A 144,179-nucleotide genomic window follows, 5' to 3' on the forward strand; every position below is an offset into this window, starting at 1 on the left:
TCTCAGTGAAAGTAAAGAGATTTATTAAACTGGCAGCATACGAGCCACACGTCCTCCCAGTATCACATCATACTGTGTTCACTGGTTTGCAGTGTGACAGTTGTACTGGTCTGTTTCTGTTGTTTGTATTTATTGTTGTCACAGTGTTCATGCTGCTCTCTAGAAAAAGAGATTTTTAATCTCAGTGAGACTTTGACCTGGTTGAATAAAGGATTAGAGGATAAGAAGAAGATCACAGGTACAGAATACAAGTTCTGAATAATAACAAATGGAAATCTGAATCATTCTGTGATTTACAGTCGTCTCATAAACTGGGCAGAGAGGAGTTTAACCTGCAGATCCACCACTTCTTTCTAAAGGAAATAAGAAATAACTCAGATATTTATTGATGCTTATCATTCAAAACATATTAAAGGCATCATAGACTAATTATACAAGCGCTTCCCCTCAATGAATAAACATTCCAGCAGTTGCATCAGACAGAGCTGGAAAAGAAGCTGGTATAGTGATCTGAGAGGAAATTCAGTCTGCTGCAGTCCACTATACTAACCTGATCTGTTTCTTTATCACCTCCAAACACAAATCCAGAATAAAAGGGTCTCAGCACCCCCTGCTGGACCGATAAGGACCATGAACACGCTAAACATCACTGGGTTCAAAGTTTGGGTCAATACAGCACCAGTACAACACTGGGTTAACTTTAACCAGTAACAGTCTCTTCTGACCAGTGTTACACACAACCAGTGTTATAACAACACTAGAACTGGGTCAGAATAACACTAACCAGTACTGTGCTGGTGCTGTATTAACCCAAACTGGGTCAGATCTGAACCCAGTGATGTTCAGCCTTTTTAGAAAGAAGTGTCTGATTTAGTTTCAGAGATTCTGACCTGAAATCTGTTTTTTCTTCCACTTTTTGTACCTTGGAAATGTTCCCAAAGTTCTCAGTAAAAGTGGAGGAAATAAGTAATTAATATGTCAACTTGTTTTTGATTAAATATATTTCCAGAGCAGCTGTTCATATGAAATTAAGACCAGACATTAGTATTAACTCAATGAGGCAACACAGCTAAATAAATAATAACATTCCAATCAATGAAAAGGTTCTGTGCATTAAATTGTAATAACACAGGACAAAAGTATTGGACACACAGTAAGTAAGAAAAAGCTCTGAACCCGGTGATTCCACTAATTAGTCCTCTTACCTGTGCTAATTAGAATCAGCTGGTTAGTGCATGTGGCTGTTAGCTCCTCCACTGTGTTAACATCTGTGATGAATCATTTGTTACCGATCTGTCACATAAGAACCATCTCATGATGATTAGAGGCAAAGAGCTCCGACAAAACCTTCACAACAGGATTGTTGAGCAACGTAGGAATGACACCAGTTACTGACTGATTCCTCAACTCCTAAATGTTCCCATTAGCACCACTGGGACCATTAACACTCCGCCATCAACAGCTACGCTCAGGAGCTTCTCGTAATATTACTGACTTCGCAGTAAGAAAATTAGTCAGAAGAGTTGCCAAAGATCCGAGAACCACTCGGATAGAGCTCCAGAAAGACCTGGAAGAAGCAGGTAACACTGTCACAGAGAAAACAACAGGCGATGACTCCACCACCACAGTCTCCATCACCATACACCATCACCCAGTAAGACTCCATTACTGAAGAAAAGACATGTTGAAGCTTGTTTGAAGTTTGCTACACAACATCTGGAGAAGCCTGTAGATTACATGGAGAAAGTCATGTGGTCAGACGAGACAATAATTTAAATATTTGGCTCTAACACTACACGCCATGTTTGGAGGAGAATCGTCTGCTGCATATGATCCTAAAACACCTAGAGTGAAGTTCAGAGGTGGAAGCTTTATGGTCTGGAGCTGTTTCTCTTCTCATGGTACCAGCAGAATCCACATTGTTGCAGGGAAGATGAATGGAGTCGTGTATCAGGATATTCTAGAGAAGAATCTGTTGCCATCCAGCAGGACGATGAAGATGAGACGCAGCTGGACCTTCTAACAGAACAACGATCCAAAACACACTGCAAAGGAGACTCAACTGGTTCCAGAGAGAGACAATAAAGGTGTTGGAAAGGTCCAGTCAGTCACAGGACTAGAACCCAACAGAACATTTATGAAAGGAACCGAAGATAAAGATTCACCAGCGGGACCAGAATCTTCAACATCTGAAGACTCTTAGCAGAATGAGCCAAAATCCTCCCTGAACACTGAGATTAGTTTCAGGAAGGTTTGAAGCTCATTGCAAACAGAAGCTTCTCCACCAACTATCAACTACATCCAGTTAACATGTCAATACTTTTTCCTGCGTCATTCCAAGTTAATGCACAGAACTTTTTTTTATTGATTATAATGTTATAATTTCTTTAGCTGTGTTGCCTTATTGAGTTGATAACAATGTCTGGTCTTAATTGCATGAGAATAGCTGCTCTGGAAATATGCTGATGTGTTGAACACTTGAAGATTTTACGGCTGCGAGTAAAATAACTGTGATAAAAGCTCCAGAGGAGCCTCCCACCACCTCTTATCAATATAATCAACTCTGTTCAATCAATGAAAAATGACTTTTATCCTCCGACTTCAACAGGAGAAGAAGGATAAATATCCTGGAATCAACTGGACTTTAATAACTGTTGTTTGTGTGAAACCTGTAAAACTTTACGAGTTTATTGATGAGTTTAATAAACAGGAAGTGTGTCAGCTGTAGTGATCAATGTCTGATCAATAATATCATCATGTATCACTTTATACACACTCACTAAACTTGTAGTTTCATTTCTTGTGGAATCAGATCAGACGGAGAAAACAACCAATCACTGAAAGCAAGAAGCTCAGGTACAGTTCACAGAGAGTCACAAGGTTTTCTGAAGGTTTTCTGAAGGTTTTCTGAAGGTTTATTGTGGTTAAAAACTTGTATCAAATCTATCAATCACACACAAATCAATCAGATCACTGGATTATATTGATTGAGGCAGAGTTAAGGAGTCAGTCAGTGGAAATACAGGAGTCACTTTATCATCAGGCAGCGTAGGCGACTAAAAGGACCCAAACATCTGTAGATGAATTATGATGTTTAGATATAAAATGTTGAATTATGTTGCTGTTCTGACTCTTTGTACCTGAAATAACTCACAAAAGGCCCCAAAAGCTCTTAAAGATGCAGCTGAGTAGTTGAGAGGAAACATTGTTCCACTGATTTACTGACAGATAAATGTTACTGGTTACGCTGCTGCTTCACATTTTACCCACTAAACACAAACATTCACACATGAAGCATCATCATCGATTAAAATATCAGCAGGAGGCAAGAAGGGAAAGACCAGGACCAGGACCAGGACCAGGGGTAGGACCAGGACCAGGAGTAGGAGTATGACCAGGGGTAGGACCAGGGGTAGGACCAGGACCAGGAACAGGACCAGGAGTAGGACCAGGACCAGGACCAGGACCAGGACCAGAACCAGGTGTAAGACCAGGACCGGGACCAGGATCAGTTAGAGGGGACCAGAATGCGTCCTGGGTTAAAGAAGAAGAGACGAGAACAAGATCAACAACAGAACCATGTTTTAGACTGGTGTCAGACTGGTGTCAGACTGGTGTCAGGCTGGTCAGACTGGCGTCAGACTGGTATCAGACTGGTGTCAGACTGGTGTCAGACTGGTGTCAGGCTGGTCAGACTGGTGTCAGACTGGTATCAGACTGGTGTCAGACTGGTGTCAGACTGGTGTCAGACTGGTGTCACACTGGTCAGACTGGTGTCAGACTGGTCAGACTGGTTTCCTGCTCTGACCTTGGGACTTCCTCTTGTAGTAGATGAATCCAGCCAGAGATAAGATCAGACCCAGGATCAGTCCTGACGCTCCGATGGCGATCTTGTTTCTCTCTGACTCAGGCAGGGACGGATCTGAGGACAGACAGGTAGAGAGACAGACAGGTGAGCACACAGACAGGTAGAGAGACAGACAGGTAAGCACACAGACACGAAGAGAGACAGACAGGTAGAGAGACAGACAGGTGAGCACACATACACGTAGAGAGACAGACAGGTAGAGAGACACACAGGTGAGCACACAGACAGGCAGAGAGACAGACAGGTAAGCACACAGACACGAAGAGAGACAGACAGGTAGAGAGACAGACAGGTGAGCACACATACACGTAGAGAGACAGACAGGTAGAGAGACACACAGGTGAGCACACAGACAGGCAGAGAGACAGACAGATGAGCACACAGACAGGAAGAGAGACAGACAGGTAGAGAGACAGACAGGTGAGCACACAGACAGGTAGAGACACAGACAGGAAGAGAGACAGACAGGAAGAGAGACAGACAGGTAGAGAGACAGACAGGTAGAGACTGCCCTTGCACTCAGATATCCTCTGCTAGCACTTAGATTTGCTCAAACTGTTTGCTTCCACTCAAATATAATGTTGCACAGATTTGCAGGAGAAATCTGAGAGTAGAAGCAGCCTGAGTGAGGAGCTGAAGCTGAAGCAGCAAATCTGTGCAACATTATATGCAAACAGAAACAGCAAATCTAAGCGCTAGCAGAGGATATTTGAGTGCGACGGCAGGGTTTTGGGGGACAATTTACAAAATTTGAACGTGAAATCAATAAATTATGCTCTCAAATTGATATAAACACTCTTGAATAAAGATAGGGTAGGTAGAGAGAGACAGACAGACAGACAGGTGAGCAGACAGACAGGTGAGCAGACAGACAGACAGGTGAGCAGACAGACAGACAGACAGACAGACAGACAGGTGAGCAGACAGACAGACAGACAGACAGACAGGTGAGCAGACAGACAGACAGACAGGTGAGCAGACAGACAGACAGGTGAGCAGACAGACAGGTCTTTACCCCAGTCAGTAACCAGAGGTTCTTGCAGGCTGGCGTGTTCCACCATACAGGAGATCTTCTCTCCAGACCTTCAACACAAACAAACATCAGAGTTTGTGACAAACTTCCAGCAGCAACATTCTGAGCTGAGTTTCCTTCATTCTCAGTAAATCACTCTGCTCAACGTTCGACTCAGAACTTCAAAACATTCTGTGAATTTATTTCATTCAAAAATACAAATTTGTTGAACTTTGACCCACAAATTCACATCATTGACTAACAGTAATCCATCCTGACAGACCTCATGTAGCTGATCAGCTTATTGAAACAACATTTCATGAAAACATGCAGATGAATTTCACTGTGACAGTTTCTGATGTGTGACCAGAACTTAACTGAACACCTGGACCAGACTGGACCAGACAGGACCCAACTGGACCCAACTGGACCAGACAGGACCCAACTGGACCTAACTGGACCTATCTGGACCTGCAGCTGGACTCACCTGGGCGTGTACTCCAGGTGGGAGTGGATCTGGTAGTACCAATCGGTGTCCGCCATCTCATCGGTGGAAGTGACGTCAGAGGAGACTTCCTGTCCGTCTCTGAGCCATGTGACTCTGATCTGTTTGGGGTAGAAGTCGTAGACGCTGCAGACCAACATGGAGGGATGGTTACCAGAAGAGGGAACCTCAGAGTCCAGGACCACGTAGGGCTTCACTGGAATAAAGTCACATGATATAACATAATGACATAATAAAACTAAACTGATGTAACTGAGTCAAACAAATGTCAGCATGAAGATATTTAAACTATTTCAACAACATGGAAACTTTCACACAATAACAATCCAACAGACTTTAGTTTCATGTTAAAATCATGTTTTGTTATAAAATAAATGAGCTGACTGAGGTCAGATTTGATACGATATATATAGCTGATGACTAATTATCCTGTTATCACTGCTTGTTTCTGATTGGTGAGTGGGAAGTCACTCAAGGCTAACCAGCCAATCACAAGTGAGAGATCATTAGCAGCTCTGCAGAGTCACCAGTCTGAGTCTGATTAACGACCAGAAAGACAGAAAATATCTGTTTCTGTCACGTTTCAGGTAAAACTTCTGTGTGGGAACAAACAGATCATTACTTTGTTCTGTGTTATTCTGTGTTCTGCTCAGTTTATGTTTATTGTTTTATGTCATTTCTTAGTTTAAGTTTGTTTATTTTGCTTCAGATTGAGACGTCCTGTATTTTATCAGACTACATTTGGAGGATTTTGTTCCCTGATTATTCATAAAGAAATTAATAAATCTTTAAAGTGTCTAGTATTTAGTTTTACTGCTGAACACTAATAAAATGTATTAACATTATTAGTAGTAGTAGTATTGCAGTAGTAGTAGTATTGTAGTAGTATTGCAGTAGTATTGTAGTAGTATTACAGTAGTGGCAGTGTTTCACCACCAGATGGAGTCTTTAGTCTGATGTGTTTTAGGAAACAAACGTCTGTCTGTAAATATAATTTTAATATCAGGCAGATTAAACTTTAATGTTTTCATTCAGAATTATAATGTTTTAATATTATTTCAGGATCAATCAGCTGACAGGTTTTTAAAGAATATTATAATTTTCACTGAGAGGACAGAAAAACAAACTATAAACCCAGATGTGGTTTCATAGTTTTATATTTAATTCTCTTCTCTGTTTAATTATCTGTGAGTCTGAATTTCATTGTAAACTGTAACTGATTCTCTGTTAATGACAATAACGATTTAATTGATTGATTTGACGTGTTTATGTCTAAAAACACAAAACAAACCTTTAAAACTGAGCTGATCATTGATTCATCAGTTTAAACTTTATTGATAAACAGTAAATATGAGTCATGATGTCAATCAATCAATCAGCAGAGTTAATGATCCAGTTTGTTAACGAGGTTTAATGCGATCAAACACAAACTCACCTGATTTAGACAGAGCAACCTCGTAGTCAATCCCAATGTTGTTGTGGCAGTATCTCTCCCTCTCACCTCTCTTCGTGGCCAGCTCTGGACCGTTGTTCCAGTGTTCTGCCTGCTTCACACCGTACTCAGTGTATCCAACATACTCCCCCACACTGCTGTCAAACCTGGCGATCTCCAACTTGTTGTAATATGTAGACGAGATGTACCGGATGTCCTTCAGCTCAGTGGAGTTAAACTCACAGCGATCCACATAATAACTGATAAATCCATCTGAAGATAAAAACAATCAGTTTGTGAATCAGAGAATTGAACCTTCAGCTGACAGTGTATTGATCAGTGATCAGTGTATTGATCCTACCTGCTGTGTAGGCAGTGATGAAGTATTAACAGTGTATTGATCAGTGATCAGTGTATTGATCCTACCTGCTGTGTAGACAGTGATGAAGTATTAACAGTGTATTGATCAGTGATCAGTGTATTGATCCTACCTGCTGTGTAGACAGTGATGAAGTATTAACAGTGTATTGATCAGTGATCAGTGTATTGATCAGTGATCCGTGTATTGATCCTACCTGCTGTGTAGACAGTGATGAAGTATTAACAGTGTATTGATCAGTGATCTGTGTATTGATCCTACCTGCTGTGTAGACAGTGATGAAGAGGAGGGAGAAGCTCAGAAAGGATGAAGCCATGTTGCTCTGTTCTCTTGACAAACACTGACACAGTCTGACTGAGAGCTGCTCTAAAAACCAGAGGAGCTGATCACATGACCTGCTGATCAGCTGTTACCAGGCAGACTGTTCACACAAACGTCTGCTGCTGGAGAACCAACTCACAGTCACAGGACACATGTTACAGTATCTCACTGTCTGCAGGAGTAAAACTGATGATTCATGAACATCAATACATGTTAACTTGTGATCAAACTTTAACTTGTTGGTTTTGAAAGTCACAAGTTTTAGTTTAAAGGTAAGAAAATCTCCACACAGCCAGTCTGCTGCCTCACTGAAGACTTTTATAGTAACTATAGATGAGGAAAATGTTCTGAAATGTTCTGGTACCATAAATAAAAGAATAATAATTATTAAAGGTTCTATATGTAGGAATCAGAAATTCATTCTCATTAGTGACAGTGGTGTTAAGTGAGCAGCAGTCAACATCCTGTCAATTACATGTGATGTCTTTTTCCTCGCTCACATCTCTCATATGTTGGTTGTTTGTTTACGTTAGCAAGAGAGAAGCAAGACTCTCTGGAGAGCACAGACATGTTACATCCTTTGGATTTTCCAGCCCGGATCCTTCACATAGAAACCAGTCCACAGGCTGATACAGACAACTGACAATGTCATTTGTTATGTTACATTACAACCTGTTCACTCATTGGCAGTAAAAAACATTAATACATGTAAATTGCTTCTACATATAGAACCTTTAAATGTTAAAATATTAAACATAAATGTTAACATTGAACCAGATTCAGCTCAGCTGTTTCCTGTTAATCACATTGAAAACATCCACACAGTGACAGAACACTAAACAATACAACATCACACACAGCAGTACAGGTGGATGTTAGACTGTTTAAAAACCAAAGTGTTTATATGCAAAGACAAAACAATCAAACACAGAGTCAGTGCTTCCAGAAATAGATAATAGAAGTGAACAAGGTTGTTTTTTCATATTTGCATTATAAACAATTGCAATGGGCCCCCTTACATGGCTATATGTTTATATTTTATACAGCATTTTTATCCTATATTTAAGTGAACTCATCTGCATGACAGACTGATTGTGTTTACATTAGTTTATCATTGGTTAGCTGTTGGAGGAAACATGTAAAGTCCCACCATTCCCCACACCATGCGGTAAAAAGTTGATGAAAACAGACGCAGACAAGAGAGTGGAGTGAGAGAGAAACTGTGGATATTAAGAAGTATAAAAAGTTAATAAAGTGTATAAAACTGAGTCTTGAGGACAGCAGTCCAGGGACCATCGTGCTGTGGGTTATAACTTATCTTTCCTAACATCTTGGTCAGTTAATTTTTCAGCTAAGCTAATGTAGCTAACTGCTGTAGTCAGCATGAGACGGTGGACATGTGGTACTGAGTGTGTGTGTTCTTTGAGCTGCATCTGTTACATTTACTGCTGTGAGATATAACAGTGTTGATCTTAAGTTAAAGGGACATTTCTGTGGAGTTTACTAAACCTGAGAATTCAAATGTAAAATGTGTCATAATGGTGTTAATGTGCACAGCAGCAGAACAGTTGTAGTTTCATACTGTCAGTGTGATAATCAATAAGGAGATCATATAGAAGTGAAAGCACTAAAATGTTACTTCTATTATAAAAATATGAGGAGTGTAAGTAATGAATGCTGTACTGTACTGTACTGTACCTGAACACACCAGAGAACTGAACTTTGTAACACCATAAGGATCATGGCTTCAGAGGAAATAAGGACATCTATATAGTTTATTAATAGGTTTAAGTTATGTCTGTTATTGGTTTTAACAGTTTGTTTATCTGCTGAAATGTTGTGGAGAAATATGGGTTTGGTATTTGGTCTACTGTGGAACTGTTTCATTGCACCTGAAGAAGGTATAAAAAAAGATCCACATGTGATGCATTCAGGGACACGTGGTTTTCGGACAAACATTCACAATGGATTTGTGAATGTTTATCCCGATTTCATCACATGTGATATAGTCTGGATAAACATAAAACATTAATCAACTTAGAAATTGTAAATGTACACTGTTTTATTTCAGGTCCTGATGACCTTGTTAAACTAATTAGGCTTTAAAGGATTAATCTACATTTGTCATTGTCAACAAATCCCATGAAAAGAACATAACCAAAAATATAAAAATGTGTTCGTCCGTCTTTTAATACTTTTCCACTGCAGTTTTTAGCAAACACTGAGTCAAAATGAACTACAGTGTGTGTGCTCATGGCAATGAAGGAACAACAACTTTGGCACTTAATATCTTTAATATAAAGTTGATATTTATCACAGTGTCCAAAGCTCTGAAAAGGCTGAACTCTCAACAAATGGACAAAAAGCTTCTCAGTGAGATTATATTATTGTTAGGATGAACACACATCACCACACATCTGCAGCCATAGGCAGACACTGTTAGCTTAGTTATTTAGTATAATGACCATAGAAAATAAAGAAAACAAAAATACTTTACATACACACATTTATATGATTTTTATCAACCCGACCCTATTTTAATCATAATTCAACTGCGTCTCATGTCATAAATGATCCTGTTTGCTATCATGCATTTAAAAACTATAACATGTAACAACAATGGCGTGCAGGATTGATGAGCCTTGGTAATACAGGTAAATGGACAAGGCACAAATTTAGCACCAACCACCAGCCAAATGCTGGTAAAATATACAAGTGGCTGGTAGATTTACTTCACTCACCAGCCAAAAAAACAGTGATAATCTATTGAGTGGCTGGTAAAACTTGAACATTGACTAGCCGTTTGGCTGGTGGACAAAAAAGTTAATTTTGTTCCCTGTTAACAGGTTACAGGTAATACGAGTTCACCGACCAGTTTAATGTGTGTAAAAGTATGTGTGAATATTTTGTAGCAGCTTTGTGAGATTTAATATAATTTAATTTAATATAATAATATAAAATAATATAGCTAAACACAGTGGATGTTCATGCATAATGTCACTCTGGCACAGTACTTCTATCTACTGGTTGGAGAAAACTTAATTAACATTATTAGTCAGTTGTTCTGAAACTAAATTTCAATCTTTTCTGCACAAGGGGTAGTTTAGAGACACTGAGACCAAAGACGAACTTTTAGCAACTGAAGTTAAAAGCAGTGAGGATGAGCATATACATCACAGCAGCTCAGCGCTGTCTGGTAGGTCTGTATCTGTACACAGCACCAGTAAACCTACAGCAGGAACTACACAAACTACACAATAAATACCAATAAAGATTACCTTTTTGGGAGCCTCCTCCACATGTTTTGGAGGAGCTTTCTGCTCCAGCCACCTCCTCTCCAATGTTTTTATGTGAGCAGAGTCTTCTGTAATAAGAGATGGAAGTATTGTGTTATACCTGTGTTTTGAATTCCTATTACTGGATTACACACCATTAGACAAAAATGTCCTCACTAGATGTCTCTCTGATAGTGTTGTAGATAAATTTAAGGAAGCAATTCCATCAGTACTGAATTCACTGCCATGTCTCAATACTACAGAGGACTCTTATGTTAACTTTAGTTCCTCCCAAACTGATAATCTTATTGATAGTGCTGCAGGCTCACTAAGACAAACACTCGACTCCATCGCCCCCTTAAAAAAGAAGATAATAAAACATAAGAGGTTAGCTCCATCGTATAACTTCCAAACCCGCAAATTAAAGCAAACATCGCGAAAATTGGAAAGGATTTGGCGTTCCACCAAAGTAGAAGAATCTCGCTTAGTCTGGCAAGATAGTCTTAAAACATATAGGAAGGCCCTCTGTAATGCCAGAGCCGCCTATTACTCAGCATTAATAGAAGAGAATAAAAACAGCCCTAGGTTCCTTTTCAGCACTTTGGCTGACAAAGAGTCATAACTCTACTGATCCATGTATTCCTACAGCTCTCAGTAGTAACGACTTTATGAGCTTCTTTAATGATAAAATTCTAACTATTAGAGACAAAATTAACCACCTCCTGCCCTCAACAGGCACCGTTCTCTCCCCAAACACAGGAACCTTAGAAACAGCTGTAAATCCTGACATATATTTGGACTGTTTTTCTCCAGTAGACTTGTCTGAACTAACTTCAATGATTTGTTCAGCTAAACCATCAACCTGTCTCTTAGACCCCATCCCAACTAGGCTGCTTAAGGAAGCCTTACCCTTAGTGAGCACTTCTTTACTAGATATGATCAATCTGTCTTTAGTAACAGGCTATGTACCACAGTCCTTTAAAGTAGCTGTAATTAAACCTCTTCTTAAGAAGCCTACTCTTGATTCAGGTGTTTTAGCCAATTATAGACCTATATCCAACCTTCCATTTCTCTCTAAGATCCTTGAGAAAGCAGTCTCTAATCAGTTATGTGACTTTCTACATAACAATAGTTTATTTGAGGATTTTCAGTCAGGATTTAGAGGCATCATAGCACAGAAACAGCACTGGTGAAAGTCACAAATGACCTCCTAACTGCATCAGACAAAGGATTTGTCTCTATACTTGTCCTGTTAGATCTTAGTGTTGCATTCGACACAATTGACCATCAAATCCTTTTGCAGAGATTGGAACATTTAATTGGCATTAAAGGAACTGCATTAAGCTGGTTTAAGTCCTATTTATCAGACTGATTTCAGTTTGTACATGTTAATGATGAATCCTCTGTGAAGGCAAAAGTTAGACACGGAGTTCCACAAGGTTCTGTACTTGGACCAATTCTATTCACCTTGTATATGCTTCCTTTAGGTAATATTATTAGGAAACACTCCATAAATTTTCATTGTTAGGCAGATGACACCCAATTATATTTATCAATGAAGCCTGATGAAACCAATCAGTTAAACAAACTCCAAGCATGCCTTAACGACATAAAGACCTGGATGACCTGCAGTTTTCTGCTACTAAATTCAGATAAAACTGAAGTTATTGTGCTTGGCCCTAAACACCTTAGAAACACATTATCTAATGATAAAGCTGCTCTGGATGGCATTACCCTGGCCTCCAGCACCACCGTAAGGAATCTGGGAGTTATCTTTGATCAGGATATGTCCTTTAACTCCCACATAAATCAAATTTCAAGGACTGCCTTTTTTCACTTACGTAATATCACAAAAATCACATCCTGTCCCTAAAAGATGCAGAACAACTAGTCCACGCATTTGTTACTTCTAGGCTGGATTATTGCAATTCATTATTATCAGGCTGCTCTAACAAGTCTCTAAAGACTCTCCAGCTGGTCCAGAATGCAGCTGCACGTGTTCTGACTAAAACTAGAAAAAGAGACCACATTTCTCTCATTTTAGCTTCACTACATTGGCTTCCTGTAAAATCTAGAATAGAATTTAAAATCCTTCTCCTAACTTACAAAGCCCTTAATGGTCAGACACCATCATATCTTGAAGAGCTCATAATACCGTATTATCCCACTAGAACACTGTGCTCCCAGTATGCAGGCTTACTGGTGGTCCCTACAGTCTTTAAAAGTAGAATGGGAGGCAGAGCCTTCAGCTATCAGGCTCCTCTTCTATGGAACCATCTACCAGATTCAGTCCGGGGTGCAGACACCCTCTCTATGTTTAAGAGTAGGCTTCAAACTTTCCTTTTTGATAAAGCTTATAGTTAGGGCCGACCAGGCTCGCCTTGGATCAGCCCTTAGTTATGCTGCTATAGGCCTAGACTGCTGGGGGACTTCCCATGATGCACTGAGCTCCTCTCTCCTCCTCCTCCTCTCCATCTGTATGTATTCATGTAACATCAATGCATGTCACTAACTTTGCTTCTTCCCCGGAGTTTTTTGTGCTTTCTCATCTCACAGGAAAACCTGACTCCCGGGCCAAACCTTCGCGGTCCTTCACAGTCCTGATGGCATCCTTCCCTGGCTGTTGATGCTTATACTTATTGTTATTGTTATGATTGTTTTTCTTCTGTCCCCCCTCCCCCTTTCCCTCTCTCTTTCTCTCTCTCAACCCAACCGGTCAAAGCAGATGGCCGCCCACCAAGAGCCGGGGTCTGCTTGAGGTTTCTACCCGTTAAAGGGGAGTTTTTCCTTACCGCTGTCGCCAAGTGCTGCTCATGGGGGAATTGTTGGGTCTCTGTAAATTAAAGAGTACGGTCTTGACCTGCTCTATGTGAAAAGTGCCTTGAGATGACTTCTGTTGTGATATGGCGCTATATAAATAAAAATTGATTGATTGATTGATTGATGTGCTGGCAGAAAGATCTTTCCCTCCCTCTCACCCAAAAGTGATCTGGATCTTTATTTTAACATTAGTTTAATAGGGTGTATAAACTATATTAGTCAGTAACACTGAATACATTCCCATCCCAATGTATTTCGCAGCGTAACTTGGTTGGTATATCACTCTATGAGTTCTGCTCTGTCCCAGCTTCAACTACCTATGAACTGTAGCTGTGCGTATATTCAATTCAGTTTTTATTTATAAAGCACTAAATCATACAGAAGTCATCTCAGGTCTCTTTCCACATAGAGCAGGTCTAGACCAAACTCTTTAATTTACAGAGACCCAACATTCCTCCATCAGCAGCTGCAGGAAAAACTCCCCTTTAACGGGAAGAAACCTCCAGCAGAACCAGACTCTAGGTGGATGCCATCTGCCTCAACCGGTTGGGTTGAGACGTTATTATATTTATATACTCAAAAGAAAAGAGAGAGAGAGAGAGAGAGTATACTGAAGTGGAAGAAATCATTTCTACTGCTGGATAACAGGTTAAGTTAAAAAATGCCTTTTGATTTTTTCCTTCTGAGGTTCTTTGATGGTACCTAGAATCTGTACATTATATCCTTATTTATATATCCTTATTTTCAGACATATAGATATAATGTCACAATGTCAGATATTCATGTTAAAAGTGGCTGACGTGTCAAATAACAAGGTAAACGTATGTAGCAGCAGCTTCAGGCTGATCTGGATGCTCGTTTTTTTCTGCTTTCGGCCCGAGCTGACGTCAGTTCGTGACGGATTTCTTTATATGGACATCTACAAGTTCGCTGCTCTGCTCAGAGAGAAACAACCATAAAATTCTTCAGCAAAGTAAAATCAGTAGTTTACCTGTTGGAGGTGTGCTGGTTGTCTGCAGCTCTTCATCATCATCATCATCATCATCACTGTGGCTGTTTCTGCTTGTACTCTTCCTCCCTGCATTATTTCTAACTGATCCACTGTACAAATGGCTCCAAATAGCTCCATATATTGTTGTTTCAACTGGTTTTTAGCGCCGCTAATGAAGCTCCGCTAATTCAATCAGGAACACATTTTTACTTCCTGTATATTCTTCACAATAAAAGTCTCCCATTAATAAGTCATGTAAAAGCTTTTAATTTTAATTTGAAGCGGTAAAGCAGGAAATGTTTGGTTTGCATTGATGGTACAGTTACACACAACTCTGATACGTAAAGCTGAGCAATCAGAGCAGAGTGCAGTGTTTCCCCTAGGTTGACTGCTTTGGAGCCGCGACGGCTGCGGCGTGGGGGGGGGGTGTGTCATATGTGGGGGCATATGACAGAAAGACAGAGACTCATCAGCCAGACATTTCTCCGTTCTCTGTTAAAGAGCAGCTGAGATTGACACTAAAATGAGAATTGCTGGTCCACCTTAAAAGTCAGTCCACCTTAAGTGAGCCTGATCAAGTTAAGCTAAGGCGTTGTTGCTAACTTCAGGGCTAACCCCCATCGATAGATGAGTGTTGTCTTTGTCTTGAAGAGCTGCAGCATTTATTAACTGACACACAGCCTGTGCTCTACATTTACTGCCAGATTGACAACTTACTGCTAAACTTTTCCTCTGCTCTGCTCGCGTTCACGTCACGTTTCTGCCACTTGCTCTTTGCGCTCACGCAACTACACACGCACATTTACACACACGCACTGCCTTATTCCTTAAGGGAGCTACGCTACTCTTGTACCTTTCACGTAGATGTCCTTTGAAGAACGAAGAGAGGGAGGATGACTAAAGAAAATCCACAATAATGTAGGGTGTTATTGTGCTCGCACAGTGTGTGAGTGTAAATCATTAGTAGCCTGTTGATATTAATGATCATCTGAAATTTTAGCAGCGGCTCTCATAATTTTGCAGCAGCAGTGCGCCGCTGCTGAATGAAAACAGGGGAAACACTGTATACTGAGGGGCTGCATAAAGAACCAGTATGAGATAAATAAGGAGTTTTTTTGAACTGTGAGTCATGAGGAGCTACTCTAGTGGAGTACAAAAATAAAAAGTAAGAGCTGAAACAACAAATGTGTGACAACAAATTTATGTTCTCATCAAAAACAGACAACATATCACATGATTTACACGTGTTTCCTGTGTATTTTCTTATTATACAGAAATATATAAAGTAGCATAAAAGCTTATAATGTGATACAGGAACAGATCAGTGCTGAATACTAGAAACATTCACAGATCTAAAAGTGTAGGTTCACATCAGAAAGTATTAATGCATGTATCAAATACATGAATAACACACTCTGATCTATGTGCACGACATACAAAATATAGTCTACAAAGCTGACACGTTAACACTAGGGGTGCAACGGATCACAAAACTCACAGTTCGGATTGTATCACGGATTTGAGTCACGGATCAGATCATTATTAGGATCAGCGGGAAAAAGGGGGGAGACAAATAAAACTTTGTTTTCTATTTATTCTGTAACAGCCAGAAACAGCGAGGAACTTTTGCTCATGGTCTTAAATGAAAACAACATTTCAGATGTCCAATGTTTAAATAAAATAAATATATATAAAATATTCAATGCTCAGTTATTGCAATATGAGGCATGAAACCTTCCTCTTTTAAACAGTGAATGAAACAGCCTCTGTCCACATCATCAAAACTTGATGATAACAAACATTCACCGCTAACGTCAGTTAGCAGCTAGATGCTAATTAGCTGCTCAGCTGCAGCACATTAAACAGCAGCTAAACAACTCAAATGTCACATCGGAACCGTTAGATGCTGGTTTGATGTTGCTCTTCAAAATCCCTGTTAACGTTAGCGACATGCTGTCTGTCCATGACTTGTACTTACAGCAGTTTGTTTACTTTGTCTTAAATGAGACATTAAATTTTGCAATTAATCCGCAGTTCATATGCCTGCCGAACCGTGGGGGGCGATCCATACGGATCACGGATCAACTACGATCAGTTACACCACTAGTTAACACTTGTTATTCTAGTTACTTTAAGCTTATTACTCAATATACGTCTCAGCTTAAAATCGAACTAAAGAAACTGTCAGAAGCAGCAGCCAGACCTCCTGCACACTCATTCACTAATCACACAACATCAACAGGTGACTGAACAACCACTCAATTAAAAACGAATGAATGAGTGAGTCCAGACAGCTCACTGTAACTTCAACAAGCAAACTAACGTTACCCACAACACATTATATGATCTCTGCTGCATTCTGGTTAAGGGGATTAATTCACACAACAGCCACACAGAGACATTTAACCATCAGAGATGAAATTAGTGACCAAAGAGACAGAGAGAGAGAAGCAGTATCTGACTCATGTTATCTGACGTCTTCTTCTTTCTTTCATGGAGATGAAGTATTCATGTCATAACGTCCATTTGTGGCTGTTGGTCATCTTGTTTGTTAGTTAACAGAACTTTGTGGCTGCTTCTTAACCAGTCTGATATCATTAGCAACAATAACAAACAAGCTAACTCTCCTGGTTGTTTCTCCGGTTGCTCTCCAGCCTCCCCGGCAGCGTCCTGCAGCTGCTGCGCTGCACAGTCCAGATAATTTCTCCCATTAGCTTAACAACAGTCCTTAACAGTCCTTCCATGGATGTATAAAGAGTCCTTCAGGCTGCTACAACAAGCCAGCTGTTGCATTGGCTAAAGCAAGGAGCTATCTACTGCTGCTACTCTGCCTTACAGTGGAGAGAATTGAAGATGAAATCTGGAAACTATCATTGGACCAACTCGATGTCAATATTACATTCTGGTTGTTGATTGGTTAGAGAGGACAGCCTCCCTTGGAGCATCATTTTACATGTCATGGCCAATCACAGATTATCATGAAAAAAAAGAAGTACATTGAGTCCAATGTAAGAGATCCCGCCCTACGGAGGTCAGCAGGCACCCGTCCTCCTCTGTCCCCACTCCACCTCCACCAAACAGCAGCAGTTCTCCTCGGTTCACTTTAACACTGTTTTTCATGGTAACTTGCAGGCAGGTTGTTGTAACCATCCTGGAGAAGGAATGTTCCTCTGTGGATTTATTATTTAGAACATCTCAGGTGCCTCTTCATGTAATCCCAGATTGACTCCATGATGTTGAGATCAGGGCTCTGTGGGGGCCAAACCATCTGTTGCAGGACTCATCATTCCTCTTGTAGCTGAAAATAGTTCTTTATGACTCTAGCTGTATGCTCGGGGTCATTGTCATGTCATCAATACATTTGGGACCAATCAGAAGCCTCCCTGATGGTATTGCATAATGGACATCTAGGGTGTCTAAAACTTTTGCACAGTACTGTATGTATATATATATATATATATATATATATATATATACACATTTTTCCCTCTTTTATTAAAAACAGTTGAGGCTGTATCATTTTATTTTCTTACTAAGGAAAAGTTTTAATAGTCTTGTATTGAACCTGTCCGCTAGCTCCAGCTACTAATCGAGTCCTTTATTTATCTTCAGCCTCTCCCTTTGAACTTAGACACTATTCATTTAGCAACCTTGTGGTCATCAGGCGTAGCAGGGTTACATAACTGAGCATCCTCAGCAGTCTTGTGATAAAGAGAATACTGAGTGTACAAATGCAGTGTGACATCCAAAGTAAACAAAGTCACATAATGGAGGAGGAGTCATTTAACACGTGTGTGTTACAGTATTTGTTGTGCTGTTGTATGTTTTGATTGTTGGGGACACGGATGCAAATTAGCTTCAAGCTAACTCCAGTGCAGTGCATCATTTATGCTTAAAACTGCACACTGTCTCATTCAATAAATCAAATCAAACCAATGAGCAGGTGGTTTTGAGGTGAATGCTAGAAAAGTATCAAAAGACACATTTTGGTTATGTTCTTTTCATGGGATTTGTTGACAATGAAAAATATATATTAACCCTTTAAAGCCTAATTAGTTTTAATAAGTTAATCAGGATCCAAAATAAAACAGTGTACAAACATTGATTTGTCTGGTGAGAAGGGTCACTCAAGTGTTCAGTATTTAAAAAATGGTTGCAATATCTTCTTTTCTCACTCTCCCACCAGGCATGAAGAGGAGTGTCATGGGAAAAATCTTCAAATGGGTCAATAACTGTTCAGATTACCCACAACTCAACACAAATCTCAAAATTTATAAGAGAGAGAGTACAAAGCGAAAAATACAAAGCGAACCGAGGCCTTCATCCCGGGACAAAGAACCTAATGCAAAATCTTAAAACATGATATTTTATACCCTTCATAACCCCTCCTATTGTGGAGCTTATTTTCTAAACTCCACCTCATTTTTTAATTATGTTCGAAACCATCTGGTCATTATTTCTGAGTTCATGAGTGACCTTGATGCTTTGGTGATAGTATCAATCAATCAATATTTATTTATATAGCGCCATATCACAACAGAAGTCATCTCAAGGCACTTTTCACATAGAGCAGGTCAAGACCGTACTCTTTAATTTACAGAGACCCAACAATTCCCCCATGAGCAGCACTTGGCGACAGTGGTAAGGAAAAACTCCCCTTTAACGGGTAGAAACCTCAAGCAGAACCCGGCTCTTGGTGGGCGGCCATCTGCTTTGACCAGTTGGGTTGAGAGAGAGAAAGAAAGAGGGAAAGGGGGAGGGGGACAGGAGAACAACAATCATAACAATAACAATAAGTATAAGCATCAACAGCCAGGGAAGGATGCCATCAGGACTGTGAAGGACCGTGAAGGCTTGGCCCAGAACCCAGGGTTTCCTGTGAGATGAGAAACCACAAAAAAACTCCGGGGAAGAAGCAAAGTTATTGACATGCATTGATGTTACATGAGGAGGAGAGAAGAGCTCAGTGCATCATGGGAAGTCCCCCAGCAGTCTAGGCCTATAGCAGCATAACGAAGGGCTGATCCAAGGCGAGCCTGGTCGGCCCTAACTATAAGCTTTATCAAAAAGGAAAGTTTTAAGCCTACTCTTAAACATAGAGAGGGTGTCTGCACCCCGGACCCAATCTAGTAGATGGTTCCATAGAAGAGGAGCCTGATAGCTGAAGGCTCTGCCTCCCATTCTACTTTTGGTGACTGTAGGAACCACCAGTAAGCTGCATACTGGGAGCGCAGTGCTCTAGTGGGATAATACGGTACTATGAGCTCTTCAAGATATGATGGTGCCTGACCATTAAGGGCTTTGTAAGTTAGGAGAAGGATTTTAAATTCTATTCTAGATTTTACAGGAAGCCAATGCAGCGAAGCTAAAATGGGAGAAATGTGGTCTCTTTTTCTAGTTTTAGTCAGAACACGTGCAGCTGCATTCTGGACCAGCTGGAGAGTCTTTAGAGACTTGTTAGAGCAGCCTGATAATAAGGAATTGCAATAATCCAGCCTAGAAGTAACAAATGCGTGGACTAGTTGTTCTGCATCTTTTAGGGACAGGATGTGCCTGATTTTTGTGATATTACGTAAGTGAAAAAAGGCAGTCTTTGAAATTTGTTTTTATGTGGGAGTTAAAGGACATATCCTGATCAAAGTGCTGGAGGCCAGGGTAATGCCATCCAGAGTAGCTTTATCATTAGATAATGTGTTTCTAAGGTGTTTAGGGCCAAGCACAATAACTTCAGTTTTGTCTGAGTTTAGTGGCAGAAAATTGCAGGTCATCCAGGTCTTTATGTCCTTAAGGCATGTTTGGAGTTTGTTTAACTGATTGGTTTCATCAGGCTTCATTGATAAATATATTTGGGTATCATCTGCATAACAATGAAAATTTATGGGATGTTTCCTAATAATATTACCTAAAGGAAGCATATACAAGGTGAATAGAATTGGTCCAAGAACAGATCCGTGTGGAACTCCGTGTCTAACTTTCACTTTCAAGGAGGATTCATCATTAACATGTACAAACTGAAATCGATCTGATAAATAGGACTGAAACCAGCTTAATGCAGTTCCTTTAATGCCAATTAAATGTTCCAGTCTCTGTAATAGGATTTGATGATCGATTGATGATATGGGTCTATAGTTGGCTAAGACGCCTGAGTCGAGAGTAGGCTTCTTAAGAAGAGGTTTAATTACAGCTACTTTAAAGGACTGTGGTACATAGCCTGTTACTAAAGACAGATTGATCATATCTAGTAAAGAAGTGCTAATTAAGGGTAAGGCTTCCTTAAGCAGCCTAGTTGGGATGGGATCTAAGAGACAGGTTAATGGTTTATTAACTGAACAAATCATTGAAGTTAGTTCAGGAAAGTCTACTGGAGAAAAACAGTCCAAATATATGTCAGGATTTACAGCTGTTTCTAAGGTTCCTGTGTTTGGGGAGAGAACGGTGCCTGTTGAGGGCAGGAGGTGGTTAATTTTGTCTCTAATAGTTAGAATTTTATCATTAAAGAAGCTCATAAAGTCATTACTACTGAGAGCTATAGGAATACATGGATCAGTAGAGTTATGACTCTTTGTCAGCCAAAGTGCTGAAAAGGAACCTAGGGCTGTTTTTATTCTCTTCTATTAATGCTGAGTAATAGGCGGCTCTGGCATTACAGAGGGCCTTCCTATATGTTTTAAGACTATCTTGCCAGACTAAGCGAGATTCTTCTACTTTGGTAGAGTCCTCACTAGATGTCTATCAGATAGACATCTAGTGAGGACATTTTTGTCTAATGGTGTGTAATCCAGTAATAGGAATTCAAAAGTTATTAAAACATGATCTGATAAAATAGGATTTTGTGGAAAAATTATTAAATGTTCAATTTCAATCCCATAAATCAGAACAAGGTCTAGGTTGTGGTTAAGACAGTGAGTGGGATTATTTACACACTGAGAGAAGCCAATTGAGTCTAATAATGAGATAAATGCAGTACTGAGTACTGAGATAGTACAAGTATGACTTATCTTAGAAATTACTGCCTCAACATCTTTCTCCTTTTTCTCACACTAAAAACTTGCCTGATGGCCTTTAATCATTTCACACAGAAAACCAAAATGCCACACTACAGATTAGCCTTCTTGCTAACTCCCTGGGAACTGTCTCTTATTTGGCATAATGTTATCTTTGCACACTCACACTCACTGGTACATTCGTCATGGGAAGGCAGTTTCCACCACAGGAGTGACTACATGAGGGAGTTACAGTTTTCTGTTTTACAGTTTTAATCTCAGGCTATTGTTTTACTTTTACCAGAATGCCATTATTTTGCATGGTCTATGGCAGTTTTCAAATAAATTGTTCATGTAATTTTAAATTTTTTGGGGGGTGTTTTTTGCCTGTATGTCCCCACATTTTCAGAACACTAAATATCTGTATATGAATGAAGAGAGAGGAGAGTGTCAGCGCTCAAGGGATATAAAAACAATGCTGAAGAAGTATTAATGGATTATGTCACTCCTTGTTATTCTTTCATTCTCTGAGTTTAGCAAATACAGTCCTTCAAAATGCTTTGGGGGATGCAAGCAGGAAGTATAATGTTGCCACTGAGTCAGTGAGTCAGTTACATCTGGCAATGTTGTATCCTTGAAATGTTATACCTGTTGAAATGTTATATCTTAGCTATGAGAGGTTCCTGTTCTCACAGTAACTGGATTACTTTTGATACTGAAGAAAACTGTTAATATCATGCAATATCTGAGGTTATAGGGAGTGTCCTTTTTTATTTAATAAATTTAGATGTCTTTTTTTCATTTAATTTTTGAGTCGATTTGTGTTTTATGTTTATCCAGACTATATCACTATGATGAAGTCTGGATAAACATTGTAAAATCCAATGTAAATGTTTGTCCGAAAACCATATGTGCCCCTGAATGTTTCACATGTTAAACCACATGTGAAACAGCACTTCACATGTGATAACTCACATGTTTTTTTTGTAAGGGTTCACTCTTTCTTTTTTTTTTGAATCCCTAATTTCCCGTTGGGATTTATATAGTGTCTATCTATCTTAATTTGCTTTGCCAGCTGAGGTGCAGAGAGACAGTAAACATGGTAGAGTGGGGACCACTGATGTTGCAGTTATGTGTTTTAACCAGCAGGCTACCAGGGAGCTCCACAGGACACTCATTCTAATGTAATTTCAAATATCCCCATACATAGACATTTCCGGTGTTTCTCCAGTATCTTACAATGATGGCATTGAACTGGTGTCCACAATAAAGGGACTGAATTTCAAAAAAATTTAAGGTACGGAGTCACATGATGCAGATGGCTGCTTGACAGTTCTGGTCCGTCCCTTTGTGCATTATTTTAGATTTAATGAGTCTCTACGGAGGTTGTATCTAGTTGGTTTACCCAACATACAGACAGCATTTAGTCAACATGCCTCATATCAAGGAAGCTTCATGCAAAGACTGTCTCAGTGAACAAACTAACCAGGCTTAATGTCTGCAGGACAATGAACCCTCCCTACAGCCAACAGCTGATACCATGATGAGAGCGTTTGCTACCCAGCAAACATTGTTCAGACAGCGACAGTGTGTCTCCGGCCAAAAATGGTTACAGTCAGACACCGAAAACAGCAACATGCACATGAAATGCAAATAATTAGATTCAGGTCAAATTGCTTTGTCGTGGATGTGTTCACATATTTGGATGAAGAGTTCAGTGATTTAGAGCCTGTTTCCTCACAGAGTTCAGACAACTTAGCGTTAGCATTAGCAGTAGCCTGCTGCAGCCTCAGTGGAAACTGGAGAAAAGTGCATCAAATGGAATTAAAAGATTTTAAACTGTAAAATTATCTACAAGAAGTTATGCTTTTGATGATCATCTGTTTGTGTTGTTTATCTTATTAAATACTGTTGCATGTCAATATTGACTCAGTGTGTTTCTGTAAAAATGATTCATGTCTTGTATTAACTCAGATATTTCATATGTTTGGTTAAATATCATTTATTATTGGATTATATTGAAAGTGACAGGTTGTTAAGATGTATAACTTAACAACGTGTATAACTTAACAAAGTCTGGACAGGACATTGGTTGAACCATTTTGGAACACATATTAAGTTGTTAATCTGGACATATATGAAGTTTCTAGATTTATAAACAAAGTTTGGGAACAAAGACAATGCCTTGTACATATCCCATAGAGTATTTAGGCACAACTCATCTGCTCCTCTCCCCTTCGTCCCAGTTTGCAAGCACTCTGTGACACACTCACATCCTGAAAACACTCCTTACTTACCGAAAAATGGATCTTGAGTTGCTCCTCAACGCATCGGACGAGGACTTGTTTGACGTCCATCTCCCAGCGTCCAATCTTTCCGCCAGCCTCGTTTGCGCCCGTATTTCTCCATCATTCGGGCCTCTCAGTCCCCATCCTCCGTTGACACCAGCTTTATCGAGCCCTTGCTTCCCAGTGGCTCCAGGGGAAGGTCCCGTATCCAGCGTCCAAGGGATGTTGCTCGTTCCTGAACGGTTAGGTTGAGAGAGAGAGGAGAGGGTGGGGGGGTGGGGACACAGAGAAGTAGAACAGCAACAACGACAACAACAGATACATGACTAGCAGCAACAAACAGCAACAACAGCAACAGCAGGAACAGCTGGCATGGGACAGAAGAAGGACACCAACACATCAGCATGGTTTATGGGGCACAAAGAACTCTGAGGAGGAAGTCAAGTTAGTAACATGCATTGATGTTACATGAATACAAACAGATGGAGAGGAGGAGGAGGAGAGAGGAGCTCTGTGCATCATAGGATGTCCCCCAGCAGTTTAGGCCTATAGCAGCATAACTAAGGGCTGATCCAAGGCGAGCCTGGTCGGCCCTAACTATAAGCTTTATCAAAAAGGAAAGTTTTAAGCCTACTCTTAAACATAGAGAGGGTGTCTGCACCCCGGACCCAATCTGGAAGATGGTTCCACAAGAGAGGAGCCGTTAAAAACTGTCTTGTGGAATCGATGGCTGTACTTCACCTGTTCTTCTTCTATCATTGTTTTGCAGTGAGACCTGTACACACTCTGCATGTTGCTTTATGTTTGTAATATTCCTATCCAATACTTTGCTTATTGTGTTATAACTTTGTGGGGATCATTATTGTCCATTAATGTTATTTTTATTGTTTTATGGAGGCAGCATTTATTTAACATGATAATGTATAAGTTAACGCAGCACACAGGTGCTCCTGCACAGTATAGTATATCATCACATGGATGATGTCACAGCTCAGACTCCATTCATCCAGTGATTCAGGCATCTGTTGATGTGTGAATTCTCTTTATTATGAACCTAAAAGTCGTAAAGTTTTAGCAGTTCAGTCATTCATTTTTGCTCACAAAAGAAATGAATGATATTATTTTCCCACAGTAGAAAGCTTTAATATTTTGAAAGAAAACATCAACGTTTGCAGAAGCTGCAACAGTTGAGTGACTGTTAAAATCACTATGGCCTCTGTTCATTTCAATGTATATTACTAATTCAACTTAAACCCTTCCTGGTTTTATTCTGCATTGTGTGGCTCAATGCACATTTGCATTAGTGTGTATCTGACCTCTTAGATCAAAATGATGTCACATAAATAACATCATGTTTTCTAGTCAGACTTAAAACAGATTTTAAACCTTTATATTAAAAAAAATGATTGAGCTTGTTTTCAGCTGGAGGCATCTCCTTTATAACAGAGGTCTGTGGTGGATTTTTGACCTGCTGACACACATCCAGATGTGTTTATTGAAGTCCTGCAGCTGAAGCTGTCAGAGCTTCATGCTGCCATGTGTTTTCATGTAAACAGCTGAACAGGGGAAGTATAAAACTCTTTCCATCTCTCACCTGTTTGGTTCAGTTCATTTAGGCTTCTGTGAAAGCTCAATAAAATCCTCCTGAAAAGCTCACAGTCCAGTTCCAGCTGAACTCTGGTGTTTCATTTGTGGTTTGAAAACATAGCAGAACAAACACTGAGCCTTTCATCTTCATCAGCACTCATCTTCATCCAGCAGCCTGAAGCAGTTTAAAGGACCAGTTCACATTCTGTCAGGTCCATATGAACAGTGAAGCAGGTTTTGCTGTAATTATTCCTCCTGTTCATACTGAACATTAAGAGATCTGCGGGTTTAACACAGACCTGCCCTTTAAAGGCTCTTTATAATCCACCAGATGATTTATGTATTAATACTGTGATGATACTGAACACCAACTGTGAAAACATTTTGTGATTCTTTTATTTATATTTGGATTGATCACAGCTGACAATCTGATTAAAAAAGAAACATTAATGTAGCTCAGAGTGCTGATTAATAATCAACAGTCTGTATTACTTTACAGGATTTGGCAACATATAAACATAGCACAAATAGTAAGGAAATTTGTGTTTGGTAGATTATTTCTTTGTTGTAACAATGCGTCTTGGCAATAAATCTTATCCTGTTGGAAAGCTTGTTTATTTCCCTTTTAAATGGCGCCATGTTTGTAAGAAACATGCATTTGTGGAATGAGCAGCAGAACTGAGTATGTGGGTTGCACCCATGAAAAAATCTGCCAATGCCAAACAGCTTATTCTGCTATTGACTCTTGTTTGGTGTTTGGTGGATTGGATGATTGAAGTTTGAAGAAACAAGACATATTGACAATTTAACAATTTATTCATTTAACAAACAGGAGCCTCAGTAGCGTGTGGAAGAACCATACTGTAGTAACCTGAGACTTCTGGTGTTATCTAGAGGGAGCTCTAGGCTCCAGGTGTGGGTTACCTGACAGGAAGTCCTGACAGGAAGTCTATATACAGGAAGTGATGGCATGTGATTCTCATTATGTCTGTGATCCATACAATGTGCTAGTAAAAAGCCAAACAATCTACTTTTTGATGTCTTGCATCCTCCTTGACTTTTCCGGGGTCACAATGTTATACATACACAGCCACAACAGCCTGGCACCTCCTCCTCATGCTGGTCACCAGCCTGGTCACACACTGCTGTGGGATGGCATCCCATTCTTCAACCAGCATTTGTCGCAAGTCAGCCAACGTAGTTGTGTTGGTCTCTCTGGCAACAGCATGCCCAAGCTGATCCCACAAGTGTTCAATGGGGTTGAGGTCAGGACTGCTGGCAGGCCGTTCCATCCTCTCCACTCTGGAGGTAGTCTCTGATAAACCCCGCTCTGTGGGGGCGAGCGTTGTCATCTTGGAGGATAGAGTTTGGTCCCAAACTGTGGAGATATGGGATTTCAACTAGTTGCAGAATCTCATCTTGATATCTCTCTACATTGAGATTACCTCCAATGATGACAAGCCTCATTTTTCCAGTGAGGGAGATGCCGCCCCACACCATCACACTGCCTCCACCAAAAGATGTTACTCTATCGGTGCAGCAATAAGCATAATGTTCTCCGGGTCTTCTCCACACTTTGACCCAATGATCCAACTGCCGTAGGCAGAATCTGGACTCATCACTGAACATAAGGCTCCTCCACATGTTCAGGTTCCAGTGCACGTGTTGCTGACACCAGTCTAAACGGGCCTGACGGTGAAGGGCAGTCATGGCAGGCCTCCTGGCAGCCCTATGAGACTGGACATTGGCGGGGTGCAGTCTGTTCTGGATTGTCTGGGCAGAAAGCTGTTGGCCATATCATCCTGCAAACCTTGACTGCAAATCTGTAGAAGACAGCCTATGGTACCTAAGTGCTGACAGGGTGAGGAAACGGTCTTCTTGGGTGTCGACTTCCTGGGACGCCCACGATGCGGCCTGTCTCTGACATCCTCTGTAATATGGAACTTGGCCTTTCACTTGGCCTTCACTTTGGAGATGGTACTAGGGCTTTTCAACTCAAGCCTAATCATCAACCCTAGACCTAAATTTAATTATAACTCATTCGAAAGCCTTGTTCTTAGTCTCTCTCAGCCAACCTGGAAAACTTTACAGCCAGTTCTATTTGTTATAGTGTACCGTCCTCCTGGCCCGTACTCTGAATTCCTATCTGAATTCTCAGAGTTTTTGTCGTATTTAGTCCTTAGTACAGATAAAGTAATTATAGTAGGTGATTTTAATATTCATGTGGACGTTGATAGTGACAGTCTCAGCACTGCATTTCTCTCATTATTAGACTCAATTGGCTTCTCTCAGTGTGTAAATAATCCCACTCACCGTCTTAACCACACCCTAGACCTTGTTCTAACTTATGGGATTGAAATTGAACATTTAATAATTTTTCCACAAAATCCTATTTTATCAGATCATTTTTTAATAACTTTTGAATTCCTATTACTGGATTACACACCATTAGATAAAAATGTCCTCACTAGATGTCTATCTGATAGTGTTGTAGATAAATTTAAGGAAGCAGTTCCATCAGTACTGAATTCACTGCCATGTCTCAATACTACAGAGGACTCTTATGTTAACTTTAGTTCCTCCCAAACTGATAATCTTGTTGATAGTGCTGCAGGCTCACTAAGACAAACACTCGACTCCATCGCCCCCTTAAAAAAGAAGATAATAAAACATAAGAGGTTAGCTCCATGGTTTAACTCCCAAACCCGCAAATTAAAGCAAACATCGCGAAAATTGGAAAGGATTTGGCGTTCCACCAAAGTAGAAGATTCTCGCTTAGTCTGGCAAGATAGTCTTAAAACATATAGGAAGGCCCTCTGTAATGCCAGAGCCGCCTATTACTCAGCATTAATAGAAGAGAATAAAAACTGCCCTAGGTTCCTTTTCAGCACTTTGGCCAGGCTGACAAAGAGTCATAACTCTATTGATCCATGTATTCCTATAGCTCTCAGTAGTAACGACTTTATGAGCTTCTTTAATGATAAAATTCTAACTATTAGAGACAAAATTAACCACCTCCTGCCCTCAACAGGCACCGTTCTCTCCCCAAACACAGGAACCTTGGTAACGGCAGTAAATCCTGACATATATTTGGACTGTTTTTCTCCAGTAGACTTGTCTGAACTAACTTCAATGATTTGTTCAGCTAAACCATCAACCTGTCTCTTAGATCCCATCCCAACTAGGCTGCTTAAGGAAGCCTTGCCCTTAGTGAGCACTTCTTTACTAGATATGATCAATCTGTCTTTAGTAACAGGCTATGTACCACAGTTCTTTAAAGTAGCTGTAATTAAACCTCTTCTTAAGAAGCCTACTCTTGATTCAGGTGTTTTAGCCAATTATAGACCTATATCTAACCTTCCATTTCTATCCAAGATCCTTGAGAAAGCAGTCTCTAATCAGTTATGTGACTTTCTACATAACAATAGTTTATTTGAGGATTTTCAGTCAGGATGTAGAGGCATCATAGCACAGAAACAGCACTGGTGAAAGTCACTAATGACCTCCTAACTGCATCGGACAAAGGATTTGTCTCTATACTTGTCCTGTTAGATCTTAGTGCTGCATTTGACACAATTGACCATCAAATCCTTTTGCAGAGATTGGAACATTTAATTGGCATTAAAGGAACTGCATTAACCTGGTTTAAGTCCTATTTATCAGACCGATTTCAGTTTGTACATGTTAATGATGAATCCTCCGTGAAGGCAAAAGTTAGACACGGAGTTCCACAAGGTTCTGTACTTGGACCAATTCTATTCACCTTATATATGCTTCCTTTAGGTAATATTATTAGGAAACACTCCATAAATTTTCATTGTTACGCAGACGATACCCAATTATATTTATCAATGAAGCCTGATGAAACCAATCAGTTAAACAAACTCCAAACATGCCTTAACGACATAAAGACCTGGATGACCTGCAATTTTCTACTACTAAATTCAGATAAAACTGAAGTTATTGTGCTTGGCACTAAACACCTTAGAAACACATTATCTAATGATAAAGCTACTCTGGATGGCATTACCCTGGCCTCCAGCACCACCATAAGGAATCTGGGAGTTATCTTTGATCAGGATATGTCCTTTAACTCCCACATAAATCAAATCTCAAAGACTGCCTTTTTTCACTTACGTAATATCACAAAAATCAGGCACATCCTGTCCCTAAAAGATGCAGAAAAACTAGTTCACGCATTTGTTACTTCTAGGCTGGATTATTGCAATTCCTTATTATCAGGCTGCCCTAACAAGTCTCTAAAGACTCTCCAGCTGGTCCAGAATGCAGCTGCACGTGTTCTGACTAAAACTAGAAAAAGAGATCACATTTCTCCCATTTTAGCTTCACTACATTGGCTTCCTGTAAAATCTAGAATAGAATTTAAAATCCTTCTCCTAACTTACAAAGCCCTTAATGGTCAGACACCATCATATCTTGAAGAGCTCATAATACCGTATTATCCCACTAGAACACTGCGCTCCCAGTATGCAGCTTACTGGTGGTCCCTACAGTCTTTAAAAGTAGAATGGGACGCAGAGCCTTCAGCTATCAGGCTCCTCTTCTATGGAACCATCTACCGGATTCAGTCCGGGGTGCAGACACCCTCTCTATGTTTAAGAGTAGGCTTAAAACTTTCCTTTTTGATAAAGCTTATAGTTAGGGCCGACCAGGCTCGCCTTGGATCAGCCCTTAGTTATGCTGCTATAGGCCTAGACTACTGGGGGACTTCCCATGATGCACTGAGCTCCTCTCTCCTCCTCCTCCTCTCCATCTGTATGTATTCATGTAACATCAATGCATGTCACTAACTTTGCTTCTTCCCCGGAGTTTTTTGTGCTTTCTCATCTCACAGGAAACCCTGAGTCCCGGGCCGAACCTTCGCGGTCCTTCACAGTCCTGATGGCATCCTTCCCTGGCTGTTGGTGCTTGTGCTTGTTGTTGTTTGTTGTTGTTATTGTTTTTCTTCTGTCCCCCCTCCCCCTTTCCCTCTCTCTTTCTCTCTCTCAACCCAACCGGTCAAAGCAGATGGCCGCCCACCAAGAGCCGGGGTCTGCTTGAGGTTTCTACCCGTTAAAGGGGAGTTTTTCCTTACCGCTGTCGCCAAGTGCTGCTCATGGGGGAATTGTTGGGTCTCTGTAAATTAAGAGTTCGGTCTTGACCTGCTCAATGTGAAAAGTGCCTTGAGATGACTTCTGTTGTGATATGGCGCTATATAAATAAAGATTGATTGATTGATTGATTGACTCCAAATAATGCAGCAACTTGGTTTTGCGGAACACCAATTTGAAGTTGCCCTGTTGCACGGGCCCTATCCAGATCAGTCAAACACGGCATGCCGATTCTTGGAGCAGACACTTGCTGACCACTGTACCAGGGCCCAAGCTCACAGGTACCTGGGGGTACCAGAAGCTCAAAACAAGAGTCAATAGCAACAGCAAAATAAGCTGTTTGGCATCGGCAGAGAAGATTTGCCAAATTTTTAATGGGCGCAACCCACATACTCAGCTCTGCTGCTCATCCCACAAATGCATGTTCCTTATAAATGTGGCACCATTTAAAAGGGAAATAAACAGGCTTTCCAACGGTATAAGATTTATTGCAAAGAAGCATTGTTACAACAAAGAAATAATCTACCAAACACACATTTCCTTACTTTTTGTGCTAAATTTAGTTATAAATCAATAAACTACCAATCACTGATTTATCATTGTAATTAGGTGAAAAACATCATTTAACAGAAATCTTAACCACATGAAAATATAAATGTTTAATTCATTCCTCTACCTGGAAACCTGATGTTAACAATACATACATGTTTTAAACAGGGCAGCATGATTTAATGGAAATGAAATAGATTTTATGGAGCAGACGTTTGTGGATTTTATGTTCTGTTTTTTACAAAGTGTCAGTTTATTGTTGGATCAGCTAATCACAGCTCAGAACAACCTGTGTGGGTTTTAGTGACAAAACCAGATACAGAAGATAAGAATAAGAAATACTTTATTAACTCAAAGGGAAATTTAAGTGTCATACCAACAGTATTGATACAGCAGACATCACACAGACAGTAGAGGTTCATCCTGTATAACAACTGTTTCAACAGCTTTTTAATAACTATACAGGATGCAGTAGTATAACAGTTGAAATGATGTTGGAGCAGTTGTTATACAGGCTGAACTAATAACAAAATCTGTGAGTTATCAAAGTATTTTGGTCCCAGTTTTAACAAACAGCTTTTTTTTCATCTGCAAATCACTAAAAAACACAGACTACATTTCATAGAAAAAGATTTACAAAACTGATTTAAAAGTGAAATCTTTTACACACAATAAGCCTTAAAGCACTGATTTAAACATGTGATGCACAGCAATGCTAACAACTGGTTTACATGACATCATCAGCCAATCAGCTGCACTCATTTCCTTTGATGAGGAAGAAGGTTCCAGCTGCCACACCGAGCAGACCGACAGTCAGACCCAGTCCACAAAACACTGCAGGTCCAACACCTGGCTGCTTCACCTCAACACCTGGAGACAGAAACACAGAAACATTAACACACTGCTTCACCTCAACATCTGGAGACAGAAACACAGAAACATTAACACGCTGCTTCACCTCAACATCTGGAGACAGAAACACACAGAAACATTAACACACTGCTTCACCTCAACATCTGCAGACAGAAACACAGAGACATTAACACGCTGCTTCACCTCAACATCTGCAGACAGAAACACAGAAACACAGAAACATTAACACACTGCTGCACCTCAACATCTGGAGACAGAAACACACAGAAACATTAACACTCTGCTTCACCTCAACATCTGGAGACAGAAACACACAGAAACATTAACACGCTGCTTCACCTCAACACCTGGAGACAGAAACACACAGAAACATTAACACACTGCTTCACCTCAACATCTGGAGACAGAAACACAGAAACATTAACACACTGCTTCACCTCAACATCTGGAGACAGAAACACAGAAACATTAACACACTGCTTCATCTCAACATCTGGAGACAGAAACACACAGAAACATTAACACGCTGCTTCACCTCAACATCTGGAGACAGAAACACAGAAACATTAACACACTGCTTCACCTCAACATCTGGAGACAGAAACACACAGAAACATTAACACACTGCTGCACCTCAACATCTGGAGACAGAAACACAGAAACATTAACACACTGCTTCACCTCAACATCTGGAGACAGAAACACAGAAACATTAACACACTGCTTCACCTCAACATCTGGAGACAGAAACACAGAAACATTAACACACTGCTTCATCTCAACATCTGGAGACAGAAACACACAGAAACATTAACACGCTGCTTCACCTCAACATCTGGAGACAGAAACACAGAAACATTAACACACTGCTTCACCTCAACATCTGGAGACAGAAACACAGAAACACAGAAACATTAACACACTGCTGCACCTCAACATCTGGAGACAGAAACACAGAAACATTAACACACTGCTGCACCTCAACATCTGGAGACAGAAACACACAGAAACATTAACACGCTGCTTCACCTCAACACCTGGAGACAGAAACACAGAAACACAGAAACATTAACATGCTGCTTCACCTCAACATCTGGAGACAGAAACACAGAAACACAGAAACATTAACATGCTGCTTCACCTCAACATCTGGAGACAGAAACACAGAAACACAGAAACATTAACACACTGCTGCATCTCAACATCTGGAGACAGAAACACAGAAACACAGAAACATTAACATGCTGCTTCACCTCAACATCTGGAGACAGAAACACAGAAACACAGAAACATTAACATGCTGCTTCACCTCAACACCTGGAGACAGAAACACAGAAACACAGAAACATTAACACGCTGCTTCACCTCAACACCTGGAGACAGAAACACAGAAACACAGAAACATTAACATGCTGCTTCACCTCAACATCTGGAGACAGAAACACAGAAACACAGAAACATTAACACACTGCTGCATCTCAACATCTGGAGACAGAAACACAGAAACACAGAAACATTAACATGCTGCTTCACCTCAACATCTGGAGACAGAAACACAGAAACATTAACATGCTGCTTCATCTCAACACCTGGAGACAGAAACACAGAAACATTAACACACTGCTGCACCTCAACATCTGGAGACAGAAACACAGAAACATTAATACACTGCTGCACCTCAACATCTGGAGACAGAAACACAGAAACATTAATACACTGCTGCACCTCAACATCTGGAGACAGAAACACAGAAACATTAACACACTGCTTCACCTCAACATCTGGAGACAGAAACACACAGAAACATTAACACTCTGCTTCACCTCAACATCTGGAGACAGAAACACACAGAAACATTAACACTCTGCTTCACCTCAACATCTGGAGACAGAAACACAGAAACATTAACACACTGCTTCACCTCAACATCTGGAGACAGAAACATTAACACACTGCTTCACCTCAACATCTGGAGACAGAAACACAGAAACACAGAAACATTAACACACTGCTTCATCTCAACATCTGGAGACAGAAACACAGAAACACAGAAACATTAACACACTGCTTCACCTCAACATCTGGAGACAGAAACACAGAAACACAGAAACATTAACACACTGCTTCATCTCAACATCTGGAGACAGAAACACAGAAACATTAACACACTGCTTCATCTCAACATCTGGAGACAGAAACACAGAAACATTAACACACTGCTTCATCTCAACATCTGGAGACAGAAACACAGAAACATTAACACACTGCTTCATCTCAACATCTGGAGACAGAAACACAGAAACACAGAAACATTAACACACTGCTTCATCTCAACATCTGGAGACAGAAACACAGAAACATTAACACACTGCTTCATCTCAACATCTGGAGACAGAAACACAGAAACACAGAAACATTAACATGCTGCTTCACCTCGACATCTGGAGACAGAAACACAGAGACATTAACACACTGCTTCACCTCAACATCTGGAGACAGAAACACAGAAACATTAACACACTGCGTCATCTCAACATCTGGAGACAGAAACACAGAAACATTAACACACTGCTTCATCTCAACATCTGGAGACAGAAACACATAGAAACATTAACACGCTGCTTCACCTCAACATCTGGAGACAGAAACACAGAAACATTAACACACTGCGTCATCTCAACATCTGGAGACAGAAACACAGAAACATTAACACACTGCGTCATCTCAACATCTGGAGACAGAAACACAGAAACATTAACACACTGCGTCATCTCAACATCTGGAGACAGAAACACAGAAACATTAACACACTGCGTCACCTCAACATCTGGAGACAGAAACACAGAAACATTAACACACTGCTTCATCTCAACATCTGGAGACAGAAACACAGAAACATTAACACACTGCTTCATCTCAACATCTGGAGACAGAAACACAGAAACATTAACACACTGCTTCATCTCAACATCTGGAGACAGAAACACAGAAACATTAACACACTGCTTCACCTCAACATCTGGAGACAGAAACACAGAGACATTAACACACTGCTTCACCTCAACATCTGGAGACAGAAACATTAACATGCTGCTTCATCTCAACACCTGGAGACAGAAACACAGAAACATTAACACACTGCTTCACCTCAACATCTGGAGACAGAAACATTAACATGCTGCTTCACCTCAACATCTGGAGACAGAAACATTAACATGCTGCTTCACCTCAACATCTGGAGACAGAAACACAGAAACATTAACACACTGCTGCACCTCAACATCTGGAGACAGAAACACAGAGACATTAACACACTGCTTCATCTCAACATCTGGAGACAGAAACACAGAGACATTAACACGCTGCTGCACCTCAACATCTGGAGACAGAAACATTAACATGCTGCTTCACCTCAACATCTGGAGACAGAAACACAGAAACATTAACATGCTGCTTCACCTCAACATCTGGAGACAGAAACATTAACATGCTGCTTCACCTCAACACCTGGAGACAGAAACACAGAAACATTAACATGCTGCTTCACCTCAACATCTGGAGACAGAAACATTAACATGCTGCTTCACCTCAACACCTGGAGACAGAAACACAGAAACATTAACATGCTGCTTCACCTCAACACCTGGAGACAGAAACACAGAAACATTAACACACTGCTGCACCTCAACATCTGGAGACAGAAACACAGAGACATTAACACACTGCTTCATCTCAACATCTGGAGACAGAAACACAGAGACATTAACACGCTGCTGCACCTCAACATCTGGAGACAGATGTAAATAGTTTCTCACCCCAGATCCTGGTCAGTGGTTGGGTCAGTGCTGGGTGAGTCACTGTACAGCTGTAGATGTCTCCCTGCTGTGGGATGAACTCCAGTCTGGAGGACTGTCTGAAGGAACCGTCTTTGTTGGGGAAGGGAACATTGATGCTGGTTCCTTCAGTCACGTTCTCTCCATTCTTGGTCCAGTAGACTTTAACAGGAGCAGGATAGAAACCGGTCACATGACAGATCAGCGTGTTCTGGACTCCCAGCTCCACCTTGTCTCTTTTGTAGATGATGGGACTGGAAGGAGGATCTGAACAGAAACACAGTTCATATCAATAATGCTGCATTTAGCAGTTGTTTATACAGTAAAATAAAACACAACCATACACACAACTGGTTTAATGTCAGATATGATGTTGTAATAATATTGTCTTTAAGTTTTTACTCTTCAGTCTTCTCTGTATACACGCCAAGCCACGACTCCATTACACAGCAGCAAAGTAATGTAAGTAATTAACCTGTTGAGGGTGCACTGGTTGTCTGCAGCTCTTCATCAAACATCATCATCACTGTGTCTGTTTCTGCTTGTACTCTTCCTCCCTGCATTATTTCTAAGCAATCTGCTCAACAAACAGCTCCAAATATCTCCACACTGTTGTGTCGAATGGTTTTTAGTGCTGTTAAGTCAAATGGCTTCTCTCAGTGTGTAAATAATCCCACTCACTGTCTGAACCACACCCTAGACCTTGTTCTAACTTATGGGATTGAAATTGAACATTTAATCATTTTTCCACAAAATCCTATTTTATCAGATCATTACTTAATAACTTTTGAATTCCTATTACTGGATTACACATCATTAGACAAAAATGTCCTCACTAGATGTCTCTCTGATAGTGTTGTAGATAAATTTAAGGAAGCAGTTCCATCAGTACTGAATTCACTGCCATGTCTCAATACTACAGAGGACTCTTATGTTAACTTTAGTCCCTCCCAAACTGATAATCTTATTGATAGTGCTGCAGGCTCATTACGAATAACACTCGACTCCATCGCCTCCTTAAAAAAGAAGATAATAAAACGTAAGAGGTTAGCTCCATGGTTTAACTCCCAAACCCGCAAATTAAAGCAAACATCGCAAAAATTGGAAAGGATTTGGCGTTCCACCAAAGTAGAAGATTCTCGCTTAGTCTGGCAAGATAGTCTTAGAACATATAGGAAGGCCCTCTGTAATGCCAGAGCCGCCTATTACTCAGCATTAATAGAAGAGAATAAAAACAGCCCTAGGTTCCTTTTCAGCACTTTGGCTGACAAAGAGTCATAACTCTACTGATCCATGTATTCCTATAGCTCTCAGTAGTAACGACTTTATGAGCTTCTTTAATGATAAAATTCTAACTATTAGAGACAAAATTAACCACCTCCTGCCCTCAACAGGCACCGTTCTCTCCCCAAACACAGGAACCTTGATAACGGCAGTAAATCCTGACATATATTTGGACTGTTTTTCTCCAGTAGACTTGTCTGAACTAACTTCAATGATTTGTTCAGCTAAACCATCAACCTGTCTCTTAGATCCCATCCCAACTAGGTTGCTTAAGGAAGCCTTACCCTTAGTTAGCACTTCTTTACTAGATATGATCAATCTGTCTTTAGTAACAGGCTATGTACCACAGTCCTTTAAAGTAGCTGTAATTAAACCTCTTCTTAAGAAGCCTACTCTTGATTCAGGTGTTTTAGCCAATTATAGACCTATATCTAACCTTCCATTTCTCTCTAAGATCCTTGAGAAAGCAGTCTCTAATCAGTTATGTGACTTTCTACATAACAATAGTTTATTTGAGGATTTTCAGTCAGGATTTAGAGGCATCATAGCACAGAGACAGCACTGGTGAAAGTCACTAATGACCTCCTAACTGCATCGGACAAAGGATTTGTCTCTATACTTGTCCTGTTAGATCTTAGTGCTGCATTCGACACAATCGACCATCAAATCCTTTTGCAGAGACTGGAACATTTAATTGGCATTAAAGGAACTGCATCAAGCTGGTTTAAGTCCTATTTATCAGACCGATTTCAGTTTGTACATGTTAATGATGAATCCTCCGTGAAGGCAAAAGTTAGACACGGAGTTCCACAAGGTTCTGTACTTGGACCAATTCTATTCACCTTATATATGCTTCCTTTAGGTAATATTATTAGGAAACACTCCATAAATTTTCATTGTTCATCGAGTATCTGTAACACAGAGTGTAAAGGACTTTGCACACCAAGTCGGTTTTCTTTGTATGCGTTTTTTTAATCCGTCATCCAATAAAAATTGTTACGCACAGAAACCTTGCACACTGAGTCTGATGGGTTTTATTATTCTATTTGTTGCGAAAATTCACAGTACTAGGCAAAATGAAGTCATCAAGCAGTGAGGATGATTTTGTGGTCCTCTCACTTCTTGGAAGAGAAAGAAAAAGAAAAAGGAATTAAAGCTGCAAGCAGCTCCTGTCGGGATCAGATCATTTTGTGTTTTAAAAATGAGGGATATTTATTGCAAGTGTGGTGTGCTTTTATTTTGAAAGATTGATTGACAGGATGAGAATTTTCTGCAGGGTGAGACATGTCTGTCTTGCTTACACGTGTCATCAAAATCATGCAAGTTTTGGGCCCATTCACTTGAATTTCAATTAGTAAATTGAAAACTCTTGATGAGTTTGTATGTAAAACAAATTATTTTCCCAATTTTCATCGTCTATTTTCAGAAAAGGAAAGACTTTTAACCCACATGAACTGGTCAAAGTTTGATTTGAATGGAGAGTGTGAGCGAACCCACACCTTTTTGAACATTTACTGCTTCCACATAGTTTTAGATACAAACTTCATTTGAACTTTAAATGAGTCACGAGACTTTGACCTACAAATCTTGAATTTACATGTGTTTTCTATCTTTTATTGTTTTTGAGATATTAGAGTGTGAGTTTTAAAGTCTTTTCTTGCTCCTCCTGTGATTTTATAATGAGTGTGTATTGGGGAATGTTTCACAGCACTGAGGGAGTGACATCACCAGGAGCAGTTGGAGAGGAGGATTTTAGAGTACGCTTCTTGTGAAACATCCTCATAAATCCCATGACTTTGGCCAAATCTAACATTAAAAATCATTTTTCGTGGTGAATCCATTGATACAGGTTTGAAAGTGGTCTGACTTATAGTTTAGACGTCAGAAGCCTCTGTTTGACACAAAGTTCATGCCCATAGATTGTCTCCTCATTGGTTTACATTGTAAGGTGTGATGTGGCACTGCAACTTTCAGGGCTTATGAAATCCAAACCATTCGAGTTATTTCAAAGTTTTTAACAACTTTTTTTCAGCTTAGTGTCATAAGTCATGTATCAAAGTTTGAAGCTGATACCATTAACACCCTTGGAGGAGATAGCATTTGTTCGGGGTCCAAAATTGGGGTAAGGTCTTATTTTGAAAGGCTGATTGCGGACTTCCTGTTGGATTTAGGTCAGGGGTGTCAGTGTATGATTTGTAGGTCTTGATGAGACGAATAATTGAGTTTTGGTTTGATCTCTCTACAACATTCCTACGGGCTGTGGCGGCCATTTTAGTGACATAGGTGGCGCTAGAGAGCACATTTTGGCACTTGGGGGTTAATTTTTATATTTTATCAAATCTTTTACCAGATCTGATGTGCGTGCCAAATTTGGTGAGTTTTTGAGCATGTTTAGGGGGTCAAATTTAGGGTTGAAGTGGTGGATTAATAAAGAAAGAAGAAAGAAAGAAAGAAACAGAACAGATACAAGAGGGTCTTCACCCCTCTGGGGCTCAGGTCCTAACAATAGGGTCCTCACCCTTAGGCGAGGACTACTGTAGTACAGTAGTACTGTTTTACCTGTTGATAAAGGAGCTGCGGAATTATCCCGATCATTTTCAGGTCCATTTCAGGATGTCAGCGGTCCAGTTTGATACACTTCTAGCAATACTGGAACCACACATTAAAAAGAAGAACACCAATTTCTGGTACTTTTTTGAAAAGAACCAAGAAAGTTGAGCTTCATTAGTAAGAACGTTTTGTAATCATTAATCTTTGAAATTAGTAGGAGAAATATTTACTATTTAATGCCATCTCTCCACTTTTCCATGAATGGATCAAGAGCAGAATTATTGTATTTGGCTCATTAAGACATGAACATTATTTATAAGCTAAATTAGCCACAGCTTTTCCAACTGATCTGTTTGTGACTGTCAGGCATCATTTAATTATGAAAATCCTGTCAGCAGCAGTCTGAGCAGCACAGAGACACACAGACAGGTGAGCTGCTGCAGTCTCAAAAATGTCCTTACCAAAGTTAAAACCAAACCTACACCCCTGCTTTAAATTGTTCCATCAATTTATTAACCTAGTTGCAAACATACACATACATACACACACATGTCTGTTCGTTCATCAGTTCATTTGCTATTTGTATGATTGTAGATATCTCAGCACTGGGGACTCCTTTACCACCATCACCAGCAGTTTCAGGTTGGGCATCAGCACCGTGGGGAAGATTGTGAGGGAAACCTGTAACCAAATCTGGCTGCAACTCAAGGACAAATACATGCCAGCTCCAACTGCGGAGATCTGGAAGAACACGGCAAGAAGGTTCACTGAGAGATGGAACTTCCCTAATTGCCTTGGAGCTCTGGATGGGATGCATGTCAGAATAGAGGCCCCTGCAAACACAGGTTCCCTTTTTTAATTATAAAGGCACCTTTTCCACTGTCCTCCTCGCCTCAGTGGATGCGGATTACCGCTTCCTTGCCATAGACGTGGGGAGCTATGGTGGGAATAGCAACAGAGGCATATTTGCAGATTCTGTGCTGGGACGGGCCCTCCGGCGTGGAACACTGAATGTCCCATCTGCACCTGAATTGGGGAAGGTCAATCATGTAATTGTGGCAGATGAGGCTTTTCCCATGAAGCCATACCTCCTCCCTACCCTGGAAAGCGTCTTGAAGAGGACAAGTGCATCTTCAACCTCCGCCTGTCAAGAGCACGTCGCATATCAGAAAATTGAACCTGCTCCAAAAACTTTAATGACGGATGAAACTTTCGGAGTCGGTGTGTAAACGTGATTGACACAACGTGACGTTGTATTTATTTTTTGACGTGTGACAATTTTGGACAAGAAAAACGGACTTGGTGTGCAAACACAGTGTGAACACTGTATGAAAGGATAAATAAAGTCACATCATTCAGTACTGATAAGAGAAATATTTCCTTCATGAAATATATTGGTTGATAATCAATGATAATAATAATTTAACATTTATATGAGGTAAATGTTAGTCTGTGTGGAGGCTGCTGGATCTCAGTGATGATCTGAAATGTTACAGATGTTGAACTGTAATGAGGTTCAGTAGCTGCTGAGGAACAATCCACACAGCTCAGTATTTTCTATTAGCCACACTTTTTATGATCTAATATAACCTCAGAATAATCAAACAGTCAGTAAATGTAACTGTCAACTAATACAGAAGTATTGGTTATTAAGTTCCCGTTCATATTATCTGCTGAGTGTTTAACTGAAGCTTCACTTGCTGCAGAAACAGAGTTACATCAGTGTTGTCATGTGATGCTGCAACACTGAGTGCTGCCACTACACGAAAATCACCAACAGAAACATGGAAATAACAGATGCAGCCCAGTTTAAAATACGCATACATAAATAGTTATTTGTGATAAATAAATAATTAAATAAATAGGGTTTGTTAAAAGAGTATGGTTAAAATTCATATTTCTCATTGTGTGTTTAAAAAAGTCAAGTTCATGGATAAAAATGTTAAGGATGTTAAAAATGCATACATGTATTTTATTTTATTTCTTTTGATAAAAAAGCTGCTAATTAAATAGAGTGGTATCTTTCTAGAGAGGTGAATATGGTCAAATAGGTTCGTGTGTTACTTGGCTGACGTGTGTGTGTGCAGACAGGGGGAGTAAGAGAGAAAGAGGAGAGAGACTGGAGGAGCGGAGAGGAAAGCAGGAGGTAAACGAGCTAATGCGGGAGTTTTTCTGGTGGATATCCGAAGTTGTGCAGGAAAAGGTATAGAAGAGTCTTAGATTGTCAGCTCGATAATCTGTAAGAGGACATGTTTTGAGAGTAACAGATAACTTCTACCCGAAGTCTGCTGCGCTGTAGCCAATTAGAAAGAGGCGGCTCGTTAATGAAGTGAGCGGTGAGTTAGCAATGTGAACAGACTGTAGGCTGCTGCTAGCTAACCCAGCTCGACAAAGTAGCTTCGTCTGGACTTATTCCGACCTGGAAACGAGGGACGACAACCAGATATCGCTCTGAGCCACCCGGGGATGCTCAGAGTTCCTCTGGCAACGCTGGATAACCACCAAACTCCGTGAATATGCCCGAGTGCTGCCATCCTGCTCATGGACAGACACCTGTGGACTGTTAGCTTTCTCTGGAGGATGCCATAACTCTGAAAAAGGTGCCGACCTGCTTTATTTGTTTCATGCTCTAAACTTGAGTGAAGCGACCACTAAGTTTTTGGTCCCTACGATCACAAGCACCGCATCAGGCCTGCAACGCTTTTATTTTATTTTATTATATCCTTTTGCATAGAGTGATAATGTGTGTGTGTTTGGTCACTAATATAATTCAGTGGAAAAGATAAAAGCAAATAATTTATTTTATTTAAAGGTAAAAAGGGAAAACTACTGTGTGACTTGAGAAACAAAAGCAGTGAACACTCCTGAGATTTAAGTTTATATTATTTTATTTAATTTTGCTTTAGAATTAAAGGAGGAAATAATTACTTTTAATTTTAAACGGTTTCTGAGTGTGTTTATTATTTCAGAGGTTAAAGGATATATAGCCTTCATACACTAGTTGTTAGACTGTGGTGCTATTGTACTGTATTAAAGGGTTAGTACACTCAGTTATTTGTTATATTGTGGTCTCACAATAAGTCAAATTCAAGAGGTATAGGATTTCCAAAGTGACCAAAGCTAAAAACATTAAATTAATCAGAGTCAATATAACAAAAGAAATTAGAATAAAGAACTCAGGACCCCATCTACATAATACAGAAGGTAGACATAGAAAACATTCTCAACATAAATAGTGAAGCTCATAAAGTCCTTTTAAAGTGACTAATGTTACACAGTGAAATATTCTATCAGCTTTAATAATCAGCAGTCCCACTCAGTCAGGTTTCCTTGAGTATTTTCATGTCTTCATCTTTAATAGTGAGATCTGGATTGATGACCTTTGTCACATCTCTGTGCAGCATCACATTACTCTCCATCTAAAATCAGTCCTGGCAGGAATTTAGCCCCCCCAGGAGAAATCTGCATCAACACTGTTTTACTGCACAGGCTGAGCCCCGGACCCAGTGATGTAAAAAGGCCCACGAGGCTCAGGAAAAAAATAAAATGAAATTCACAACAAGGAAAAAACTCCTGCTTCATTTGTACATTTTTTTGTCTATTTGTGATGTCTGGATTTAGAGCTCAGTGAGACATCCTACCACCTTGCTGCTGTCACCAAGTGCTGCTGGGTCTACAGTCTAGACCTGCTCTATGTGAAAGAGCCCTGAGATAACTGCTGTATGATTTGGTGCTTTATAAATAAAAACTGAATTGAGCATCACCTCGTGTTTAGTATCTCTGCTGCTCCTGAGTGGAAACCAGAAGTACGATGTTTGTTTTGTTGTCAGCAACAGTTGTCACATTTTTACATTTAGTTTCACTCTTTTTTCACTCTCGTTCTGTTTCTAAGAAGTTTTATTAACCGTCTGAACTTCAGTTTGCGACAGTTACTAACTGTTATTCAAAATTTATGTTGCCATGTGACACCGGAGTTGGAAGTTAAAGCTGCTACCTGAGGTTAGCATGCCGTTGTGATGGATTAACTGGTGATATTCCCCTGCATGAGGCTCTGGTAGGTGACTGTGTCGATGCCTGTTCAAAATACTGCAAACATTAGTAGTATTAAGTTTTTGTTAGTCTTATATTCCATCATGAATCTGATGTCAAGTGGACCTGAGAACAGTTTCTACTTTTATACAGACTATAAGTCAAACATGTGTGTTCAGCTAGAACACAGTGTGGAGTTAGCTTCTAGCTGTTAGCTGTTAGCTTCTAGCTGCTAGCTGTTAGCTGTTAGCTTCTAGCTGTTAGCTGTTAGCTGTTAGCTTCTAGCTGTTAGCTTCTAGCTGCTAGCTGTTAGCTGTTAGCTGTGGCAGGTTGTGATAGTGTTACATCCAGTTTAACTTGTGAATCAACATCTGTAATGTTATCTACCATCCATCATGTTTATATTAAAGGCTACAGACATTTATCTCTCATTTACAACAATATTACATGATTCATCACACTCATCCATCCATATTAGACATGACTGTTAACTCTCATTTAACAGTAGTTAGTGACAGAGATTAGATAATGTTTATGTACAGCTGTAGAAGCTAAAGTCACTGCAGGGTTCAACAGTTGTATAAGTTCAGTTAATATATCACAACAGCTGTCTGTGGATGTTACACTGACTGATGTTCTGCAGTGATTTCATGCTGATACTGTGCTTAAAGGCCAACTATTAGTTCTCAGTAATAATAATAATTATTAGCCAATATTAAAGAAAAGAGGAAGTAACTGCAAATGTCAATCAATCATTAACAAAATGTTGTTTTTGTCCGTCTCATGTTTGTATCAAATATCATTATTAATCTGATGTGAAGTGTTTCTACTGTCATTCAGCCTGTAACAGACTGTCTGGAGAATGTTCACCTCCAACACAGCTGGAGTCAGCTGTAGCAAAGCCTGATGAATCCAGATTAACCTGTGACTGATAATTTATGACATCTATATATATACCATCAATCATATTTCATATTAAAGGCAGCACACATTTATCTCTCTGATCACAATGATATTCTTACGTTATCCAGCACATCACACAGGGAAACATCACCAGTTCATCCACATACTGTTAATGTTTTTCTACACCAGAGCTGGTGTGATGTTAAGGATTTGATTTGGGTGTACAGATATCAGTTTCTGCTCATTTTGCTTTTGGTAGTCCGACGCCCATTAACTGGTAACTAACCGCTTAATTTATAAGAAAAGTTGTGACGTAGTTTTTGTTTGTGAGAGTCGTCAGCAGTCAGTGATCACAGCTAACGTTAGCTTGACTTTTAGCTCATCCTTCTTCTCCTCAAAGTGTTTTTAATGTGTTTAGTCACAGCAGCTCTCAATGACATAACGTACTCGGGCTCGAGGTATGAATATGAATAATATTACTAATATAAGACGACCCTGATTATAAGACATCTGTTTTTGGAAAAATAACGTTACTTATTGAATATAACTTACATCATAGTATAGTTACATACTCGCTCTCTCCTGCAGGCTCGGGGAAGCGGTATCATTTGGTTTCTGTATCATATATGTTTGCTTCATTATGGGTTTATATTTGTATTTGGTGCTGCAACAGTCATAAAATTAAAAAATGAAACTACAGTCATGAGTGATTGTAGATGTGTTACAGGTTGGACGGTAGTTGAGTGGTGATGGTACTGGTGGGGGAGGCTTCAGCCTGACTTCATTTATCACATGATAGTTTGTTTTTCTCTTTTCTATCATCTTCTCTCTCTGTAGTCTCTACATGTCTGAGTGGTTTTAAGGAGTGTTTATTCATCTCTTCTGAGTTCTGACCTCAGGTAGTAACAGTGTGTGATCGTATGGAAGTTAGTTCAGAGGTTTCCTCCAGTGGTCTGAGGTGGTTTAAGGTGGTTTAAGGTGGTATGGGAGTATTGCCAGATGTGTTGTTGTCAGGTGACCTCTGTACCTGTCTCTGTCTCTCTGCTCTCTGAGGGTCAGAACGGGAATCAAACCCAACATTTCATCTCTTTAACAGTTTGTTTTCCACTTCAGTGTTAATTCTAACAAACTGTAATATTAAATAAAATCATACTTCAGTATTGACAACACTTGGTCTTATAAAGATGGTGCTGTTTCAGTTCTTAACCTTTAACCTTTAACCTTTAACCTTTAACCCTACCTGCAGTTATGTTGTTTTCAGCTTCCTGCTGCCTGCAGAGTTTAGAGACCTTCACTGCTGCAGTTTGATCAACAACTTTACTGCCTGTTAGTGTTAATTATTGATTATTATTCTGATTAAAACACTTTTATCGTCTCCAGTTTGTTTGTTGTTTGTGCTGCTGATGATACAGCACATATGAGAACATACATATAGAACATAGTAACACTGACACATGTAACTGTCCTGCACTCTGACAGCTTCAGTACTTACACACTTCACCTCTGATCACACTATAGAAACCATTTATTCAAGTGTCAACTCTGAGTTACTGATCTGCAGTTTAAATAGCAGTAAAGTGACAGACGTATTAAATTAGATTTAGTCTTTACCGAGTTCTGGTGGGATGTCCTTCATTGCATTACGCCTCTTCTTCAGGTTATCTTTGCAGATCTGTTGATTAGTCACAGCTCCTTCATAAGTTCCTTCCACGTACCTAAAACTATCTATGAAGCTGGGCAGAGGCTCCACTCCTCTCTTGTTGGTGAAGTCTGCGTACCACATCTCTTCACCATCCAGTGCGTACATGTCCTCTCCATCAGAGTCTGAACAGCCGGTGATATAAAGATCTTCATGTATAACTGAAGAGAAAACAGAAACACTGATGTTTAATCTGTCTGTGTTTGTCTCAGTGTATCAGAGCTGAAATGAGTTTAAAGAGTCAAACACTTACTGTCTGCTGAGACACAGGAGAGGATGAGGAGCAGCTCCCACACCTTCATCACCTTCATCACCTTCATCTTCATCAGCTGAAACTCTCTGAAACTCTCTGACAGACTCTGAGCGACTGACAGAAAGTCAGCAGCAGCTGAGCTCTTACACACAGCTCAGCCAATCACAGAGCAGAGATCATGTGATGTCATCAGTGACCAGGTAGACTCAGACAGCTGCAGACGGACTCGATCAATAACAAAAGTCTGTAGTTTCACTTTTTATTAAAAGATATTGATTAAAAGTAAAAAGGTAAAATATTAAAGTCGAGATGTTTGCTGTCAGGGTTCATCAGGAAAACAGCTTCCACATGTTATTCTGCATCATTCACACCAGACTGGATGGAGCCAGTTTGATGGTTTCCATGGAAATTAACATTTTTAAAATCATTTAAAATCAAACATCTTCAATAAAATCTCAATGTTAAAATATATTTCTGTTGTATTATTAATTATTAATTGATTATTATTTCTATTATTAAATCAAACAAATAAACTTGACATCTTCAGAGTTTCACATTTTATAATAAACAGTTGAAGTTTCATCACTGACACATAGATTCAGTTAAATGTCCTCAAATATGAAGTCAGACTGTTAATAACATTATCATCATCATCAGGAGGAAGAATCCTGATCAGCTGCCGATCAATAATCAATCAGCACTCAGTAATAATTTATTAATGCAGCTGATCAGACAGAAGAAACTCAGATACTTTACTGCAGTAAAGTACAAATACTCCATTACAAGTAAAAGTACATAAGTATTATGAGCTTGATGTAGTTAAAGTATTGCAGTAAAAGTACATAAGTATTATGAGCTTGATGTAGTTAAAGTATTGCAGTAAAAGTACATAAGTATTATGAGCTTGATGTAGTTAAAGTATTGCAGTAAAAGTACATAAGTATTATGAGCTTGATGTAGTTAAAGTATTGCAGTAAAAGTACATAAGTATTATGAGCTTGATGTAGTTAAAGTATTGCAGTAAAAGTACATAAGTATTATGAGCTTGATGTAGTTAAAGTATTGCAGTAAAAGTACATAAGTATTATGAGCTTGATGTAGTTAAAGTATTGCAGTAAAAGTACATAAGTATTATGAGCTTGATGTAGTTAAAGTATTGCAGTAAAAGTACATAAGTATTATGAGCTTGATGTAGTTAAAGTATTGCAGTAAAAGTACATAAGTATTATGAGCTTGATGTAGTTAAAGTATTGCAGTAAAAGTACATAAGTATTATGAGCTTGATGTAGTTAAAGTATTGCAGTAAAAGTACATAAGTATTATGAGCTTGATGTAGTTAAAGTATTACAGTAAAAGTACATAAGTATTATGAGCTTGATGTAGTTAAAGTATTGCAGTAAAAGTAGTGGTTTGGTCCCTCTGACTGATATATTATTATATATGACATCATTAGATTATTAATAGTGAAGCATCAGTGTTAGAGCAGCATGTTACTGTTGTAGCTGCTGGAGGTGGAGCTAGTTTACACTACTTTATATACAGTTAATAGAAGTTAATAATTATTATAATTAGATAATTTATGTTCTAATCTGACTGATAGTGATGTAACCATGTAAGTCAGATCAGAGTCAGAGGTCATGTGATCAGACTACGCTGCTGTTTCTATCAAAGATAAACAATTAAATAAATAAATAATCAGTGAAATAAACAGAATGTGTCAATCATTTTATTATTATTATTTTATTAATATATTTATGATCCTTCAGTCTTAGAAGAAAATGATGCAGTTTAACGTTTATTATCCTCACTGTCAATTAAACTCAACTTTCTTATACTATTCAACTTCATTTACTTATTTATTAATTTGTTTGTTTATTAGTTTGTTTGTTTATTAGTTGTGTGTTTTTGTTTCTTTGTAATAAAACACAGAAACATGAAAGAGGAAGAATCAGAGTCAAACATCACAACATTTATTTCTTCTTCTCTTCAGTCCGAGTCCAGTTTGGTGAACTGGGATTCTTTGTGTTCACCATCAAACCAGTCTGACCACACGATGCCTTCAGGTGTCTGTGTGAAAGCAGGAGTTTCCCACCTTCTCCTCTGACTCTGACCATCAGCTGGAACTCAGTTAACGTGAAGAGGCTGAGATTTCCTGCAGCTCCTGAACGCAGCAGCAGCAGAAAGTCCCGACTCGTTACTTTCACTTCCTGTTCAGTCAGCAGCCAATCAGAAACAGAGCTGCTGATGAGTCATCAGTCACCGGGAGCAGCGTCCTGCTGGTTCATCACAGCTTCAATCCTCTGATGGGCTCATGAGGCGACCTTTGACCTCTGCAAAGTCTTCATCTTCATCATCAGGGATCTTTCATTTCTGTTTTTACATCCAGACTTTAATCTTTCAGCTTTTCATGAACGTTGTTTCTTTACTGGTTTTCTGTCGTTCCAGTCTAATGTTGTTATGATGCAGTTTATAATACGAGTAGAAACATCAAACATCTCTGCAGACAACTCTCACTTTCTCTAAAACCTTTACTCTTCTGTCAACTCACATTTCCTACAATCAGAAAATACTGTTTTATATCACAACCACAGCAACACGCCAGTTCCCAGTGTTCCCAGTTAAACCAGCAGTCAGGTGTCTGTAATCATTCCTCCTGTTCATACTGGATATTAAAAGTCTGTGTGAAGCTTCTATTCAGCTTCATCAGTCTGAGTTAGTCATATCAAGTGGATATCTGACACATTTACAGTCTTTTTAGCATCAAATTCCCTCTTTGTGTTTCCTCGGACAGTGTTTCCCTGTTGAGCTGCAGGTGGAAGTATAGTAACAAAAAGAGGAACTTTGGCACTAAAAAGACTGTAACGTTGAAAGATATCTACTTGATTTGACTCATTTGGACGCTGAAGCTTCAGACTGAACAGGAGGGATGATGACAGCAAGAACAACATGTCTGACTGTTGTTCCAGACACACTTGAAGAACAGTGAAGTGGTCCTTTAAACAGGAAGCAGGACGCTCGCTGCCCCCGCTGGTTGGAAGTGCAGAGAATCATCAGAACTAAAGATGAACAGCTGTGATAGAAAACGTTAAACATGTGACTGAATGAATCCGGTCTGATTCCACTCAGGTAGAAACCAGCAGGACAGGTGAGACCTTCAGGTGAGTCGTCCAATCAGAGAGAAGGACACAGTTTCATCAACAGCTCTGATTATAATCTGATGAAGCCAGAAGGAACAAGTTCATCAGTTTCCTCCTTCTCTCTTCACATTATTAACCCTTTTTGAGCCGACTCACCTGACAGGATATCTGCAGCTGTTGTATTTATTGAGTGAGCTGTTATTAATAGATACCTTATATTGTTTCATCTTTCAGAACCAAACACATACGATGTTCGTGTTGCATTAAAGTGTGTCAGGAGTCGTTATTTACATGAAATCTAACAGATGTTTCATGATTATAACTGAGAGAAGCCGGTTATCTGCAGTTATTAAGTCTCCACAACAAGGAGGTTAATGTGTTCATCATCAACAACTCTTCATCTTTTCTTACATTCAGTGAACTAAACTCAGTTACTTTGATGTTTCAGTGATTGATGACTTTACTTCAGTGAACTCACCTGTAAAGCAGCAGATCTGACGTGTTTCAGTAGAAACACGATGTTTCAGTCAGGTTATATTCAGCTCTTTGTATTTTCACCTGTAAACACCTGAATAAGGTTCAGTTATTCACTCTGTTCATCTCCTCTGCTACGCTGACGATACACCGATGTGTTCATCAGACAGAAGGTCTCACATGTTTGATGCAGATTATATTTATTACATCACACTGAGCTGATGTTTCTGTCCAAATTAATCTGAAGGAACTCGAGCTGAAAACAAACATGACGACTGTTCAGAGCTGCAGATCAGAAACCTTTAAAAACATCTCAGTTCTTATTTTATGTTACTTAGTTTATTTTAACCTGTAAATGTTTGTGTTTCATCCTGTTTTGGGGCAGTGGTGGTCTAAAGGTTTAATCCCCTGGACTGGCAGGATAAATCTGCTCGGCCCTCCTTCATTACCACCGACGTGCCCTCGAGCAAGACCCTTAACCCCGACTGCTCCGGTGGCAGCAGGTCAGACTGGTTGTACTGGGCAGCTGCCAGGTATGAATGTGTAACTGTGTGAGTGTGATCATGGTGTTCCTGACAAAGAGAACATTGATCTCAGAGAAACTCACCTGAATAAATAAAGGTGAAAAATTATTATTATTATTATTATTATGATTATTATTATTATTATTATTATTATATTATTGACTATGATGGAACCAGTCCATCTGTGCAGGTAGATGTTTTCAGTCAGACACTCTGAGCTCAGTCATGTGATGTTGTAGAAGTCAGCAGTCATGTGATCAGATCAGCGTCTCTGTTCAGCAGTTTGTTGTTCAGTTTACCATCAGACACCTGGACGCAGCGTCACTGGAGTTTTTTTAATGAACCCACAAACATTTCAGGCGTCTGTGGAAAGTCCCGACTCATAACTTTCACTTCCTGTTCAGTCAGCAGCCAATCAGAAGCAGAGCTGCTGATGAGTCATCAGTTACCAGGAGAAGATGTTTGATGTTGAACAGCAGCAGAACGTTCACAAACTTCTAACACTTAGATTATTTCATCACAGAGATTCACTGAAAGCATCAGGACAAAAATAATAAACAGGAACAAAATACAACAGTAAACCTCATTAAAACGTGTTTCAGACACTTTTTACTGCTACAAATAAAATAATGAGACCAGAACTGAAACTATTGATCAGTTAATTAATGATCAATTAACATAAAACTATAATAGACAACTATTTCAGTCAGAACCTTCTTCATCTTCAGCTCTCAGCTTCTCTACTGACTCTCATTATTTATTATTTTTTGGACTGTTGGTCGAACAAAACAAACATTTACAGACGTCTCGAACATTTAAAACACTAAACTTTTAATCCATTAATCAGGAAAATAATCAGATTAACTGATAATGAAATTAATCATTAATTTAAAGAAAAAAAGTGAAATTTGGGGAAGACTTTAAAATGTTTTATTTTTATATATTTTTATTTTCACCAATATAATTAAATTAATTTTATCTTTATGAGAAGATGACAGTGAGATTGATCAATAGAGTCTCTGATATTAAACTATATGCAGTTTTCGGTCAGACTTCAACTAACCGGTTCCTCATGATCCTTCAGTTTGTTTACATCTGCTCAGCCAATCAGAGACAGAGCTGCTGATGACTCATCAGTTACCAGGAGAAGATGTTTGATGTTGAACAGCAGCAGACTGAAGGAGCTCAGACGCCCCCTGCTGGTTCATCATCATCATCATCATCATCATCATCATCATCATCATCATCAGTTTATTTAGACCTGCTCAGGTTGGAGTCAACAGCCAATCAGAGACAGAGCTGCTGATGACTCATCAGTCACCAGGAGAAGATGTTTGATGTTGAACAGCAGCAGACTGAAGGAGCTCAGACGCCCCCTGCTGGTTCATCATCATTATCATCATCATCATCATGTCTGTCACACATTTCATACACAAAGTTGTGTAAAATATAATATAAACTAACACAATAAGACACTGTACTAAATAAAAGAGTGGAAATAAAATATCAACATAAATCAGGTAAAGGTCCTTTATGAATAAATGGAGCAATAATTAACATGAGGACAAAATGATTTGGTGTTATTTTAGATTCAGATCTGAGCTTCAGTTCACACATTAACAAGGTGATGAAAACATCATTTTTCCACTTTAGAAACAGCTAAAATACGACGATTTATAAATCAAATAGATGCAGAAAAACTGATTCATGACTTAGTTTCAAGCCGACTTGATCACTGTGATGCACTTTTTACTGGTCGCCTAGAAAACCACTGAGAGACTTCAGCTCATTCAAACCTCTGCAGCTCAGCTGTAAACCAGAACCAAGAGGAGACATTAGTCCAGTTTAGCTGCTCTGCACTGACTTCCTGTAACATTTAGAACTGACTGTAAGGTCCCTTAATGGGCTTAATGGGCTTAATGGGCTTAATGGGCCTTGTTAACTATCTGCCTTCAAGAACACTGAGATCATCTGCTGCTGTTTATTGGAGATTCTTCAACCTTTGTCAATTAGGCCCCAAACTACTGATAGATATCAGGGAAGCAGCTCGCTGGATACTTTTAAAAGAAAACTAAAAACTTATCTCTTCACTTCAGCCTTTAACTGGTTTTCTGTCAGTCTGCTTCACATTTAAACACTACTGCACTTCTTTTAAAATGTAACTTTTGATTTTATATATTCTATGTATTCTGTTTTAACTTTGTTTTTATTTTATTATTACTCAGTATGTGCTCTCTTTCATGTGTCAGTGGGTTTTATCTTCCATCGTATGTTAAACAGGTGATGGTCAGTGGTTGGCAGGTCTGAGAATAAAGACTGTGGTGTGTTTTAACCCCGAAGCATCACTAAGAGTGTTAAACACAGATCAGACCCACACTGACGTTCAACATATAGTGAAATACTTTCTGAGTTTTCACTTAAGTCTGAACTTACCACCACTGAAGTACAATCTATGTTTTGTATTTTCACTTTATTTTATTATTAATGTGTAACATGGTTGTTATAGATTGTTGAAGTTTGTCAAAATTAATTTCTGTATTCATTCAGTATTTATTTCATTTTGCAAGTTATCTCACTGTTTTTCATTTCAGTATTTTCTGGGGAAACAGGTTAATATCTTATGTTTATACTGCTGATCTTTGCGCCCTCCTGTGGCCGGTGGTGGTAAATATAATGATCAGAAGACGTCAGTTCGTCTGTTTTGCTGCTGATGATCTCAGATGTGGGTGAGGAGCTGGACTGTTTATCAGACCGTCACCTGCAGGATTGTTGTGTGTTTTCTAACAGCTGTGCAGAGAAATAAACGCACCGTGAACCTGAGAGAAGTCGACCAGTCGTCTCTGCTGAGACTGAGCCTGAATAGAGTTACACACGTTATCATGTGGGTTATATTTGTTTATTTATTTGTTTATTTTTGTTAGATTAATGTTTTTTACATGCTTTTATGTCCTATTCATGTGAAGCACTTAGGTCATGTAATTTATTTTGTTATAAAGCACTTTGAGCTGCTTTTCTTGTATGAAAGGTGCCATACAAATAAAGTTATTATTATTATTATTATTATTATTATTATATGTAAGGATTGTGAGGCAAAAAACATGTAATAATCATTTTTTCTTGCCAATGAGTGAACGGGTTGTAACATAACTTAAAAAATTAGACCTGAGACTGGTTTCTATGTGAAGGACTTGGGCTCATCGCTCCATGGCCGGCGGCGGCCAAATCAGCAGATATTTAAATAATCAGGGTAAAAACGCGTCCTGTGACTTTGTGATGTGAAACTTTAATAAATGTTCCGTTATATATTCATGATTTTTACTTATAAAATATTAAAACAGAATCTGTATGTGCTGCTGTCTTTGTGTTTTTATTATTTTCTCCTGTGTAGGAGTGTTTGTTGTTGCCGTGACAACAGGAAGCTGTGGTGTAAAAGAACAAACAGAAACAGACTTCAGGAGAACAAAATGAAGATTTAATAACTTAAATCAAGATATTTAACATTTAATTTAAATAGAACATCATCGTTCTGCAACACTGAATATTAAACTGTTTCACTGAGAGGTTAAACTCTCCTGTAAACAATTAATTACATTCAAATGTCTCTTCATCAGTCAGTGATGATGTGCAGACAGGTGAGGTCAGGTGAGGTCAGGTGAGGTCAGGTGAGGTCAGGTGAGGACAGGTGAGGTCAGTCAGTGTTGATGTGCAGACAGGTGAGGTCAGGTGAGGTCAGTCAGTGTTGATGTGCAGACAGGTGAGCTGCAGAGGACGACTCATCCTGGTCATGAAGTCTCTGTCTCCTCGACTGAATCTCCTCGTCTCTGAAACAAACAGACTCAATGTCTTCAACGTCCGACATCATCATCACAGTTTATAAAGACATGTCTCGTTTCAACACAGAGTGAATCCATGAGTGTGTGTGAGTGTGTGTGTTTTAATTGCTTCTTTATTGCTGTATGTTTGTTGTTATACCTCAGAGGAAGTTGTGTTAATATGTGTTGTCATGTGTTTATCATGTGCTGCTTCAATGGGCCCTGAGTCTGTTTCCATAGAAACTAATATCTGTGTTGAACTCTGACCTTTGCTATAATCAGATCTTCCTGCTGTATGCAGGAGATTCTGTAGGTTGACTTTATATAAACAGCAGACAGCCAATAAGAATCCTATAAAAAATTCTGTACCGTCCAACAAGACTGTTCCTCTTGACCTCAGCGTTGGACAGTTTATACAACTACTGTCACAATAATATTCAACTACATCAGTGTGTTGTTGTTCCAGGTGAGTTACACGTCACTGTTACCTTCTGGTCTCTGATTGGTGTGTTTCCTGCAGGTGAGAGAGAGCGAGCGACACACAGTATCACTGCTGCACACACACAACAGGTAGAGCAGGAGGGAGTCATCAGAGTCAGAGTCACACACCTGAGAGAGAGAGACAGGTAAATACATACACCTGAGAGAGAGAGACAGGTAAAAATATACACCTGAGAGAGAGAGACAGGTAAATATATGCACCTGAGAGAGAGAGACAGGTAAAAATATACACCTGAGAGAGAGAGACAGGTAAATACATACACCTGAGAGAGAGACAGGTAAATATATACACCTGAGAGAGAGAGAGGTAAATATATACACCTGAGAGAGAGAGAGACAGGTAAATATATGCACCTGAGAGAGAGAGACAGGTAAATATATGCACCTGAGAGAGAGAGACAGGTAAATACATACACCTGAGAGAGAGAGACAGGTAAATATATACACCTGAGAGAGAGACAGGTAAATATATGCACCTGAGAGAGAGAGAGGTAAATACATACACCTGAGAGAGAGACAGGTAAAAATATACACCTGAGAGAGAGAGACAGGTAAATATATACACCTGAGAGAGAGAGACAGGTAAATATATACACCTGAGAGAGAGAGACAGGTAAATACATACACCTGAGAGAGAGAGACAGGTAAAAATATACACCTGAGAGAGAGAGACAGGTAAATATATACACCTGAGAGAGAGACAGGTAAATATATGCACCTGAGAGAGAGAGACAGGTAAATATATGCACCTGAGAGAGAGAGACAGGTAAATACATACACCTGAGAGAGAGAGACAGGTAAATATATACACCTGAGAGAGAGACAGGTAAATACATACACCTGAGAGAGAGACAGGTAAATATATGCACCTGAGAGAGAGAGAGGTAAATACATACACCTGAGAGAGAGACAGGTAAATATATACACCTGAGAGAGAGACAGGTAAAAATATACACCTGAGAGAGAGAGACAGGTAAATATATACACCTGAGAGAGAGAGACAGGTAAATATATACACCTGAGAGAGAGAGACAGGTAAATACATACACCTGAGAGAGAGAGACAGGTAAAAATATACACCTTATTTTTCTTATTTTTCTTTTATTTTGATGGTTTCCAGGAAATTATCCGGCCTGTTGTTGTTGCTAGCTTTAAAAGGAAAAGAAGCGTACGCTCTAGATGTCGGGTGCGAGCTCCGTTGTTTTCCCTGTTTTGTAAACTGCAGCATGTTGGAGGAGAATAAATATTCTCGGTTTGAAAGAAGCCCGTTCTGGTTATTGAAAAGAATCTTCCACTACACAACATTTTGGTGTCAAAACCCGGGAAAGTCAAGATAATTAAGAGACTTTGAATTTCGAAGTTTGAAGCTAATGATAGCTAATGCTAACAACAGAAATGGCCAGTCACACCACCAGTTCAACAGACTGTTAAGCTGCCCAAGTTAGTGATAGAGAAATATGGTGGAGAGATAAGCCAGTGGCAAGAATTCTGGTCTCAATATGAAACAGCCATTCATAACAATGATACGCTGTAAGAAAGAGAAGTTCACCAACCTGAAATCCTATTTGACTGGAGCAGCAGTGAGAGCTCTGGCGGGACTTACTATGACCGCTTTGGAAGAAAGGAAATGGTAGTCAGCGCACACATGTCCAAATTACTGAACCTGACGCCTGTGAAAAGATCTGCGGATATCGTAGCTCTCAGGCACCTGTACGATGAATGTGAAATACAGATCCGCAGTCCAGAATCTTTAGGGGTTCACAGTGACACATATGGCTGCCTGCTATGCTCAGTACTACTGCAGCTCATACCAGATGACACACACAAGTCAGATCCCAGCGGTAAATGGAAAAAGCTTGAACTCATCCAGTTCCTGCAAAATGAAGTCCAAAGCAGAGAGAGAGCACTTCAGCTTACCAGACCAGGTAATACTCGAATAGACATTCTGCCAAGTAATAGATCCTTCAGTAAACCAGCATCCGTCAGTGAAAACAGACCTAGAAAATGGACTCTGCCCTCAGCAGCTGCATGGCACACAGTGAGTACTGTTCCTCAGACGTGTATATTGTGACAGTGCTAACTGTAAACCAGAACATTGTCCAGACAATTCTGTGGCTGCTCGCAAGGAGAAACTGAGAAAATTGGGAAGATGCTACGTGTGCCTAGAAGCAGCCAAAATGGCCAAATTCTGTTAAGGGTGTTTAATGTGCCTTGTGTAGTCGCAGACATCACCAGTCAGTTTGTGATCAAAGTGAAGCAAAGCCAGACGCTGACGGTGACAGTACAGACACTGTGGTGTCCTCTGCGTCCAGCACAGTGAAGCTGAAATCTGATGTCCAGAGTACAGTACTGCTCCAGACAGTCAAGGTGTGGACAGAGGGCCCAACAGGGAGAAAAATTGTGCGCTGTCTGTTAGATGGAGGCAGCCAGAGAGGCTTCATTCATGAGGGTGTGGTGAAAGTGCTAAGACCACCAGTGGTGAGGCAAGAGACACTGCATCTACACACCTTTGGATCCACTACTCCTGTAAAAGCACAGCGCAACGTTGTGAGGGTATCACTGGAGAATGTGTGGATCGAAGCAGTGGAAACTCCCCCAGTGTGCACTGCTGTAATAAAGGTCTCTGGTTTACCCATCCAGGAGGAGTTAAAGAGAAATGGCGGCTTGTTGATCTTCCACTAGAAGATGCTGATGATCCAGAATTGTCAGGAGCAAACTATTACTGGCAAGTGGTGTCAGGCAAGGTCAAGAGGATAACAGAGACACTAGTAGCCATAGAAAGCATCTTTGGATGAGCTTTGCAAGGGCCACTCTCAACATCCAGTGTAACCGATGCCACTTGCATGCACATCAGTTCAGGTGAGGACACCCAGATCTCAAAACAGCTGCACGCCTGTTGGGAGGTGGAGTCACTGGGCATTGTTAGTGAGCAAAGTCACAGCCCAGCAGACGCAGAGGCTCTTCAGAGCTTCGAACAGACTACAACACACAAAGATGGCCACGAAGCGCCTCGTTTCCTTTGTTCTCCCTGAGACAAAGGAACAGTGCCAAAATGCTGCTCACAACCTCCATTTCCAGTGATCCAATACAAATTTCGCACCTAGGTGCTAAACAGGAAACGGTCTCAACAAACAGTCTCATTGGCAGAGACGCTCCTGCACAGAGGAGCGTCATGATGACACAGCTGTGACATCACCACCCCTTTAAAACCGAATGCCAGAGAAACATCGCACTCCATGTCGACTGAGCTAGGGGGAACTTCTATCCCTCTGTGAGTCAGCTTGACTAACGGAGGCAACACCGTGCACGTGTTTTCCCCCACCGATCAGAAGACTCTCCCCTCACCGGATGAGACGAGACTTTACCGTGTTCACCTGATCACCATCCAGGATCCAAGAGAGACCGCTGCTGCATCCAGCGGTCTGACCTCCTGCAGAAGGAAGAAACAGAGTTTCTTCAAGAAGACATGGAACTTCTCTGCCCCGCTCTTCTTCAACTGAGTCGACTGCTGTTTTCTCCGCCACTGAGAGCCAGCTTGCTGTAAAACCTTGCCGACAGCAGGAGGACGGCCACCGTCAGCATCTGGACCGAGGAACAGAGCCGCACCGAAAGATGGACTGAACACACACTCTGCTCGCTTTCTGAAGCGACCAAGTCCATTTTTCTCTGCTTTACTCTGAGGAGTATTTAAAGTTTGCTGCCTGTTAGTTGTGTTCACCACGCTAGACTGTTTTGTGTTTGTCCCGCTGGGGACTACTGCTGTGTTTGTGCCACTGTGAAGGAGAAAGTAAGTTGCTTTGTTGATCAGAAACCAGACAACGTTACAGACTGACGTCCATACGCACGCTGTCTGTGGACAAAGGAACCGCTTCCCTCCTCTTTCCTCTCTCTCTTTTGACTAACACACACATACACGCAACGACATCTTCTTACACATCTGATGGTCAGATAACGTCAGATAAATCGCTGCTCTATTCACTGTTATCCGCCATCAGACAGGTGTGTTTTAAGTGCAAGACGCTGATCACCAGACAGCACCAGACTGTGAATGTTAATATCTCTCAGATATTAACATTCACAGCTGATCTCTTTTATGAGACTACCTTGTTTGGTTATTGGTCCCGGTCTCCAGGTGGTGCCCCGTAAGTGTTAATTCATATCAATAATTGTATTCATTTTTATCATTAATTAATTATCTCTGATAATTATTAATTATTGTTAATAACCAACCGTGCTCCTCACAGATCTGACAGTTTTGTCCCCCATGTGAGGTTCTTCAACAGTTGGTGCCCGAATTATTGATTGATATTAATAATCTTTTGATTTCATAATTATCCATAATAATTATGAATTATTACTAATAACCAAATGCACCCCTACCCATCCCGACACCGCTACCAAGTTGAGTTACCATGGCGACCTGACAGATCAGATCTTCCAGACAACTTCAGAGTTCCTCAAGAGGAAACTAAAAATGGATGCAACACTGTACTGACAGTGGACAGAAAGTGGAGCGGAGCATGTCAATGAAACAAACACTGATGGAAATGTCCTGAAGGTGTTAGAGTTAGTGTGGAGACCAGAGAGGGATGACTGTGTTTGATCTGAAGGGACTATTAGACATGTTGAAGGACAAAGAAAACACAAAGAGAAATGTGCTGCAGACATCAGCTCGTATCTTTGATCCTATTGGTTTCCTGACTCGGTTCACCATACGTGTAAAGTGTCTGTTTCAAGAACTGTGGGAGAGGAGAATCAGCTCTATGTTTATTGTGATGCGAGTGAAAAGGCATACAGCGCTGTTGCCTATCTGCAAGGACAGAACAGCGGAGAAGTTGTCACAAGCTTTGTGGCATCCAAGTCAAAAGTGGCCCCATTAAAGAAAATGACTTTACCACATTTGGAGCTGATGGACGCACTGATTGGAGCAAGGTTAGGAAAAGGTTAGGGAACAACCTTCAACCTTCTCAAGTGACTGAACATGGAAAGAAAACAGCTTAACATGCGGACAGATTCAATGATTGTTCTTCACTGGAAACACAGCACAGCACAGCACAAAGGTGGAAGCCATTCGTGGCAAACAGAGTGACTGAAATACAAAGTCTCACAAATACAGACTCTCACTGCAGCGGCAAAACCAATCCTGCTGAACCACCAGCCAGAGACCAGAGCGTCCAAACCCTCATCCGGATCCAGCTGTGATGGAGCTGGACCTGCTTCGCTGTCACCAACTCAATGCAGAGAGCGTTGATGAGGACTGTGTTGCAGATGAGGTGAACACTGAGCTCAGGTCTAAATTTCAGGCTGTAGTACAGTTTACCAGCACCGAGCAAGCTGAGCCACTATTAGACTTAGACAAGTACAGCAGGATGAAAACAGAGAAGAACTGTGTGGGTGAAAAGGTTCATAGCTAATGCTCTCTCTAGTGAAAGGACTCAGGCAGAGCTGACTGCAGAGGAGCTCAGAGCAGCACAAGTGTATTGGGTGAATTATATTTAACAATGAACCCAATCAGTTAAACAAACTCCAAACATGCCTTAACGACATAAAGACCTGGATGACCTGCAGTTTTCTGCTACTAAACTCAGAATAAACTGAAGTTATTGTGTTTGGCCCTAAACACCTTAGAAACACATTATCTAATGATAAAGCTGCTCTGGATGGCATTACCCTGGCCTCCAGCACCACCGTAAGGAATCTGGGAGTTATCTTTGATCAGGATATGTCCTTTAACTCCCACATAAATCAAATCTCAAGGACTGCCTTTTTTCACTTACGTAATATCACAAAAATCACATCCTGTCCCTAAAAGATGCAGAAAAACTAGTCCACGCATTTGTTACTTCTAGGCTGGATTATTGCAATTCCTTATTATCAGGCTGCCCTAACAAGTCTCTAAAGACTCTCCAGCTGTATGTTAAAACATGTCAAACACACTATTTACAGTATTTACAGTTTATTTAGTTATAACGTTTACGGTAAAATGTACCTGTCATGATAAACCTGTATAAGGTAATTATTCCATGTTTTTATGGAGAATACACTATGAATGTCTTGTTTCCAGTTAAAGGGAAATGGTTTTATTTTGAAGGAAATTATCTGGCCCGTTGTTGTCGCTAGTTTATGAAAAAAGAAAACATGTACGCTCAAGATGTCTGGTGCGAACTTCTTTGTTTTCCCTGTTTTGTAAGCTGCAGCATGTTGGAGGATGATAAATATGCTCGGTTTGAAAGACGCCCGTTCTGATTAATGAAGAGAAGCTTCCACTACACAACAGAGACACACACACACACACACACACACACACACACACACACACACAGGGTTAATGATCTCTACAGGTGTGACTCACCAGGCTCCGCCCCCGGGGATACACTCTGATGTGACCTCTGACCTTCAGCGCCCTCTGAAGCCCCTCCCACTGAGAATCAGCCAATCCCAGCAGAGGACGAACCAGAGCTCCTGAGAACCAGACGTGAGCCTCACCTGTCCCGTCATCAATCACCAGCCTGATCAATACACAGAGATCAATCACCAGCCTGATCAATACACAGAGATCAATCACCAGCCTGATCAGTACACAGACATCAATCACCAGCATGATCAATACACAGAGATCAATCACCAGCCTGATCAATACACAGACATCAATCACCAGCATGATCAATACACAGAGATCAATCACCAGCCTGATCAATACACAGAGATCAATCACCAGCCTGATCAATACACAGAGATCAATCACCAGCCTGATCAATACACAGAGATCAATCACCAGTTGAATTGATACACAGAAACACATACATACAGAGAGCAGTTTAAAGAATAAACAGAAGAGTCTTACTTTGCTTTAGACTGAAACACTGCAGAGTTCGACCGACACTGAGAGCTGCAACAAGACTGAAGACACCTCAATTATTATATTATCATTATTATTAATACTATTATTATTAATAATATTATCATTATCATTATTATTAATGTTATTATTAATATTATCATTATCATTATTATTATTATTAATATTATCATTATTATTATTATTATTGAATGTATTATTTGAATTATTATTAAGAAATTATAAGTTAGTATATAGTGTGTGTACCTGTGTGTGTATATAGTGTGTATACCTGTTTGTATATAGTGTGTATACCTGTGTGTATATAGTGTGTGTACCTGTGTGTGTATATAGTGTGTATACCTGTGTGTGTTTATAGTGTGTATACCTGTGTGTGTATATAGTGTGTATACCTGTGTGTGTTTATAGTGTGTATACCTGTGTGTGTTTATAGTGTGTGTACCTGTGTGTGTATATAGTGTGTATACCTGTGTGTGTTTATAGTGTGTATACCTGTGTGTGTATAAAGTGTGTATACCTGTGTGTATATAGTGTGTGTACCTGTGTGTGTATATAGTGTGTATACCTGTTTGTATATAGTGTGTATACCTGTGTGTATATAGTGTGTATACCTGTGTGTATATAGTGTGTATACCTGTGTGTGTATATAGTGTGTGTACCTGTGTGTGTATATAGTGTGTATACCTGTGTGTGTTTATAGTGTGTATACCTGTGTGTGTTTATAGTGTGTATACCTGTGTGTGTATATAGTGTGTATACCTGTGTGTGTATATAGTGTGTATACCTGTGTGTGTTTATAGTGTGTATACCTGTGTGTGTATATAGTGTGTATACCTGTGTGTGTATATAGTGTGTATACCTGTGTGTGTTTATAGTGTGTATACCTGTGTGTGTATATAGTGTGTATACCTGTGTGTGTTTATAGTGTGTATACCTGTGTGTGTTTATAGTGTGTATACCTGTGTGTGTATATAGTGTGTATACCTGTGTGTATATAGTGTATATACCTGTGTGTGTATATAGTGTGTATACCTGTGTGTATATAATGTATATACCTGTGTGTGTATATAGTGTATATACCTGTGTGTATATAGTGTGTGTACCTGTGTGTGTTTATAGTGTGTGTACTTGTGTGTATATAGTGTGTGTACCTGTGTGTGTTTATAGTGTGTGTACCTGTGTGTATATAGTGTGTGTACCTGTGTGTGTATATAGTGTGTGTACCTGTGTGTGTTTATAGTGTGTGTACCTGTGTGTATATAGTGTGTGTACCTGTGTGTATATAGTGTGTGTACCTGTGTGTATATAGTGTGTGTACCTGTGTGTATATAGTGTGTGTACCTGTGTGTGTATATAGTGTGTATACCTGTGTGTGTTTATAGTGTGTGTACTTGTGTGTATATAGTGTGTGTACCTGTGTGTGTATATAGTGTGTATACCTGTGTGTGTATATAGTGTATATACCTGTGTGTATATAGTGTGTGTACCTGTGTGTGTTTATAGTGTGTATACCTGTGTGTGTTTATAGTGTGTGTACTTGTGTGTATATAGTGTGTGTACCTGTGTGTGTTTATAGTGTGTGTACCTGTGTGTATATAGTGTGTGTACCTGTGTGTGTATATAGTGTGTGTACCTGTGTGTGTTTATAGTGTGTGTACCTGTGTGTATATAGTGTGTGTACCTGTGTGTATATAGTGTGTGTACCTGTGTGTATATAGTGTGTGTACCTGTGTGTGTATATAGTGTGTGTACCTGTGTGTGTACATAGTGTGTGTACCTGTGTGTATATAGTGTGTGTACCTGTGTGTGTACATAGTGTGTATACCTGTGTGTGTATATAGTGTGTGTACCTGTGTGTGTACCTGTGTGTGTATATAGTGTGTGTACCTGTGTGTGTTTATAGTGTGTGTACCTGTGTGTATATAGTGTGTGTACCTGTGTGTGTTTATAGTGTGTGTACCTGTGTGTATATAGTGTGTATACCTGTGTGTATATATAGTGTGTATACCTGTGTGTATATAGTGTGTGTACCTGTGTGTGTACATAGTGTGTGTACCTGTGTGTATATAGTGTGTGTACCTGTGTGTGTATATAGTGTGTATACCTGTGTGTGTATATAGTGTGTGTACCTGTGTGTGTATATAGTGTGTGTACCTGTGTGTGTTTATAGTGTGTGTACCTGTGTGTATATAATGTGTGTACCTGTGTGTATATAGTGTGTGTACCTGTGTGTGTATATAGTGTGTGTACCTGTGTGTGTTTATAGTGTGTGTACCTGTGTGTATATAGTGTGTGTACCTGTGTGTATATAGTGTGTGTACCTGTGTGTATATAGTGTGTGTACCTGTGTGTGTATATAGTGTGTGTACCTGTGTGTGTACATAGTGTGTGTACCTGTGTGTATATAGTGTGTGTACCTGTGTGTGTACATAGTGTGTATACCTGTGTGTGTATATAGTGTGTGTACCTGTGTGTGTATATAGTGTGTGTACCTGTGTGTGTTTATAGTGTGTGTACCTGTGTGTATATAGTGTGTATACCTGTGTGTATATATAGTGTGTATACCTGTGTGTATATAGTGTGTGTACCTGTGTGTATATAGTGTGTGTACCTGTGTGTGTACATAGTGTGTGTACCTGTGTGTATATAGTGTGTGTACCTGTGTGTGTATATAGTGTGTATACCTGTGTGTGTATATAGTGTGTGTACCTGTGTGTGTATATAGTGTGTGTACCTGTGTGTGTTTATAGTGTGTGTACCTGTGTGTGTTTATAGTGTGTGTACCTGTGTGTATATAGTGTGTATACCTGTGTGTGTATATAGTGTGTGTACCTGTGTGTGTATATAGTGTGTGTACCTGTGTGTGTATATAGTGTGTGTACCTGTGTGTGTTTATAGTGTGTATACCTGTGTGTGTTTATAGTGTGTATACCTGTGTGTGTTTATAGTGTGTGTACCTGTGTGTGTTTATAGTGTGTATACCTGTGTGTATATAGTGTGTATACCTGTGTGTGTATATAGTGTGTATACCTGTTTGTATATAGTGTGTATACCTGTGTGTATATAGTGTGTATACCTGTGTGTGTATATAGTGTGTGTACTTGTGTGTGTATATAGTGTGTATACCTGTGTGTGTTTATAGTGTGTATACCTGTGTGTGTATATAGTGTGTATACCTGTGTGTGTTTATAGTGTGTATTCCTGTGTGTGTATATAGTGTGTATACCTGTGTGTGTATATAGTGTGTATACCTGTGTGTGTTTATAGTGTGTATACCTGTGTGTGTTTATAGTGTGTATACCTGTGTGTGTATATAGTGTGTATACCTGTGTGTATATAGTGTATATACCTGTGTGTGTATATAGTGTATATACCTGTGTGTATATAGTGTGTGTACCTGTGTGTGTTTATAGTGTGTGTACTTGTGTGTATATAGTGTGTGTACCTGTGTGTGTTTATAGTGTGTGTACCTGTGTGTATATAGTGTGTGTACCTGTGTGTGTTTATAGTGTGTGTACCTGTGTGTATATAGTGTGTGTACCTGTGTGTATATAGTGTGTGTACCTGTGTGTATATAGTGTGTGTACCTGTGTGTGTATATAGTGTGTATACCTGTGTGTGTTTATAGTGTGTGTACTTGTGTGTATATAGTGTGTGTACCTGTGTGTGTATATAGTGTGTATACCTGTGTGTGTATATAGTGTATATACCTGTGTGTATATAGTGTGTGTACCTGTGTGTGTTTATAGTGTGTATACCTGTGTGTGTTTATAGTGTGTGTACTTGTGTGTATATAGTGTGTGTACCTGTGTGTGTTTATAGTGTGTGTACCTGTGTGTATATAGTGTGTGTACCTGTGTGTGTATATAGTGTGTGTACCTGTGTGTGTTTATAGTGTGTGTACCTGTGTGTATATAGTGTGTGTACCTGTGTGTATATAGTGTGTGTACCTGTGTGTATATAGTGTGTGTACCTGTGTGTGTACATAGTGTGTGTACCTGTGTGTATATAGTGTGTGTACCTGTGTGTGTTTATAGTGTGTGTACCTGTGTGTATATAGTGTGTATACCTGTGTGTATATGTAGTGTGTATACCTGTGTGTATATAGTGTGTGTACCTGTGTGTATATAGTGTGTGTACCTGTGTGTGTATATAGTGTGTGTACCTGTGTGTGTACATAGTGTGTGTACCTGTGTGTATATAGTGTGTGTACCTGTGTGTGTATATAGTGTGTATACCTGTGTGTGTATATAGTGTGTGTACCTGTGTGTGTATATAGTGTGTGTACCTGTGTGTGTTTATAGTGTGTGTACCTGTGTGTATATAGTGTGTGTACCTGTGTGTGTTTATAGTGTGTGTACCTGTGTGTATATAGTGTGTATACCTGTGTGTGTATATAGTGTGTGTACCTGTGTGTGTATATAGTGTGTGTACCTGTGTGTGTATGTAGTGTGTGTACCTGTGTGTGTTTATAGTGTGTATACCTGTGTGTGTTTATAGTGTGTGTACCTGTGTGTGTTTATAGTGTGTATACCTGTGTGTGTTTATAGTGTGTATACCTGTGTGTGTTTATAGTGTGTATACCTGTGTGTGTTTATAGTGTGTATACCTGTGTGTGTATATAGTGTGTATACCTGTGTGTGTTTATAGTGTGTATACCTGTGTGTGTATATAGTGTGTATACTTGTGTGTATATAGTGTGTGTACCTGTGTGTGTATATAGTGTGTATACTTGTGTGTATATAGTGTGTGTACCTGTGTGTGTATATAGTGTGTATACCTGTGTGTATATAGTGTGTATACCTGTGTGTGTATATAGTGTATATACCTGTGTGTATATAGTGTGTATACCTGTGTGTGTATATAGTGTATATACCTGTGTGTATATAGTGTGTATACCTGTGTGTGTATATAGTGTGTGTACCTGTGTGTGTATATAGTGTGTATACCTGTGTGTATATAGTGTGTGTACCTGTGTGTGTTTATAGTGTGTGTACTTGTGTGTATATAGTGTGTATACCTGTGTGTGTATATAGTGTGTATACCTGTGTGTGTATATAGTGTGTATACCTGTGTGTGTATATAGTGTGTATACCTGTGTGTGTATATAGTGTGAATACCTGTGTGTGTATATAGTGTGAATACCTGTGTGTGTATATAGTGTGTATACCTGTGTGTATATAGTGTGTATACCTGTGTGTGTATATAGTGTGTATACCTGTGTGTGTATATAGTGTGTATACCTGTGTGTGTTTATAGTGTGTGTACTTGTGTGTATATAGTGTGTGTACCTGTGTGTGTATATAGTGTGTATACTTGTGTGTGTATATAGTGTGTATACCTGTGTGTGTTTATAGTGTGAATACCTGTGTGTGTATATAGTGTGTATACCTGTGTGTATATAGTGTGTATACCTGTGTGTGTATATAGTGTGTATACCTGTGTGTGTATATAGTGTGTATACCTGTGTGTGTTTATAGTGTGTGTACTTGTGTGTATATAGTGTGTGTACCTGTGTGTGTATATAGTGTGTATACCTGTGTGTATATAGTGTATATACCTGTGTGTGTATATAGTGTGTATACCTGTGTGTGTTTATAGTGTGTGTACTTGTGTGTATATAGTGTGTATACCTGTGTGTATATAGTGTATATACCTGTGTGTGTATATAGTGTGTATACCTGTGTGTGTTTATAGTGTGTGTACTTGTGTGTATATAGTGTGTATACCTGTGTGTGTATATAGTGTGTGTACCTGTGTGTATATAGTGTGTGTACCTGTGTGTATATAGTGTGTGTACCTGTGTGTGTATATAGTGTGTGTACCTGTGTGTGTACATAGTGTGTGTACCTGTGTGTATATAGTGTGTGTACCTGTGTGTGTACATAGTGTGTATACCTGTGTGTGTATATAGTGTGTGTACCTGTGTGTGTATATAGTGTGTGTACCTGTGTGTATATAGTGTGTGTACCTGTGTGTACCTGTGTGTATATAGTGTGTGTACCTGTGTGTACCTGTGTGTATATAGTGTGTGTACCTGTGTGTGTACATAGTGTGTATACCTGTGTGTGTATATAGTGTGTGTACCTGTGTGTGTATATAGTGTGTGTACCTGTGTGTATATAGTGTGTGTACCTGTGTGTACCTGTGTGTATATAGTGTGTGTACCTGTGTGTATATAGTGTGTATACCTGTGTGTGTTTATAGTGTGTATACCTGTGTGTGTATGTAGTGTGTATACCTGTGTGTGTATATAGTGTGTGTACCTGTGTGTATATAGTGTGTGTACCTGTGTGTATATAGTGTGTATACCTGTGTGTATATATTGTATGTACCTGTGTGTGTTTATAGTGTGTATACCTGTGTGTGTATATAGTGTGTGTACCTGTGTGTATATAGTGTGTGTACCTGTGTGTGTATATAGTGTGTGTACCTGTGTGTATATAGTGTGTGTACCTGTGTGTAGACACTGCCACACAGTGAGCAGCTCCACTGCAGCTGCAGGAACAGGAAACAGACCAGGTGACCTTTGACCTGACCCACAGTGCACCTGTGCTCCCTGCTCAGAGCCCACAGACCCAGATGCATCATGGGAGCAGGAGGAGGCCGGGCATAGCTGACAGAAACACACACACACAAATACACAACAGTGAATACACAGCTCACAGTTGACTGATCAATAATCATGGATCTGAGTTTTACTTCTGATCAATCAGTCAGGTTACCTCGTATCTCCCAGTGTGATGACAGTTACTGAGCTGACAGGTAAAAACCTGCAGTACACACTTCCTGACCTGAAACACACACACACACACACACACACACACACACACACACACACACACAAGCACACACACACACACAAACACACAAACAAACACACACAAACACACAATGCATCATGTCAGTGAGGTTCCTGACTAACATAGAAGTACAGGTGTGTGTGTGTGTGTGTGTGTGTGTGTGTGCGCATTTATACGTGTGTGTGTGTGTGTGTGTGTGTGTGTGTATTTATATGTGTGTGTGTGTGTGTGTGTATTTATATGTGTGTGTGTGTGTGTGTGTGTGTGCATTTATATGTGTGTGTGTGTGTGTGTGTATTTATATGTGTGTGTGTGTGTTACCTGGACAGTCTCCTCTGGAAAGCAGACAGCAGGAGTGTGTTGCCAGGCAACAGGCCAGGTGGGTAGGGGGTGTAGCTCAAGTCCAGGTACACCTGGAGACTCCTCCCACTTTGGTCACACACTGTGAGACGCACACCTGCGCACACACACACACACACACACACACACACACACACACACACACACACACACACACACACACACATTTTAGTGGCTGTTTACTGCCACATGTTCTAGTTTGTTCAACTACAGGAACTTTCTGCAGGTACTTAGAACCTTCTGCTGTTTGTTTGTTTGTTTACGACCAGCTGTGCGTGCGGAGCTCTACAGGACAGTTCCAGCCTCTAGTGAGGCCGGCGCCTTCTTGCTTTGCTAAACCTTTGATTTATTTAACTCTACAACTCGTCACCGTGCACTATCCAAACACAACCACTGACGTCACTGACTAACACACCTCACACACAAACTTACGTTGCAGTTTATGTTCTTTGTTACAATAAATGACTCGTATTTATCGTGGGTCAGCTCCTCTACCTGCGTTTATACTGGAGGAACCAGGGGCTAAATTAAGTTTAAGGGAGACGGTTTTTTCCCCCAGAAACTCCCTGCTGGGGGGGTTTACTGTCCAAAAGTACAGGAAGTTTGGGGGCGGGGTTTGCAGGGATAATCGTTGCTGATTGGTCAAACACACACAGCGCAGCTGCTTCAATATGTGCACCGATTCATTCATAAAACAAGGAAGAACTCGTATCGATTTAGGACCAGTTCAGGACGAGGAGGGGACATTACAGTAAAGTTAGACTCTGCTGTCGGCTTCCTGACTCGTTTTAAAAAAAGAGAGAGAAATAGAGACGAGGGAGGGAGCGGTGGTAGAGAAAACAAAGCAGTGAAAGAGAGAAATAAAACTTATTTTCTGATTGTTTCATGCTGTTACGTTCTAAAGAAGAAACCATGAAACACTCAGCTGATGATTTACTGTGGATCACATCCAACTCATCAGCAGGAAATACAAACAACAACAGAACGATCTGCAGGATCCACCTGCTTCCCCAGGACAGGAAACACAAACAGAGACTTAAAGATCCAAGTTTAGTTCCTCTGGGTCCAAAATACCTGCAACAGAGCTGGTCTCACCTGTGTGTGTGTCACCTGTGTGTGTGTGTCATCTGTGTGTGTGTGTGTGTGTCATCTGTGTGTGTGTGTGTCATCTGTGTGTGTGTGTGTCATCTGTGTGTGTGTGTGTCATCTGTGTGTGTGTGTGTGTGTGTGTGTGTGTGTCATCTGTGTGTGTGTGTCATCTGTGTGTGTGTGTGTCATCTGTGTGTGTGTGTGTGTGTGTGTGTGTCATCTGTGTGTGTGTGTGTCATCTGTGTGTGTGTGTGTGTGTGTGTGTGTGTGTGTGTGTCATCTGTGTGTGTGTGTGTGTGTGTGTGTGTGTGTGTGTGTCATCTGTGTGTGTGTGTGTGTGTGTCATCTGTGTGTGTGTGTGTCATCTGTGTGTGTGTGTCATCTGTGTGTGTGTGTGTCATCTGTGTGTGTGTGTGTGTGTGTGTGTGTCATCTGTGTGTGTGTGTGTATGTGTGTGTGTGTGTGTGTGTGTGTGTGTCACCTGTGTGTGTGTGTCACCTGTGTGTGTGTGTGTGTGTGTGTCTAACCTGTGTGTGTGTGTCCAGAGTTGCTCGTCCTGTCAGTCAGACTGATCCTCTCAGACACCAAACCCTGAAAACACACTAAGTCTGCTGAGCTACACACACACACACACACACACACACACACACACACACACACACACACACACACACACACACATACAGACATACACACACACAGACAGTTATTGATGATGTCAGACTGACGTGATCAGAAACATTTTGTGTGTAAAACATGAAAGTGTCGACATGTTAAATGTGTTGTTTATTAAAGCAGATGTTGTTTTAACTGATCAGAATCAATAACAGATATATATAGAAGATCAGAGAAAGAAAATAGAAATAACTGACATTAAATAGGATTAAATTAATTAGCAATAAATCAGTCAGAAACATGTTCTCTGGATCTACAACAGTTTATAGATCTGTAAAACAACTGCTACACATTATATGTTATTAATTAGAGTTTATTATTATTATTATTATTATCATTATTATTATGTGGTATGTTCAGCATTTTATTCCCATACTTTGTGTGATTTAACATGTGTTATTGCAGTTATGTTAGTTTAGCTCCTTTAGTGTACAAAGTGTTGATCTGACAATAAATGAGTCTCTCAGCTGACTGACAGAATTTAATTAAACATCTTTTAACGAACTCACCAAAAACAAACAGACAAACTGAACGTTTATCTGCTTATTATTGGATGTAATTTATCAGTTAAGACTGTATGAACAGGTCCAACACGTGTGGAGCAGACGTGTGTCATACGTGTTATAAACACAGAGAGTTTACCTGCAGTCCAGAACCTCAGAGACAGACTGGACTGTGGGCGAGAGAGGCTGAGGACACAGAGAGAGAGAGAGAGTTACCTGTCTGTAGGTGTGTGTGTGTGTTACCTGTCTGTAGGTGTGTGTGTGTGTGTGTTATCTGTCTGTAGGTGTGTGTGTGTGTGTGTTATCTGTCTGTAGGTGTGTGTGTGTGTGTGTTATCTGTCTGTAGGTGTGTGTGTGTGTGTGTTATCTGTCTGTAGGTGTGTGTGTGTTACCTGTCTGTAGGTGTGTGTGTGTTACCTGTCTGTAGGTGTGTGTGTGTTACCTGTCTGTAGGTGTGTGTGTTACCTGTCTGTAGGTGTGTGTGTGTTACCTGTCTGTAGGTGTGTGTGTGTTACCTGTCTGTAGGTGTGTGTGTTACCTGTCTGTAGGTGTGTGTGTGTTACCTGTCTGTAAGTGTGTGTGTTACCTGTCTGTAGGTGTGTGTGTTACCTGTCTGTAGGTGTGTGTGTGTTACCTGTCTGTAGGTGTGTGTGTGTTACCTGTCTGTAGGTGTGTGTGTTACCTGTCTGTAGGTGTGTGTGTGTTACCTGTCTGTAGGTGTGTGTGTTACCTGTCTGTAGGTGTGTGTGTGTTACCTGTCTGTAGGTGTGTGTGTTACCTGTCTGTAGGTGTGTGTGTGTTACCTGTCTGTAAGTGTGTGTGTTACCTGTCTGTAAGTGTGTGTGTTACCTGTCTGTAGGTGTGTGTGTGTTACCTGTCTGTAAGTGTGTGTGTTACCTGTCTGTAGGTGTGTGTGTTACCTGTCTGTAGGTGTGTGTGTGTTACCTGTCTGTAGGTGTGTGTGTGTTACCTGTCTGTAGGTGTGTGTGTTACCTGTCTGTAGGTGTGAGTGTGTGTGTGTGTTACCTGTCTGTAGGTGTGTGTGTGTGTGTGTGTGTGTTACCTGTCTGTAGGTGTGAGTGTGTGTGTGTGTTACCTGTCTGTAGGTGTGTGTGTGTGTGTGTGTTACCTGTCTGTAGGTGTGTGTGTGTGTGTGTGTTACCTGTCTGTAGGTGTGTGTGTGTGTGTTACCTGTCTGTAGGTGTGTGTGTGTGTGTGTGTGTGTGTTACCTGTCTGTAGGTGTGTGTGTGTGTGTGTTACCTGTCTGTAGGTGTGTGTGTTACCTGTCTGTAGGTGTGTGTATGTTACCTGTCTGTAGGTGTGTGTGTGTGTGTGTGTGTGTGTTACCTGTCTGTAGGTGTGTGTGTGTGTGTGTGTGTGTGTGTTACCTGTCTGTAGGTGTGTGTGTGTGTTACCTGTCTGTAGGTGTGCAGTAGCAGTGGGCGTGTCAGTGTGTGGAACCTCCAATCAGAGTTGACCTGCAGGGTGGAGTCAGTGTGCAGCTCCACCCCACTACGCCCAGAAACACCACAGCCAATCAGAACGCTGGGATCCTGATGGACAGACACATGGACCAATCAGCTGTCAGCAGTCTGTCACGTGAACCTCTGTGACATCACTGCTGAGAAAGACACCTGTTGGACAGGTGCTGGTATTACACCTGAGACCTCACTACCTCACAGGTTATTTAGAATGACTGATTTAAGAAATAAAAGTGTGCCAGCGTTATTTTGAAGTTATTTATTTATTCATTCACTCATTTTGTTCAAGCTGTGAAGACAAAAAGACAATTAAATAAAGTCTAAACCATGAATCCTTCTGCTGTGTTTAGATGTTTACAGTATTAACTGCTTATAGTAACAACATTCACCGCTCTCTTCACCTGTTCTGCTGCCGGGAAAACAAGGAACTCGTCGCTGACAAAAGTCAGAACCTGCTGCTTCTAAAATGCTCCCAATGTGTTTGAAACAGTCAATAAAGTTCAGTAACTCTGTATTCATGTAGGGTAATAAATATACACATGTCAGTTAGATGGTATTCTGCATGAGAAATAAAGAAAAGGTGATGATATTATAGTGATGTTTGACCCGGACAGACTGTATTTATATCCTTCTCCAGTTTCTTTATCTCCAACTGAAACTTAATGTTTGACTTTCATTGACGCTTGTTAACGGACATTTTGTGAAAGAGAAAATGTGTCAAAGAGTTTGATAATGTTGGTAAGTTGGTTCTCTTTAGTTGCGACACTGTAATTTTAATTATACATCTGATATTATCCAGTCTAGTGATAATATAACCACACTGATCTGAAGGGCAACACTACTGAACGCTCATTTATTAACAAATAAAGATAAAACCATGAACAGGAACCAGCGCTGCTCTTCACTTCCCCACCCAGACTCATCAAGCCTGCAGGGATTGAACCATCAACCTTCTGGTGATCAGTTCACTCCTCTAACCTTTAGACCATCACTACCTGCCTACAGGTGTGCATTTAATCTGTCATCAGTTTTGTGCCGAGTCGTCTCCTTCACCTTGTTAACTGTAGTTTATCTTCTTCATATAGTTTCATCAGCAGGTTTGTTCTGTTCGCTCTAGTTTTCTCTTCTTTTAGTGACATAGTTTCGTCTTTTCTACAATCGACTGTTCTGGGCTGTTTACGTCCTCCGTGCACACTGCAGGTTTATTCCAGTCTGGATAGACTGAACGCTGACTAGACGCAGCTAAACTGTGTTAGTGGAACGATTTGAACCTCAAGTGGAAGTTGATGTTAGTTCTAGTCAGACTTCTTCCTGTAGCTGCGTTGATGGAACAGCCCTCTGGTGACCAACGGCGTTGTTACTGTTTGTGTTGTGTTGATGACGTCATCATGTGACATCATCATGTGACATCATCACAGGTGGTGCAGTTACCTGTGTGTTGGCAGCGACCAGTCTGTAGAAACATCCAGGATGCAGGAGAGGAAACCACCGCGCTGACGCACCTGACATCACCAGTATCACCTGCACCGACACACACGCACACACACACACACACACACACACACACAGGTAACTACACCCTGATCACAGGTGCATCATGGGATGTAACAAGTGTGTTTCTCACCTTGTCGTCCTTCTCCGTCTCTGTCTCTCTGTCTGTCATTGGTCCGTTCTTTGGGTCCCGCCCCCAGCTGATCACTGGACCAATCACAGCAGCTCTGACAGAGAAACACGGCATCAGCCCCGCCTCCTCCTCCTTTAACTCCGTCCCCGTGTTCCTCCAGGCCACGCCCTCCTTCTGCTGCACCCTGATCACCATGGAGACGCAGGGCCGGGAGGCTGTCGTCATGGTAACAGAGGAAGTAGAGTGGGAGGAGTCTGGTTCCTCCTCTTCCTCTCTTCTCCTCTTCCTCCCTGCAGTCTGACCTCCCTCCATCTCTTCTTCTTCTTCTCTCTGTTTCCTCCCTGTGACGTCACCTCCTGACTCCGCCCCCCTCTGTCTCAGGTGTGTTACCATGGCAACAGAAGGACTCAGGATGTGGACGCGGTCCAGAGAAAACTGCAGGTAAACTCTGTCAAACACACAGAAACCATCGTAGTGACGACACAGCTGCAGGAGACAATTATCGTCACTATCGATTGATCTGCTGATCACTTTCTCTATTAATCAATTAATCACTTTCTGTATAAAGTGTCAAAAATAGTTTATTATCAGTTAATTATGACGTACAACACAGAAAAGCTTCAGATCATCACATCTGAGAAGCTGAAACCAGCAAATATGCAACATTTTTACTTAAAAAGTTACTAAAATTATTATTTCATTTATCAAAATAGTCATTGATTAATTGTCTGTCGACAGACTAACTGATTAATTGATTAATCGTTGTTGCCTTCTCACATTTCTCAGTGTTTAGTTTATATGATTGTATGTGTATCTTATATGGTCCATAACTTCTCTCTGCTGTGATATGTGGGACTGTCGGATGATCAAGGACATGTTTCTACAGACATGAGACTAATAATACGAAGCGTTATTTATTTCCAGATGCAGACGTTCCTGTTGTGTCCTTCTGATGCTCGGAGAACATCCTCAGTCCTGACTTTACCTCCAAACTCTCAGTCTCTCTGTGTTCCAGCAGTGAGCCTCAACATGAAGGAACACCAGGAGACCCTTCTGTACTCCGTTTAAGGGTTAAGGCTAAAATTAGTGGGTCATTGTTTGGTTTTCACATGCACGCTCACATGCACGCTCACATGCACGCTCACGATACACAGTCCAACCTGTTTGACTCTATTCCACTGATCTACAGGTGGCTCTAAAGGCAGAGAAGAAGAAGACTGGAACTTAGTAAACACAGAGGTAACCAATGAGGAATTTAAAATACTTTAAAAAATAGTTTTGTAAATGTTTTATGAGGAAGGAAATTTGATTCAACACTTTTGTTCGACCTCAAGGACGCACATGATAAGTTTAATAGAATAGAATAGAATAGAATAGCTCTCTATTGTCCACCGGGTGTAATATTCTTCGGCTCACTGAAACATGAAGACCGTCTACACAGAGAAACAGTCAGTAAAACAAACACAGAGACATTAAAACAGTTCATGTCCGCAGAGTTCAGAACACTGACGGCACTTTGGGATGAAGGACTTCTTAACTACATGTTTAGTGTCCAGAGTCGCTCTACAGCGCCTCCCGGAGCTCAAAGGCTCAAACCGAGGACGGCAGCTCTCTGCCGGGAGACTCCTGACCTTCTTCATCTTCATCTTCTTCGTTCCATGAAGAGTTGAATCAGGGACTTTTGGGGTTTACCAACTATTCTGCAGCCATTAACACGATCTTAGAAAGTTTATTCTCAGATCTACAGTTTCAGTGACTGTACTAGGCGGGAAACACGTTCAAACACTCTGAACCAGAGTTTTCTACACTAGCTGTAAAATCTGCTGTTACTGAGTCTACTGAGAAGATTAAGTCGCTCTGAGAGTTTATTGAAAATGTACTTTGTATGTTAACAGAACTTTTCTTTGTTTACAAGGAAACTCCACACAGGACCTTCAGTCAGCGTCCTCACTAGTACAGAAAGGTGTACCTGCAGTGTTTGTGTGTGATGAACTTGTCCTGGTCCAGGTGTTGGAAGGAGGGGAAATCTGACTGGAGGAATCTCTCTGTTACCATGGTGAAGTGCTGCACACACACCAGACAACCTGTAACACACACACTTGTTTAATCTGCAGTCTAAGAGCTATGAAGTGACCTTTGACCTCTGTGTGTGTTGTACCTATCCAGGCGGTGTTGAAGGCTGCCTTCTGACCTCCCTCCTCTTCCTCGCTCGTTTCCGTGACGACACAGGCCACAGCTGCTGTGCTGTCTCTCAGCTGTAATGTGTGTTCAGACGTCTGTGATGGAAGCTCCAACACGCCAACCAGCAGCAGGGGGCGCCGTCTGCACACAACACAGTCTTATTGAGCAGTTCGGGGGTTGTAGACACTATCCTGAGGTCAGAGGTCAAAGTGTACCTGAGTGCCTCTCCATGCTGGGGGTCAGAGTTCAGAGTCCTGCAGGACCAGGCCAGAACTGAGTTAATCTGAGAACTGGTCAGACTGGATCCACCAGGAGGCAGCAGAGACCTCAGAGACACTGAAGACCAACATTCTGACTGCAGGGACTCGGTGAGCTCTGATACACTGATGTACTGATGCACTGCAGGGTCAGCACTGTACTGTAGAGACACACAGAGACACTGCAGGGTCAACACTGTACTGCAGAGACACACAGAGACACTGCAGAGTCAACACTGTACTGCAGAGACACACAGAGACACTGCAGGGTCAACACTGTACTGTAGAGACACACAGAGACACTGCAGAGTCAACACTGTACTGTAGAGACACTGCAGAGTCAACACTGTACTGTAGAGACACACAGACACTGCAGGATCAACACTGTACTGTAGAGACACACAGAGACACTGCAGGGTCAACACTGTACTGCAGAGACACACAGAGACACTGCAGAGTCAACACTGTACTGCAGAGACACACAGAGACACTGCAGGGTCAACACTGTACTGTAGAGACACACAGAGACACTGCAGAGTCAACACTGTACTGTAGAGACACTGCAGAGTCAACACTGTACTGTAGAGACACACAGACACTGCAGGATCAACACTGTACTGTAGAGACACACAGAGACACTGCAGGGTCAACACTGTACTGCAGAGACACACAGAGACACTGCAGAGTCAACACTGTACTGCAGAGACACACAGAGACACTGCAGGGTCAACACTGTACTGTAGAGACACACAGAGACACTGCAGAGTCAACACTGTACTGTAGAGACACTGCAGAGTCAACACTGTACTGTAGAGACACACAGAGACACTGCAGGGTCAACACTGTACTGTAGAGACACACAGAGACATTGCAGGGTCAACACTGTATTGCAGAGACACACAGAGACACTGCAGAGTCAACACTGACCTGCGGAGACACACAGAGACACTGCAGGGTCAACACTGTATTGCAGAGACACACAGAGACACTGCAGAGTCAACACTGACCTGCGGAGACACACAGAGACACTGCAGGGTCAACACTGTACTGTAGAGACACACAGAGACACTGCAGGGTCAACACTGTACTGTAGAGACACACGGAGACACTACAGGGTCAACACTGTACTGTAGAGACACACAGAGACACTGCAGGGTCAATGCTGTACTGTAGAGACACACAGAGACACTGCAGGGTCAATGCTGTACTGTAGAGACACACCGAGACACTGCAGGGTCAACACTGTACTGTAGAGACACACAGAGTCACTGCAGGATCAACACTGTACTGTAGAGACACACAGAGACACTGCAGGGTCAATGCTGTACTGTAGAGACACTGCAGAGTCATCACTGCACTGTAGAGACACTGCAGAGTCAACACTGTACTGTAGAGACACACAGAGTCACTGCAGGATCAACACTGTACTGTAGAGACACACAGAGACACTGCAGGGTCAATGCTGTACTGTAGAGACACTGCAGAGTCATCACTGCACTGTAGTGACACTGCAGAGTCAACATTGTACTGTAGAGACACACAGAGTCACTGCAGGATCAACACTGTACTGTAGAGACACACAGAGACACTGCAGGGTCAATGCTGTACTGTAGAGACACTGCAGAGTCATCACTGCACTGTAGAGACACTGCAGAGTCAACACTGTACTGTAGAGACACACAGAGACACTGCAGGGTCAATGCTGTACTGTAGAGACACTGCAGAGTCATCACTGCACTGTAGAGACACTGCAGAGTCAACGCTGTACTGTAGAGACAGACTGAAAGGTGTGTGTTTACCTGTGTCAGAGGACAGTTGTGAGGCTCGTCTAGCATCTCAGAATAGATGTCCCGTCGTCCCTGCCGTCCTCGCCTCCACACACGCTCCATCAGTTTCCATGACAACACACACACACACTGCTGCTTCACGACACTGGGGAGGAGACTGACAGACGGGAGTGAAGGTAAGTCTATGGTGAGTAGATGGAGCCATGATTACCTACAGAAGTCATGTGACATTTATGTGAGAAATGACAATTTGTGCACCATCGCCAGTGTGACTTCCTGTCACTGTCCACATGTTACATGCTTCTATTGTCTTTCCAAAATATAAAAACAAAACCAATATAACCAATATACATTTATACATTTATGTATGCAGACTTCACACACATGAAACACACCGTATTGGGCTCATTTACATTTAACAATTAACTTGCTGCATTAAAAACATTTCTGGGTTGTGGGTAAGTGAAATATGTTATAAAACATATATCAAATAGCCTGAATCTGAACTCATCCCATATTACAGCAGAACCACAGAGTCCACATGAAAACAAACTGTATAAATGCTGCCAAGACTGATGGTAACCCGGCAACGTACATGGAGATGATGTGTGTATTAAAAGGTTTCATACCAATGTACAGACGTACATAGTAGGCATATTTTTAGATGATAATTTATGATATACGCTGACATCAGGCCGCCACCAGTAGACCTTCCTTCCATTTACTCGCCTTACGGCTTCTTACTGGTTTATACAGGTGACATCACATCATCCCAATCCTTTCTTCTCTCCATTGGCTCCCTGTTCGGTTTAGGATTGATTTTAAGATTTTACTGATCACTGTTGAAGCACGTCTGGCTCCAAGCTACATAAAACAAATGATGATCCCATATGAGCCTGGGCGCAGCCTTAGATCCTCACATGGGCTTCCTCAGGTGGGTGTCTGCTGTCCTTCCTCAGGTAGGGCCCATCCTTCCTCAGATGGGGCCCTTCCAGCTGGTCCGAAGTTTTTGCCATCAAGGCCTCTCGGCTTCGGAACGACCAGCCTGAGGAGATCTGGCTGCAGAATCACTGACTTCAGGTGTCTTGAGTTCAGGTAACGCGTGTCACACGCTGTCCTCACCTGTGTGTGAGCTGGGAGCTCAGGTGGCAGCTCCACAGGTACTCGGACACGCCCATGTTCTTCTCCAGCAGTAACCGTGGTAACGCTCCGTCTCCGGGGCAGCTGGAGTCTGGTGGAGACCCCCCCACCCTGCTGAAGGCGGTGACCCTCAGGGTGGAGCGCAGACAGGTGCAAAGCATGCTGGGAGGAAAGTCAGGACAGGGCCGGTACAGGAAGTGAACATGATGGAGCTGCAGGGAGACAATCAATAAAACTTTATTAACAACTTCACTGGTGAACACAGAGTTAGAGGGAACAAAGGCGTCTGTAGTGAGGATGATGATTGGTTACTCAGACACGCTGATGATCTTCATCACTGTAATTAAACTTATGATAAATTAGGAATATTAAGAATAAACTGCTGCTCATATCTGGTGTTTGTTAAATGGAACCAACAGATATGTACATTATAAAACCCTGTTAACTACATACATATGTGTACATGTTAGTACAGTAAACATTTAAATCACTTTTTAATGAAAAAGGTCAAATTTTCTCTGGCAGCAGCTTCTCACATGTGAATATTTATGTATTTTCAGTTTTCCATGATCGTAAACTCAACAAGACAAATCCATTGAATATGTTCACTTGGGCTTCAGGGAATAATGATCAGCATTTTATACACTGATCAATCAATGGATCATTGAAGCAGATAATGACAGTCGTCCAGTGATGGAGTAAACGAGCTGCGATTCATCAGATTATGTAGAAACAGATGATTTCTGAGCAGCTGGTTGGCGATCCAGGTTTATATTAAACTGACTGTGTTTATTAATGATCAGAATCAGAATCCAACATGATAAACTATAAAACCAGTTCACAGACACATCAGGTGCAGCAGTGGATTGTGGGTATTTCTGAGCTGATGTTAGCATCACCTCGACTGTCAGAGATGCAGCAGTCAGTGATCTATATGTAGAAATGATTAAGTCACAGCTTAAAGTTTAAACTTAAAGTTCATGTACCATTAATAATACTTTACACTGTTACTAAATCATTTCTACATATTGACCGTTAATGTTTCATCATGTGATTATTGATCTTCAGCAGCGTCTGTCTGTCACACAATAAGACACAAATAAACTATTTAAATCTGTTAATCACTGAAAGAACAGAACCGACACAAAGCAGCAATAAAACAGCTGCGATTTACAGGAGACGCAGCTGTGACGTCATATTGACCTGAAGGAGCCGAGACGCTGAAACACAGAAGAAGAAGAAAAGAGAAGCTTTCGGTTTTTATGATTCAGTCATTTCTATTTTATGAATAAATATAAGCAGCTGCTGTCGGTGTTTCCACAGTTAGTTCTCACATTTATTAATATTAATATTATATCAGCTGACCGATCAATCACCAATCAATAAACACATTCGATCAGGCCGGTAAAAACCTTCAGCAGATACACCTGCAGCTCCTCGTCTCCTCTGAGGAGCATTAAAGGACCAGAACATCCAGAATGAATGAATGAATGGATGGATGAATAAATAAATGAATAAATGGATGAATGGATGAATGGATGGATGGATGGATGGATACATAAATGAATAAATGAATGAATGAATGACTGGATGGATGAATGAATGAATGAATGGATGGATGGATACATAAATGAATGGATGAATAAATGAATGGATGGATGGATGGATGGATGAATGAATGAATGAATGACTGGATGAATAAATGAATGAATGGATGAATAAATGAATGGATGGATGGATGGATGAATGAATGAATGAATAAATGAATGAATGGATGAATAAATGAATGGATGGATGGATGAATGGATACATAAATGAATAAATGAATGACTGGATGGATGAATGAATGAATGAATGGATGGATGAATGAATGAATGGATGGATGGATGGATACATAAATGAATGGATGAATAAATGAATGGATGGATGGATGGATGGATGAATGAATGAATGAATGAATGACTGGATGAATAAATGAATGAATGGATGAATAAATGAATGGATGGATGGATGGATGAATGAATGAATGAATAAATGAATGAATGGATGAATAAATGAATGGATGGATGGATGAATGAATGGATGAATGAATGAATGAATGAATGAATGAATGGATGGATGGATGGATGAATGAATAAATGAATAAATGAATGAATGAATGGATGAATAAATGAATGAATGGATGAATGGATGAATGAATGGATGAATGGATGAATGGATGAATGGATGGATGGATGGATGGATGAATGAATGAATGAATGAATGGATGGATGGATGGATGGATGGATGGATGAATGAATGAATGAATGAATGAATGAATGGATGAATGAATGGATGAATAAATGAATGAATGGATGAATGGATGAATGAATAAATGATTGAATGGATGAATGAATGGATGGATGAATGGATGGATGGATGAATGAATGAATGAATAAATGATTGAATGGATGAATGAGTGAATAAATGAATGAATGAAAAGCAGAGACCGTCTCACCTCCACAGCGTCTCCTGCTCTCAGCTTCCTGCTCAGCGTCGGCTGATAGGCCAGGCACAGACCCACCGTCCTGTCAATCACGTACAGCCCCGCCCCCTCACTCACCACCTCAGTCACAGTGCCCTATCAGAGGAGAGGGGCGGGGCTTACAACACAGGTAACATTCTGACAGCCAATCAGAGCGCTGTTTCTCTGTCTTACCTGGTAACTGATGACTCTGGACTCTTTCATCCTGACAGCTGATTGGACGGTGTCTCTCTCTGGCTCCGCCTCCTCCTTCTCATCAGTGTGTGACATCATCACAAGTGGGGGCGTGTCTGCAGGTGTGTGTGTGCGCTCCTGTGTGTGTGCGTGTATCTCAGAACGGTCGCTCACACACAGGATGTTGTTTCCTCTCCAGCCTCGCAGGAAACACACACGCAGAGCCGTCACACACACACGCTGACCGACACGCACACACCGAGACCACCACAACCTGCTGCTGTCCTGCACACAGACAGGTAGAGAGACAGACAGGTGAGAGAGACAGACAGGTAGAGAGACAGACAGGTAGAGAGAGACAGACAGATAGAGAGACAGACAGGTCAGGTAAGAGACAGACAGGTAGAGAGAGACAGACAGGTAGAGAGACAGACAGGTAGAGAGAGACAGACAGGTAGAGAGACAGACAGGTAGAGAGAGACAGACAGGTAGAGAGAGACAGACAGGTGAGAGAGACAGACAGGTGAGAGAGACAGGCAGGTCAGGTAAGAGACAGGCAGGTCAGGTAAGAGACAGGCAGGTCAGGTAAGAGACAGACAGGTAGAGAGACAGACAGGTGAGAGAGATAAAAGTAGAGACAGACAGGTAGAGACAGACAGGTAGAGACAGACAGGTAGAGACAGACAGGCAGAGACAGACAGGTAGAGACAGACAGGTAGAGACAGACAGGTAGAGAGACAGACAGGTAGAGAGATAAAAGTAGAGACAGACAGGTAGAGAGACAGACAGGTGAGAGAGATAAAAGTAGAGACAGACAGGTAGAGACAGACAGGTAGAGACAGACAGGTAGAGACAGACAGGCAGAGACAGACAGGTAGAGACAGACAGGTAGAGACAGACAGGTAGAGACAGACAGGTGTACCTTGACCAGCACAGGTAGAGTCTGTGATTCGTCCGTCAGTGTGAAGCAGAAGAACGTCGTTCCTGCAACGACCAGCAGAGGACAAACCGACCCCACCTGACCACAGACAGACAGCCGCCGTCCACGAGCCCTGAGAGACAGACAGGTGAGAGACAGACAGACAGGTGAGAGACAGACAGTCAGGTGAGAGACAGACAGACAGGTGAGACAGACAGGTCGGAGCTCACATGACTCACCTGTTGTGTAGTAAAGCAGCAGCCTCTCTGACTCCGACCGCTCCGCTAAGCCCCGCCCCTCCTTCAGGACCAGCAGCCAATCCCTGCTCAGGACCAGGAAACAGCAGGACGGGAGAGCCAATCAGCTCCACGCAGCCTCCGGCCTCCTCCTGCCCCGGGGCATTGTGGGGGATGTAGTTCCAGTGAGGGAGGAAGACGGGCTGGTTGAGCCAGAGAGGAGAGGGAGACAGGCTCTGCAGAGAGAGAGACAGGTCAATCAATATAATCAATATTTGTCTTCTGTCACATGACTCCTCCAGGATCAATATCCTGCTCTCTCTGATCAATATGATTGATCTGATCGGTGTTACCTCACATCTGACGCTGCCGCTGGCGTCCGTCAGCCGCCACTCTCCGCCCCGCCCCTCTCTCAGACAGCCAATCAGCAGCAGGTTGACCCGTGGCAGAGCGAGGTGACCCGGCAGAGAAAGCTCCGCCTCCTTCGCCCACGCTCGCTGCTGATTGGTGCTCCAGGACAGGTTACTGACGCAGGACAGGTGCTGCCGGGAGAGCAGCTCAGAGACGCACACCGGCCTGCGGAGGTCAAAGGTCAGAGCAGGAGATAAATAAAACTACAAAAACACCAAAGAACTACAAATATGATCAGGTGACAGGTGAGTCGTACCTGTAGCTGACAGGTAAACTGTGTGTGACGGACAGGTGCTCCTGAATCTTCTTCACCACACACACGCTCAGCTGAGACGCCACGCCTCCACCTGAAACATCTGCACCCATACCTGATCAATAACCTGATCTATTACCGATCAGCTGTTCCCTTTAATGTGATCAATTATCTGTCAATAAGCTTCATTAGTTTCAGTTCTGATAAAGAATCAGAAACACAAATCAATAAATCATTGATCTACGGCTGCAACCAACAATATGTTTCAATACTGATCATTAATATTATTAATCGATTAATTGAGTCGATAAAACATCAGTAAAACTTTACTGTCACATGAGACAAACATCCAGCTGACTGTCTGGTTGATGAATAAAATGGATTTAGGATAAATGGAACTGGTATTGATCATGTTATTGATCATTAGAACAACAGCTGCAGGATGTAAATCCGCCTCTGAACGTTTGATGACAGATGTTTGTCTTTATAAAAACAGATGTTGATTAAATGTCAGCTGGTGAAAATAAACAACTGATGACTCCTTTAATTCACTGCATCCACCAAAGATCAATAACTGGAGGCTTATCAATAACGAGATCCATGAAAAGTTTGATGTGGTTTGAAGAAACACGACGACGCTTCCTGGTTTCATTCGTTTCATTTCCTCCTTGATGTGAGACGTTAATGTGACTGAATAACATGGACGATGTTATTAGTTTAATCAGACGCTGATGGATGTGGAATACAGCAGTAAAACAGAAGAAGAAGAAGAAGAAGAAGAGGAAGAACAACAACAACAACAACAACATCCCAGAGACCTCTGAGAGCTGAGATGGACATGTGATAGTGTTAGTACATGTGATGACCCAGCAGACGACGGCTGTTTGCTGTTTGAGGACAGACGGACTCATTAAACACATTGAGAACAAGCAGGAACCTCCAAGTCTGAAAACTGCAGTTCCTATAGTGGCCACTTGAGGCTCCAATAGCGAGTCAATCCCCACAGACCCCTATAGACCCCCACAGACCCCCATAGACCCCCATAGACCTCCATAGACCCCCGTAGACCCCCATAGACCTCCATAGACCTCCATAGACCCCCATAGACCCCCATAGACCTCCATAGACCTCCACAGACCCCCATAGACCCCCATAGACCCCCGTAGACCCCCGTAGACCCCCATAGACCTCCATAGACCTCCATAGACCCCCTAGACCTCCACAGACCTCCATAGACCCCCATAGACCTCCATAGACCTCTAGAGACCCCCATAGACCCCCATAGACCTCCATAGACCCCCTAGACCTCCATAGACCCCCTAGACCTCCACAGACCTCCATAGACCCCCATAGACCTCCATAGACCTCCATAGACCTCCATAGACCCCCTAGACCTCCATAGACCTCCATAGACCTCCATAGACCCCCATAGACCTCTATAGATATAAGTAATTATCATTATAAATACAGGATGCAGCGTCTGGTGTGTTGTGAGTCAGTGAAAATAACAATAACAATAACAATAATAACAATAACAATAATAATAATAATAATAATAATGAATACATTTGCAGCTGTTCATGTATCAAACACTGGTCCTCTGGTGTCTTTAATGTGTTTGATTTTCTGCTTTTCGTTGTTTTCTATCAGTAAACTGAAGACGTCACCTTCAACTCTGTTAAATGTTTTATGACTAAACGTTTCTGATCGATCAGCAGAAGCTCAGACAGATCAATCAATAATAATTATTGATATGTAAACTAAATGAATAAACACTGAGTCACAGTTTTAACCTGAGGGAACCTTTAATAAGTTTCAACACTCTGGAAGCTGATTGGATGACTGACCTGTCAGTGACGTGTCAGCAGCGGGAGGGGCGGAGCCAGAGGGGGCGGGGCCAGAGAGCTCAGGACACACCTGTTCTCTGATGAAGATGAAGATGTCCTTCAACCAGATGGACTCCTGTTACAGTTTATTAGATTAAATATAACTCAGCAGAGACAGTAAAACTCAATAACAAGAAGAATATCTGACATTTATCTGTATAACAGTTATAGTTTATTATATTAAATATTATATTAAATATAACTCAGTATAAACACTCAGTAACAACATCAGACATGTATCTGTATCTGTAATCTCGACTAATAATCCACATCTAGCGGAATAACGAGCTGTTGGAGGATAAAAACTAAACTGAACTGTTTAGACATTTAATTATAATTTAACGTGTTGTTACTAGTCTAACTTGTTGTCACCAGACGACATCATGTCTGTTTGCGTTCGTGTCGCTGTATCTGTGTCAGTGTTTATCGTTATGTGGGTCAGATGAGAGTCATTGAGAGCAGGAAACAGAGTTTATTCTCCTGCTGTCATGTTTCTGTCACCGCTCACAGCCTGAACATCTTTAACTCTTCTCTGAGCTGCACAAACACACATCTTCACTCACCGCTTCACTTCCGGGTTTGAACTGCTGCAGCAGCAGCTGCAGGGGCTCCATGTCCGCAGGATTCACCTTTTATCACTTATAGTTCACCTTTTATCACTTATAGAAGATTAAAACGATTCCAGGCTTTAAACAAACCGCTCCCGCAAAACGCCTTCACGCTTCCTGCTGAGCGACGGTGTCCGGAGAGGCTCAAACCAGGCTGCAGCGCATGCGCAGTGAGCACGAAGCTGTTAGTGAGATTTTCTGCAGAATAGAGGCCAAACAGTGAAGCATTAACCCGAGTTAAACATGGTTAAAGATGGTTTAATCAGGATAAAGATAAGAAACGTGTTTTGTTATTATTCACCAAACCAGTTGGAATAAATATTTAAACATTATTATAAAACTTTATTTTTTAAAACGTGAGGCATCACAGTGACACGAGAGCAAGATAAAGACAGAAACAAGTTAGAAACAAATAAAAAATCAACTAATAATAATAATAATAATAACAGAGAAACATGATTCTTACCTCTCTGGACTGACTGCTGCTGAATATATGAACTTTATACAGTGACAACATACAATGATGGAAAAAACAGAACATATGATCAATAACAAGTCTCCAATCACAAGACTGATAAGTTTCTGATAAATGAAGGATTCTAACAGCTAAATATTCCTACTATTTATTTTATACTTTATTGACACATGGTGCTTTGTTTTTTCTTACTGTACTTGTAGTTAATCCTGTTTGACAGATTTATTTAGTTTTGATTTCTGTTTGTTTTTTTGTTTTCTTGTTTGTTCTGTTACTTATTTGTCATTGATATTTGTAATAAATTCTCTTGTTTTATTATGTTCTGTATATATTGATAAAGTTACTAAAAAAAACTTAAATTGCAAAAATAATAAATTGAGAAACATCTTTCCAAAATGTTCTGATGTACAAACAAAAGGAACGATTGACATTAATATCATTATGACAGCTCCTCATATGTATTTATTTATATATTTATTTATTTACACTCTGACCTGTAAACAGACTGTTTTTTTTTGGACCTGCTGGTTCATTTATTGTTCTTTGAAGCAGGAGATAAACATATTTTATCTGTGAAATAATAATCAGAGTTAATTAATCAGATGAAATGTTTCTTTAATTAACAACAGATCCGGTTCAAACAGAGGAGACAGTGTGACATCACCTCCTCACGATGTTCAGGATGTTTGTGACTCACACTGATATGGAAACACATTTCTAATATATATAAACAATGAAATATTAGCTATAAAACAAAGTGCTCATACTAAATAATAACTGAGTCAGTTTTGAGATGCGAGCTCAGATGTTTGATGTGAAAATGATCATATTGTTGCATCTCTAAAACCTTATTCTGTCTGTCTGGATTAAATGATATTCTGCTCTGAAACTCTGTTTCTTCATCCAAACAGAAACTTGGTGGCTCTGAAGTGATTTATCTTTTTGCTCAATGTGTGCAACATGAACCAATCACAGTAATTTAGTTATTACATATTAATGAGGATTTATGATCAGTTATTACTCAGTAAATAGCGTATTATAGTTATGATTATTTATCTTAACCTGATGCATCAGATGGTTTGTTACACAGAAGAGTCTTCAGAAACACTTTTATTTTCCTTTTGGATTAATAATCTATCTATTGTAAATATTCATACACAATTGAGTGTTTATGATTTTCTTGTTAAATAAACAAGGATTTTATTGTCATTTCTCGAGGCCATTTGTATTGGGAAACAGTTGAGAAACTGGTTGAAAATCTTTTTCTTTTTTTTTCTTGCTGCAGATGTAATATTTTTTCATCCTGATGGATAATGAAGTGTGGGGATTCTGTAAATACTTTCGTGAACCAGTGTGGGTTTGAACTGATGCTGATACCTTACAGCAGAGACACAAACCTGGAGCTGAAGGAACCATAGCTGCTGACATGCAAAATGACCCAAAAACATACAATATTTCGGTTGAATGTGGTGTTAATGAAAGCATATTTTATTTTCCTCGGATTAAATGAACTATATGCTTCTACAGCGCCATTATCTTCAAACGTAATGCAGTTTAATCCCACTATAAACTCACAAAAATACAACCAGAATACGTATTAAACGGGCTCCGTCTTCATCCCTTGTGCTGCTGCTCTCGGTCGCCCCTCCCCCATCTCCTCACGGATTGGCCCGTTATTTGACAGCCATTCCTTCTGACCAATCAAACGAGAGAATAAAAAACTAGCTCCGCCCTGTTGTAGCAGTAGAATTCCCGCCCTGATGGCGTTGCTAGGCAGGCGGAGCCGTGTGTAACGAGGCTTTGACTTGCGGTGCCGTGAACCAATCACAGGCGAGTATTCAGAGGAGCTCCGCCCAGGTTGGCCGGCCGCGTTCCCGCCCTCTGAATAGAGATGACCAACGGGGGCGTTGCTGGGGGGCGGGGCCGGACTCGAGCTCGACCCAGTTTGAAAGTGAACCAACGGCTCCAGTCGCTGCTTCGCCACCAAACATCAACAAGAACCCCGAACCCGAAAAACGGACCCGGTCCAGTCTGCTCCAGCCTGTCCCGGCCCTCCTGACGAGTGAGTACCGCGCCTCTTCCCCGGTTACATCTTTCATTTACCGGACACTGAGCTGGCTCTGATTTGCCGGTTGTCTTTTTTTCTGACGTGCAGGATCTTGTGATAAAAAATCCGGGATGAGGCTGGAAAAAGAAATAAAATGGCCGCTTTAATGGTCAGGATGTGGCTGTTTGGGGGTTTGATCGCATGTCGGTGCCCGTCTGTGTGTGTACTCGGGGGACTGATAGAGACGTGTTGTTGTAAACACGAAACGCCCATTTTGGAGCATGAATGCCAGGAAATAGCCTCGTCCCGTCCATACAACGCTGACCTCTCCGGAGCATAACCGGGGCCCTGCGTTGAAAATGCGTAGTGTCGTACTGACTCCTTATTTCCATTGCAAGCGCGCCTGTTTGGTGAAAGAGCGGCGCTGCGGTTAAAGATAAAAGCCACACATGAACAGAAAGTCTTATATTGTGGTTTCTAACATGTCCGCGGTGTAAAAGGCTGATTTTCTCCGCCTGCTAGCCCGTTAGCCGGCCGCTAGTGGAGGGGGATGGGGCGGCTAGCTCCGCAGAGGGCGGGAAGCAAATGGTGGCCCATTGTTCTGTCGGAGCTAGCTGTTAGCACGGCTAGGCTAACTGCAGCAGTCAATACATCTCCATAGAAAACGCGGCTAGCTCCGGTTTATGTTCCTCTCTACGGCTCATAGACCTCCAGTCACAGGCGGAGAGGAGGAACCGGGCTCCGGCGGGATGTCCCAGCACAGGATCCGACCGAAGGAGGCTCCAGCTCGGGTCGGCGGGCCTCCTGGCTCCCCGTCTGAGAAAATGGATCCCCTCTCAGTTTTCTTTGTTATTCACAATCTCCCAGTTTGGCTGCTGGTGGGCCGTTTTTATTTGGCCATTTAACTGGTAATTAACGGGCGACTTTGTAATGTAACACAGATGAAGTTAACCTGCTTTATGATGATATATGATTTATATTTAACCACAATTAAACATTTTTACAAGGTTAAATTTAGATTATCTACAAAATGAGACACATAGGTTAAAGGGTCATTCCTCCCACATGTATTTAATGTTTCTGCTCAGTTATCTGTCAAACACACAGATTTTAAACAATTACAGATTAAATAATGGTTTGAGAAATAATTAATTAAATAAAAAAAATATATATATATTGATCTTTTGATTCCTCTGTTTAGTGGGTGGTGTCAAGTTCAAAGATATTGAACATAATGAGCTGCAATTATCATAACTATTGGTTTATCAATGATCTATTAATCCATTATATCTGTTCCAGCTCATCCTGTGTTTTTACTAAAATGTGAAACATAATGACAGGTGAAGGTCTCATCCCATCCTCCAGATCATTAATTATGAGGATTTGCTGCTTCTCTTTGTTGTGTGTGTGTGTGTGTGTGTGTGTGTGTGTGTGTGATGTCACCGTGTCCTGGAGGTGATTGTTATTTCTGCCATTTAGTAAAATAATGAATCAATAGTTGCAGCATTGATCTTTAATGTAATATTTTCTCTCATCTCAGGTTTTCTGCTCTTCTCTGTTTTGTAATTAAATTAATATCTTTGGATTTTGTTGGACAAAACGACATTTGAAGACATCGAATGATTGTTAGTTGCAGCTCTGAAATGTCCTTTTACCAGCTTTCTGTGTAAACGATCGATCACTGAATGTGTTTTGTTGTTTTACACTGAAATAAAGTCTCATTATTCTCACAGTCACAGATGAACTGATGAACCAGTTCCACCAGAACTAAACCCGTACCTTACCTCTCCATCTCTTCTTCTCTCTTTGTGTTTCCTTCCTCCGTCCGTCCGTCAGGCCGCCAGTATGATGCGTAAAGACGTCAACAAGCCGAAGGGGAAGACGTCGGCGTACGCCTTCTTCGTCCAGACGTGTCGAGAGGAGCACAGGAAGAAGAACCCCGAGCAGTCGGTCAACTTCGCCGAGTTCTCCAAGAAATGCTCCGAGAGATGGAAGGTAAAAGACAGAGAGAGACAGACGGGTCGTTAGAGAGACAGACGGGTCGTTAGAGAGACAGACGGGTCGTTAGAGAGACAGACGGGTAGTGAGAGAGACAGACGGGTAGTGAGAGAGACAGACGGGTCGTTAGAGAGACAGACGGGTCGTTAGAGAGACAGACGGGTAGTTAGTGAGACAGACGGGTCGTTAGAGAGACAGACGGGTAGTGAGAGAGACAGACGGGTCGTTAGAGAGACAGACGGGTCGTTAGAGAGACAGACGGGTAGTTAGAGAGACAGACGGGTCGTTAGAGAGACAGACGGGTAGTGAGAGAGACAGACGGGTAGTGAGAGAGACAGACGGGTCGTTAGAGAGACAGACGGGTCGTTAGAGAGACAGACGGGTAGTTAGTGAGACAGACGGGTCGTTAGAGAGACAGACGGGTAGTGAGAGAGACAGACGGGTCGTTAGAGAGACAGACGGGTCGTTAGAGAGACAGACGGGTAGTTAGTGAGACAGACGGGTCGTTAGAGAGACAGACGGGAAGTGAGAGAGACAGACGGGTAGTTAGAGAGACAGACGGGTAGTGAGAGAGACAGACGGGTAGTGAGAGAGACAGACGGGTCGTTAGAGAGACAGACGGGTCGTTAGAGAGACAGACGGGTAGTGAGAGAGACAGACGGGTAGTTAGAGAGACAGACGGGTAGTTAGTGAGACAGACGGGTAGTTAGTGAGACAGACGGGTAGTGAGAGAGACAGACGGGTAGTTAGTGAGACAGACGGGTAGCGAGAGAGACAGACGGGTAGCGAGAGAGACAGACGGGTAGTTAGTGAGACAGACGGGTAGTTAGAGAGACAGACGGGTAGTTAGAGAGACAGACGGGTAGTGAGAGAGACAGACGGGTAGTTAGTGAGACAGACGGGTAGTGAGAGAGACAGACGGGTAGAGAGAGAGACAGACGGGTAGTTAGTGAGACAGACGGGTAGTAGAGAGACAGACGGGTCGTTAGAGAGACAGACGGGTCGTTAGAGAGACAGACGGGTAGTAGAGAGACAGACGGGTCGTTAGAGAGACAGACGGGTCGTTAGAGAGACAGACGGGTAGAGAGAGAGACAGACGGGTCGTTAGAGAGACAGACGGGTCGTTAGAGAGACAGACGGGTAGAGAGAGAGACAGACAGGTAGTTAGAGAGACAGACGGGTCGTGAGAGAGACAGACGGGTAGTTAGACAGACAGACGGGTAGTTCGAGAGACAGACGGGTAGACAGTGAGAGAGACAGACGGGTAGTGAGTTTCACCAACGTGCTTCACAGAGAGATTGATTTCTGATCTAATCAATAACCCTGCAGAGGGAGGTGATCAGTAATGGATGTATTGGTTGGAGGCAGCAGCAGCAGTGAGGATCCATCATCACTGTAACGTGTCAGTTTGTTATAAAGTTTAGAGGAAGTCTGAAGTTATTCTGTGTTTCCTGATTACACTCAACAAACCAACACTGTGTGCGTCTCTAAATACGTCCCCCCCCCCCCGTCTCAGCTCAGAGCTCATTGGTTCCTGCTGGAGGCTTTAAAACAGCTGCTCACTGTGGTTCTGATCAATATCGGTTCTTATTGATACAGAACCAAATCATAACAGAAGATCAGGTCTGAACTCTTTAATCTACAGACCCGACGTTCCTCCATCAGCAGGAAGAAACCTCCAGCAGACTGGACGCCACCCGCCTCCACCGGCGGCGTCCACAGAGGAAGAGAAGGAGATAAAACTGTTAATAATAATAATTTAGTTTATTTATGGAGGTGTTTCCAGGTTCTCAGAGACGTTTTATATCAGTTAAAAGATCATAATAAACAACACAGTGACTCTAATAAACATTTTCTAAATGAAATAAACTGAATGTGTGAATATTAACATGATGTTTGTTTATATAACTGATATAAATATGTAACATACTGAGTTACATACATGATAAAATAACTATATCTGATTCATTGATCTTCCTGGACAGGAAACATTGATTATAATTATTATAATTATTAATAAGCTGCCGTCAGTAATGAATAACTGGGACGTTCATAGTGTTCAGGTGCAGTTTATCTCTGGGTCACTAGATGGCAGCAGAGCGTCGTCTGGCTGATTAAACCACAACAATAATGTCTAAATGTCATTTTACTCAACAGACGTTGTTGGATATTTGTCGGCCAATCAGATCACCTCTAGGTCAGGGGTTATTTACCAGTTATTTATTCATGTGTTTGTTTATTGTTGAAGTGTTGTTTATTCAGTCCTGCATTTATGATGGTCGACTTTTCCAACAAACGTTCTAAACTTTGTTTGTGATGAAATAAAATCTGAATTTAATGGTTCTACTAAAATCTACTACATATGTCTTCCAGCCTGTTCGAGGTCATTTTAGGTTGTTTTAATGTGTTTTGTTGCTCAGAAACAATCTTTAAATATTGTGCTGAGTTTCTCAGGTTTTCATTCTGGATCACAGCTGAAAACTAAAAAAATCTGCAGGTTCTGTGTGGACCTGCTAACGGAGCGAGCTGTGAGCCAATCACCGAACAGCTTCCTCTGTCGTTAAGATATTCATGAGAGTCCATGAAGAGAACGACAGCTGTAAACAAAGAGACGCTGTCAGTAAACAACAACAACATGCCATCAGTAAACAAAGATGTCGGTGGTTCAGCAGCTAAACCGTAAACACTACAGTCGTGTTTCATCAGGCAGCAAACTGGCCTGTTGACGGCTGGTCATCAGCTGTTCTTCACAGTCGACAGGAAATCAACAGTTTAAAGGAACTCTGAAGTTATTAACTTGATCCATCTTGTGATATTTATTGATATCAGCTGATCTGATCTAGATCTCCCTCCAGCTGATTGGATGTTATTGTAGCGTTCATCAGGAGGAAACAGTGAAAATAAAATCATCTGAGTCTCAATGAATCAGTCGACTGACAGGAAATTAATCTAATTAATCAATCAAGAGTCACAAATACTCCTCTGTTTGTTTGTCAGGTGTATCATTTAATCTGTTTTCTGTTGTTATTAACAGAATATTTTCAGGTTTTTTGAGGCTAAAACTCCGTTATTGTCTTGATTTATTAAACAACAACAGATAATGTGGCTCACAACAAACAAAAACAAAAAAAGACATAAAAGTTCTATAATAAGTTTGTAAATATAAATGTGACTGACTGGATGAAGTAAGAGGTCGAGGTTGTAGGTGATGAAGAGTCGTCTACGTCGTCACCGGTGATGATGACATCACACATGCAGAAGATGAAGAACAGTTTACAGAGTTGAAGCAGCAGCTGGAGGTTTTCTTCATTCATCACTTTGACCTCTAAAATGTGACGTCTTCAACATGAGTTGTCATTTAGCTTTGTATCGATCGGATGGATCGATAATCTGGTTATTAATCATCTGAACCATAATCAATAAGTAAATATAACTGTTAGTTGCAGCCCTCAAATCTCTGTGACACGTCTGTTACCATGGATACCAGTCCATTTAAATCTCTCTGTACGTTCGCTGACTGTTTAACGGCTGCAGCTCTGCTGTTCAGGAGATTAGAGCGATAATGAAGTGATTATTGATCAGCTATCAGCTGTAATGTAACGATCATTAATGCAGGACGCCTGATGGTGGCTTCAGTCACGTGTGACTCTGACCTTTGACCTCTAGTGCTCATCGTCTACTATTATAAAGATCTCCTGAGTCGACCAGCAGCCATCTTTATAAATCGATCAATGACGTGGTCAGCTGATCAGCTATCAATAATTATAGATGAGGTTCAATGTGTCAGCGCTTCAGTTTCTGGTTTTAGGTTGAAGTTGTTCCTCATGTAGTGACAGTAGAGGTCAGAGGTCGTGCTGTCTGTGCTGATGTCAGTAGAGGTTGCGCTGATGTCAGTAGAGGTCAGAGGTCATGCTGATGTCAGTAGAGGTCAGAGGTCGTGCTGTCTGTACTGATGTCAGTAGAGGTCAGAGGTCGTGCTGATGTCAGTAGAGGTCAGAGGTCGTGCTGATGTCAGTAGAGGTCAGAGGTCGTGCTGATGTCAGTAGAGGTCAGAGGTCGTGTTGATGTCAGTAGAGGTCAGAGGTCATGTTGATGTCAGTAGAGGTCAGAGGTCGTGCTGATGTCAGTAGAGGTCAGAGGTCGTGTTGATGTCAGTAGAGGTCAGAGGTCGTGTTGATGTCAGTAGAGGTCAGAGGTTGCGCTGATGTCAGTAGAGGTCAGAGGTCGTGCTGATGTCAGTAGAGGTCAGAGGTCGTGTTGATGTCAGTAGAGGTCAGAGGTCATGTTGATGTCAGTAGAGGTCAGAGGTCGTGCTGATGTCAGTAGAGGTCAGAGGTCGTGTTGATGTCAGTAGAGGTCAGAGGTCGTGTTGATGTCAGTAGAGGTCAGAGGTTGCGCTGATGTCAGTAGAGGTCAGAGGTCGTGCTGATGTCAGTAGAGGTCAGAGGTCGTGCTGATGTCAGTAGAGGTCAGAGGTCGTGTTGATGTCAGTAGAGGTCAGAGGTCGTGCTGATGTCAGTAGAGGTCAGAGGTCGTGTTGATGTCAGTAGAGGTCAGAGGTCGTGCTGATGTCAGTAGAGGTCAGAGGTCGTGTTGATGTCAGTAGAGGTCAGAGGTCATGCTGATGTCAGTAGAGGTCAGAGGTCGTGTTGATGTCAGTAGAGGTCAGAGGTCGTGCTGATGTCAGTAGAGGTCAGAGGTCGTGCTGATGTCAGTAGAGGTCAGAGGTCGTGCTGATGTCAGTGTGTCTGTGTCTCTGCAGGCTCTGTCTCCCAGTGATAAGAAGTGTTTCGAGGACATGGCGAAGGCCGACAAGGTGCGTTACAACCGTGAGATGAGGGACTACGTCCCCCCCAAAGGCTTCGGGAAGAGGGGCCGCAAGAGGAAAGATCCCAACGCACCCAAAAGACCCCCGTAAGTAAAACACAGTCCTGGTACTGGTGTGTGTTTAATGGTCTCACCTGTACCAGTAGAGACATGACCTCACTGTGTCTTCTTCTTCTCCTCCTCCTCCGGTTCACTCACACTCTCCATTCACATATATGAGTATCAGTTACTTATTGTCTCTACACACCTGACAGGACACATGTCAATCACATGTTGACCAGGTCATGTGGGTTAAAAGTCTTTACTTTTATATAACTAGACTTGATGAAAATTAGGAAATTAATTTGTTTGACACACAAACTCATCAAGAGTTTTCAGTTTTCTAATTGAAATTCAAGTGAATGGACCCAAAACATGATTTTGATGCTACAGGTGTGAACGAGACAGACAGGTGTGAGTGAGACAGACAGGTGTGAGCGAGACAGACAGGTGTGAGCGAGACAGACAGGTGTGAGCGAGACAGACAGGTGTGAATGAGACAGACAGGTGTGAGCGAGACAGACATGTCTCACCCTGCAGGAAACCCTCATCCTCACACCGTTGAGATTTGATGCTTCGCCATGACAGAGGAAGTTGCTGTAACTTTATTGTAAATGCTCCAGTCTGCACCAAACTTTACATGTTTGATAAGAGTCCCGGTCTGAACACGTCTACATGACAATATTCCATCAGTGATGTAAACTGGATGAATAGCTCCCCCTACCAACTTTCAGTGAAGCAGCCCCAGCAGCAGGTAAAACAGTGGACAAAGTGAACACAGCCGGGTCTGAAGACATCTACATGCCCGTCACAGAAGACCTTCGACTGCACCGCGGCCCGACGTGCACAGAGGCGCGAAGGCCCGTTCAACGCTGCTTGCAGCTTCAATTATTATTATTAGTAGTAGTAGTAGTATTGAGGCTAGGGATGCAAGATATTGGATTTTTTGCCGATATGTCGATGTTTCCAACTCATTGTGGCTGATGCTGATATCTGGACATATTTATTTCCAGCTGGCTGAGGAGACTATTATACATGCAGCATAGATTATACTGTGATCAATAAAGACAATGAAGGAAGAACTGAGGAAAACTCAAGAGTTTTCACTGAGTTCATTAGACAGACAGGATTAATGTGTAGGATTTAATCTCTGGTCCTCATCCTGAGCAGAAGGTGGCGCTAACGCACCTGATACTCTGGTTACCAACCGCCATATCGTGCATCCCTAACTGAGGCCAAAACATAACATATGATCCAGTTTGTGATGTTTTATGTCTCTTTTTACAGTAAAATGACAATCAAAGTAAAATAATGATTGAAGAAGTTCCATTTATAACCTTTATTAAACCCACAGAATGTAATTTCCAAAGACAGGGTTTGATGACGTCATCATGAGGTAGTGAGGCATCATGGGAGTTATTGCTAGTTTCTCCTGGTTCAGATTCCTTCAGTCTCCTCCTCTCCACAACAAACAGAACCACCAAGTAAAACCAGTAAAAACACTGAATAAACCAGTTTCCTGTTGAAAATCAGGAGGTGTGGAGCTGCTGCTAAACGTTCGCTCAGCTTGTTTCTCTGATGACTGAACATCCTTCATCCGGTTCAAACATATAAAGTGTATCATCATCATCTGGCAGCAGAAACTCTGGTTCTGCTCGTTATGACGTCGTGTTTGTCGTTGTTCGTCTTCGTCAGTTAACGCCACGATTGGTCCAAACACACAGGGGTCAAAGTTCACAGGCAGCGTTCCTGCTTTCAGACATAAAGCAGTTTTAGATGAATAAAATAATGAATTCTTTACGTCGTGACGACTTTCAGACTTTCAGAGTTGATTTCATGTTAACATGTTTCAGCCTCTGGGTTCAACATCACCGTGTTGAATATGTGTGTCTCTGCAGGTCTGCCTTCTTCGTGTTCTGCAGCGAGTACCGTCCCAGCGTCAAGCAGCAGTACCCGGGTCTGTCTATAGGAGACTGTGCCAAGAAACTGGGAGAGATGTGGAGCAAACTGTCCCAGTCTGAGAAACTACCGTACGAAGAGAAGGCCCAGAAGCTACGAGAGAAATACGACCGGGTGAGGACGACCACCACAGACAGACAGACAGACAGACAGACAGACAGACAGACAGACAGGAGGCAGAGAGACAGACAGACAGACAGACAGGAGACAGGGAGACAGACAGGAGGAAGAGGAGGAGAGGGGACAGTAGACAGATGAAGGAGGAAGAGGAGGAGAGAGGGGACAGTAGACAGACAGATGAAGAGCAGTCAGACTGAACAGATGTTCTGAGTTTATGTTTAAAGTCTTTGTTATTTATGACAAAGTGTCTCGTTAAGGATCCACACAAACATTAATAAACATTTATCACTATTAGTGAACTTCAACTCGAACCATCTCAGGACTGTGTGGGCGTGTCCACGTCACGTCTGATTGACAGCTGGCTTTCAGCTCAAGCACCGTTTTATTATTTATTCATTAAAACGTTTTGCTGATATGTGATAAACCAGTGAATCTATCAGACGACTATCTACCTGGTTAGAAAGTTTAAATAATAATTAACCAGTAAATCAGGTCAAACAGCCACGTCTGTTTATTTAACTGTGATCTATGACGCTAATCGTTCTAGCATCTTCCATTCACTTACATGAAACGTTAGCATTAGCATTGCTATGCTGCACTTCTGAGCTACTCATCCACTCAGTGATGAACACAGATTTGGCTGTGATGATGATGATGATGATGATGATGATGATGATGATGATTTAATAATAAAGTGTTTCTGTCTGCGGCTCAGGACATGGTGGCGTACCGCGGCGGCGGCACGTACGCCAGGAACCCCGGCTCTTCAGCTCAGGGAGGCGACGAGGAGGACGATGACGAGGGAGAGGACGAAGATGACGAGGAGGACGATGACGAGTAGAGACCATGAGCTGCAGCTGGATGAGAGAGAGAGAGAGAGAGACTGAGAGTGTGTGAGACAGACGGAGAGAGAGAGAGACAGGTGTGTGTGTGTGTTTCAGAGGAAGCAGGAGGTCAAAGGTCAGACAGGTTTTAAACATTTTAAAGTGAAGGTCAGGCTCTGCTAGCTGCTCATTGGCTGACAGGAGAGGGGGCGGAGCTTCACAGCAAACTGAGTTTAAAACAACAGAAATCTGAGCTGTGACGTCTCCATGACGACGCGTCGGCTGAACATCGTCTCCTTCAGACAGGCAGACGTCTGCGGCTGATTTTAGGGAGAGAAGAAGAAGACGACAGACAGACAGGTGGAGGTGAGATCAGCTGCCAGCCAATCAGAAGCAGCTACGTTGTGTTACCATGGTTATCAGGTCGACTGTAGTTCAACAGAGTTTCATATCTGACGTGTTGGGAAGAGTTTTAGGTGCTCAGATGAGACTTTCCTTCCTCCAGGCAGCTGCTGGTTTCAGCCCAGTTTAAATCCAGTACACACCAGTACATCATATATACACACACACCAGTACGTCACATATATACACACACACACACACACACCAGTACACACCAGTACATCATATACACACACACACACCAGTACACACCAGTACATCATATACACACACACCAGTACGTCATATATACACACACACCAGTACGTCATATATACACACACACACACACCAGTACACACCAGTACATCATATACACACACACCAGTACACACCAGTACATCATATATACACACACCAGTACACACCAGTACGTCATATATACACACACCAGTACACACCAGTACATCATATATACACACACACCAGTACACACCAGTACATCACATATACACACACACCAGTACACACCAGTACATCCTATATACACACACCAGTACACACCAGTACATCATATACACACACACCAGTACACACCAGTACATCCTATATACACACACCAGTACACACCAGTACATCATATATACACACACCAGTACACACCAGTACATCCTATATACACACACCAGTACACACCAGTACATCATATATACACACACCAGTACACACCAGTACACACTAGTACATCATATATACACACACCAGTACATCATATATACACACACCAGTACACACCAGTACATCATATATACACACACACCAGTACACACCAGTACATCATATATACACACACCAGTACACACCAGTACATCATATATACACACACACCAGTACACACCAGTACACACCAGTACATCATATATACACACACCAGTACACACCAGTACATCATATATACACACACACCAGTACATCACATATACACACACCAGTACACACCAGTACATCACATATACACACACCAGTACACACCAGTACATCATATATACACACACCAGTACATCATATATACACACACCAGTACACACCAGTACATCACATATACACACACCAGTACACACCAGTACATCATATATACACACACCAGTACACACCAGTACATCACATATACACACACCAGTACACACCAGTACATCACATATACACACACCAGTACACACCAGTACGTCAGATAAATGACAGCTGTGATTATTGGGGTGTCATGTTGGTTTGTAGCTTTTCTTAATAACAGTTTTGATGTTTTTATTGCAGTAAATTGTTGGAACTGAGAATTACAAGCAAATAAGATGTTTGTTTGTTTGTTTGTTTTTGTTTACTGTGCAAATCTCTGTCGGCGAGACGTCAGTCGCACCGAACATCACGGTTGATGCACATCTGGCGTCTGGACGTTTGATGCAGGAGAGTCGAGGTGACGGCAGAGATTCTTCTAATTAGTTTTAATTAACGTGATCACAGAATCACTGATTAAGGTTCTTAATGTTTAACTGAAAGAAACGATTAGATTCACATCAGCTGATCGCTCCCATGATGCATTTCTGCAAGGAACAGCCAATAACAGAGCAGCTCAAACAACAACACAGACGATGCGACGGATATAAAGTTACAGTTTGTAGACGAGCTCAGGATACAACAACACTTCTTACAGCGTAGAGGGGCGAGGGGGCGGGGCGAGGCGAGGGGGCGGGGCGCTGACGACGTGACAGCCAGCAGTTTGAGGGTTCAGTAGACGGCGGCGTGAAACCAGCGGCGGTCTGAAGGAAGACCATCTGGACTCGCCTGAACACGACGTGCAGGTGTAGCAGCTCCTCCGGCGCCGTCGCGGCATTCAGCGCGTCGCCGGATACGTTAATCTGAGGCGTCCGGAGAGCGCCGCCGGACAACAGGAAGTTATTAATCTTCATCATGTGATTAATGAGGTTTCACCTGATCAACCTGACAGACAGACAGGACGCTCCGAAACACACTCACACCCAGGACGCGCGTGTGTGTGTTTGTGTGTGTGTGTGTGTGTGTGTGTGTGTGTGTGTGTGTCACAAACTGTGAGTGTGTGAGTGGTGCGAGTTCAGTGTGTGTGTTTCCTTTCAGTAACGTGTGTGTGTGTGTGTGTGTGTGTGTGTGTGTGTGTGTGTGTGTGTGTGTGTGTGTTGGAGGTCATCAGATGTTAAACTGTCCGACACCAGAGGATAGTAGAATAACCCCCACCGTCACTGTTACCATGGTTACCCCTGCACCATCCCCCCTCCCCATGCCCACCATCACCCCTGTGTGTGTTACCATGGAAACCCCTGACTCCTCTTCCTGCCCTTCATCATCATCATCATCATCATGTTGTTTTTTATTTTCTTACTGGAGGTTTATTGGAGTTTTTTTGGTTCCTTGTTCACTGTCAGAGTAGAAACTTCAACTTTTATAATAAAACAACCAACTGAGGGAAAAACACACTTCACTGTCTCTTCTGTTTGTACCGACCGTCCTTCAGCTCCTCTTCATCAGCTGCTGGGACTGAGCCACATGGACACGTACAGATAGATACAGATAGATATGATACAGATACATATGATACAGATACATATGATACAGATAGATATGATACAGATAGATATGCTATAGATAGATATGATACAGATAGATATGCTATAGATAGATATGCTATAGATAGATATGCGATAGATAGATATGGTACAGATAGATATGCTATAGATAGATATGCGATAGATAGATATGATACAGATAGATATGCGATAGATAGATATGATACAGATAGATATGGTACAGATAGATATGCTACAGATAGATATGATACAGATAGATATGATATAGATCGATATGACATAGATAGATATGACACAGATAGATATGGTACAGATAGATATGACATAGATAGATATGACACAGATAGATATGGTACAGATAGATATGCTATAGATAGATATGGTACAGATAGATATGACACAGATTGATATGATACAGATAGATATGGTACAGATAGATATGCTATAGATAGATAAGGTACAGATAGATATGCTACAGATAGATATGCTATAGATAGATAAGGTACAGATAGATATGCTATAGATAGATATGCTATAGATAGATATGGTACAGATAGATATGCTACAGATAGATATGCTACAGATAGATATGGTACAGATTGATATGATACAGATAGATATGCTACAGATAGATATGCTACAGATAGATATGCTACAGAAACATGATACAGAAAGATATGGTACAGATAGATATGCTATAGATAGATATGGTACAGATAGATATGCTACAGATAGATAAGGTACAGATAGATATGCTACAGATAGATATGGTACAGATTGATATGATACAGATAGATATGCTACAGATAGATATGCTACAGATAGATAAGGTACAGATAGATATGCTATAGATAGATATGCTACAGATAGATATGCTACAGAAACATGATACAGAAAGATATGGTACAGATAGATATGCTACAGATAGATATGCTACAGATAGATAAGGTACAGATAGATATGGTACAGATAGATATGCTATAGATAGATATGCTACAGATAGATATGCTACAGATAGATATGCTATAGATAGATATGCTACAGATAGATATGCTACAGAAACATGATACAGAAAGATATGCTACAGATAGATATGCTACAGATAGATATGCTACAGAAACATGATACAGATAGATATGCTACAGATAGATAAGGTACAGATAGATATGCTATAGATAGATATGGTACAGATTGATATGATACAGATAGATATGCTATAGATAGATATGGTACAGATAGATATGCTACAGATAGATATGCTACAGATAGATATGCTACAGAAACATGATACAGAAAGATATGCTACAGATAGATATGGTACAGATAGATATGCTATAGATAGATATGGTACAGATAGATATGCTACAGATAGATATGGTACAGATAGATATGGTACAGATAGATATGCTATAGATAGATATGGTACAGATAGATATGATATAGATAGATATGATACAGAAAGATATGGTACAGATAGGTATGATACAGAAAGATATGGTACAGATAGATATGCTATAGATAGATATGGTACAGATAGATATGATACAGATAGATATGCTATAGATAGATATGGTACAGATAGATATGATACAGATAGATATGCTACAGATAGATATGCTATAGATAGATATGCGATAGATAGATATGGTACAGATAGATAAGGTACAGTTAGATATGATATAGATCGATATGACATAGATAGATATGACACAGATAGATATGACACAGATTGATATGATACAGATTGATATGATACAGATAGATATGATACAGATAGATATGACACAGATTGATATGATACAGATTGATATGATACAGATAGATATGTTACAGATTGATATGATACAGATTGATATGATACAGATAGATATGACACAGATAGATATGATATAGATAGATATGATATAGATAGATATGAATGATACAGACATGACAGATAGATGATATAGATAGATAGATAGATAGATAGATAGATAGATAGATAGATATGACAGATACAGACAGATGTGATATAGATGATATGACAGATAGAGGAAAGGGAAATATAGATCTATAGGTGACAGGTAGATAGATTTATAGTTGAGTCCGTTCTCTGTGTTTGTGTACTGCAGGCTTCAAGTTTTCACACCACACTTGAGAGAAACTCAGAGAAACTTTCTTCCTGCAGCTGATGGACGTGAAAACAACCTGCAGAGAAGAACATCAGCTGAAAGAAGAAGAAGAAACGAGGAGGAAGTTCAACACCATCAGCTGTTCCTCTGAGCAAAGCACTACCAGGTCTTCATACGACTGAGACATGTTGCTGCTCATGTTGGTCCTCGTTCTTCACTCGACTCGCCCTCCGTTAGAGACACCAGGATCTCTACTACTGTCTGCTGCAGATGTTCAACACCTGCATCTTTACTGGTCAGTACCGACATCTGTGTATCAACAGGTAGAGACATTCTGACTGTTGGGACAGAACTACACACGATAAGGTCAGCAGGGACCACAGAAGAAGACATGAGGAGGAGGAGGGGCTCTGAACCTCAGGCCTTCATCATCAGGTATCAGGTGATGGGAGACATGCAGTATAGTATATAGTAGTATATGCAGTACAGTATATAGTAGTAGTAGTAGTATATACTATATACAATACTATATACTGTATACTATATATAGTAATATACAATACTATATACTGTATACTATATATAATACTATATACAATACTATATACTGTATACTATATATAATACTATATACAATACTATATACTGTATACTATATATAATACTATATACAATACTATATACTGTATACTATATATAATACTATATACAATACTATATACTGTATACTATATATAATATATACCGTATACTATATATAGTACTACATACTGTATACTATATATAGTACTATATACAATACTATATACTGTATACTATATATAGTACTATATACAATACTATATACTGTATACTATATATAATACTATATACAATACTATATACTGTATACTATATATAATACTATATACAATACTATATACTGTATACTATATACAATACTATATACAATACTATATACTGTATACTATATATAATATATACCGTATAGTATATATAGTACTACATACTGTATACTATATATAGTACTATATACAATACTATATACTGTATACTATATATAGTACTATATACAATACTATATACTGTATACTATATATAATACTATATACAATACTATATACTGTATACTATATACAATACTATATACAATACTATATACTGTATACTATATATAATATATACCGTATAGTATATATAGTACTACATACTGTATACTATATATAGTACTATATACAATACTATATACTGTATACTATATATAATACTATATACAATACTATATACTGTATACTATATATAATACTATATACAATACTATATACTGTATACTATATAGAATATTATATACCGTATACTATATATAGTACTACATACTGTATACTATATATAGTACTATATACAATACTATATACTGTATACTATATATAATACTATATACAATACTATATACTGTATACTATATATAATACTATATACAATACTATATACTGTATACTATATATAATATTATATACCGTATACTATATACTGTATACTATATATAATACTATATACAATACTATATACTGTATACTATATATAATACTATATACAATACTATATATTGTATACTATATATATTATATACCGTATACTATATACTGTATACTATATATAATACTATATACAATACTATATACTGTATACTATATATAATATTATATACTGTATACTATATACTGTATACTATATATACTATATACAATACTATATACTGTATACTATATACAATACTATATACAATACTATATACTGTATACTATATATAATATATACCGTATACTATATATAGTACTACATACTGTATACTATATATAGTACTATATACAATACTATATACTGTATACTATATATAATACTATATACAATACTATATATAGTACTACATACTGTATACTATATATAGTACTGTATACTATATACAGTACTATATACTGTACTATATACTGTATACTATATATAATACAGTATATATTACTATATACAGTACAGTATGTAGTGCTATATACAGTACAGTATGTAGTAGTATATGCAGTACAGTATATAGTACTACATACTGTATACTATATATAGTACAGTATATAGTAGTATATGCAATACATTATATAGTACTACATACTGTATACTATATATAGTACTGTATACTATATACAGTACTATATACTGTACTATATACGTATACTATATATAATACAGTATATATTACTATATACAGTACAGTATGTAGTGCTATATGCAGTACAGTATGTAGTAGTATATGCAGTACAGTATATAGTACTATATGCAGTACAGTATATAGTAGTACATGTAGTACAGTATGTAGTAGTACATGTAGTACAGTATATAGTACTATATGCAGTACAGTATGTAGTAGTACATGTAGTACAGTATATAGTACTATATGTAGTACAGTATATAGTAGTACATGTAGTACAGTATATAGTACTATATGCAGTACAGTATATAGTAGTACATGTAGTACAGTATATAGTACTATATGCAGTACAGTATATAGTACTATATGCAGTACAGTATATAGTACATGTAGTACAGTATGTAGTAGTACATGTAGTACAGTATATAGTAGTACATGTAGTACAGTATATAGTACTATATGTAGTACAGTATATAGTAGTACATGTAGTACAGTATATAGTACTATATGCAGTACAGTATATAGTAGTACATGTAGTACAGTATGTAGTACAGTATATAGTAGTACATGTAGTACAGTATATAGTACTATATGCAGTACAGTATATAGTAGTACATGTAGTACAGTATATAGTACTATATGCAGTACAGTATATAGTAGTACATGTAGTACAGTATGTAGTAGTACATGTAGTACAGTATATAGTAGTATATGCAGTACAGTATATAGTAGTACATGTAGTACAGTATATAGTACTATATGTAGTACAGTATATAGTAGTACATGTAGTACAGTATATAGTAGTATATGCAGTACAGTATATAGTACTATATGCAGTACAGTATGTAGTAGTACATGTAGTACAGTATATAGTAGTACATGTAATACAGTATATAGTACTATATGCAGTACAGTATGTAGTACTATATGCAGTACAGTATGTAGTAGTACATGTAGTACAGTATATAGTACTATATGTAGTACAGTATATAGTACTATATGCAGTACAGTATGTAGTAGTACATGTAGTACAGTATGTAGTAGTACATGTAGTACAGTATATAGTACTATATGCAGTACAGTATATAGTACTATATGTAGTACAGTATATAGTACTATATGCAGTACAGTATATAGTAGTACATGTAGTACAGTATATAGTACTATATGCAGTACAGTATGTAGTAGTACATGTAGTACAGTATATAGTACTATATGCAGTACAGTATGTAGTAGTACATGTAGTACAGTATATAGTACTATATGTAGTACAGTATATAGTACTATATGTAGTACAGTATATAGTACTATATGCAGTACAGTATGTAGTAGTACATGTAGTACAGTATATAGTACTATATGTAGTACAGTATATAGTACTATATGCAGTACAGTATGTAGTAGTACATGTAGTACAGTATGTAGTAGTACATGTAGTACAGTATATAGTAGTACATGCAGTACAGTATATAGTACTATATGCAGTACAGTATGTAGTAGTACATGTAGTACAGTATATAGTAGTATATGCAGTACAGTATATAGTACTATATGCAGTACAGTATGTAGTAGTACATGTAGTACAGTATATAGTAGTACATGTAGTACAGTATATAGTACTATATGTAGTACAGTATATAGTAGTACATGTAGTACAGTATATAGTACTATATGTAGTACAGTATATAGTAGTACATGCAGTACAGTATATAGTACTATATGCAGTACAGTATGTAGTAGTACATGTAGTACAGTATATAGTAGTACATGTAGTACAGTATATAGTAGTACATGTAGTACAGTATATAGTACTATATGTAGTACAGTATATAGTACTATATGCAGTACAGTATGTAGTAGTACATGTAGTACAGTATATAGTACTATATGTAGTACAGTATATAGTAGTACATGCAGTACAGTATATAGTACTATATGCAGTACAGTATGTAGTAGTACATGTAGTACAGTATATAGTAGTATATGCAGTACAGTATATAGTAGTACATGTAGTACAGTATGTAGTAGTACATGTAGTACAGTATATAGTACTATATGCAGTACAGTATGTAGTAGTACATGTAGTACAGTATATAGTACTATATGTAGTACAGTATATAGTACTGTATGCAGTACAGTATGTAGTAGTACATGTAGTACAGTATATAGTAGTACATGCAGTACAGTATATAGTACTATATGCAGTACAGTATGTAGTAGTACATGTAGTACAGTATATAGTAGTATATGCAGTACAGTATATAGTACTATATGCAGTACAGTATGTAGTAGTACATGTAGTACAGTATATAGTAGTACATGTAGTACAGTATATAGTACTATATGTAGTACAGTATATAGTAGTACATGTAGTACAGTATATAGTACTATATGTAGTACAGTATATAGTAGTACATGCAGTACAGTATATAGTACTATATGCAGTACAGTATGTAGTAGTACATGTAGTACAGTATATAGTAGTACATGTAGTACAGTATATAGTAGTACATGTAGTACAGTATATAGTACTATATGTAGTACAGTATATAGTACTATATGCAGTACAGTATGTAGTAGTACATGTAGTACAGTATATAGTACTATATGTAGTACAGTATATAGTAGTACATGCAGTACAGTATATAGTACTATATGCAGTACAGTATGTAGTAGTACATGTAGTACAGTATATAGTAGTATATGCAGTACAGTATATAGTAGTACATGTAGTACAGTATGTAGTAGTACATGTAGTACAGTATATAGTACTATATGCAGTACAGTATGTAGTAGTACATGTAGTACAGTATATAGTACTATATGTAGTACAGTATATAGTACTGTATGCAGTACAGTATGTAGTAGTACATGTAGTACAGTCTATAGTAGTATATACAGTACAGTATATAGTACTACATACTGTATACTATATATAGTAGTCTATAGTAGTATATACAGTACAGTATATAGTACTACATACTGTATAATATATATAGTACAGTCTATAGTAGTATATACAGTACAGTATATAGTACTACATACTGTATACTATATATAGTACTGTATATAGTACTATATGCAGTACAGTATGTAGTACTACATACTGTATACTATATATAGTACAGTCTATAGTAGTATATACAGTACAGTATATAGTACTACATACTGTATACTATATATAGTACAGTCTATAGTAGTATATACAGTACAGTATATAGTACTACATACTGTATACTATATATAGTACAGTATATAGTACTATATGCAGTACAGTATGTAGTAGTACATGTAATACAGTATGTAGTACTATATGCAGTATTATATACTGTGTGAGATACAGAACATGACGCAGCAGTGAGATCAGACTTGTGTTTTATTGTTTTTAACTTCTTCCACATTGAAATGTAACGTTATGTATTTTAAACAGACATCATTCATGTTCACTTTAATTGACTCAACGTCTGTGTGAAGAGTTACAGATGATATAATAGTTATATTATAACAAACTACTGTTTTATGGTATAATGAAGTATTAATGAGTCCTGCTGGTCTGACTGATGCTGATGTTAAAATAAACAGATGAAGACGTGCTGTTAAAACATGTTGACATCACTGTTACTGTTGCTACGGTAACCTCAGCTCAGATGTGTCTCCACTGGGATGTTTCCTTCCTCTTTTCTTTGTTCCTGTCTGATATTTCACCATTACAAGTGTTGCTTTACATGTAGTGAATCTAAACGTTCACAGATCAGTTACAGTCTGAAGACCAGGATCTAACTCTATTATATGTACTCTATGTTTTCACTGTAAAGTTCTTTCTTATATTATTTAGGATGATTTAATCTTGTGTATATTTTCGTTATGAACCACGACACCAAGTATCCTTGTATATGAAAACCTGCTTGGCAGTAAACCTGGTTCTGGTTCTGGTTCTGGTTCTGGTTCTGATGCAGTTTACAGTGAGATTATGCTAAGCTAACCGTTGCTATTTGGTCATATTCATACTACGTCTTTTAATGTTCACGCTAACGTTAGCTTCAGCTAGCTCAGCAGCAGTTGTGCTGTGATTAAACACTGATGAAGTCTTTATTACTGAATAAAGCTTCAGTGTGATAAACTCATGGAGACACATCGAGGTGGAAACATGAATGTTTATTCAAATAAAATCATTATTTTAATAAAATTATTCATTAAAATCTTAAAATCAACTTTAAGCTTTTAAATATCATCTCAACTCAAGCATCTGTGTTTCCATGGTGACCAACAAAAACTATTAAACATACAAATCAGTCACGGCTTTTACTCTGAAAGTGTTATTTAGAAAACAAAGTTACGGGCACTCTTGGCTTTATCATGCTGTTGCCATGGCAACCACCGGGTCAGCTGATCTCTGTTCTCGGACTTGTTTCCATCATTGAATTCAAACTGGTCTAAATAAAAGGCTGAAACAAACTGGTGACAGAAACACTGAGAGACACATCTGTCTCACGGGAGGGGAGGAGGTGGCGTTGTCATGGCGATGCGTCTTGCTGTTGTCCTCAGCCTGCAGAGGAGACAACGATTACAGTGAGTGAAATAGTCAACACAGATCAATACTCAGTTTATCACAGACACCTCCCAATAACTTTCCAATAATATTCCTGTGATCATCCCATAATATTCTAACTACAATGTTTTCTATTGATGAATTAATTGAGTTTATCAGCCTCACAGCTGGTCTAACGGACGTCATTAAACACACCTGTGCTGTTCTCAGGTGTCACAGGTTCGCTGCTGTTGTGTCTGCAAACAACCAATCAGAGGACAGAGAAACAGCCGAGTGAACCTGTGTGTGTGCTGACAGGACTCTTCTTCTGCTGCTGCTGGGAAACTGTGAGACGCCGTGTTCAGACCAAACCCAGCAAACCCTTTCATCTGAGCGGGGTCAGAGCGTCACAGCTCATCCGCTGCATTACGCTGCGTTGGCCAATCACAGGCAAGCGCACATTCCTGGGATTACTTTGTAACGTGAACGCTGTATTTGACTGTTTACCTCGTGATCATCGTGATGAAAGATTAAACGTGAATGTTACAAACAGCTCCAACTCCACTTCCTGGATGGTGTTTCATCATCTCAGACCCCCACACTGCTGGTTTGGTCTGAACGCGGCCTACAGCTGGACCTATATCTGGCGTAACCATGGTTACAGCCATTTGTCTGTAGGTTATGCACAGGTTTGGATTCACAGTTCAGAGTGATATTTCATAAAAATACGTTAAATAAAAAACATCCTGACGTTATAAAAGTCTTCATGTCCAAGAAGTGATAATCAGTGTTCGCATGTGTGTGTGTGTTTGCGTGTCTGCGTATCTGTGTGTGTGTGTGTGTCTGCATGTGTGTGTGTGTGCGTGTGTCTGCGTGTGTGTGTGTGTGTGTGTCTGCGTATCTGTGTGTGTGTGTGTGTGTCTGCGTATCTGTGTGTGTGTGTGTGTCTGCATGTGTGTGTGTGTGCGTGTGTCTGCGTGTGTGTGTGTGTGTGTGTCTGCGTATCTGTGTGTGTGTGTCTGCGTATCTGTGTGTGTATCTGCGTGTGTGTGTGTCTGCGTATCTGTGTGTGTGTGTGTCTGCGTATCTGTGTGTCTGCGTGTGTGTGTGTGTCTGCGTGTGTGTGTGTACGTGTGTGTCTGCGTGTGTGTGTGTCTGCGTGTATGTCTGCGTGTGTGTGTGTGTGCGTGTGTGTGTGTGTGTGTGCGTGTGTGTCTGCGTGTGTGTGCGTGTGTGTGTGTGTCTGCGTGTGTGTGTGTGTGTATATATGTGTGTGCATGTGTGTGTGTGTGTATATATGTGTGTGTGTGTGTCTGCGTGTGTGTGTGTGTATATATATATGTGTGTGTGTGTCTGCGTGTGTGTGTGTGTGTATATATATGTGTGTGTGTGTCTGCGTGTGTGTGCGTGTGTGTCTGCGTGTGTGTATATATATGTGTGTGTGTGTGTGTGTATATATATATATATGTGTGCGTGTGTGTGTATATATATGTGTGTGTGTGTGTCAGACAGAACAAACCTTTGTTTTTAGATGTCATGATGGTCCAGCCGATGTATCCAACACACACAAGAAGAAGAAGAAGCGTCACAATAAAGAGGCCGAGGAACACGTCGCGCTCTTTAAGATACTTTAACTCTGCAACACAACACACAACATGACCTGTAGTGACCTGTGATGACCTGTGATGACCTGTAGTGACCTGTGATGACCTGTGATGACCTGTAGTGACCTGTGATGACCTGTGCTGACCTGTAGTGACCTGTGATGACCTGTAGTGACCTGTGATGACCTGTAGTGACCTGTAGTGACCTGTGATGACCTGTAGTGACCTGTGATGATGTCTCTCAACATGAAACAACTTAGTATCGTTCCCTCAGAGTATGATGATGTTTTGTTGTCACAGCTTGCTAAATGGTATTAAAATCAAGCAGTAAATCACCTGTTTTATTACCCTAAGGTGCCATCTATGTACTGGGTTTTTCCTAAGCGATGGTTAGCAAAAACAGACATCGCTGTCCTAACAGACGCTGAGCAGCTGCAGGTTTCTGAGGTCAAACAGACTGTTGAGTTATTTTCTTCAGCTCAGAGTTGGTTTAAGTAGTTTAATGCTGCAGAGTGTGTTGATCAGCAGCTGTTACTGCTGCTCTGCTCCGCTAACGTTAGTCTCTGAGTGACGGAGTAGAAAGTTCACACTTTACTTCATGTTCATCTAGCAAAGGTAGTTAAAGTCATTAAATTAAAAAATGCCTGCAGCCGCTGCGTTTCTGAAGATGACCTGCAAGATAACCCCAGACTGTACATGCTGCAGACTGTCCAGGCGCTGCACTGCCCTCACAGTTGAGCTCCGCCTTTTTCATTCCGTCAACATCACGTGTCAGAATTTTCTACAAAGTAACAGCCAGTAATACAAAGGCGGCTATGATAGATATATCATATGATAAGTCGATAACATATTTATGGCCTGACTGTGTGAGGAGCTGTTACTGACCATTACTGCTGACGACCTGCAGCTGGACTTCAGCCTGGCTCAGGATGGTTGTTCCCCGGCGGGTGGTGCAGTTGTAGATCCCTTTGTCCACCAGGCTGATGGTCTTCAGAGTGAGGCTGAGGTCTCCGCTCTCCAGAGCGTCCTGACGCAGCGCCGTGCGTTCTCTGTACAACTCGTTCTGGTCGTTGGGCTGGTCGCGGTTGTCACGACGCACGTGGACGGCTATGCTGGGGTTGCTGCGTCTCCACTCCACCAGAGAATCTGTAGGCACAGCTGCTTTCACCTGACAGGGCAGCAAAATAAACTCCGCCCCCTCATTCACCTTCATCTCCACTGCTGAAGCATGCTGGGAAACTAGGAGGACAAACACACAAACTGATTTTATACTTTAAACGTCACTTCATGGAAAATTAAACTGTTGTAAGATACTTCACACGAACAAAAGTATGTGGACAGCTGTGAATCTAAAATCTATGTAACTGGATGCACAAACAATAAGAAGATAAACAAAGATGAAGAACAGTTTGGAGACTATCAGCTTGGAGACCCCAGCAGAGACATGACTCAACCTCTCAACACAAGCTGGTAATATTCAACAGACGTCAGACAGATCAAACGAGACGAGCAGCAGCAGCAGGCCAGTAAACTGAGTGACAAACATCATCATTTAAAATAAAAAACCCTTAAAAACAAATGATTTTAAAGAGGAAATTGCAGCTTGTTCCAGAGCTTTCATCCACGTTACACAGCTAGTAAGTGGGACCTTGAGTTGACTGACAGTTAAACTCAGACTCAGTTATATTAAAGGTTTTTAATGGATTAACGTCACAGTTTAAACCTCCTCGTGTTAAACAGCTTCTGTCCTGGGAGGCAGTAAGTTACTTTAGTGAAGCTGCAACGATTAGTTAATCAATTAATCAACAGAAAATTGTTATTAACTATTTTAATAACAGATTAATTGTTTTAAATCATTTTTCAGGAGATTCCAGCTTCTTAGACTCTACCACAGTAAACTGAATATCTCATCTTTGATCAACATTAAGCAACATTTTTCACCATTTCATGAACCAAGAGACTGATGGATTAATCCAGAAAATAATTAACAGTTAGTCATAAAATTAACAGTTTAGTCAGTAATGAAAATAATTGTTACTTGCTGCCCCAAAGTAGTTTTTACTTTAAACCTTAAACTGTGCCGATAACACTAAATAACAAATGATTTAATAGCAGGTAATGAAACCTTACTATTTATTGATTTAGTTAATTAATTAATTACCCTCTTAATGTTCCATTAACATATATTTTTTAAATCCTTATTAACGTGTAAATTGTCCCGAACTGTCATTGGATGCTGTAACATTAATATTTCCCTTCATTGACCACAAACTTTAACATATTCTGGTGATAAATACCGTATCAGTAAAAACGCTGTGCTGTCTATATGTACTGAACATACTGTATTCAACCATGTAAACACATAGTTCTAATTTATTAATTAATAAACATCTACCAGTCAAACAAAGTGACGTCACAATAACGACCCAGCTCACCAAACCAGACTTTATTCACAAATGAAGCAATTCTGCATGTTGATGTAACTCAACTGTTGGCTGCAACAGAATGAGAGTATATGCAGTATATATATACATAGATAACGAGTCTATAACTTTATGTTGTTGGAGATTATTGATCTGGTTGGGATCCGCCAACATGCAGCAGAGAGGAAGATGAGGAAATAAAGGCCTCAAACACAGCTGAATATAACAGGAAGATGTTATATGTTTAATTAATGTAGTTTGGTTTATAGACAGCTGAATACAACAGGAAGATATCACGTGTTTAATTAATGTAGTTTGGTTTATAGACAGCTGAATATAACAGGAAGATATCACGTGTTTAATTAATGTAGTTTGGTTTATAGACAGCTGAATATAACAGGAAGATATCACGTGTTTAATTAATGTAGTTTGGTTTATAGACAGCTGTACATAACAGGAAGATATCACGTGTTTAATTAATGTAGTTTGGTTTATAGACAGCTGTACATAACAGGAAGATATCACGTGTTTAATTAATGTAGTTTGGTTTATAGACAGCTGAATATAACAGGAAGATATCACGTGTTTGATTAATGTAGTTTGGTTTATAGACAGCTGAATATAACAGGAAGATATCACGTGTTTAATTAATGTAGTTTGGTTTATAGACAGCTGAATATAACAGGAAGATATCACGTGTTTAATTAATGTAGTTTGGTTTATAGACAGCTGAATATAACAGGAAGATATCACGTGTTTGATTAATGTAGTTTGGTTTATAGACAGCTGAATATAACAGGAAGATATCACGTGTTTAATTAATGTAGTTTGGTTTATAGACAGCTGAATATAACAGGAAGATATCACGTGTTTGATTAATGTAGTTTGGTTTATAGACAGCTGTACATAACAGGAAGATACGAGTCTTAAATCGTGTGTTTTCTGAGTCTAGTTTGGGGAAGAGGAAGACGTTAACGTCATCTTACCGTGCATGATGAACAAAACCGCCACAAAAACCTTCATCTTCCATAAAAACAACAACAAACACAAACTGCTGTTTGATCAGCGTGTCCTTTCAGACCAGACAGCCGGTAAAATTCCGGTTTAACGGCTGTTTATCGCGTGTCCGCTCCGGTCCACTCCCTTTCTGAGAAGTTAACTTTCGGTTTCCCAGGAAATCTGCACTGTTGTCAAGACAACCAGAAACACCTGAAACATCCGGTCTCAGCCTTCACAATAAAACCTTTAACTAAATCATCTCCATAACAACCGAGCCAACTCTGCCGAAGGAGACCACGAGATGTGGTTGAAAGCTAAACGTTTTTGTCCAGCTGCTGTCTGTAAATTAGAAGAAAAAACCTCTTCCTTTCTTTGTGTGTGTTTGCTCACATTTACATAGATTTTTAAAACATTTATATTTATTCATTTATGTTTATTTTTTAAATGATAATTTTCACTCATGAGTTCTGTGTTATTGAGTCATAGAAAGACGATCTACCAGGACTTTATACCTGAATAATACAATAAAAATACCAACTAATGAAAATACCTGTCTATCTATGAATTTATCTGCAATAATAATCCAGTATAACAATATACTGTGTATATGTGTGTATTGTGTGTATGTGTGTGTATTGTGTGTATATGTGGGTATTGTGTGTATGTGTGTGTATTGTGTGTATGTGTGTGTATTGTGTGTATATGTGGGTATTGTGTGTATGTGGTACTTTTATTCTGAAACTCTACACCCACACTGACTCAGAAGTCGTACAGTTATTGTATTTCTGGGAAAAGCGTGTAAACATATTGTAAGATCTGGATATCAGCCTCGGCTCGGCTGTCACATAAACCCCCGGATGGCTTTACATCAAGGTCTTTACATCGGGGGTTTACATCAAGGGGTTTACATCGGTGGGTTTACATCGGGGGCTTTACATCGAGGGGTTTACATCGGGGGCTTTACATCGGGGGGTTTACATCGGGGGGTTTACATCGAGGGGTTTACATCGGGGGCTTTACATCGGGGGCTTTACATCGGGGGCTTTACATCGAGGGGTTTACATCGGGGGCTTTACATCGGGGGGTTTACATCGGGGGGTTTACATCGAGGGGTTTACATCGGGGGCTTTACATCGGGGGCTTTACATCGGGGGGTTTACATCGAGGGGTTTACATCGGGGGCTTTACATCGAGGGCTTTACATCGGTGGGTTTGCATCGAGGGTTTTACATCGAGGGGTTTACATCGGGGGGTTTACATCGAGGGGTTTACATCGGGGGGTTTACATCGGTGGGTTTGCATCGAGGGTTTTACATCGAGGGGTTTACATCGGGGGCTTTACATCGAGGGGTTTACATCGGGGGCTTTACATCGGTGGGTTTGCATCGAGGGTTTTACATCGGGGGGTTTACATCGAGGGGTTTACATCGAGGGGTTTACATCGAGGGGTTTACATCGAGGGGTTTATATCGAGGGGTTTACATCGGGGGCTTTACATCGAGGGGTTTACATCGGGGGCTTTACATCGGTGGGTTTGCATCGAGGGTTTTACATCGGGGGGTTTACATCGAGGGGTTTACATCGAGGGGTTTACATCGGGGGCTTTACATCGGTGGGTTTGCATCGAGGGTTTTACATCGAGGGGTTTACATCGGGGGGTTTACATCGAGGGGTTTACATCGGGGGGTTTACATCGGTGGGTTTGCATCGAGGGTTTTACATCGAGGGGTTTACATCGGGGGCTTTACATCGAGGGGTTTACATCGGGGGCTTTACATCGGTGGGTTTGCATCGAGGGTTTTACATCGGGGGGTTTACATCGAGGGGTTTACATCGAGGGGTTTACATTGGGGGGTTTACATCGAGGGGTTTACATCGAGGGGTTTACATCGAGGGGTTTACATCGGGGGGTTTACATCGAGGGGTTTATATCGAGGGGTTTACATCGAGGGGTTTACATCGGGGGTTTACATCGGGGGGTTTATATCGGGGGGTTTACATCGGGGGTTTACATCGAGGGGTTTATATCGAGGGGTTTACATCGAGGGGTTTACATCGGGGGTTTACATCGAGGGGTTTACATCGGGGGGTTTACATCGAGGGGTTTACATCGAGGGGTTTATATCGAGGGGTTTACATCGAGGGGTTTATATCGAGGGGTTTACATCGAGGGGTTTACATCGGGGGTTTACATCGAGGGGTTTACATCGGGGGTTTACATCGAGGGGTTTATATCGGGGGGTTTACATCGGGGGTTTACATCGAGGGGTTTACATCGAGGGGTTTATATCGGGGGGTTTACATCGGGGGGTTTACATCGGGGGTTTACATCGAGGGGTTTACATCGAGGGGTTTACATCGGGGGGTTTACATCGGGGGGTTTACATCGAGGGGTTTATATCGGGGGTTTACATCGAGGGGTTTATATCGGGGGGTTTATATCGGGGGGTTTACATCGGGGGGTTTACATCGAGGGGTTTATATCGGGGGTTTACATCGAGGGGTTTACATCGGGGGGTTTACATCGGGGGTTTACATCGGGGGGTTTACATCGGGGGTTTACATCGGGGGGTTTACATCGAGGTGTTTACATCCGGGGGTTTATATCGAGGGGTTTACATCGGGGGGTTTACATCGGGGGTTTACATCGAGGGGTTTATATCGGGGGGTTTACATCGGGGGTTTACATCGAGGGGTTTATATCGGGGGGTTTATATCGGGGGGTTTACATCGAGGGGTTTATATCGGGGGTTTACATCGAGGGGTTTATATCGAGGGGTTTACATCGGGGGGTTTACATCGGGGGTTTACATCGGGGGGTTTACATCGAGGTGTTTACATCCGGGGGTTTATATCGAGGGGTTTACATCGGGGGGTTTACATCGGGGGTTTACATCGAGGGGTTTATATCGGGGGGTTTACATCGGGGGTTTACATCGAGGGGTTTATATCGGGGGGTTTATATCGGGGGGTTTACATCGAGGGGTTTACATCGGGGGGTTTACATCGGGGGGTTTACATCGAGGGGTTTATATCGGGGGTTTACATCGAGGGGTTTACATCGAGGGGTTTATATCGGGGGGTTTACATCGGGGGGTTTACATCGAGGGGTTTATATCGGGGGTTTACATCGAGGGGTTTACATCGGGGGGTTTACATCGGGGGTTTACATCGGGGGGTTTACATCGGGGGTTTACATCGGGGGGTTTACATCGAGGTGTTTACATCCGGGGGTTTATATCAAGGGGTTTACATCGGGGGGTTTACATCGGGGGTTTACATCGGGGGTTTACATCGGGGGGTTTACATCGAGGCGTTTACATCGGGGGTTTACATCGGGGGGTTTACATTGGTTGTTTATATTGGGGGGTTTACATCGGGGTTTACATCGGGGGGTTTATATGGGGGGTTTACATCGGGGGGTTTAAATGGGGGGTTTACATCAGGGGGTTTATATCGGGGGTTTACATTAGGGGATTTACATCGGGAGGTTTACATCGGGGGGTTTACATCGGGGGGTTTACATCGGGAGGTTTATATCGGGGGCTTTACATCGGGGGGTTTACATCGGGGGGTTTATATCAAGGGGTTTACATCGGGGGGTTTACATCAGGGGTTTATATCAAGGGGTTTACATCGGGGGGTTTATATCAAGGGGTTTATATCGGGGGGTTTACATCGGGGGGTTTACATCGGGGGGTTTACATCGGGGGGTTTACATCAAGGGGTTTACATCGGGGGTTTACATCGGGGGGTTTATATCGGGGGGTTTACATCGGGTGTTTACATCGGGGGTTTACATCGGGGGGTTTACATCGGGGGTTTACATCGGGGGGTTTACATCGAGGTGTTTATATCGGGGGTTTATATCGGGGGTTTACATCGAGGGGTTTACATCGAGGTGTTTACATCGGGGGTTTATATCGGGGGTTTACATCGGGGGGTTTACATCGAGGGGTTTACATCGGGGGTTTATATCGGGGGTTTACATTGAGGGGTTTACATCGAGGTGTTTACATCGAGGTGTTTACATCGAGGGGTTTACATCGAGGGGTTTACATCGGGGGGTTTACATCGGGGTTTACATCGGGGGGTTTACATCGAGGGGTTTACATCGGGGGGTTTATATCGAGGGGTTTACATCGGGGGGTTTACATCGGGGGGTTTACATCGGGGGTTTATATCGGGGGTTTACATCGGGGGGTTTACATCGGGGGGTTTACATCGGGGGTTTACATCGGGGGGTTTACATCAAGGGGTTTACATCGGGGGGTTTACATCGGGGGTTTACATCGGGGGGTTTACATCGGGGGGTTTATATCGGGGGGTTTATATCGGGGGGTTTACATCGGGGGGTTTATATCGGGGGGTTTACATCGGGGGTTTACATCGGGGGGTTTACATCGGGGGGTTTATATCGGGGGGTTTACATCGGGGGTTTACATCGGGGGGTTTACATCGGGGGGTTTACAGCCAACAGATTTTTGATAGACATTTCTTCACAGACTTTTAAATCGCTTCTCAGCTTGAGGAAAGTTTTACAAATATTAAACCTCCATGGATCAAAAATTGATAAAAGAAAGAGACATAAGTGACCTTGTTTACAGTTGGAGGCGTCCTGTCAACAGTTTTACAGACGTCTCTTTTATAACGGAGGTCTTTGGGAAAATACTGTTTGGGCTGCAGGAGGATTTTTTGCTGTAATACTGCGAGTGGCCACTGGGAGAAACTGACTGAGCTGCGGCGCCGTATCCAATTTTAATTATACATCCACGGGAGAAAGTCATACTACTTCAAAACACTAACAGAAATGTGTAACGTTTTGTTTTGACAGCAGCATCTAGTGAACATCAGAGGAAGTGCAGCTCAAAGCAAACACAGCACACCTGTTGAGCTTTTATTTAAAAGTACAACAATGATAACAACACAGACAGAGATCAATAAGTGCTTCCTCCTGCAGTGACGTCACACGCTACAGGCCACCTGCTGGAAAGTTCATTTAAAAGATTTGATTTCTCATCAGCGTATACGGGCCCTCTGATTGGCTGTGGGCGTCGGCCTGTAGTCCTCCTTCCCTCTTCTCCTCCGTCGTGATATTTTGAGAGTAAAGTCGTAAATATTTCTACAACACATCGTAATGTTTCAAATATAAACAAAGGAAAATTGTGAAATTGTGCAAAACATTTCAGAATAGAAGAAGAAACAAAAATATTTCTATAAAAAAGTCAGGTTTATTTTAGACAGTTTTCCTGGAGGGGTCAATAGATGATTGGACAGGATCAATAATTATCACAAATCAATACTGAACATTAAGAAACTGATTATATCAGCCATCATGCCTGTTAAATACATCAATCAGTCACCAAACCATCAGTTTAACACTACAGGTGTAAATGATTAGAAATCAATCAATAAATTTGATCACATGGAAACAAACACAGCATGTCTGCTCACTTCTGTATCAGTCACTATGGTAACCAGCACAGTTGATGATGTCATAAATCAATAAATAGATCAGCATGCAGCAGGGGGCGGGGCCAGGTCGGTGACGGCGACCTGACCTCTGACCTGAGCAAAACAAACACAAACCTTCACATTAAAAAACGGGCATCATGACCCTTTAATTCGTCTGAGTTTGGCCCCGCCCCTGCTGGCTGGCAGCCAATGGAACAGGAGGGTTTCCACTGATGCTACGCTACGCTAACTAACCCTACCCATGATGCATTGTTCCAGTGCAACAGCTCAGCTAAATAACTAACTAACTAACTATGGATTAGAGTGCACCAGCTCAGCTAGCAGGCTAACAGCTAGCCTAGCATGGCTCATAAGATACAGTGCACTAGAGGCTAACAAAGCTAACAGCTAACAAGCAGCTGATTGGTTCAGATTGTCGTGGAAAGACTTTGATCCCTGATAAAACTTGATGATATGTTGTTTCGACTGAGTTCAGATCAGTTCAGAGCAGCTGTGAACGCTCGTGTTACATTTACACTCCAACAGATATCATCAACAGCCAATCAGGAAGTTATCAATACCAGAGACTATGATCAATACAGCCAAGTATTGGTATAATCTGAGATTTCCAGAAAAAAGCCTCAACACTTAAACATAAAGATGAAATATAAAAACATGGTAATCTCAGGAGAAAGGAGCTGAACTGTATCAGAAGGTTTAATTCATGAGAAACGCGTAACAATGTAAGTTTTAAGTTGTGACTTTCTGAAGAGAAGTTGGAATATTTCAAGACTAAAAATGTACTTTTCAGAAAAAAGGTCAATATTTCAAGGAAAGGGCTGAAGATTTTATGTGAGAGGAAGTCGTAATATTTCAAAAACAGTCAGATTGTTTTTAAAAGATTTAATATTTGAGAAAAAAGTTCTGTTACAGTAATATTTAAAAAAGTTCTGAGTATTTATCATAATTTATTATAGATTATAATATTTCTCAGACAGATTAATTCCTGAACTCTCAGATCGTTTTGTGACCCTGATGTTTGTTTGTTTCTACTCGTTAATCTACTGATGTTTATTTTAATACTGACGTTTACTCAAAGCTGAAGTCTGATGTGGATTCAGGTGTTTGTCACCTGCAACATGTCAAACATTGATTATATGATCAATACCATGATCAAACATCACATAAGATAAGAAGTCTGAACATTAATTCATCTCATTGTGCTTTTTACTTTTCATGTCCACAGAAACCTGATTGGTTGGTTCACTCTGATGTCAGCACAGTGACTCCGTCCACGGCTGGTCAGCTCTGCCTTCCTATTGGTCAGAGCTCCTTTTGATTGTCATAATCAAAGTATTGATCAGTCATTGGAGGTTTTATTGCTCTCACAGTGACCACAGTGTTCACTTTGCTGGTTTCAATAAAGCTGGTTTCATTCAAATTCTCCCTACAAACAGGTAATAAAGTTACAGCTGCTTGTCAATAAAGTTTGATTCAAAATGTACGCTACAGCAATAAAGTTTGTTTGTGTTATTCACACAGAGCTAACATGCTAACATTAGCACCAACTGGAAGACATTTACGACATCATCTTCATCATCATCAGCGTCGTCTTTTCCCAGCATGCCTTTGGCATCCTCACCGACCCCTCTGACCGGTGACCCTGAGATTTGTGTTGCTATGACAACCATCCCACCAACATGACGTCATGATGCTAAAGTCTACGACAATCACACACCTTCATCATCGTCATCCTCACAGAGTAGCGCAGTAAACACAGTGTGTGTGTGTTATATATATGTATATGTGTGTATATATTAATGTTCGTTAGGTGTGTGTCTGATGGTGTGTGTTATATATATGTATATGTGTGTATATATTAATGTTTGTTAGGCGTGTGTCTGATGGTGTGTGTTATATATATGTATATGTGTGTATATATTAATGTTCGTTAGGCGTGTGTCTGATGGTGTGTGTTATATATATGTATATGTGTGTATATATTAATGTTTGTTAGGCGTGTGTCTGATGGTGTGTGTTATATATATGTATATGTGTGTATATATTAATGTTTGTTAGGCGTGTGTCTGATGGTGTGTGTTATATATATGTATATGTGTGTATATATTAATGTTCGTTAGGTGTGTGTCTGATGGTGTGTGTTATATATATGTATATGTGTGTATATATTAATGCTCGTTAGGTGTGTGTCTGATGGTGTGTGTTATATATATGTATATGTGTGTATATATTAATGCTCGTTAGGTGTGTGTCTGATGGTGTGTGTTATATATATGTATATGTGTGTATATATTAATGCTCGTTAGGTGTGTGTCTGATGGTGTGTGTTATATATATGTATATGTGTGTATATATTAATGCTCGTTAGGCGTGTCTGATGGTGTGTGTTATATATATGTATATGTGTGTATATATTAATGCTCGTTAGGCGTGTCTGATGGTGTGTGTTATATATATGTATATGTGTGTATATATTAATGTTCGTTAGGTGTGTGTCTGATGGTGTGTGTTATATATATGTATATGTGTGTATATATTAATGCTCGTTAGGTGTGTCTGATGGTGTGTGTTATATATATGTATATGTGTGTATATATTAATGTTCGTTAGGCGTGTCTGATGGTGTGTGTTATATATATGTATATGTGTATATTAATGTTCGTTAGGCGTGTCTGATGGTGTGTGTTATATATATGTATATGTGTGTATATATTAATGCTCGTTAGGTGTGTGTCTGATGGTGTGTGTTATATATATGTATATGTGTGTATATATTAATGCTTGTTAGGTGTGTCTGATGGTGTGTGTTATATATATGTATATGTGTGTATATATTAATGTTTGTTAGGTGTGTGTCTGATGGTGTGTGTTATATATATGTATATGTGTGTATATATTAATGCTCGTTAGGCGTGTGTCTGATGGTGTGTGTTATATATATGTATATGTGTATATTAATGTTCGTTAGGCGTGTCTGATGGTGTGTTATATATATGTATATGTGTGTATATATTAATGTTCGTTAGGTGTGTGTCTGATGGTGTGTGTTATATATATATGTATATGTGTGTATATATTAATGTTCGTTAGGTGTGTGTCTGATGGTGTGTGTTATATATATGTATATGTCTATATTAATGTTCGTTAGGCGTGTGTCTGATGGTGTGTGTTATATATATGTATATGTGTGTATATATTAATGTTTGTTAGGCGTGTGTCTGATGGTGTGTGTTATATATATGTATATGTGTGTATATATTAATGTTCGTTAGGTGTGTGTCTGATGGTGTGTGTTATATATATGTATATGTGTGTATATATTAATGTTTGTTAGGCGTGTGTCTGATGGTGTGTTATATATATATGTATATGTGTGTATATATTAATGTTCGTTAGGTGTGTGTCTGATGGTGTGTGTTATATATATGTATATGTGTGTATATATTAATGTTTGTTAGGCGTGTGTCTGATGGTGTGTGTCATATATATGTATATGTGTGTATATATTAATGTTCGTTAGGTGTGTGTCTGATGGTGTGTGTTATATATATGTATATGTGTGTATATATTAATGTTCGTTAGGTGTGTGTCTGATGGTGTGTGTTATATATATGTATATGTGTGTATATATTAATGTTCGTTAGGCGTGTGTCTGATGGTGTGTTATATATATGTATATGTGTGTATATATTAATGTTCGTTAGGTGTGTCTGATGGTGTGTGTTATATATATGTATATGTGTGTATATATTAATGCTTGTTAGGCGTGTGTCTGATGGTGTGTGTTATATATATGTATATGTGTGTATATATTAATGCTTGTTAGGTGTGTGTCTGATGGTGTGTTATATATATGTATATGTGTGTATATATTAATGTTCGTTAGGTGTGTGTCTGATGGTGTGTGTTATATATATGTATATGTGTGTATATATTAATGCTCGTTAGGTGTGTCTGATGGTGTGTGTTATATATATGTATATGTGTGTATATATTAATGTTCGTTAGGTGTGTCTGATGGTGTGTGTTATATATATGTATATGTGTGTATATATTAATGTTCGTTAGGTGTGTCTGATGGTGTGTGTTATATATATGTATATGTGTGTATATATTAATGTTCGTTAGGTGTGTCTGATGGTGTGTGTTATATATATATGTATATGTGTGTATATATTAATGTTCGTTAGGTGTGTGTCTGATGGTGTGTGTTATATATATGTATATGTGTGTATATATTAATGCTCGTTAGGTGTGTCTGATGGTGTGTGTTATATATATGTATATGTGTGTATATATTAATGTTCGTTAGGTGTGTCTGATGGTGTGTGTTATATATATGTATATGTGTGTATATATTAATGTTCGTTAGGTGTGTGTCTGATGGTGTGTTATATATATGTATATGTGTGTATATATTAATGTTCGTTAGGTGTGTCTGATGGTGTGTGTTATATATATGTATATGTGTGTATATATTAATGTTCGTTAGGTGTGTCTGATGGTGTGTGTTATATATATGTATATGTGTGTATATATTAATGTTCGTTAGGTGTGTCTGATGGTGTGTTATATATATGTATATGTGTGTATATATTAATGTTCGTTAGGCGTGTGTCTGATGGTGTGTGTTATATATATGTATATGTCTATATTAATGTTTGTTAGGCGTGTGTCTGATGGTGTGTTATATATATATGTATATGTGTGTATATATTAATGTTCGTTAGGTGTGTGTCTGATGGTGTGTTATATATATGTATATGTGTGTATATATTAATGTTTGTTAGGCGTGTGTCTGATGGTGTGTGTTATATATATGTATATGTGTGTATATATTAATGTTCGTTAGGTGTGTGTCTGATGGTGTGTGTTATATATATGTATATGTGTGTATATATTAATGTTTGTTAGGCGTGTGTCTGATGGTGTGTTATATATATGTATATGTGTGTATATATTAATGTTTGTTAGGCGTGTGTCTGATGGTGTGTGTTATATATATGTATATGTGTGTATATATTAATGTTCGTTAGGTGTGTGTCTGATGGTGTGTGTTATATATATGTATATGTGTGTATATATTAATGTTCGTTAGGTGTGTGTCTGATGGTGTGTGTTATATATATGTATATGTGTGTATATATTAATGTTCGTTAGGCGTGTGTCTGATGGTGTGTGTTATATATATGTATATGTGTGTATATATTAATGTTCGTTAGGCGTGTGTCTGATGGTGTGTTATATATATATGTATATGTGTGTATATATTAATGTTCGTTAGGCGTGTGTCTGATGGTGTGTGTTATATATATGTATATGTGTGTATATATTAATGTTCGTTAGGTGTGTCTGATGGTGTGTGTTATATATATGTATATGTGTGTATATATTAATGTTCGTTAGGTGTGTGTCTGATGGTGTGTGTTATATATATGTATATGTGTGTATATATTAATGTTTGTTAGGCGTGTGTCTGATGGTGTGTTATATATATATGTATATGTGTGTATATATTAATGTTCGTTAGGCGTGTGTCTGATGGTGTGTGTTATATATATGTATATGTGTGTATATATTAATGTTTGTTAGGCGTGTCTGATGGTGTGTGTTATATATATGTATATGTGTGTATATATTAATGTTCGTTAGGTGTGTGTCTGATGGTGTGTGTTATATATATGTATATGTGTGTATATATTAATGTTTGTTAGGCGTGTGTCTGATGGTGTGTGTTATATATATGTATATGTGTGTATATATTAATGTTCGTTAGGTGTGTGTCTGATGGTGTGTGTTATATATATGTATATGTGTGTATATATTAATGTTCGTTAGGTGTGTGTCTGATGGTGTGTTATATATATGTATATGTGTGTATATATTAATGTTCGTTAGGTGTGTCTGATGGTGTGTGTTATATATATGTATATGTGTGTATATATTAATGTTCGTTAGGTGTGTGTCTGATGGTGTGTGTTATATATATGTATATGTGTGTATATATTAATGTTCGTTAGGCGTGTGTCTGATGGTGTGTGTTATATATATGTATATGTGTGTATATATTAATGTTCGTTAGGTGTGTGTCTGATGGTGTGTGTTATATATATGTATATGTGTGTATATATTAATGTTCGTTAGGTCTGTGTCTGATGGTGTGTGTTATATATATGTATATGTGTGTATATATTAATGTTCGTTAGGTGTGTCTGATGGTGTGTGTTATATATATGTATATGTGTGTATATATTAATGTTCGTTAGGTGTGTGTCTGATGGTGTGTGTTATATATATGTATATGTGTGTATATATTAATGTTCGTTAGGTGTGTGTCTGATGGTGTGTGTTATATATATGTATATGTGTGTATATATTAATGTTCGTTAGGTGTGTGTCTGATGGTGTGTGTTATATATATGTATATGTGTGTATATATTAATGTTCGTTAGGTGTGTGTCTGATGGTGTGTGTTATATATATGTATATGTGTGTATATATTAATGTTCGTTAGGTGTGTGTCTGATGGTGTGTGTTATATATATGTATATGTGTGTATATATTAATGTTCGTTAGGTGTGTGTCTGATGGTGTGTGTTATATATATGTATATGTGTGTATATATTAATGTTCGTTAGGAGTGTGTCTGATGGTGTGTGTTATATATATGTATATGTGTATATTAATGTTCGTTAGGCGTGTGTCTGATGGTGTGTGTTATATATATGTATATGTGTGTATATATTAATGTTCGTTAGGCGTGTGTCTGATGGTGTGTGTTATATATATGTATATGTGTGTATATATTAATGTTCGTTAGGTGTGTGTCTGATGGTGTGTGTTATATATATGTATATGTGTGTATATATTAATGTTCGTTAGGCGTGTGTCTGATGGTGTGTGTTATATATATGTATATGTGTGTATATATTAATGTTCATTAGGCGCTCGTTAGGCATTAATGCTCGTTAGGCATGTGTCTGATGGTGTGTGTTATATATATGTATATGTGTGTATATATTAATGTTCATTCGGCGCTCGTTAGGCATTAATGCTCGTTAGGCGCTCGTTAGGCATTAATGCTCGTTAGGCATGTGTCTGATGGTGTGTGTTATATATATGTATATGTGTGTATATATTAATGTTCATTCGGCGCTCGTTAGGCATTAATGCTCGTTAGGCATGTGTCTGATGGTGTGTGTTATATATATGTATATGTGTGTATATATTAATGTTCATTCGGCGCTCGTTAGGCATTAATGCTCGTTAGGCATGTGTCTGATGGTGTGGAAGATCCAGTCCATCTTGGTGCTCCAGCCTCCATGATGAGCGTCGTTCATCTGTTTGGTGAAATACTCCAGCGCCTCCTGCTGGCTCTTCTCTGAGAGACAGACAGACAGAAGGATGTGAGACAGGAAGTGATGTCACAAAGGATCATCTCTGGTCTCATGTTTCTATCAGTGACATCAACACTGTTCTCAAGTTAACAGTCAACAAAACAACAACAAACAAGAAACAACAAATACTTTTGACACCTGTTGTTTTGTTATAGTGCAGTTTAGTTATGAAGAAAACCTGTCTCTACCTGTCTCTCTCTCTACCTATCTCCGTCTCTACCTGTCTCTCTCTCTACCTATCTCCGTCTCTACCTGTCTCTCTCTCTACCTATCTCTGTCTCTACCTGTCTCTCTCTCTACCTATCTCCGTCTCTACCTGTCTCTGTCTCTACTTGTCTCCCTCTCTACCTGTCTCTCCCTATACCTGTCTCTCTCTCTACCTATCTCTGTCTCTACCTGTCTCTCTCTCTACCTATCTCCGTCTCTACCTGTCTCTGTCTCTACTTGTCTCCCTCTCTACCTGTCTCTCCCTATACCTGTCTCTCTCTCTACCTGTCTCTCTCTCTACCTGTCTCTGTCTCTACCTGTCTCCCTCTCTACCTGTCTGTCTCTCTACCCGTCTCTCTTACCCAGAGCCAGGGTCTTCCTCAGGTAGGCGATGTCGTCGAAGCTCTGCAGTTCGGGCATCCCGCAGCCGAGCAGGAGGGAGAACAGGTTGATGAAGAGGCTGGCGTGCTGCCGGATGGCCAGGTAAGCTTTATAGCACATCTCCTGGAACCTGAAACACAGACAGGTAGACGTAGAGTGAGACGGGCAGAGAGGGAGACAGCAGCGTTACAGTATGACAGGTGAGGTGCAGGTGAGACCTCTCAAACTCTTTGGTCTTGGTGGACTCCTGGACTCCTTTACTGATGACGATGAGGAAGTCCTGCGTCAGCACGAAGGGAACTCGCTCCCGCTTGTAACCAAACTTCTTCTTCTTGTGATCCAGGAAGTGACCGAAGTCGATGTGGAACAGCTGCAGGAAGAGGCGGAGCTCAAGTGAGGATCAGGTGAGACTCAGTGAGCTCAGTGAGGCTCAGAGAGGGTCAATAAGGGTCAGTGAGGCTCAGTGAGGCTCAGCGAGGGTCAATAAGGGTCAGTGAGGCTCAGCGAGGCTCAGCGAGGCTCAATGAGGGTCAGTGAGCTCAGTGAGGCTCAGCGAGGGTCAATAAGGGTCAGTGAGGCTCAGTGAGGCTCAGCGAGGGTCAATAAGGGTCAGTGAGGCTCAGCGAGGCTCAGCGAGGCTCAATGAGGCTCAGCGAGGCTCAGCGAGGGTCAGCGAGGCTCAGCGAGGCTCAGCGAGGGTCAATAAGGGTCAGTGAGGCTCAGCGAGGCTCAGCGAGGCTCAATGAGGCTCAGCGAGGCTCAGCGAGGGTCAGCGAGGCTCAGCGAGGCTCAGTGAGGCTCAGTAAGGCTCAGCGAGGCTCAGCGAGGCTCAGCGAGGCTCAATGAGGGTCAGTGAGGCTCAGTAAGGCTCAGTAAGGCTCAGCGAGGCTCAGCGAGGATCAATAAGGGTCAGTGAGGCTCAGTGAGGCTCAGTGAGGCTCAGTGAGGCTCAGCGAGGGTCAGTGAGGCTCAGTGAGGCTCAGTAAGGCTCAGCGAGGCTCAGCGAGGATCAATAAGGGTCAGTGGGGCTCAGTGAGGCTCAGTGAGGCTCAGCGAGGCTCAGCGAGGGTCAGTGAGGCTCAGTGAGGCTCAGTAAGGCTCAGCGAGGCTCAATGAGGCTCAGCGAGGGTCAGTGAGGCTCAGTGAGGCTCAGTAAGGCTCAGCGAGGCTCAATGAGGGTCAGTGAGGCTCAGTGAGGCTCAGTGAGGCTCAGTGAGGCTCAGCGAGGGTCAGTGAGGCTCAGTGAGGGTCAGCGAGGGTCAGTGAGGCTCAGTGAGGGTCAGTGAGGCTCAGTGAGGGTCAGTGAGGCTCAGTGAGGCTCAGTGAGGGTCAGCGAGGATCAATAAGGGTCAGTGAGGGTCAGTGAGGGTCAGTGAGGCTCAGTGAGGGTCAGCGAGGATCAATAAGGGTCAGTGAGCTCAGTGAGGCTCAGCGAGGCTCAGCGAGGCTCAGCGAGGCTCAGCGAGGCTCAATGAGGGTCAGTGAGCTCAGTGAGGCTCAGCGAGGCTCAATGAGGGTCAGTGAGCTCAGCGAGGCTCAATGAGGCTCAGCGAGGCTCAGTGAGTTCAGTGCAGGAGAACACTTACAGAGTCAGGACTCACCTGTCCGTTCTCCTTCACCATGATGTTGGAGTTGTGTCGGTCACCAATTCCCAGAATGAATGTTGCTACGCAGTAACCTGCACACGACCTGGTGAACAGGTCGATGGCCCGGTCATACCTGAGAGACAGACAGGAGGGTGGTGAGACGAGTCAGACAAACAGGAGGGTGGTGAGACAAGTCAGACAAACAGGAGGGTGGTGAGACGAGTCAGACAAACAGGAGGGTGGTGAGACAAGTCAGACAGGCAGGAGGGTGGTGAGACGAGTCAGACAGGCAGGAGGGTGGTGAGACGAGTCAGACAGACAGGAGGGAGGTGAGACAGACAGACAAGACAGACAGGAGGGTGGTGAGACAGACAGACGAGACAGACAGGTACTCACGCCTCTCCCCGGTTCTTGTCTTTGATCCAGTGGTGCAGGGTGTTGGAGTTGAACTGCAGCGCCCCCTTCAGGCCTCCTTTACACTGAATCTGCATGATGGTGAAACTGTGCTTCACCACCTCGATCAGACCCACACAGTCCCCGATGGACAGGCAGCCGTACGGCAGCATGCTGCGCACACACAAACACACACGCAGTTAGCCAGCTGTGTGATGATGTCATAGACACTGATGATGTCACTGCTCTCACCGCAGGTCCAGGCCCTGGTTCTGCCAGATGTTCTCCATGATCTTAATGATCTGCAGAGTCAGCATGTCCTGACGCAGGTCTGCAAGACACAGGTTACTCATTACATTACCCGCAACCCCTGTTAGCATGGTTAGCTTTCTCCATTGAAAACAGTGCTGTTGTTAGCACTGAGCTAGCTACCGTCTCCGTTTTTGAAGATGATTTCGTTGTTGGTGAAGAGCAGCTCGGACATGATGTCGGGGTTTTCCCAGTTCAACCACAGGGGGCGCTTCGCTGACGACATGATCCTGCACTCCTCCAGCCTGGAGAAACAACACTTTATTGCACTTTACTGCGCTTTACTTCACTTAACTGCACTTTACTGCACTCCTCCAGACTGGAGACACAACACTTTACTGCGCTTTACTGCATTTTACTGCACTTCACTGCACTCCTTCAGCCTGGAGGACCAATGTCTATCTGCAGTCTTGCAGATAACCCCCCCTCTCGACCCTTAAACTAACCCTAATCATCCCCCTCCTCATGCCTAAAGCTAACCAAGGGTGTGTCATGTAGTAAAGTGATTGTCTCGTGTAGCAAGACTTCACTGCACTTTACTTCTTTATGTCTTCACCTGAGCCTTTGACTGCTTTCAGGCATTTTATCTGCTTTCAGCACTTACACCTCAGCAGATACTTCAACCCACTTCTTTTACTCACACTTCAGTTCATTTAGTTAGTTAGTTAGTTTAGTAAAGTAGTTAAGTTCAGCTACTTAATTAATTTAAAGTATATAAGTTTAATTACTTTGTTTAGTAAAGCAGTTTAGTTACTTAGTTTAGTAAAGTAGTTTAGTTAGTTTAGTAAGGGAGTTAAGTTTAATTATTTATTAGTTGAGTAAAGTAGGTAAGTTTACTTTAATAAAGTTATTAAGTTTAGTTGGTTAAGTAAAATAGTTACATTTGTTAATTAGTTTAGTAAGGTAGTTACATTTAATTACTTAGTTTAGTAAAGTAGTTCAGTTTAGTTTCGTGAAGTAGTTAAAGTAGTTCAGTTTAGTTAGTTTAGCTTACTAAACTAACTAAACTTAATGACTTCACTAGTTTAGTTCAGTCAACCAGTTGGTTACTTGATTGGTTGTTTAGTTAGTTAGGTTGCTAGTTAGGTAGGTTGGTCAGTTTGTTAGTAGGTTAGTAGGTAGGTATGTAGTTAGGTCAGTTTGAAAGTCGGTAGGCAGTTAGGTCGTTGGGATGGTCAGAAGGTAGGTAAGTAGGTAGGTCGGTCAGTTGGTCCATCAGTTGGTCGGTCGGTGGGTAGGTAGGTAGTTTGGTCGGTTGGACAGTCAGTAGGTAGTTAGGTAGGTCAGTCGGTCGGTCGGTCAGTAGGTCAGTAGGTCAGTAGGTAATTAGGTAGGTTGGTTGGTCGGTTGGTCGGTTGGACAGTCAGTAGGCAGTTAGGTAGGTAGGTTGGTCGGTCGGTCGGTAAGTCGGTCGGTCGGTCAGTAGGTCAGTAGGTAATTAGGTAGGTAGGTTGGTCGGTCGGTCGGTAAGTCGGTCGGTCAGTAGGTCAGTAGGTCAGTAGGTAGGTAGGTAGGTAGGTAGGTCTGTCAGTCGGTCGGTCGGTAGGTAGGTAGGTAGGTAGGTTGGTCGGTCGGTTGGTCAGTCAGTAGGTAGGCAGGTAGGTCGGTAGGTAGGTTGGTCGGTCGGTCAGTAGGTCAGTAGGTAGGTAGGTTGGTCGGTCGGTCAGTAGGTCAGTAGGTAGGTAGGTTGGTCGGTCAGTCGGTCGGTCGGTAGGTAGGTAGGTAGGTTGGTCGGTCGGTCAGTCAGTAGGTAGGCAGGTAGGTCGGTAGGTAGGTAGGTCGGTCGGTCGGTCGGTCGGTCGGTCGGTCGGTCAGTAGGTAGGTAGGTAGGTAGGTCGGTCGGTCAGTCAGTAGGTAGGCAGGTAGGTCGGTAGGTAGGTAGGTCGGTCGGTCGGTCGGTCGGTCGGTCGGTCGGTCGGTAGGTAGGTAGGTAGGTCGGTCGGTCAGTCAGTAGGTAGGCAGGTAGGTTGGAGGTGTGTAGGTACTTAAAGTGCTACCTGAGGTTTCCCAGCTGGTGAACAGGGTTCAGAGGAGAGACGAATCCCTGCAGAGCCTCCATGTAATCTGGACGAGACATGTGTTCAACCAGGAACTTCATCTGAGTCTATCAACCAATCACAACACATTAACACGTCATCATCAACCAATCACAACATGATTATATTATTATTATATAATTTCAAATGTGACATTAAAACATTTCTGTAACACTTTTTTAAATGTGTACTTTTGTACTTGTGTGTGTGTCATACTTTCTGTGTCTCGTCCTTCTTCTCTTGTTTGAGTGTGTCTGTCAGGTTCACCAGTTTATCCATGGCCTCCACCTGCACACACACACACGCACACACACACACACATACATACACACACACACAGTCATGTTATTGGCTGTAGTACCACACTCAAACACTAGATGGCAGCAGCTTCAGGTTAATGACGGAACCGCTGCTCACCTGTCTGTTCAGGTGTTTCAGGTACATGCCACAGGCTCTGCAGAAAGCTTCCAGCAGCAGACCAAAGCGTCGGGACACTGTCTTGTTGTGCATCTCTGACCTGTGAACAGTGTTTCTGTTAGTTTGAACAGATTAAGTAACATATTTATCTAAAACTAATCATGTAAAAGTAGTAAATTAGTATATGAATTATTGATCCAGTCACCACTGAGGATCACAGGGTGGCGATAAAGATAAGCTTTACAGCTTTTGGGTGACCTGCTCCTTTAATCCACAGATAATCTTACTCACTTGAGATGCCAGAAGAAGAAGTGTCCTATCCTTTGATTGGTCAGAGCTTTCTTGATCAGGAAACGAGCCAGAGGATTGTCCAGGTACATCTCGTACTTTAACACCTGGAAAACACCATTTCTTTTTGTCTTAAAGATACATGTGCTGTCAAATAATATATAAATACAACTAATAAAGTTTTACAGAATTCAACTTGTAAGTTTTATGTGGAACACACCTGTTGTGTATTTTGGGCTAGCATGAATCACAGAGTGAGGAGCACAAAAGGGATTGTGGGTAACCTAGCCTCTGTTCAGTTTTTTTGTTAGCCATGCTGCTATGAACATGCAGCAGTTGCAGAATAAAATGACAAACGTTCAGTCGGTGTATGGGTTATAACTGTACAGGTAACAAAACTGTTAAGGACATAACAAAAAGCAGTGATGAGGACGTCTGAACTGACACATGTTGTCCGCAATGGAGGAGTGGCATCCTCTCTATTTTTCCTGTTGATGCCTTGCACTGACCCAGGTGATAGATGGTGCCGGTGTGCAGAGTGTGCGCTATGTGTGCTTAAGGTAGATATTGCTGCCAGCTAAAAGGGGAGGATTATATCCTATATATAGGTTATATCCAAAACTCTTAAGGATGTAACTGCACCTGCACCAGGTGCTGTACCATAAGGTGAGTTTGTAAACGTACCTGTACGAGCTGCAACAGGTACTGCGACAGCTTGTCGTCTGTCAGACCTTGAACCAAACAGCGCAGCGCAAACTCTCTGACCATCGGATCAGGAAAGTTACAGTCCAACAACTCCAGAGCCGACTCGGGCTCCATCAGAGGCCACTCCTTCAGCAGACAGTACATCTGAGGAGGAGGAAGAGAGACAGGTAACAGACAGGTGACTGATGAGTTTAACTGACATATTCAGAGAATCCGTCCTGACAGTAAAAGTGTGTTTTTTACCTGTGACGCTTCGTCTCTGGAGTTCCATTTAACAGACAGAAGGAGCTTTGGAAGAGATTCTGGGATGTTTACACAGTAATGTCTGCAGAGAGAGAGACAGATAGACAGACAGACAGGTAAAGACAAAGATACAAAAGTAGGGACAGGTGCAGACACTTGTGTCTCCATAGTAAGCTCCGCCCCCCCCTGTGTCTCCACAGTAAACCCGCCCCTCACCTGTGTCTCCACAGTAAGCCCCGCCCCTCACCTGTGTCTCCAGAGGAAGTCCTTCTCTTGCTCAGAGAGCTCATAGAGAGGATCTTTGGAGCAGAGAGACCGAAGTTGCTCCCCATCTGCTGCTGAAACACTGCTGTCACACGCCAGACGACTGCTCTGAGAGACAGACAGGTGGATTATTTATTTATTTGTTATTATTTATTTATTATTACCAGTCCATGGCAGCAGTTGAATATATATTACCACTGTGCAGCGATGCTCGCAGAAACAAGACCTTCATGGGAGAGTCAGTAGAAGAAAACCTTACCTGATCCTCATCATAAAATCCAACATCAGAAGTGAAACAGAACATCTACAGAAGCCTGAAGCATTTAGGAAACAAGTGCTGTGGACTGATGACGTTAAAATAGAATCAATCAGCAAAGGTATGTTTGGAGAAAACAAGAAGCAGCATCTCATGAAAAGAACAGCTTGCCAGCTGTTAAACATGTAGGTGGATCCATCATGTTATCAGGAACAGGAAACAATGCAGGGCTGGAGGGAAGAATGGATTCCACTAAATACCAGCAAATTCTGGAAGCAAACATCACAACGTCTGTAAAATAGCTGAAGCTGAGAAGAGGACGTCTTCTCCAACAGGATAATGATCCTAAACATACCTCCAAATCCACCATGGATGACCTCAACAGACACCAGCTGAAGGATTAGGAATGGCCCTCACAGTCCCCTGACTTAAACATTACTGAAAATCTGTGTGTAGATCTTTAAAGAGCTGTGCATGCAAGACGAACAACGAATATTGCAGAGCTAGAGGCCTTTTGTAGGAAGAATGAGAGAAAATCCCAAATACAATAACTGAAAGACGGTTAGTTGCAAAAAGCGTTTGCAAGCTGTGATATCTGCCAGAGGAGGATTACTGACTACTGACTATGCAGGGCCCAAACTTTCATTTCATTGTATTATTTATTTTTTAATTTTTGTTCAATTTCTGATGTTTTATATACATATATATATATTTACATATACATATTTATATGTACCAATCCGTGGCAGTAGTTGTAGCCAAGCTCTCGGCTGATGGTCCAGTTGGCGTGTTCTTCTATCTGCTGCTCATCAGGAAACACCACCGTCTGATTAAACCAGGAGAACTCCAGCTCAACACAGGGAGTCTCCTGCAGAGGATGAGAGAATCAATCACACATTTCATCAATGGAATCAGGATCAATCAGATATCTTTACTGGTACTGATAGAAAGAGGTGCTGTGTACCTTGTTGGGATTTGAACCAGCGACCCCAATGGGATTGAGTAAGTCCTCCAGGCCATGAGGGACGGGCCACAGACTGAGGGCAACTTTACCCGAAACCAAAATGTCCTGATAGTCAAAGAGGTTCACATTCCCCCAGGCTAGAGGACAGTGCTCCTGGCAGACAGACAGACAGGTGGGGGGGGGCAGGTTCTATCAGATACTTGACAGTTTGTTCATTCTCTCACTGTTATTGGTTCCTACCAAGCGGAAACCTCCAGGGCTGAAAAATGAAGCCAAAAACTGCAGTACCTCGAATGGCCACTTGAGGCTGGTTCTATAAGCGAGTCAATCCCCATAGACCCCATAGACCCCCATAGACCCTATAGACCCCATAGACCCCATAGACCCTATAGACCCCATAGACCCCCATAGACCCTATAGACCCCTATAGACCCCCATAGACCCCATAGATCTCCATAGACCCTCACAGACCCCATAGACCCCATGGTAAAATGTGCAACTTAACAGCAGAAATAAACATGTTTACAACCTGGTCTCTATAGCTAATTTATGACAACTGTACAGGGGGGGAATTTTTTCTTTAAACTCGACAGCTACATCCGTATTTTTTACAGTCTACGGTTCCTACATGTTTCTCTCACTCTGTCATCGGTTCCTTCATGTTTCTCTCACTCTGTCATTGGTTCCTACATGTTTCTTTCACTCTGTCATCGGTTCCTACATGTTTCTCTCACTCTGTCATCGGTTCCTACATGTTTCTCTCACTCTGTCATCGGTTCCTTCATGTTTCTTTCACTCTGTCATCGGTTCCTTCATGTTTCTCTCACTCTGTCATCGGTTCCTACATGTTTCTCTCACTCTGTCATCGGTTCCTTCATGTTTCTCTCACTCTGTCATCGGTTCCTTCATGTTTCTCTCACTCTGTCATTGGTTCCTACATGTTTCTCTCACTATGTCATTGGTTCCTACATATTTCTCTCACTCTGTCATTGGTTCCTTCATGTTTCTCTCACTTTGTCATTGGTTCCTTCATGTTTCTCTCACTCTGTCATCGGTTCCTACATGTTTCTCTCACTATGTCATCGGTTCCTTCATGTTTCTCTCACTCTGTCATTGGTTCCTACATGTTTCTTTCACTCTGTCATCGGTTCCTACATGTTTCTCTCACTCTGTCATCGGTTCCTTCATGCTTCTCTCACTCTGTCATTGGTTCCTACATGTTTCTTTCACTCTGTCATCGGTTCCTACATGTTTCTCTCACTCTGTCATCGGTTCCTACATGTTTCTCTCACTCTGTCATCGGTTCCTTCATGTTTCTCTCACTCTGTCATCGGTTCCTACATGTTTCTCTCACTATGTCATCGGTTCCTTCATGTTTCTCTCACTCTGTCATTGGTTCCTACATGTTTCTTTCACTCTGTCATCGGTTCCTACATGTTTCTCTCACTCTGTCATCGGTTCCTTCATGTTTCTCTCACTCTGTCATCGGTTCCTTCATGTTTCTCTCACTCTGTCATTGGTTCCTACATGTTTCTCTCACTATGTCATTGGTTCCTACATATTTCTCTCACTCTGTCATTGGTTCCTTCATGTTTCTCTCACTTTGTCATTGGTTCCTTCATGTTTCTCTCACTCTGTCATCGGTTCCTACATGTTTCTCTCACTATGTCATCGGTTCCTTCATGTTTCTCTCACTCTGTCATCGGTTCCTACATGTTTCTCTCACTATGTCATCGGTTCCTACATGTTTCTCTCACTCTGTCATCGGTTCCTACATGTTTCTCTCACTCTGTCATCGGTTCCTACATGTTTCTCTCACTCTGTCATCGGTTCCTACATGTTTCTCTCACTATGTCATTGGTTCCTTCATGTTTCTCTCACTCTGTCATCGGTTCCTACATGTTTCTCTCACTCTGTCATTGGTTCCTTCATGTTTCTCTCACTCTGTCATTGGTTCCTTCATGTTTCTCTCACTCTGTCATTGGTTCATGTGTTCATGTGACCTCTTCTCTTTCCTATCCTACCTCCTTGGCTCCCTTCCTTCCCTTCACAGAGCAGATGGAAAGGCAGAGTCTGGCTGAGCGAGGGAGGTCCGCCAGGTAGATGTCGTAGGTCAGCCACTCGTTCCACCTGGAGACAGACAGGTAGTCAGACAGACAGGTAAAGAGACAGGGAGTGAGGCAGGTGTAGATGTAGTGGGATTTGTCGTGTTACTTAACATTTTTTGTCAGATTAGTATTTTCTTACTTTACTCAGACAGAACCTGAATTTTAAAAGCATTTAAACTGAGAATTTTCTCCATATATGTCAGCTGATTGTTTAGATCAATCTCCATGGCAACAACAGGTTTCTAATGTTCAACTTTATGGACTGTTAATGTAGAGTTCAGCTTGTTACCTGGGGTTGGAGCAGGGGACTCTTTGTGTGTTGACGTTGTCACAAAGCGGCTCTCCACCGTGATAAATACCTGTCCTCACATAGATCTACAAGCAAACACAAACAAGTTGAAGCAGCAGTTCTTCACAACATAAGTAGATCAGGTGGACTAAGGTAATTACACTTCAAAACACCTGCACACCTGTTCTGTGTCTCACACTTCCCCTGTTTTCATTTGAATATACAGTACTGTGTAAAAGTTTTAGGCACATTAGATGTTTAGATTCTTATCCATAATACGATATCATTAGAGAGGCATCTGATTGGTCCAAATGTATCTTGCAACATGACAACAAGCCCAAACACCCAGTCAGTCATAAAGAATATCTTAGACTTTTATACCATTGTTTAATTGTGTGTATTTATTAGGGGTGTCATGATTTAGATTCTAAATCAAAAATTTATCAAAATGAGCGTTCAATTTCGACCTTAGAAATCAAAAGCAGGATCGACGACTCTCCCATCCCCACCAAATCCGAGAAAAAAAATTATTTCAGAGATGACGCAGCATAGCGTACCGGTAGCCTGCAGCTGCATTACATTTTGAGACACAATGGCCACTGCTGGAGTTGGAGATGATGGAGAAACAATAGAACTGGAAATCCTCCTGCTTCTCTGAAGTCACTGATGTGGAAACACTTTGCCTCCCCCATGAGTCATGTAAACAACAAACACACTGTTGACAGAAAATTAGTTTGTAGGCTATGCTACACGCTGCAGTAACGTTGGAAATATATTGACAGATTTGGACTTTGTGGATCAATAACTCATAAGTGAAACATTAAAAAAAATGACACCTCTTTGCTACTGTAGTAATGTAGACAACAAGCTACGACCTTATTTTCACTAAAACGAGCCGTCCTCTGAGTTACGAATAACGCTGGTCTCTATGTACAGCTGACTGTGAGACGAGTGAGCAGGGACCGTTTACAATGTGCAACACTTAAACTTAGTTTGCTGCAGGTGAGGAAACTCAAGCTGTTGTTGTAAAGTTGTTTTTGTGTTTAACAGTTTGCTCCCAATTGAGTGGTGAAACGTAAAAGTTATTGTTATTACACTTAAATAATTATATTGCTATCACACTTGATACCATGTAGCCTATCCTTTTAAAGAAGAATTTGAAAGTGTAAGTGACAGCTGTTAGGGCATAAAACCAATGATCTGTTGATGTTTACAAATCAAGACTCAATAGCCTAACAATGTCATAGCTGTCAGTGCTGAAAAAAATGTTTAAATCGAAAATCTAATCAAATCATAACCTTAAAATCGAAAGTCAAATCCAGTCATGGATTCGGAAAATCGTGACACCCCTAGTATTTATATAATCCCTCTACTTATGTTTCTGAAACTTTCTTAATATATTTGCAAAGTATATTTTTAAGAAACATATAGTTTTAGTAGTTAAATTTGTTTAATTTATTTTGCAAATATAATGTTTTTGGTCAAGAAGAAATGGAATTTAATTTTAATGTATAAGTACTGAGAAATGACACTAAAGTAATATTGAATCTTGAATCACTTGAATATCCTCAGCAACAAGAAGAACAAGGAGTCCTGCATCAGATGGTTTGGCTCCCACAGAGCCCTGATCTCAACAGGGTCAGTCAGTCTGGGATTACATGAATGGACAGAAGCAGCTGAGACGCCGAAATCCACAGAACTGCAGCAACTTCTCCAAGATGCAGGAGCAACCCACCAGCCTAAAACTTTTGCACAGTACTGTATATCTGGATGTGTAGTAGAGTGTGATAAGATCTCTTATATAAGGAGCCAAAAGTCCACAAAAGCAGCACTGATGTACAATAAAAACATGGAACTCAACTTAAGCTCCAGGCAGCAACAGATTTTAAATCCATACTCTCAGACCAAAGTTTAACTTTCAAAAGTTATTCTACCTTCTATTTCAAACTCTGTAGAGACACCCGAGCTGTTGAGGTCAGTCTACAAAGAGACACAAAACAAAGAGAGACAGACCTTGTCAATGTCTCTGATGTTGACGTTGACGTACGTGGCACAGAGCAGTCGGACCCTCAGCAGAGTGTTAAAGGCCCACAGAGAGCGAGGAGGAGAACCATCACCCCCTCCTGGACACGGAGATGGCTGAGGAGTCCGGCGACTGTAAAACAAACAACAAACATCCTCTACCTAGCTGCAGTACACCTGTACATGCTCCTGATTGGTTCATATACTGATTGGCTGTTGTACCTGTATGAAGGTGTGACGAAGCCAGAGGCAGGTAGCTGAGAGTAGAGGCTATCTTTAGAGACAAGCATCAGGTGAGGAAGACGACCCACAATGATACAGGAGCGGATGTACTACAGGCAGACAGACAAGTAAACAGGTAAAGGGACAGCCAGTGAGACAGGTTGGTTTATAGAGCTCGTCCATAAGAATCTTTCAGAATGAAACCGGTACCTTGTACTGACTGAGAGGATACTTCTCCAACAGGTACTCATCACAGCCACACACCTGAGGAGAAAGACAGGTGAGTCAGACAGGCAGTTGTTTGTTACTGTCTCTGGTACTCTTGGACAAAGTCAGACAGATGAGTCAGAGAGACAGGTGTACCTTCAGGATGTACTGTCCCTGGTACTCCTGGACACAGAGGCGGAGCTGCTGAGGTGAAAGGTGCATGGATCGGCTTTTCTTCCTGATGGACTCTGCTATCAGCTGCTCAGGTAGACTGTCATGACTCACCTGTAGAAACACACAACGGTGTTAGGGGGAGGCGGAGACACAGCACATGACCCAAGAACCAGAAACCAAACAGGACTTCACTGTAATAAATCGACCTGGATTCCTAATGAGTACATGAACTTCCGAGCTTCTAACGGGTAAATTGAACTTAATTAGCTAAACTTTAATTAAATTAAACCCTTGTAACGTTGTTAATGTTAATATAAATAAAGAGATTCAGTTACTGCTGCTGTCTTACAAGAAGGACTTGACACAAACCAGCACATGCAGTGTTACCTTCAGTGTGTATTTCTGTTTGGAGTTGGACGGAGACACGATCACCCAGATAGTCACAATCAACCTCCCTGTAGACAGACAGGTAGAAAGAAAGACAGGTAAAGCATCACCTTACATCAATTTTTGTTATTGTATCCCAAGAGACTCCTAGGATTCAGTGTCCTTCAAGGTTTTACTCATGGAGGGACTAACAGGCACAGGCCTGTACCTGTTAGTGGGCAAAGGTCTGTGTGTGCAAGTGACCACTGGGTGAAGGCCTGTACCTTTAAGTACCTACTGGGCAGAGGCCTGTACCCATTAGTAACTACTGGGCGAAGGCCTATACCCGTTACTAACTACCGGGCAAACCCTGTACCCATTAGTGACTACTGGGCAAAGGCCTATACCAGTTACTAACTACCAGAAGAAGGCCTATACCCGTTACTAACTACCGGGCAAAGGCCTGTACCCATTAGTCCCTCCATGCGGCCTCTGGGAGTCCTGGTCCTGCAGCTCACTCTGAGTCAGTACCTTTGTCTAGCTTGCTGTAGATGTGCTGTGGGAGTTGGGCACTGGATTCCACATTGGGGGGGTAAACGTAGAGTGCTTGGCTGTGGGCCCCACCCCCCTCCCTCTCCTCCATGGCCTCTCTGCACACGCTCAGTATAGAGCGGCGGAAGTCCTGAACCTCTGGATCCTTCAACATCTCAAACTCACAGACTGGCATCCCAATGGCAAACCCTGCACACAGGGACCAAGTTAGTCTGTGGTGGGAGGGTAGGGGGTGGAGGGTTGGAGTCATCACACCACCAACACTGGCTATGAGATGTTCGGTGACTCAGTATGGGCTGGAGATGAGATGTTTGGTGATGGACCGATGTCTGTGATGAGGTTGTGACAGGTCGGTCAGATTGTGTGGTGATGAGGGGATGACAGGTTGGTCAGGTGGTTAGGTGATGAGGTGATAGCAGGTTGGTCAGGTGATGAGGTGGTGACAGGTCTTTCAGGTGAGTGTTACCTATCTCTCGGTTCAGGATCTTTTCTTCCCGGTTGCCCAGCGGCTCAATGACCTTCAGGATTGGGTGAAACAGTCGGAGGTCGCACAGCCGCCTTGTCTCGTCATAAAACTCCTCCCTCTCTGCCTCCTGAGTCACACCCACAAAGATGTAACTCGACTCCTCCTGACCAATCAGAGAGCTGATATTATTACCTGTAGTAATGGATGAAGGAGGCGGGGTCAAAGGTCAGACTGAGTGTACCTGCAGCAGGTGATACAGTGGGTACTTCCTGGCCTCCGTGAAGAGCTGCTGTTTGATGCTGATGAGAGGAGTTTCTCTAAGACACTCCAGACTCACCATCATCCCTGAGACACGTTGGGAACAGTTAGAGAACAGTAGAACATCAACAAAACATCACCAGAACATCATCCCTTAACATAGGAGAAAACTAGAACAGAAAAGAGTTGTACCGTTGGGGAGGCAACAGTCCACCAGGATGCGGGGGGGCATCAGGTGGAGCCCCCACAGTTCCCCTGATGACGGCCTGGGCGCCATGGCAACCACCAATCTCAAGCCACCTCACCTCAGCACTGGGCTACCTGTACAGACAGACAGACACACAGACAGACAAACAGGTAAACAGACTCTTTAGCCCTGATTAGTTTTAAACTGGACCATGTTTGTACCAGTTGAACTCGCTTTGACTCAGAATCAGAAAATAATTAGCCCTGTTTGGTCCTGTATCTGGCCCAGTCTTCTGGTTATAGTGTCTGTGGAGTCAAATGACAAATACAATGATGATGATGATGATGATGATGAAAAGATGTGAAATATCATAATTATTATATTTCACATATAACATGTCAAAAAACTGTATATGCCTTTATCATCCTTTAAAAACATGTGAGCAGATGTGAATGTAGAACATGAGAAAATATTTCATGAACACCTGGTTCATCATGTG

At 40.9% G+C, this 144,179-nt stretch overlaps 7 protein-coding genes and 1 long non-coding RNA gene across 13 annotated transcripts in view; 2 read left to right on the top strand and 6 right to left on the bottom strand.

Annotated features, from left to right (window-relative positions):
* Nucleotides 1-2,892: 2,892 nt before the first annotated feature.
* On the bottom strand, nt 2,893-7,615 carry LOC137175245 (H-2 class II histocompatibility antigen, E-S beta chain-like). Its single transcript, XM_067580994.1, has 6 exons — nt 7,458-7,615; nt 6,821-7,090; nt 5,368-5,581; nt 4,884-4,951; nt 3,809-3,922; nt 2,893-3,534 (listed from the first exon to the last, which is right to left on the bottom strand). Exons 1-6 carry the CDS (start codon nt 7,510-7,512, stop codon nt 3,509-3,511), a joined length of 747 nt encoding a protein of 248 aa, XP_067437095.1. The 5' UTR covers nt 7,513-7,615; the 3' UTR covers nt 2,893-3,508.
* Nucleotides 7,616-25,833: 18,218 nt separating this feature from the next.
* LOC137174454 (uncharacterized) lies at nt 25,834-27,407 on the bottom strand. The gene is made up of 2 exons (XR_010925366.1): nt 26,548-27,407; nt 25,834-26,502 (listed from the first exon to the last, which is right to left on the bottom strand). It is a non-coding gene; the product is annotated as an uncharacterized lncRNA (long non-coding RNA).
* A 4,040-nt stretch (nt 27,408-31,447) lies between these two features.
* LOC137175246 (mamu class II histocompatibility antigen, DR alpha chain-like) lies at nt 31,448-46,704 on the bottom strand. Of its 2 annotated transcripts, none has more exons than XM_067580996.1 (4): nt 46,546-46,704; nt 46,205-46,453; nt 35,810-36,094; nt 31,448-31,991 (listed from the first exon to the last, which is right to left on the bottom strand). In XM_067580996.1, exons 1-4 carry the CDS (start codon nt 46,616-46,618, stop codon nt 31,870-31,872), a joined length of 729 nt encoding a protein of 242 aa, XP_067437097.1. In that variant the 5' UTR covers nt 46,619-46,704; the 3' UTR covers nt 31,448-31,869. The 2 variants fall into 2 exon arrangements, with proteins under 2 accessions (XP_067437097.1, XP_067437096.1); XM_067580995.1 differs by having other exon boundaries at nt 31,448-31,977; nt 35,790-36,094.
* Nucleotides 46,705-54,130: 7,426 nt separating this feature from the next.
* On the bottom strand, nt 54,131-87,054 carry ctc1 (CTS telomere maintenance complex component 1). The gene is made up of 25 exons (XM_067580526.1): nt 86,720-87,054; nt 86,118-86,232; nt 84,274-84,373; nt 83,960-84,182; nt 83,610-83,842; nt 83,374-83,503; nt 82,452-82,736; nt 82,251-82,373; nt 79,736-79,965; nt 78,626-78,770; nt 76,785-76,987; nt 76,547-76,710; nt 76,358-76,472; nt 74,389-74,836; nt 74,196-74,285; nt 72,699-72,836; nt 71,422-71,468; nt 70,632-70,720; nt 68,977-69,112; nt 68,578-68,646; nt 68,309-68,468; nt 61,838-61,893; nt 61,346-61,502; nt 54,981-55,101; nt 54,131-54,501 (listed from the first exon to the last, which is right to left on the bottom strand). The coding sequence occupies exons 1-25, from the start codon at nt 86,768-86,770 to the stop codon at nt 54,410-54,412; spliced, it is 3,720 nt and encodes a 1,239-aa protein (XP_067436627.1). The 5' UTR covers nt 86,771-87,054; the 3' UTR covers nt 54,131-54,409.
* Nucleotides 87,055-89,160: 2,106 nt separating this feature from the next.
* hmgb2b (high mobility group box 2b) lies at nt 89,161-101,935 on the top strand. The gene is made up of 5 exons (XM_067580527.1): nt 89,161-89,301; nt 91,123-91,281; nt 96,047-96,198; nt 98,049-98,223; nt 98,945-101,935. The coding sequence occupies exons 2-5, from the start codon at nt 91,132-91,134 to the stop codon at nt 99,068-99,070; spliced, it is 603 nt and encodes a 200-aa protein (XP_067436628.1). The 5' UTR covers nt 89,161-89,301; nt 91,123-91,131; the 3' UTR covers nt 99,071-101,935.
* LOC137174248 (mucin-6-like) lies at nt 99,321-101,935 on the top strand. The gene is made up of 3 exons (XM_067579426.1): nt 99,321-99,330; nt 99,543-99,638; nt 99,688-101,935. Exons 1-3 carry the CDS (start codon nt 99,321-99,323, stop codon nt 100,671-100,673), a joined length of 1,092 nt encoding a protein of 363 aa, XP_067435527.1. The 3' UTR covers nt 100,674-101,935.
* A 7,777-nt stretch (nt 101,936-109,712) lies between these two features.
* Nucleotides 109,713-116,101, bottom strand: LOC137174385 (myelin-oligodendrocyte glycoprotein-like). 5 transcript variants are annotated; one of them, XM_067579624.1, is made up of 5 exons: nt 115,896-116,101; nt 113,385-113,725; nt 112,402-112,516; nt 111,099-111,139; nt 109,713-110,900 (listed from the first exon to the last, which is right to left on the bottom strand). In XM_067579624.1, exons 1-4 carry the CDS (start codon nt 115,930-115,932, stop codon nt 111,117-111,119), a joined length of 516 nt encoding a protein of 171 aa, XP_067435725.1. In that variant the 5' UTR covers nt 115,933-116,101; the 3' UTR covers nt 109,713-110,900; nt 111,099-111,116. The 5 variants fall into 5 exon arrangements, with proteins under 5 accessions (XP_067435725.1, XP_067435724.1, XP_067435723.1 ...); XM_067579623.1 differs by having other exon boundaries at nt 112,402-112,518; nt 113,378-113,725; XM_067579622.1 differs by having other exon boundaries at nt 112,402-112,518; nt 113,372-113,725.
* Nucleotides 116,102-127,862: 11,761 nt separating this feature from the next.
* The window catches only part of zgc:158659 (uncharacterized protein LOC791141 homolog), a 19,190-nt gene continuing 2,873 nt past the window's right edge, over nt 127,863-144,179 (bottom strand). The window contains exons 2-28 of the mRNA XM_067579565.1: nt 143,686-143,814; nt 143,477-143,580; nt 143,236-143,398; nt 142,749-142,958; nt 142,239-142,306; nt 141,834-141,962; nt 141,681-141,734; nt 141,471-141,580; nt 141,240-141,381; nt 139,227-139,312; nt 138,854-138,959; nt 136,830-136,982; nt 136,602-136,733; nt 135,593-135,717; nt 135,346-135,427; nt 135,082-135,246; nt 134,401-134,504; nt 134,110-134,209; nt 133,909-133,980; nt 133,654-133,760; nt 131,780-131,901; nt 131,600-131,678; nt 131,351-131,521; nt 130,970-131,087; nt 129,587-129,738; nt 129,350-129,498; nt 127,863-128,764 (exon numbers count right to left, since the gene is read on the bottom strand). Of these exons, the coding sequence (XP_067435666.1) occupies nt 128,640-128,764; nt 129,350-129,498; nt 129,587-129,738; nt 130,970-131,087; nt 131,351-131,521; nt 131,600-131,678; nt 131,780-131,901; nt 133,654-133,760; nt 133,909-133,980; nt 134,110-134,209; nt 134,401-134,504; nt 135,082-135,246; nt 135,346-135,427; nt 135,593-135,717; nt 136,602-136,733; nt 136,830-136,982; nt 138,854-138,959; nt 139,227-139,312; nt 141,240-141,381; nt 141,471-141,580; nt 141,681-141,734; nt 141,834-141,962; nt 142,239-142,306; nt 142,749-142,958; nt 143,236-143,398; nt 143,477-143,580; nt 143,686-143,770 (3,213 nt within the window). The 5' untranslated portion in view covers nt 143,771-143,814 and the 3' untranslated portion in view covers nt 127,863-128,639. The remainder of the gene's footprint in view (nt 128,765-129,349; nt 129,499-129,586; nt 129,739-130,969; nt 131,088-131,350; nt 131,522-131,599; nt 131,679-131,779; nt 131,902-133,653; nt 133,761-133,908; nt 133,981-134,109; nt 134,210-134,400; nt 134,505-135,081; nt 135,247-135,345; nt 135,428-135,592; nt 135,718-136,601; nt 136,734-136,829; nt 136,983-138,853; nt 138,960-139,226; nt 139,313-141,239; nt 141,382-141,470; nt 141,581-141,680; nt 141,735-141,833; nt 141,963-142,238; nt 142,307-142,748; nt 142,959-143,235; nt 143,399-143,476; nt 143,581-143,685; nt 143,815-144,179) is intronic.

The sequence above is a fragment of the Thunnus thynnus genome, chromosome 22, assembly GCF_963924715.1.
Source record: "Thunnus thynnus chromosome 22, fThuThy2.1, whole genome shotgun sequence".
Classification (NCBI taxonomy): Eukaryota; Metazoa; Chordata; class Actinopteri; order Scombriformes; family Scombridae; genus Thunnus; species Thunnus thynnus.

What these genes read in the sequence shown, in the direction of transcription:
- hmgb2b (XM_067580527.1), top strand. Translation starts at nt 91,132, where the DNA reads ATGATGCGTAAAGACGTCAACAAGCCGAAGGGGAAGACGTCGGCGTAC. An exon ending in AATGCTCCGAGAGATGGAAG is followed by an intron (nt 91,282 to 96,046) that starts GTAAAAGACAGA and finishes GTGTCTCTGCAG; the next exon opens with GCTCTGTCTCCCAGTGATAA. An exon ending in TACGAGAGAAATACGACCGG is followed by an intron (nt 98,224 to 98,944) that starts GTGAGGACGACC and finishes TCTGCGGCTCAG; the next exon opens with GACATGGTGGCGTACCGCGG.
- LOC137174248 (XM_067579426.1), top strand. An exon ending in CACACCAGTACGTCACATAT is followed by an intron (nt 99,639 to 99,687) that starts ATACACACACAC and finishes CATCATATACAC; the next exon opens with ACACACACACCAGTACACAC.
- LOC137175246 (XM_067580995.1), bottom strand. Translation starts at nt 46,618, where the DNA reads ATGAAGATGAAGGTGATGAAGGTGATGAAGGTGTGGGAGCTGCTCCTC. An exon ending in GGACATCCCACCAGAACTCG is followed by an intron (nt 36,095 to 46,204) that starts GTAAAGACTAAA and finishes GTTTCTGTTCAG; the next exon opens with ATCCTCCTTCCAGTCCCATC. An exon ending in GTGAGAAACTATTTACATCT is followed by an intron (nt 31,978 to 35,789) that starts GTCTCCAGATGT and finishes GTTGAGGTGAAG; the next exon opens with CAGCCAGGTGTTGGACCTGC.
- ctc1 (XM_067580526.1), bottom strand. Translation starts at nt 86,770, where the DNA reads ATGGAGCCCCTGCAGCTGCTGCTGCAGCAGTTCAAACCCGGAAGTGAA. An exon ending in GCGGCAGCGTCAGATGTGAG is followed by an intron (nt 83,843 to 83,959) that starts GTAACACCGATC and finishes CTCTCTCTGCAG; the next exon opens with AGCCTGTCTCCCTCTCCTCT. An exon ending in ATCACACACAAACACTGCAG is followed by an intron (nt 74,837 to 76,357) that starts GTACACCTTTCT and finishes TGTGTTTGACAG; the next exon opens with AGTTTACCTGCAGTTTTCTC.
- LOC137174385 (XM_067579622.1), bottom strand. Translation starts at nt 115,932, where the DNA reads ATGAAGGTTTTTGTGGCGGTTTTGTTCATCATGCACG. An exon ending in GCAGGTCGTCAGCAGTAATG is followed by an intron (nt 112,519 to 113,371) that starts GTCAGTAACAGC and finishes GTTGTGTTGCAG; the next exon opens with AGTTAAAGTATCTTAAAGAG. An exon ending in CATGACATCTAAAAACAAAG is followed by an intron (nt 111,140 to 112,401) that starts GTTTGTTCTGTC and finishes GGTTGTTTGCAG; the next exon opens with ACACAACAGCAGCGAACCTG.
- LOC137175245 (XM_067580994.1), bottom strand. Translation starts at nt 7,512, where the DNA reads ATGGCTTCATCCTTTCTGAGCTTCTCCCTCCTCTTCATCACTGTCTAC. An exon ending in CATCACTGTCTACACAGCAG is followed by an intron (nt 7,091 to 7,457) that starts GTAGGATCAATA and finishes TTTTATCTTCAG; the next exon opens with ATGGATTTATCAGTTATTAT. An exon ending in GGTTGCTCTGTCTAAATCAG is followed by an intron (nt 5,582 to 6,820) that starts GTGAGTTTGTGT and finishes ACTTTATTCCAG; the next exon opens with TGAAGCCCTACGTGGTCCTG.